This window comes from Erpetoichthys calabaricus, chromosome 5 (genome assembly GCF_900747795.2).
Source record: "Erpetoichthys calabaricus chromosome 5, fErpCal1.3, whole genome shotgun sequence".
In the NCBI taxonomy this organism is placed as follows: domain Eukaryota; kingdom Metazoa; phylum Chordata; class Cladistia; order Polypteriformes; family Polypteridae; genus Erpetoichthys; species Erpetoichthys calabaricus.
Window position 1 is genome coordinate 24,558,430 of NC_041398.2, and position 108,657 is coordinate 24,667,086.

Below are 108,657 nucleotides of genomic sequence, written 5' to 3' on the forward strand. Positions count from 1 at the left end.
TGCAATTTAAACTTATATATGAAACAAAGCTGCAAACGTGAAATTTCAAAACATAAAATTCTTGCAAACTAAACAAAATGTTCACATTACAAAATCATTTTGAACACACTGTGGTACCCGGATGGGGGTAGTACCCAGCTGGGACGCCCGAGAAGATCGGAAGAGGGCTTGTGCCTCCTCCAGACCTCGAGGGGGCGACCGCCCTGGGGGCCGCTGGTACAGAGCTGGGAAGCTCGACCCTTTAGGGGCCCGTGGTCATCGCCAGGGGGACCCCAATACCTGGAGGACCCTGGACCTCAGCACTTCCGCCACACCAGAAAGTGCTGGGGGGAAGAGGAACAGGGACACCCGGAGTGCGCCTGGGGAGACAGCCGGCACTTCCACCACACTGGGTCGTGTCGGTGGGAGATTGCCGGGAACACACCTGGAGCACATCCGGGTGCTTATTTAAAGGGGCCGCCTCCCTTCAGTGATGGACTTGAGTCGGGTGGAAGTAGGACAAGGTTTCTGGAGGAGAGAAGGAGGTGGTCTGAAGAAGAGAGAGAGAAGGCATCGTGTTGGCCTGGACTGTGGGGTATTGGGAGTCTGTGAGTGATGTTTTGTATTATGGAGCACCAGAATAAAGGTGTGTGGGGTACTTACAACGTGTCTGCCTATCTGTGTCCGAGTCATATTCCACAACACAAAATGTGTTTATCAATTCTCAAGACTCGTGCCTTTTTGACAATGCCTTGAACTGCTCTTCCTCCTGCAGTCTTTTGTTATCTAAGAGCCTCCTGACTCCAAGTTCAACTCTGTACTGGTCTAAGGTGCTTTCAGTGAAGGAGTCATTTCATTTTATATGACAGATAACTTACTAGGTTGGGAGTATTTTTAGGACGTTGTGAAGCTTCCTTCTAAGAAATTCCACTACTGCCACCTGTAATGATAAATTCTTTATTCTGTTGAAATGCCATGCAACAATACAGTCACCTGCCCACTCCAGGATGTCCCACATAGCCACAAAGTCCACATTAAGGCCAAATAATATACTGAGTGAGATCCCTTTTTATATTACTGTTCCCTGATATCCTTCAAACCTGCCTTACCCTAGAACTATGCACTCCAAAGATTATTACTAATGACTTCTGGTGACACACTACCACTGACAGCAAGATAGGCAACTCTGTAAAACAGGTCAAACACACAGACGAGCTTCACCACACTTGATGTGCTACCTGGAATTATTAGGGCTCAGTCCTTTGCTGAAACATCTTGCTATTGTCAGTGAACTATCATTATGGCACCACACTTGTCATTAACCAAGGTTAAACTGCTTACAGCCCCATTTCTGAGCAGCTTGCACTTCACACTAAAGATATTGATCTCCACAGATATGTAGTTTACCCAAGCAGAGCATGGTTGGTTGTGTACTTTCTGTTGGTGTGCTATATGTATAAATCTGGGAAAACACTTGAAAGACTGTACCTAGTAAATCGAAATTAAAAGAAGAAAGAAAAAAGCATAAAGAATGTATTATACCGAGTAAAATTATTTCAAAATGGCCAACCTTTATTTTAAAATGAGTTAATGTAAAAAAATGAAAACACAGATCTTAATATTTATTTCTTTGTTGTTGCTCAGATTTCATTCATTTGAAAAAACAGAAGGAAAACTGTTTGGTTTCCATAACAGAAATGGAGCAAACTGAGAAGTTCTTTCATCAAAACTACACTGTGTTGTTAGAGGAACATAACATTATGCAGAGAAACCTGACAGTTTTAAAGTTCCAGTGTGGAGAGCTAAAAGGGACTCACATTGCTCTTCAGTCCCAGTGTCAACAGCTTAATAAAAGTCATAAAGGTCTCCAATCTGAATTTGGAGAGCTGAACAAGAAACATTCTGTCCTCCAGTCACAGTATGAGGACCTGAAAAAGAATTACAGCAGCCTCCACCTTCAGAGTGTACAGCTGAACAAGAAACATTCTGTCCTCCAGTCACAGTATGAGGACCTGAATAAGAATTACAATAATCTCCTGACCAGTAACAGAGAGATGAATAAGAGCTACAGCAGCCTCCAGCTTCAGAGTATACAGCTGAACAAGAAGCATGCTGGCCTGCAGTCACAATTTGAACAACTTAACAAAAGGCTAACAGCACTGGATAAATCCTGTCCTGCAAGAGACACTTCGGCACCAGGTAGGTTATGACATGAAAACCCACTTCTGTTTCTCTTGTAAACTCCTACTGGAGCTTTTTCTGCTGTCTTCTGAGAAGGTGGAACACTAACTGAAAAACTAAAATGTTAGCCTTAGTCCAGCAGTAGTGCAGATGTTAGTGTTTTTTTCCAGTTTTCATACAGCAAATTATGCAGTGTTAAATTAACCCATATAGTGTTCAAGTGACACCTAAAATTCTATGTATAGAAAGAGTGTTCCCATTATTGTAAATTAAGTGTTAAATTTAAACTGATGATGATGCTGCAATTTCGCTAAAATAAGTCACATCCATCCATTCATCTATTTTCCAACCCGCTGAATCCGAACACAGGGTCACGGGGGTCTGCTGGAGCCAATCCCAGCCAACACAGGGCAGGAACCAATCCTGGGCAGGGTGCCAACCCACCACAGGACACATACAAACACACTAGGGACAATTTAGAATCACCAATCCACCTAACCTGCATGTCTTTGGACTGTGGGAGGAAACCCATGCAGACACGGGGAGAACATGCAAACTCCACGCAGGGAGGACCTGGGAAGCGAACCCAAGTCCCCAGGTCTCCCAACTGCGAGGCAGCAGCGCTACCCACTGCGCCACCCTAAAATAAGTCACAGTTCCACAATAATCAAATGAATCTGCACATTTTTAAGTCCATGCAAAAAATGAAGTCATCTAAATCATACAGATTTTAGTCTGGAAAAACTAATGTAAGAGAAAATAACTCACCTTTTAGGTAAAATAACACAGCACTTTTCCTTCCTTCTCTGCTTTTGCAGGTCAGACGTGTTCTGTTTGTCCACAAAGTTGGCTGCTCTTTAACTCCAAGTGTTATTTCTTCTCTACTGATCAACTCACCTGGCCCAAAAGTCAAGATCACTGCACATCAGTTGGGGGACATCTGGTGATTATAGACAGTGAGGAGGAGCAGGTAAGGCCTTTATCATGTCGGGGTTCACTAACAAAGACTGACAAAGAACGAGAGCACTTTAGAATAACACTCATTGAAAGCTTGCTATATTAGACCCTTCATATAACTGACATTGTTTCACTACACATCCATCCATCCATCCATCCATTGTCTCCCGCTTATCCGAGGTCGGGTCGCGGGGGCAGCAGCTTGAGCAGAGATGCCCAGACTTCCCTCTCCCCGGCCACTTCTTCTAGCTCTTCCGGGAGAATCCCAAGGCGTTCCCAGGCCAGTCGAGAGACATAGTCCCTCCAGCGTGTCCTGGGTCTTCCCCGGGGCCTCCTCCCGGTTGGACGTGCCCGGAACACCTCACCAGGGAGGCGTCCAGGAGGCATCCTGATCAGATGCCCGAGCCACCTCATCTGACTCCTCTCGATGTGGAGGAGCAGCGGCTCTACTCTGAGCCCCTCCCGGATGACTGAGCTTCTCACCCTATCTTTAAGGGAAAGCCCAGACACCCTGCGGAGGAAACTCATTTCAGCCGCTTGTATTCGCGATCTCGTTCTTTCGGTCACTACCCATAGCTCATGTTTACCAGTCGATCTATGTTCCTACCCTTCACTACACATGATATAGAAAATAACATATGTGGTGGATTGCCGGCATTTTACTCCGGCCCTCACCCCCAGGCCGCCAGGAGGATCCCTCCGGACAGCATGATCGTGCCCCGAGTTCCAGCAGGGCCTCATGTACTTTGTAGTTTGTATACACAGACCTGCTGGATACCTTGGGGGCCACCGGGAGTCGCTGCAGGGGGGCTAGTAGGCTCTTATGTGCCCTATAACCCGGGAGTACGTCACGGTCACGTGACAGGAAGGAACGACGTGCTCCCGGGGTGAAGAAAAGAACTGTTTACCCTGACCCGGAAGGAATATGGACTTGTGGGTATTGGAACAGAGGCACCTCCGGGTCAGAGTGTATAAAAGGACTGTGGGAAAGCCCAGACACTGAGCTGAGCTGGGAGGTAGGGTGGCGAAGTGTCTGGGTGAGGAGGAAAGAGTTTTGTATTGGTGATTTATTGTATATGAATAGTGTGGAGTGGAGGGTGCTTTGTGCACGTTATAACAAAATAAATAGTTATTGTACTTTTATCCAGTGTCTGGAGTGGTACCTGAGGGTGTTAGAGGTGGCTCCACGCCTCAACTGCTACACATACAATTTGAAAACCTCTTGCTTCTACAGTTATTTCAATAAAGCAAAAAAATTATTAATTAAAAACATTATATACTGCTTTTTTACCTCTTTTCATATCATTTATTCACTAATTGTAGGTCTTCCTGCAGTACCTATTCTATTAATCCATTGGAGGTCTTTGGAAAGGGAACTAAACCAGACTTGAAGTCAGTAAATCTAAAGATTTAGCGGAGTATTTGTTGATTAAAGTTTATTTTTTCAGCTTTTTTTAACAGCATTGTTGGCAATCAAAGGAGGTACAGAGTCATCCTACTGGATTGGACTGACAGATCAGGTGAAAGAAGGCCGATTTCTTTGGGTGGATAACAAACCTCTGAGATCTCAAAAGGGGTAAGAAAGTGAATGTATAAAAGATATTCTATAACTGTGAATCAGAGAGGAGCAGAAAGTGCTGAGATGCTTCAGTCTGCCTGAGCTCACTAACGCAGAAGAGGATTTGATTTTAAGTAAAGTTACTGAAATTATTACCCTGGCCATTTTAATTCCCAAGTGATACAGGTTGCACATTTTTCAACAACTGAAAACAATGCACTGATGAAAGAAAGGTTATTTATCATTGCCCTCCTTCGTGATCAGCTAAATTTGAATGATTGTTGGGTATGTCAGTGTCTCTAAAATCTAAAAACTATATTTGTCCATCTATGCGCCCATTTATTATTATTAAGGCAGTGACAAATGCATGTTACTTTCCCTTTGATGAGGTTATTCACATTTTGCAACAAAAGAAAACAATTGATAAAATTAAGGTTATATACAACGGTTATATGCCAATATGTTTTTACTTTCTCATATATGAAGTGTGAATTTCCCATTGGGATTAATAAAGTATCTATCTATCTATCTATCTATCTATCTATCTATCTATCTATCTATCTATCTATCTATCTATCTATCTATCTATCTATCTATCTATCTATCTATCTATCTATCTATCTATAGGGAAAGTACTGTATGGAAAACAATTTTGGACGGCGTTTTCCCTCGCCCGGACGCGGGTCACCGGGGCCCCACTCTGGAGCCAGGCCTGGAGGTGGGGCTCAATGGCGAGTGCTTGGTGGCCAGGCCTGCACCCATGGGGCTCGGCCGGGCACAGCCCGAAGAGGCAACGTAGGTCCCCCTTCCCATGGGCTCACCACCTATGGGAGGGGCCAAGGAGATCGGGTGCAGTGTGAGTTGGGTGGTGGCCGAAGGCGGGGACCTTGGCGGTCCGATCCTCGGCTACAGAAGCTGGCTCTTGGGACGTGGAATGTCACCTCTCTGAAGGGGAAGGAGCCTGAGCTAGTGCGCGAAGTTGAGAGGTTCCGGCTAGATATAGTCGGACTCACCTCGACGCACAGCTTGAACTCTGGAACCAATCTCCTTGAGAGGGGCTGGACTCTGTACCACTCTGGAGTTGCCCCCGGTGAGAGGCGCCGAGCGGGTGTGGGTATACTTATTGCCCCCGGACTTGGAACCTGTACATTGGGGTTCACCCCGGTGGACGAGAGGGCAGCCTCCCTTCGCCTTTGGGTGGGGGGACGGGTCCTAACTGTTGTTTGTGCGTATGCACCAAACAGCAGTTCGGAGTACCCACCCTTTTTGGAGTCCCTGGAGGGGGTGCTAGAGGGCATAACTTCTGGGGACTCCCTCGTTCTGCTGGGAGACTTCAATGCTCACGTGGGCAATGACAGTGAGACCTGGAAGGGCGTGATTGGGAGGAATGGCCCCCCCCAATCTGAACCCAAGCGGTGTTCTGTTATTGGACTTCTGTGCTCGTCACGGATTGTCCATAACAAACACCATGTTCAAGCATAGGGGTGTTCATATGTGCACTTGGCACTAGGACACCCTAGGCCTCAGTTCGATGATCGACTTTGTGGTCGTGTCGTCGGACTTGCGGCCACATGTCTTGGACACTCGGGTGAAGAGAGGGGCGGAGCTGTCAACTGATCACCACCTGGTGGTGAGTTGGCTTCGATGGTGGGGGAGGATGCCGGTCAGGCGTGGTAGGCCCAAACGTGTTGTGAGGGTCTGCTGGGAACGTCTGGCAGAGCCCCCTGTCAGAAGTAGCTTCAACTCCCACCTCCGGCAGAACTTCGACCACATCCCGAGGGAGGTGGGGGACATTGAGTCCGAATGGGTCATGTTCCGTGCCTCTATTGTTGAGGCAGCTTACCGGAGCTGTGGCCGTAAGGTGGTCGGTGCCTGTCGTGGCGGCAATCCCCGAACCCGTTGGTGGACACCGGCGGTGAAGGATGCCGTCAAGCTGAAGAAGGAGTCCTACAGGACCCTTTTGTCCTGTGGGACTCTGGAGGCAGCTGATAGGTACCGGCAGGCCAAGCGGAATGCGGCTTTGGTGGTTGCTGAGGCAAAAACTCGGGCGTGGGAGGAGTTCGGGGAGGCCATGGAGAACGATTTTCGGATGGCTTCGAGGAGATTCTGGTCCACCATCCGCCGTCGCAGGAAGGGGAAGCAATGCAGTGTCAACACTGTATATGGTGGGGATGGTGCGCTGCTGACCTCGACTCGGGACGTTGTGGGTCGGTGGGGGGAGTACTTCGAAGACCTACTCAATCCCATTAACATGCCTTCCAATGAGGAAGCAGAGCCTGGGGACTCAGAAGTGGGCTCCCCCATCTCTGGGACTGAGGTCACCGAGGTGGTCATAAAACTCCTTGGTGGCAGGGCCCCAGGGGTGGATGAGATACACCCGGAGTTCCTCAAGGCTCTGGATGTTGTAGGACTGTCTTGGTTGACACGCCTCTGCAACATCGCATGGACATCAGGGACAGTGCCTCTGGCTTGGCAGACCGGGGTGGTGGTCCCCCTCTTTAAGAAAGGGGATCAGAGGGTGTGTTCCAACTACAGAGGGATCACACTCCTCAGCCTCCCTGGAAAAGTCTATTCAGGGGTCCTGGAGAGGAGGGTCCGTCGGATAGTCGAGCCTCGGATTCAGGAGGAACAGTGTGGTTTTCGTCCTGGTCGCGGAACAGTGGACCAGCTCTATACCCTTAGCAGGGTCCTGGAGGGTGCATGGGAGTTTGCCCAACCAGTCTACATGTGTTTTGTGGACTTGGAAAAGGCATTCGACCGTGTCCCTCGGGGAATCCTGTGGTGGGTACTCCGAGAGTATGGGGTACTGGCCCCCTTGATAAGGGCTGTTCGGTCCCTGTACGATCGGTGCCAGAGCTTGGTCCGCATTGCCGGCAGTAAGTCGAACCCGTTTCCAGTGAGAGTTGGACTCCGCCAGGGCTGCCCTTTGTTACCGATTCTGTTCATAACTTTTATGGACAGAATTTCTAGGCGCAGCCAGGGCGTTGAGGGGGTCCGGTTTGGTGGGCTCAGGATTGGGTCACTGCTTTTTGCAGATGATGTTGTCCTGTTTGCTTCATCAGGCCGTGATCTTCAGCTCTCTCTGGATCGGTTCGCAGCCAAGTGTGAAGCAGCTGGGATGAGAATCAGCACCTCCAAATCCGAGACCATGGTCCTCAGCCGGAAAAGGGTGGAGTGCCCTCTCAGGGTTGGTAGCGAGATCCTGCCCCAAGTGGAGGAGTTCAAGTATCTCGGGGTCTTGTTCACGAGTGAAGGAAGAATGGAGCATGAGATCGACAGGTGGATCGGTGCGGCATCCGCAGTAATGCGGGCGCTGCATCAGTCTGTCGTGGTGAAAAAGGAGCTGAGCCGCAAGGCGAAGCTCTCAATTTACCAGTCGATCTATGTTCCTACCCTCACCTATGGTCATGAACTATGGGTAGTGACCGAAAGAACGAGATCGCGAATACAAGCGGCTGAAATGAGTTTCCTCCGCAGGGTGTCTGGGCTTTCCCTTAAAGATAGGGTGAGAAGTTCAGTCATCCGGGAGGGGCTCAGAGTAGAGCTGCTGCTCCTCCGCATTGAGAGGAGTCAGATGAGGTGGCTCGGGCATCTGATCAGGATGCCTCCTGGACGCCTCCCTGGTGAGGTGTTCCGGGCACGTCTAACCGGGAGGGGGCCCCGGGGAAGACCCAGGACACGCTGGAGGGACTATGTCTCCCGGCTGGCCTGGGAACGCCTTGGGATTTTCCCGGAAGAGCTAGAAGAATTGGCCGGGGAGAGGGAAGTCTGGGCATCTCTGCTCAAGCTGCTGCCCCCGCGACCCGACCTCGGATAAGCGGGAGACAATGGATGGATGGATGGATGGAGATTTTGATGAATCTTGATGTTTTTTGAGTCCGAAAATACTGTTTCTGGAATTATGTCTGTGTGTGTGCGTATGTGTGTCTGCAAACACAATAATTTGAGTACGCTTTCACTTGGGTCTGCCAAATTTTGCATACAAGTATTAGGTACACAATGTAGATTTCTATCAACTTTTGGGCTATTTCTGCTAACCAGAAGTGGTACTTTACCTTTTATTCATGCAGCTACAGAGTCCAATTTATTCAACTTTACTTTTATAATAATTGTTCAATATATTATTAATTTGATTTGATTTCTTGTTTTGTCTTGCAGTTTACTCCTCAAATATCCATCCCCATATCTGAGTATACGAGAAAGCCTAGGGGAGACCACTCCCATTTTTTTTTTAGTAGTTACCTTTTTATATATTTTTCTTGCAAAAAAGTAAAGTAAGTCACGTCAAATATTCATTATTTTATTTTTGTACTTTTCCTCCAACTGCAACTAAATAACAAAAAATGATTAAAGAAGTCAAATTCCTCCCTTTTTTCTATGCAGTTGGACATCTTCAATAAGACTTGACTCTCATTACTTATTAATCCTTTAAACAAACACAACATTCCTGCTCAAAGATCTCACATCTCTTCACAGTCTATCATCTCCATTTATCTAAATCTAAACTTGATCCTCTACCCTTGTTGTCCATTTTATGGGTCTTCCTAAAGGTCACATAGTCATTCATAGGTCTGTGTATGTCTGTATGACGAACTCTGCACTCAGGACCCCTGTTTCCTGCCTTTGCCCAGGGCCACCAGCAAAGGCGTTGTTCCCACCCTAGTAACCCAGTGCTTGAAGAAGCTGGTTTGAAAATGTACTGTATGTATGTGCTTAGTGTATTCCAGGCATGAAATGTAAGAAAAAAGCAACAACAACAAGAGAAAAAAAACTGCAGCAGAGGACATGAGAAGACAGATGAAGGGTGTCTGCAGCACAAAAACCCTAGTCTAGTGTACAAAATGTAAGCTTACTCTGTGTCGAGTGGTAAACGAAATTGCTTTAAAGACTGGCATGAAAAATAATTTTGAAAGTAATGGTTTGTAAGGGTACATATACGTACATAGTTACAAATTGTTTTCATGTTGCTTCAGAGCAATACATTGTGTTTGTGTGTTTATGTGTATTGCGAGCCACTAGGGTGCGTACCGTCTCCCTAACCCAGACACAGACAGGCAGGAGTCAAGTTTTGCCACACTCTTCACATTTATTTACAGTTTTACCAACACAACACAACACACCATCACCATTCAGTCCCTTCTTGCCTTCATTCCTTCTCCCTCCACCCCTCTTCAGTCTTTGCTCTTTCCTGTAAAATCCAATTTTTTGGAGAGAAATCCCTAAAACATCAAATCATTTTGTGTTTTATTTAGTTGATATTGTGGTAAACAAAGGTTTTTAATCATATAATTTCTATAAAAATATGAAGTGGGATATTAGCTACTCTTTAAACATTTGCAGCTCCTTTATTACATTTGTAGAAATTAAAAGCCATTTATTTTTGGGTATTTAATTCAGACACAATAATCCAAAAACCCCATAGTGCTAAAGGAGTTAAAATTGGAGTATTTGAAATGTTCATGAAATACAGAGATACCACACTTGTCTTTATTAAATATATTTTTTATTTTTTTGTAGCAACAAGTCATATTCAAACATAAGTTATTAACAGAATGCAATTATATGTTAGTGGATGACATAAAATACACAATTTTAATAATATAGTATCACATAGTTAACAACCAAACCCAAATAGGCTTGTGGTAACTGAGAAAGCTTTCACAGACTCCAGACTGCAAATCAAGTGATGTTTTAAAATGGCATCAATTGATCTGAGGCTCTAGTTGTTGGTTCTGTAGGATCTTTAGGTGATCTAGTTCAGATTTCTTAAATGTATTTGAATGAAGTACTTGCCCAAGAGTTCTAAGTGCATGTTGAAGTCCCTGCAGCACATACAACTCTGCACTGGGGATTTGTTTTTTGCTTTAGTGAGTACCAGCAATGGAAAGAAAGAAAACAAACAAGTTAAAATAACCTCTCTCAGACTAAATTTGATACAGTAAATTAATCTACAATTTTTCAAGATAGACTGTTTTGAAAATTAGCCCTTGTTATTTGGATGTTTTTTTTATTATTATTATTATTTGTATAGCATGTTTTTTTTTAAGGTATTTCAATGAAAATGGATGTTTCTTGACAATATGTCTTGAAGAATAAGTGTACCAAATTTCAGTGAATTTGTTCCAGAGATCCAAGTTGGTTCTTGCAGACAGAGTGACAGATAGACAGACAGAAGAAAAGACAGACAGACTTGACAACAATTATTGCTTTTACATTTCGTGGAAATCCATCCAAAAAATGTGTAAGGAGCAGAAGCCTGGAGGAAAGGTCTAATAGGGAGCTGGACTGTCAATCAGAAAAGATTCTGGTTCTGTTTCCACCCCTGAAACTTCCATGTCACCCTGAGGATGTTACTTAAACTGCTCATTCTCCTATTATAAAATATGAATGAAAAAGTTCAACAATGTATCTGTGTTTGTAAAAGCTGCTTGAATTTCGTTTCCTTGTTTTGTGAAAGATGGATGAAGTCAGACCAATGCTGCTGACCCCTTAATGGAGATGTTTTGTATAAGGAAACTCACTTTGTAGAATTTCTGGTGCTGAATGAACTCCAAAACACTCCCTGACACCCCTCACATCTTGTGAGTACTAAAGGTTATACACCTTATATACTTATACACTGTAAAGGTCCAACATTGCGTGTCATATATGATAACACAAAGAACAGAATGAGCTGTCACACAGTTTATTTCATTTAGAGAAACTTACATTTTAATAACAATCTCTGTAGTACTAGGGTGTTGTACCGTGTTGATTACATCTTGCCTGAAGAAGGGGCCTGAGTTGCCTCGAAAGCTTGCATATTGTAATCTTTCTAGTTAGCCAATAAAAGGTGTCATTTTGCTTGGCTTTTCTCTAATAACAATCTCTGAAATTAAACAAAATATACCAAGCGACAGGTAAGGTTGTCAGAAGAAACATCACCGGATAAAGAAATGAACTGATCTTTCGTTTTTCTTCCATTCTTTTGTGAAATCTCTTCATGCAGTTTATGTTTGATTCCTTGTCAATACACCTTCAGTTCTGATCCTGGTGTAATGACTCTTCTTATTCTCCTGCAGGTTTTGGGGTATAAGGGATCATGACAACGGGACAGAGCCAGACAACTGGACTGATAAGGACAACCCCACTGGAGAGGACTGTGTGCATCTGCAGAAATTAAAACACAGCACTGGCTGGTATGATGCAAGCTGTAGAGGAGAATCAAAAGAATCTGCGAATCAGCAGCAGCAACTCTGCCAGCTCACGTCTAACTGCAAGCAACTGGTGTAAAAAACAGCAGCTTTTATTATATTCGCACTCTGCTCTATTGCTACAGTAATTTGCCAACAACATGACAAGAGACACCTGTCCTTGATACTTTATGTCTCCTATGTTTTGTTAAATTAAAAAAAATAAAAAAGTGGAACACCTGCAATTTAAGTTCATACCGGGGGTTACTAATGTTTCATACTTATTTTGACAGGGAAGATGCAAGTTTAGCTTTCAAATTCTTTTGCTGAAGGAAACCACACTTTCTGATTCAGAATCAGAATGGCTGCTCCCTCACGTCTCACCTCCCATTTTATTAGGACTAATTTTAAATGCTTGTATCTCTAATGCAAGAAGCCTTTACCTGGCTGGGGTCTTTTGTCTTTCAGATTCTTATGGTGGGAGGGGGCAGCTCTGCTGATAACATGTTCGATTCTACTGAATGTGGCCAACTATAAGCAGAGCTGGAGAGTACTGGAAGATTTAAGTTGTTCAGAGCACTCTGAGCTGTGCTGCACCTACAGGCGATTTATGTAACATAGTGCCGCATTACATGACAAAGTAAATGTATATCTGGAAACATGGAAGATTTCATGCAGCCAATACTTACCACAGACATAATGTTCTGTTTATATTATTCAATTGATTTAGAAAACATTACCGTTTATTTAAAAAAATATTATTTGCATTTTGTTTTAACCTGACTAAAGATAGACATCCATTTTGCCAGAAGAACTGACGAGCTAGTTCTAATTTCAGCCAGAGGGTGTCAAATTCATTTAAGAAATTAAACCAGGATTGAAGACCACGTCACGTTGATCCTATCCTTCCATACTTATGATCTTTCTCTTTCACAAATTATTAAACATACTTTCCCCATTTTACGTGCTGCTTCTTCCACTAGAGCCTTTTGTCTTCTTGTAACCAAAATATTCAACCACCAAATCAACAAACTTGCCTGTGCACCAGCTATTAAAATGACATTTGTAAATTATTTTAGTGAATATCATAATATAGGCTTTGTTTGATGAAGACACTCTATAAATGTACATTGACAGTAATTATAATAACCACAAACCCACCAACTGAACCCCACCACCTACTACAGTTGAAGATATAGTTTATTACATTATACCAGTTTATAGTACATGAACATGGCTATAAACATCTTCAAAAGATATTTATTAAAAAATAATTTTGGCTCACTTCAGCCCAGCTTCAGTAATGAAAGAGATAGTGTAATGTTTTGAAACTTATCAGCATTAAAAAAGTAAAATACTGAGAAATCAAACTAGACAAACAAGTGTGATTTTACCAAATTGGGTAATCATCTAAAAATAACCATAAAAATGATAGTTACACTCACCATTTTGAACTATCAGCAATCAAAGATTGCAAAACCACTAAAACAGTGACCATCTTAACATAGAGGAGGATGCAAGTCCATCTTGTTTGTATACACAGTAGTGTACAAAGAAGTTATCTTGGAGCATAAGATTAGTTGCTTATTGTTATTTTCCATTTTGCAGATTACCTCCATCTGGGCATTTATTGGCATTAATAGACTAAGGAAATGACTTAGCTGCAATGCATCATGGTATACTTCAAAATCTCTTTATATTATTTTAAAACATTTTGAGAAGGTAAGGCCTGATCAGCCTATTTTTAGTCAGTCAGTTACACAGGAAATGAAAAACCATAGCTGTTATCTGCAACGTCTGCCCACACTTTTGAGGCACTAAATCTTCAATTCAGTCATGTAGTATGAGGGTATTGTATCGTGTTAGCCATTATGAATGTAGTGAGAAGTCAAGCAATATGACACCTTTTATTGGCTAACTAAAAAGAATATAATATACAGGCTTTGGAGGTACCTCATGCCCCTTCTTCAGGCAATCTTGCATGAAGAAGTGGCCTGAGTTGCCTCGAAAGCTTGCATATTGTAATCTTTTTAGTTAGCCAATAAAAGTCATCAATTCAGTCATTAAAGAAATCCATGCCAACAGGATAATGGAAAGGGTTATCAGTGTACATTTAGATTTATTTGCTTGGCAGACACTTTTATCCAAAGTGGCTCACAAAAGAGGTAAACATAATCAAGTAACATTAGGCTAGGGCCTGTTTGTTAGGCAAGGTAACAAAACCTGATTGCCACAAGTGAAAGATGTAATGATTCATACATTTACAACCATAGATTATAATCAACAAAGCAATTTATCTTAAACAACAAATTAGCCAACAAAATAAAAATCACAGAGCATATGTTTGCTGTTTTGTTCTATCAATTAGACAGATATTTACAGAACAGGTGGGTCTTCAATTGCTTCTTAAATACATTGAAGGAATCACCAGTATGGATATAGGTGAGTAGCCCTTTCCACCATCTGGTAACAACACAGGAAAAGAGTCTGGATTGAGACTTGATGCCATACAGAGGTGGCATCACCAGATGCTGTTCACTTGCAGACCTAAGAGAGCGAGAAGGAGTATAGCACTTCACCAATATCTCCGTATTCACAAGTGCTGACCTACTGAGTACTTTGTAGACAAGCATTAGGGATTTGAACTTAATGTGTGCTGCTACAAGGAGCCAATGTAGAGACCTGAAGAGAGGAGTGACATGTGCTCATCTCGGCTGGTTAAATACAAGTGTCATCTGCAGTGGCTTGATAGCATATGTGGGTACTACTTCCAGAAGTGAGTTGCAGTTGTCCAGATATGACAAGACGAAAGCTTGGACCAGAAGTTGTGCTGTATACTCTGTCAGATAAGGTCTGATCTTGTGGGTGTTGTACAGTGTGAACCTGCATAAACGAGAAACAGTAGAAATGTGGTCAGAAGAAGATAGCATCTCATCAATCCCTACCCCATGATTGCATACTGAATTGGCAGGTGTTAGTGACAGTGAGTCAAGCTGTACAGAGATGGGGAGTTGAAGAGACTGGCTGGTTGGGATTAAAAGAAGGTTTGTTTTTGCCAGGTTGAGCTGTAGATGGTGGTCCTTCATCCAGGCTAAGATATCAGTAAGACATGTAGAGACTCTGATACATGTAGCTGATACTGTATTGTCCTACGGTGGGAATGACAGGTACAGCAGTGTATAGCATTGATAAGAGAACCCATGGGAGTGGATGGTGAAGCCCAGTGAGATGGTGTACAGAGAGAAAAGTGGAAGACCCAGCACTAATCCTTGGGGTACACCTGTGCACGTCTGGTGTGCCTGTGACAACTTGCCAATTTGCCTGAGATGTAGGGCTCAAACCATCTGAGAGCATTTCCAGTGATGCCAGTGTCAGAGAGGGTGGCAAAAAGGATGTCATGGTTGACTGTGTCAAAGGCAAAAGAGAAATCTAGCAGGATCAGGACCAATGACATGTTGGTAGCTCTAGCAAGTTGTAGTTCGTCGACCACTGTTTGAAGATCCGTCTCAGTCCAGTGGTTCTTGAAGCCGGACTGGTTGGTATAGAGCAATCCATTCTGTAAAAGAAAGGAAGTGACCTGGTTAGAAACAATGCATTTTTGTCAAGAAAGGAAAGTAGAAAGACAGGCTTGTAATTGTTAATATGGGATGCATGGAGTGTTGTTTTTTTTAAGAAGTGGGGTTATCAGCAGCATGTTTGAAGATGGTAGGAGATGTGCCAGGGCTAAGTGAGGTGTCAGTGATGTGTGTAATTACAGAAATGAGTGAGGGGAGATGGCCTGAAGGAAATGTGAGGGGATAGAGTCAAGTAGACAGTAGTGGAGGTGAATGGATAGGATGTAAAGAATATTGGAATATTGAGTGATCTTCGGAAGGAGGCATAATGGGTGGCAGTGAGGGTGAAAAGTGACTGCTGATGTCAGTCGCCCTATCCTGAAAAAAGGTGGCAAAGTTATCAGCTGTCAAGGAGATTGGGGAAGGAAGTGGAGGGGGGGGGGGTGTGGGGGGGGGGGCAAGAAGGGAAGTGAATGCAAAGAACAGAGAGCATGTGTCGGTGGTGCTGTTAATTCTAGTCTGATAGAACGTTAGCTTAACATTGGTGGTGGCAGAAGGAAAGGATGCAAGAAAGGGATTGATACTAAGCCAGGTCTGTCTGAGCCTTTGACTATTTCCATTTCCTTTCGGCTAACCTGAGGTTCGTCCATTGATTGCTGAGTGCTTCAGAAAGCCAGGGACAAACATTGTCAAGAAAGGAGGACAAAGTTGAGCATAGGGTGTCTGTGGCAGTACTGGTGTAGAGAGAGGAGAAGTGGTCAGGAAGGAGGGAGAGTAGAGGAGACCATGAAAGATCAACTTTATATCGATAATAATAACTAAGTGCAGAGAATGGTATGTAAAGCACAAGTACAACCACTAAAAAAAAACCCAAACCTGAAAACACTTATCTCTCCTGAAACAGATGCCTAGGGACCCAGAAGTAACTCACCAGTTGACAGCATGTAGCAAATGAAGTGCCAGGAATTTGCTGAACTTCACTTGGATTTTGAACAGAACGTGCCATGATCAAACCAAAACCAATCCCTTTGAAGTCTCACAATGTAAACAATTTTGCAGAGCAAAAATTATTATATCCCCTAAGATATACAGTAGTGGACAGTTGTACTCTCATTGGTCACAAGGTCCTTAATACGATGTGGCATTTTAAAGCTTTCTGTTCCAGCCAAAAGTTTGGTTGCTTCTGCCAGAAAGCTGCACTATGACTGCAGGCAAACCCTTTGATCCTAAATTAACTTGAAAAATCAACAAAAATGGCAAGTATTTAAAATAAAATTAATGTTTTGAAATGGACAGATTCAGGAAATATGAGTGTTGCTTATGTTGCCTTTTTGCTTTGTCATTTTACAATTCTTCTTAGTGATTTCTCGGTTGTCGCTATTTCGCAGAGATGATTTCTATGATACACATGGTCCACACACAGTGAGGCATATATCAGAGTGGCCATCCTTTTTAAGCTTGAGCCAGTTGTTCGGAAGTTTTAAAAATACCTGAAAGGAATTCAGTTTCTGAGCTACTCAATTCAAAGGATTACTGAGGTCCAAACTCTATGAATGTCTAATGACTTTCATTTGAAGTTTACTCTCTGAATGTGTTAAGATAATATTTGCTGTAAACAACAGGTATTTGCAAACTGTTTTCTGGAAATCAAAGGAGGTGAAGAGAAATCCTATTGGATTGGACTAACAGATCTGGTGACATGAAGTCATTTTGAATGGTTGAATAATAAACCTATAAATCTACAAAGAAGGTAAGAAAGTACATTTATAGCAGAAATCTACAACTGCGAGTTAGAGAGGAGTGCTTCATTCAGACCAAACACATTACTGTAGGTGGATTAAGGATTTGATTTAAAATAAAGTCACTACATTAATTATCCTAACCATTTTACTTTGCTTGTGCTTACATTTTGCACAATTATTTGATAAAAAAAAGCTTATATAAAACTGTTAAATGATCAATGTGTAGATTATGCATTGAATGTAATGTTTATGAAAACTAAATAGAAGAAACAAAATACATAAGAGCTTCACTGACTCATTTCCATTATCTCTGTTGAAGTGGCAATAATCTGTAATTACATGTGAAAGAGTTGACCTTATCTTTAAATTTAAGTTAAACTTCAGGTCTAAATAAATATTCCACTCTTTGTGTTTTTTTTGTTTTTATATCTATCGGACAGGACAAGGTCACATTTTGTGTTTGTTTATTGGTTCTTAATTTTTTTTATTTCCCTAGTTAAACACTCGTCTCTCTCACTTTTCTCCTAAGGACTACATTTCTCTATTAATTATATACTGTATCTATCACATGTAAGTGTGCATTATTTAGTTCTTGTGTGCTATTTATTCATTATTTTCTTTATCTAATTTTATTGTTTTTTCTTGTAACTATTCCTTTGATGTCTTGTAAAACACTTTCAGCTACACCCTTTGTATGAAAATGTGCTACAGAAATAAATGTGGTTTCACACACAAAAATTAAAAATTTGTATATTATATTTTTAAAAATACATTATTTCCTATATGAATATATTTTGCAATATTTTATAAAATGCTTAAAGGATAAATATATTACAGTATCTTGAAGTAATCTGAAATGTATTTTAAAATATGCAAGTTACTGCCATTTTTGTACGTAAGATATTTTCCAAAATACACAAATATATTTCTTAATATATATTAAAAACTAAAAATAATCCATCCATCCATCCATTATCCAACCCGCTATATCCCAACCACAGAGCCACGGGGGTCCGCTGGAGCCAATCCCAGTTAACACAAATTATTTTAGAAAATACCACAAAATATTTTTAAATATAATGTAAATTCAAGATATAATAATCTGTACAGTATATATTTCAAGATACTTGTCATTTTTGTATACTGCAACATATTTTAAAAAATGTATTAACCTGACATTGACAATTTCATCCAGTTCGTCTCTCAGATCCAGATGTGATTCTCAAACAAAAATGCACATCTTGGGACAACTCGCTAAAAAGTGTGTAATGAACAGAAGTGAAAGCTGCTGCTGCAAAGAATACCTCCATGGGACTTGTTCCTAAAAAACCCACCCCCAATCCCTCCAATCCATGCACTTTAATTGACCAGATTTAGAGACCAATAGAAACAGAATAAAAGATTTGACTCTGAGAGAAAATAAAAAAAATAAAATTGCTGTTATTAATTCTGAAGCTCAGTAGCACAAGGTAACTAAAGCTTAATGATTAATTTGTAAGTTGGTACACATTAATCATAACTTCCTTTACCGCAGTTACTCATTTCCAGTAAGAAGGCAGATGCTGTGCAACGTTGTCTGTGCTTTAATTGGAATTGCTAGATGTTTTGTCTTGGTAGAGTATTATATTACTCTACTTTCCCCTTTTGTATTATTAATATGTAGCCTTTATCAGAATGCATCAAATCTCACAGACTTACTACTGTTTATAAGTTATTATACCATATAACTCCTCCCCACCTTCCCTTCTACATCTATAACCTCAGGTAATTAGGTGTAGTAAAAGACAAGCAGGAGTTAAGCTACTTTGGTAATTTTAGGAAAACACAGCTACAGGACCTTACTTTATTCTTTGTTATTTAGTATTGCCTAATCTTATTTTTATTTTTATAAACTTCTATTTCTTCATTTTGTATGACATATAAATAAATATTGTTCTTGTTGTTATTGAACTGTGTCTCTTTCCTTGGGCTTCCTATTTTCCTCTAAAATAAAACACAACAAGCCAACAAGCTTCTGGAGATCTTCTTGGCCCCCATGAAATATTCTCCATATGCACCTCACGTGAACCTCATGAACAGATATGGATGTTTTATGATCTTTGGATGTTTCTGGTTTTGTTATAACATTTTTAGTTTCTTTTGGGACCAGGTGAGGTGTTTTACCTTTATTTGTTATAATTCCTAGAATGACATACATACAGTGCATCTGGAAAGTATTCACAGCGCATCACTTTTTCCACATTTTGTTATGTTACAGCCTTATTCCAAAATGGATTAAATTCATTTTTTTCCTCAGAATTCTGCACACAACACCCCATAATGACAACGTGAAAAAAGTTTACTTGAGGTTTTTGCAAATTTATTAAAAATAAAAAAACTGAGAAATCCCATGTACATAAGTATTCACAGCCTTTGCTCAATACTTTGTCGATGCACCTTTGGCAGCAATTACAGCCTCAAATCTTTTTGAATATGATGCCACAAGCTTGGCACACCTATCCTTGGCCAGTTTCACCCATTCCTCTTTGCAGCACCTCTCAAGCTCCATCAGGTTGGATGGGAAGCGTCGGTGCACAGCCATTTTAAGATCTCTCCAGAGATGTTCAATCGGATTCAAGTCTGGGCTCTGGCTGGGCCACTCAAGGACATTCACAGAGTTGTCCTGAAGCCACTCCTTTGATATCTTGGCTGTGTGCTTAGGGTCGTTGTCCTGCTGAAAGATGAACCGTCGCCCCAGTCTGAGGTCAAGAGCGCTCTGGAGCAGGTTTTCATCCCAGGATGTCTCTGTACATTGCTGCAGTCATCTTTCCCTTTATCCTGACTAGTCTCCCAGTTCCTGCTGCTGAAAAACATCCCCACAGCATGATGCTGCCACCACTATGCTTCACTGTAGGGATGGTATTGGCCTGGTGATGAGCGGTACCTGGTTTCCTCCAAACGTGACGCCTGGCATTCACACCAAAGAGTTCAATCTTTGTCTCATCAGACCAGAGAATTTTCTTTCTCATGGTCTGAGAGTCCTTCAGGTGCCTTTTGGCAAACTCCAGGTGGGCTGCCATGTGCCTTTTACTAAGGAGTGGCTTCCGTCTGGCCACTCTACCATACAGGCCTGATTGGTGGATTGCTGCAGAGATGGTTGTCCTTCTGGAAGGTTCTCCTCTCTCCACAGAGGACCTCTGGAGCTCTGACAGACTGACCATCGGGTTCTTGGTCACCTCCCTGACTAAGGCCCTTCTACCCCAATCACTCAGTTTAGATGGCCGGCCAGCTCTAGGAAGAGTCCTGGTGGTTTCGAACTTCTTCCACTTACGGATGATGGAGGCCACTGTGCTCATTGGGACCTTCAAAGCAGCAGAAATTTGGGGAAGGTTACAGAAAAATTTCTGCTGCTTTGAAGGTCCCAATGAGCACAGTGGCCTCCATCATCCGTAAGTGGAAGAAGTTCGAAACCACCAGAACTCTTCCTAGAGCTGGCCGGCCATCTAAACTGAGTAATCGGGGGAGAAGGGCCTTAGTCAGGGAGCTGACCAAGAACCCGATGGTCACTCTGTCAGAGCTCCAGAGGTCCTCTGTGGAGAGAGGAGAACCTTCCAGAAGGACAACCATCTCTGCAGCAATCCACCAATCAGGCCAGTATGGTAGAGTGGCCAGATGGAAGCCACTCCTTAGTAAAAGGCACATGGCAGCCAGCCTGGAGTTTGCCAAAAGGCACCTGAAGGACTCTCAGACCATGAGAAAGAAAATTCTCTGGTCTGATGAGACAAAGATTGGACTCTTTGGTGTGAATGTCAGGCGTCACATTTGGAGGAAACCAGGCACCACTCATCACCAGGCCAATACCATCCCTACAGTGAAGCATGGTGTGGCTTCAGGACAACTCTGTGAATGTCCTTGAGTGGCCCAGCCAGAGCCCAGACTTGAATCCGTTTGAACATCTCTGGAGAGATCTTAAAATGGCTGTGCACCGACGCTTCCCATCCAACCTGATGGAGCTTGAGAGGTGCTGCAAAGAGGAATGGGCGAAACTGGCCAAGGATAGGTGTGCCAAGCTTGTGGCATCATATTCAAAAAGACTTGAGGCTGTAATTGCTGCCAAAGGTGCACCGAGAAAGTATTGGGCAAAGGCTGTGAATACTTATGTACATGGGATTTCTCAGTTTTTTTATTTTTAATAAATTTGCAAAAACCTCAAGTAAACCTTTTTCACGTTGTCATTATGGGGTGTTGTGTGTAGAATTCTGAGGAAAAAAGTGAATTTAATCCATTTTGGAATAAGGCTGTAACATAATAAAATGTGGAAAAAGTGATGCGCTGTGAATACTTTCCGGATGCACTGTATTTCTTTTATATTAATTGGAAACAGTTTGAGAACACAAGGCATGAGCATGCCAATTTATAGATGTGGGAAAACCACAGCCTCTCATCTGCACAGATGTCTGTCTACATCTTGGAATCTTTAAATGTTCAAACCAACCATTAGAAACGTCCAAGTCATCAGGCTATTTGGAAGATTTGCCTGTGGAAAGCAATTAACAACAAAAAGCAAATGAAGTATCTGGTGTTTACCGGGACTCTGACTAGAAGGTATATTGGACACATGAACCCAAAACTGATCTCTTTGGTATATCATAATAATAGTAGTCTTGAGTTAGAAAAATACACACACAGAGTAAAACAAACTTACATTCCCAATGGCATATGTGCTGGATTTTTGTAGTGGTGGATTGGCCACAAACCCCATAATAAGTGTAAGGGATGGCTGGCAAAATATAGAAGGATTGGGGAAGTCAGCATCTTTAAGGCACTGCCTCCCCCGAGATGCTAGAAGACAGCTTCCCTGGAGTACAGCGGTGCCTCGGATTCCCGCAGGGCACCATGGGACTTGCAGTTCAGTATCTCAGCCCTGTTGGGTGCTGTGGGTGTTGCCACGGGGCATTATTGAAGGAGATTGGGAGACAAAGTTTTCGCCCAACCCTACTTCTGGGTTGGTCAATATAAAAAAGGACCACTTGACACCCAGTAAAGGAGTCTGAGTCAAGAGGAGGTGAACAACGCTTACTGGGAGGTGTGGAGGAGAAAGAGAGAGAAAAGAATATTGAGTATTGTGTTTACTTGCCTGTTTATATGTGGTTGTGGTGTTTGGAGGACACTGTGAAGAATATAAAGAAAATAAATAAATTCTTGGTGCTTTAAACACGTATAGTCAGTGTCTGTCTGTCGGGTTAGAGGAGTGAAAGTGCCCTCTAGTGTTCACAAAGTGAAGGCATTATAACCTCTCTGCTCCAGCCAAATGCAAAGACCCATGTGTGTCCAGACCCATGGCACATTATTCATGACTATTTTGGCCTCTGCCAAAAAGCTGCAGTTCGATTGGACACTGACTCTCTTACTTCATAACACACCTGAAAAATCAACATGAAGATAGATGACAGACCAAATCAGTGTTCTGCAATGGCTATCTTATGACTGGGCTTAATTCTGACTGAAAGCTTGTGATTCGAATTGTAATGGGCAGTTCATATGCAGGAATTTATAAAATACTAAACTGTTTTGGTATTTTTTTCATATATTTTTTTTTGTTTTACCATTAAGGTTGTCTCTATTTTGAGAAACAGTTTGTATTGCATAGCCTGGTATATGAATGCAAAAAGTTTCCGCACTTTTATATTTTCGTTGGAAACGGTGAAGGCAGGAGGAGTAGTAATTGGTCATATCTGAGAGTGTCATGTGACTGGGAAATTGCATCGCAAAGGAAGGTGACTATGTAGAAAAGTGATGTCATTTGTTTTCGAATTTCTTAATAAACACAGTTAAAAAAAAAAGTGCGGAAACTTTTTGAACGTCCCTTGTATTTTAAAGTTAAGCCACATTTTCATAAGTGTTACGATTTACCTGAATAAATTTGATTCCTCAGCAATTTGAGTAAATGCATTAATTGCATCCCGATCTTCTGTATATTTAGTGACATTAGTTTCAGTTTTTGCCTTGTGATTTTGTTTCCTAGTCACTTGTTTGCTTGGGTTGGGGGGTTTGAGTTATTGACTCTGAACCCAAAAGAAGCTGAGAAAGCTGAAGATTCTAGAAGAAATGACAAAGTAATATACTAGAAAGCGGTGCTGGGAAACTAGAAACAGAAATAAAATACAAAAGGAAAGTAACAAACATTAAAGCTTCTTCTGCCAACACCTTCAGTCTTTTCTTTTTCTTATAGTCTCTCTTTCTCCTTTTAAATCAATCACCTGTTCCAAATGTCCCAAATCCCAGCCCACCTCTCTTATAACAGAGACTAAGCCAGGAATGACATCCAGGTTGAAGAACTCCTAAAAGTCCCAGGTGTCCTTTTAAAATTGCTTGAGCCAAGTGAAGGTTACCTGTCCATTATGCATGGTAGTGGGAGACCATATGTAACCTTAATGGCCCTCTGTACCTATCTACTTGGGGTGCTCTTAATACTTCTCTCCACTGTTCCCTGCATATATTTTCACATGAATGAAATGAACCTTGACAGTGAAAGCACAGACCTGAAGAGCAAGATGTTGAATCTTTTGGAACAGATATTTGTTTTAGTGAGTGGCAGAGGTCAGGTGAGGTCCTTTATTACAGCACTCCAAGAAAATTGTCCAGAACATTAACTAAGATAAAAAGCACTGCCTGAATCATGTACCAAAGTTCAAACAAACTAAAACAAAGGTATGTCAAAAAGAATACTTTCTCTAAAAATTAATATTTTATAGCAAGATACGTACATAACAAAACCCCTCAGCTACATACTGACCAGACACACAAAATGGCAACATCCACAGAAAAAAAAAACACTCCAATGCCAGTGGCCATAAAAAATGAAGTGCTCAAAGTTTTGACATAATAATGGCAACTAAATAATGATTAAAAAAAACTGAAAATAAAAATTAATCATGTAATGTAATTTTCTTACCCACTTAATCCAGACCAGGGTCACAGGGGGCACATAAGCCTATCATAGGTAGCAGGTGCGCAGGAGCCTATGCCAGGTAGCAGGGGGCGCAAGGCTGAAACAAACCCTAGACATAGTGCAGTCCATCGCAAGGTGAACACATATACACACAAACACACAACAGAGCTAAATTAGTGTTGCCAATTCACCTAGTATGTATGTCTTTAGAGTATGGGAGGAAACTGGAGCACCCAAAGGAAACCTACACAGACATGAGGATGACATGCAAACTCCACGCAGGGAGGACCCAGAATGCGAACCCTGGTCTCCTTACCGCAAGGCAGTTGAGCTACTACTGCGCCACCATGCTGCCCAAATTAATAATGTGTCACCATAAAAGGCAGATGCTATAAACCAAAATGTCTGAATTAGTGTAAGCCATCCTAATTTGGGGTAATCTTAAAAAATGTAGTGATTTACTTCATGAGGTAGAAGTAATAATAATAAACAAGAATTGTTGCATCAAATGTTAATATTAAAATGTATGCTTCAATGTAGGCGGCACAGTGGCGCAGTGTGTAGCGCTGCTGCCTCACACTTGGGTGATTAGGGGACCTGGGTTCGCTTCCCAGGTCCTCCCTGTGTGGAGTTTGCATGTTCTCCCCATGTCTGCGTGGGTTTCCTCCGGGCGCTCTGGTTTCCTCCCACAGTCCAAAGACATGCCAGTTAGGTGGATTGGCGATTCTAAATTGGTCCTGGTGTGTTTGTGTGTGTCCTGTGGTGGGCTGGCACCCTGCCCAGGATTGGTTCGTGCCCTGTGTTGGCTGGGATTGGCTCCAGTGTGACCCTGCGTTCGGATTCAGCGGGTTAGAAAATGGATGGATGCTTCAATGTCAATATATAAAGTCTAAATATTCCCAGTTCTAACAATGTAACTTTTACTCTATGATAGAGGTCCATATAAAAGCTAAATTCCTAGTAAAAGCTCAAAATTGGAAAATAACTTCAAATTTGTAATCACTGGCCTTGAAATAGTCTAACTATACCCCAGATGCTTATGTTTAAAAATTTGTCATTTGGTATCTTCTGGGAGTGGCTCTTAGTGGGCAGGAACCAGTGATAAAGAATCAAATTTAAAAAATATTAGCCTATTTGTGATCATCAACCTAGAAACAACATAAAATTACACCCCAAATGCCTGTATTACCAGTCCCTGTTTTATCAATTTTATTTATTGATAAAAAAAAAAATTGATAAAAAATAAAATATTTTATTTATTTTTCAAAAATTTGTTAAAAGGAGTAATTCTGATCCTTTGTATCCTTGGAGTCAGTTGATGTGGTATACACAAGTTCAAGTCCTTCTTATCAGTTTGGCTGTAGACACCTATTGGTTTACTATTTATCATAAGGATGTAATATCCTGCACATAATATTGTCCAAAAGCTGGAATGAAAATGAGGAGTTTGGGGTCTAAAATAAATGGTGAGGAACCCTAAAAAAGCCTAAAGACTTCCATAACTACACATCAACATGAGTCAAACAGTAAATCACATGTGGGTGTTTTCTTATACTGTTGAGTCAGGAGGCACAGAATAAAAAGTGCCTGAAGTGATTTTAAATTGTTCAAAAGTAATTCTTATGAACACAAGTAATAACATATTCCATACAGCAAAAATATTACTAATGGGAGAAAGAAATCCAAATGAGATTGTACACAGCCCTCTATTCCCCATTAATATGATCTGGACCCATTAAATATTTCATGTTTATTATCTCTTATACAGAGCAAGAACACCATCACTCCCATCACTACTGAAGCTACATTCACCATTCAGTTTTGTAAAAGATGATAGATACTGTAAGTAGTAATGGTCATGCAACTAGGCAGCACTTTAGCACCTCGGGGTACTTGTTTAAAGCAAAGGCTGAGGTGTGAAAACACCCGCTCTCTTACTCCAGCACAGCATATAATTAGAAGCCAACTACAAGTTCTTCACATCTTCAGTCACTCTGCGGGCAGCAGTGGAAATGGATACTAATATAATTTACGGAAAAGTGAACAGACGTTGTACTGACATTAATATCAATGCAGGACCATCTGTAGACAGGATACAGGGATGCCAGAGGGGTATGTAGGTGCTGGTAAAATTTCTGCTATTCTGCTTATTTGGAAAGCTCTACACAATACAACCTATCTGCTTGGAAAAGCCCTTACAAAAATGAAATATATGTAAAATATATTTTTAAAAATATATTGCTACCAATTTGAATATATTTTAAAACTAGCCATGTGCGCCCAACTACGTTGCGCGTGTTAAAGTTGTCTGTGAAGGGCTCCCTGTTTAAACGCGGCTGCCAGTCGTGAACTGGGCCCTTCGTCGCACAGCATTATGATTTTTTATAAGGGAAAGAAAATTACAAAAGAAAACCCTTAGTCATTGATTCGATAGGAACGGCATACTCGGAATCACTGGCTGAATAGTAATTATGTCATGGTGTAGGAGCATTTCTGCTTCTCTCCGTTCACAGTCCGTCTCGTTTTCACGACGCTGTCGTTTCCTCTCACGATCTCTTCTCAACCTTTCTCCAATCTCGCAGGTTGCTTTGTGGCAATCCAAAGAGTAAGGCAATATACACGAAGCAATGGTTATAAAAGGGGGACACATAGGTATCCAGGCTCTTTAAAGCATAAATAGGGATCACTTCACTGACATGTGAGCAAGCCACGGTACAACTGTGAGACGCGCAGCACTCGCCGGCTACAACGTAACAATAATAATTTCCAGAATGTGCTGTTACGTTGTCATTCATTTTACCCACTGTCTTTCTTTCATCCATATGTTACGTAGGCACGTACCTTTTACCTTCGGCAATCTCATTCTCTAACCAGGCCTCAGGAGCTAACCAGCGTAACACTGTCCACCACCCCTTTCGTTATTCCGGCACATTGTTAAATCCATGAGTAACAACAACGTACTAAACTGGAAGGTGGTCTACGCATGCGTGGAATTCGCGGACAAACAAAGATCAAGATCCAAATGAAGATTATATATAAAGATATGTTACAGTATACTTTAAGGATGAGTATATTACAATATACAATAAAAATAAATTATTGCCATTTCTGTATATTGCAATATATTTATAAAAATATGAAAAAATAATACATTTTTAAAAGATAAGGAATAATATACTGTTAGAATACTTTAGAATATATATTACAACATATTTTAATATGTTGTAAATGTTACTTAAAATATATACCAAAGTTTAGAGAATATAAGTTGATATATTCAATATATAGTCATTTTTGCATGTTGTAGTACTTTTAAATGTTGTAGTACTTTTAAAAATATAGTAACATGAAATTGAAAATATCAACCAGTAGATATCAATAAGTGTTTCTTATGTTGAGATCCATCCCAAACCAATCGCATTGTGACAGCATAAATTATAAACCCAGTTTTAAATTAGGACAAGTAAATTATAAGATTGTTACCTGAAATGTTCAGTCATCACTACAGTCTTCTTCTTCTTTCGGCTGCTCCCGTTAGGGGTCGCCACAGCAGATCATCTTCTTCCATATTTTTCTGTTCTCTGCATCTTGTTCTGTTACACCAATCACCTGCATGTCATCTCTCACCACATCCATAAACCTTCTCTTAGGCCTTCCTCTTTTTCTCTTGCCTGGCAGCTCTATCCTTAGCATCCTTCTCCCAATATACCAAGCATCTCTCCTCTGCACATGTCCAGACCAACGCAATCTCGCCTCTCTGACTTTATCTCCAAGTCATCCAACCTGAGCTGACCCTCTAATGTACTCATTTCTAATCCTATTCATCCTCGTCTCACCCAATGCAAATCTTAGCATCTTTAACTCTGCCACCTCAAGCTCTGCCTCCTGCTTTCTGGTCAGTGCCACTGTCTCCAACCCATATAACATAGCTGGTCTCACTACTGTCCTGTAGACCTTCCCTTTCACTCTTGCTGATATCCGCCTGTCACAAATCACTCCTGACACTCTTCTCAACCCATTCCACCCTGCCTGCACTCTCTTTTTCACCTCTCTTCCACAATATCCATTACTCTGTACTGTTGATCCCAAGTATTTAAACTCATCCACCTACACATATGTATCCTGTCTTGTTCCTACTGACCTTCATTCCTCCCCTCTCTAGAGCACACCTCCACCTCTCCAGTGTCTCCTGAACCTGCTCCCTACTATCGCTACAGATCACAATGTCATCAGCAAACATCATAGTCCATGGGGACTCCTGTCTAATCTCGTCTGTCAACCTGTCCATCACCATTGCAAATAAGAAAGGGCTCAGAGCCGATCCCTGATGTAATCCCACCTCCACCTTGAATGCATCCGTCACTAATACCACAGACCTCACCACAGTCACACTTCCCTGTACATATCCTGTACAACTCTTACATACTTCTCTGCCACTCCTGACTTCCTCATACAATACCACAGCTCCTCTCGAGGCACCCTGTCATATGCTTTCTCCAGGTCCACAAAGACGCAATGTAACTCCTTCTGGCCTTCTCTATACTTCTCCACCAACACCCTCAGAGCAAACATGTGGTGCTCTTTCTTGGCATGAAACCATACTGCTGCTCACTAATCATCACCTCACTTCTTAACTTAGCTTCCACTACTCTTTCCCATAACTTCATGCTGTGGCTCATCAATTTTATCCCCCTGTAGTTACTACAGTCCTGCACATCCCCCTTATTCTTAAATACCACCAGTACACTTCTTCTGCACTTCTCAGGCATCCTCTCACTTTCCAAGATTCCATTAAACAATCTGGTTAAAATTCCACTGCCATCTCTCCTAAACACCTCCATGCTTCCACAGGTATGTCATCTGGACCAACAGCTTTTCCATTTTTCATCCTTTTTATAGCTGTCCTTATTTCCTCCTTGCTAATCCTTGCACTTCCTGATTCACTATCTCCACATTATCCAACATCTTCCCACTCTCGTTCTCTTTATTCATAAGCCTCTCAAAGTACTCTTTCCATCTGCTCAACACACTCTCCTTGCTTGTGAGTATGTTTCCACCTTTATTCTTTATCACCCTAACCTGCTGCACATCTTTCCCAGCTCGGTCCCTCTGTCTAGCCAATCGGTACAGGTCCTTTTCTCCCTCCTTAGTGTCCAACCTCTCATACAACTCATCATATGCTTTTTCTTTAGCCTTCACCACCTCTCTCTTCACCTTAATAATAATAATTCTTTGCATTTATATAGCACTTTTCTCACTGCTCAGAGCACTCAACTCAAGAGCCCAACAGAGCAGAGTCCCTATTGGTATTTACGGGATTCGAACTGGCAACCTTCTGATTGCCAGTGCAGATCCCTAGCCTCAGAGCCACCACTCCGTCCCTTGCGCCTTATCTCCTTGTACTCTTGTCTACTTTCTGCATCTCTCTGACTATCCCACTTCTTCTTTGCCATCCTCTTCCTCTGTATACCCTCCAGTCCTTTCCCATTCCACCACCAGGTTTCCTTTTCCTCCTTCCTCTGTCCAGATATCACGCCAAGCACCCTTCTTGCTGTCACCCTTACTACATCTTCTGTAGTTTCCCAGCTGTCTGGTAATTCTTCACTACCACCCAGTGCCTGTCTCACCTCCTCCCTAAACTCAACCTTGCAGTCTTCCGTTTTCAACTTCCACCATTTGATCCTTGGCTCTGCCTTCACTCTCTTCCTCTTTTTGATCTCCAACGTCATCCTACAGACCACCATCCTATGCTGCTTAACTACACTTTCCCCTGCCACTACTTTGCAATCTTCAATCTCCTTCAGATTGACTCTACTGCATAGGATGTAATCTACCTGTGTGCATCTTCCTCCACTCTTGTGCGTCACCCTATGTTCCTCCCTCTTCTTAATATACGTATTCACCACAGCCATGTCCATCCTTTTGGCAAAATCCACTATCCTATGACCTTCTTCATTCCTCTCCTTGACACCATACCTGCCCATCACCTCCTTGTCTCCACTGTTCCCTTCACCAACATGTCCATTGAAATCCGCTCCAATCATCACTTTCTGTCCCTTGGGTACACTGTTCATCACTTCATCCAACTCACCCCAAAAATCTTTTTTCTCATCCATTGCACATCCAACTTGCAGTGCATATGCACTAACAACATTCATCGTCATACCTCCAATTTCCAGATTCATAATCATTACTCTGTCTGACACTCTTTTCACCTCCAAAACACTCTTGACATACTGTTCCTTCAGAATAACCCCTTCTCCATTTCTTCTCCCATTCAAAACATAATAGGATATTTTTTTACATAGCTTAACATAGATACGATACCATGACATGCATTTTGCCATTTTTGTATGATCGCCCTTTAATCATGTCCGCTTTACTTGGCTACACCAATCGATTACCAATATTCATTATGCTAGTAGTTCGACACCTATTTGGCTACTTGACTTTGTCTGGTATGTTTTTCAGTCAAACCCCCATATTGCAGGATGTCATTGTACACTGGTGGAGTAGTTACATGTATGATTCTACATCTCAATGCATTCCAGTGTTTTGACTATCTCAGTGCAATTCAGTGCTTAACACTGCTTAAACCATATTGGTAGATGGAATATAGGAGCATGATAAATGCATATATACAAGTATATTGACATATAAGAGTGGATTCAGACAGACAAACATATAACATACAGGCTGACTGTTTACTGGTTATTTAGAGGTCTAGTTTATCTTGGCATAGATAAATAGTTTTATGATACCAACTCTTAAAAGATGATTTCCAATGTTGTATGGAGTTGTTCTTTTGTTCCTTCACCTTAGTTGTGTCATTTGCAACTGCTTCTCAGGACTTTTCAGGCTACTTGCATGCAGCTTTGGTTTGGAGGTTTGGAGCTCAGCTCTCAGGCTCCCAAAGAAAAGAGTTGGTTGCCTATGGCTCTCCAAAGAGGAGCATCTAATAGCTTTAAGATTCAGAGAGCAGGTTTCAGAGGCTTTCAGAGAGGGTGCACTGAGAGAATCCTAAACTTCTCTTAACTTGCCCTTCTCTGCTTCCTTCCTTTGACAGATGGGTTGCATGCAGCTTTAAAGGAAGGTTGAACCTTCTCCTGATTGGATTAAAGTTACTTCCAGTTACAACATCAGTGTCTTCTAATAGGCAAGTTCTTCTGTCCATCTTAGTTGTCATCCCTTCAATTATAGGTCTTTGTCCTTGCTTGAGTCCATTTAGCACCTTCTGGCTCAAGAGGTTTGCAGAGGTGCCTCTGGAGTGCAACTCTGATTTACACCTTTGTTATTATATGAAGTCCAGGCAGATCCTGGTACAAGCTGAAGTTCAGCCACTTAGTTTGGAATGCAAGTGGGAGTTTTGTGCGGCTGGATGCCTACATCCCTTTTAAATCTTCTTTCTTCAAAGGTCTGGTGTGCCACTAAATCTTAGCAAAATGGGTAATCCCCATTGACTGGAATGACTAAGCACATTATTGCATGGAAAGTGTTCTGTAAATAGATAAGTAATATACATGTGAGTTCACAAGTTTCAAACTTCTCCTTTACACAATTTGCTAAACTTCCTGCAGTATTAAATGGTAGTATCTCATCATGAACAATTTGTTTAGACTGAAGTTTAAAAAATGATTGGCTCACACTGAAAAGTAAACAATTTAAATTATACCCCTAATTTACCCCCCACAAAAATGATTTGAATCACTGGAGTATGGAATTTAAAAATATTCACTGTCTGCAAAATGACAAAAGGTAGTATATTATTGAGCAGAACCCATAAACATAAAGTAAGTATGTCTTTCAAAATTCCAGTTAATCTAAAAATGACAGCTTGTCGATTACCAAGCTTTAGAATACAAACACCTGAGTGCAAAGGTTATACTAAACCCACAGAAGAGCTCATTTAGCCAAGTGCATTACAGAAAAGTACTTTGACATTTAAATTAATAAATTTCATTGCAAATGAATACTTAATTCTAAGGTTGCAGCTTGTTTCCCCAGAGGCTCGGGTTCAATAATGCCCTGTCCTGGGTTTTGCCAGGTGCTTTTTGTTCCATTTTTCAAAGACTCCCCTTGTTATGTTGGCATCTTTAAGTTCTTCTGATAAACTGACTTCCTGTCCTGACATCTGTTGCACAAGGTACTGATTCCACACAACTGGACTAAGAAAGAACAGATAGATGATGTTATTAATTGTAGTCTTTCCTGATGTCTCATGAGTAAAATGTCTCTCCTGTGGAGTTTCCTTGTCAACCTTCCTGTTCATGAACTTCAGTCACAGTTTGGAGAGAGCCAGCCTTAACCTTACTGATTTTGACCTTTGGGGCACTGGAGCAGCCACATGACTGAGTGTGAAGCCATTATGAGAAGAATCAAGGTCACAGTTCACTCCTGAAAGTGTGTTGTTTGGTCTTCACCACTGAGGCAGCAGCATTTGTCCAGGATGGAGAATGTTATGTATTTTGATTTCCTTTTCACAAATGATTGTGGAGGTACTGTAGACTAACAAACAGCAGCCTTAGTGAAATTAATGCTACGTGGTAGCACTTTGGTCGTTGTTTTGAAAGCAGTGGTTAGGAGGAATCTTAAATTTTAAGATGATAAATGGTTAATATTTCACTCAACTTCATTTACTGACATGAGCTGTGAATAACAACTGAAACAAAGAGACTGCAAATACAAGAGGCATAAATAGGGTTCCTTCACCAGGTTGTAAGGGGCTCTTCATAACAAAGTGTGTACCCTTTATTAAAGCTGCTACTCTGCAATAACAGGAGTTAGTGGATGCAGTTTGTGTATTTACTGAGCATTTAATTGAATTCAGTTCAGATTATTTATTTATTTTTATATAGTGCTTTTAACTCAGTGTGGAGACAGAGTGCAGTAATAAGTAAGCTCACAAATAAAATGACAAAATGTATACTCAAAATAAAACAGTTTTAAACAGATTAATATCAATAGAACCTAACTATATCTCTGCATTACTATTATTGTTGAGCCATGGTGAGTTGACAATAAAAGAGAGAAAAGCAAACTCAAATCAGGAGCATCCCTGAAGAAAAAAAACCTCTTGGGTGTTCATGGTCAGTTAGAACAGGTAGAGTCAGATAGTCGCAGTTCTAGATACCTTGCCCCACTGGCTGCCCACCTCTTCCTGGCCTTTCTACAGTTAATATTCAACCTTGTCACCTGCAATTGCAGGTGTTTGAAGCTCACATAACTATGAGGATATCCTTGGGCTGACGAAGGGCACACTGGGTATATAATGAAATTGCCCAAAAGAAATGTTTGACAGTGACTTGTAACAGAAAGGCCTTAAGGCTACTTTTGTAAAATAAAAAGAAAAAATGTGAAGTTTGGTGTCCCAAATTGGAAAGCTCAATTTAACTGCCATATTTATTATTATTATTATTATTATTATTATTTATTAAAGTAAAGTGGAAAACAGATGCAGCCTTTGTCGATTTTCATAAAGCGTTCAACTCAGTTGATCGAGCTGCGCTGTGGGATATCCTGAGACTTTGCAAGATCCGCCCGAAGTTCCTGGATATCATGGCCGGTCCTGTATACTGGTACTGTGAATGCTGTGCAGAATGAAAGCAAAACCTCTGCATTTTTCCCAGTTGATTCTGGAGTTCATCAGGGGTGTGTTTTTGCTCCTACTCTATTCAGTGCTTGCATGGACTGGGTGTTGGACAGGGTCGTGGGGTCCAGCGGTTGTGGGGCAACTGTTGGCAAAGAAGGATTCACTGATCTTGACTTTACCGACAATGCTGTAATCTTTGCAGAGTCAATGGAGGCTCTAATTTGGGCTTTCAAAAGACTGAGTGAGGAGTCTGAGTGTCTGGGCTTGCGAGTGTCCTGGATAAAAACCAACATTGTGTCTGTATACAGACAGAGTGTCCACCTCATCGAGAGGAGACATTCATGTCTCTGGTGACTCTTCCTATGAAGTCAGTAGATGGATCGGGAGAGCATTGGGGGTCATGAGATTGCTGTAAAGGGGTGTCTGTGTTTGTGTATGTTTGCTTTGCACACACTTCCAGCAGCCTTGGGTAAAAAATGGTGGAAGTATTCACTAGGAAAAATATCCTGAGGCAAAGACACTTCTGGTTGAAATAATCTGCCTGAAATTGCTAAATTTATGTTGAAGAGGTGAACAAACAGTGCTAAGATCAGCAGCACGGTCTTGGAAGCAGTGTTGGAAAGTAATGTATTAAAAGTAAATGTGTTACATAGTCTAATTGCTTTTTAAAGTAACAATAAACTAATTTAATACCTATCTCTCTATTATAATAAAAAAATCTTGGGTCGAGACATTGTCTTCTCGGAAAGACACTTTGATGTCCCGCTAGTCTAGACTTTACAACCTTTGGAAGCAAGACCCGTGAGACAGTCACTTTTGCACGTCACACCCTACTCACAAACAATTTAAAACAAGATCACGGACATCTAACCTCTCAGTTGTTGGAATGCTTTTGGCAGACACACGTCATGTGCACCCAGCTCTTAAAAATTTTATACATTCTAGATGGCACGTCAACGACTAAGCGAAGAAAAAAAGAGCAGCTATATGCAAATTCTGAAAATAAGGAAAGTAATAATCAGCCCAGACCAAGTGGAAATTGAAAACCTCGTAGGTCCAATCAGGGTCAGAAATAAAAGACTTTATAAAGACCTTCAAAAACATGGGCATGATACACATGCAGAGCAAGTTACAGATTATGAAAGTAGTAAAATTTGAAAGTATCAAAAAAAAGAAACTAAAGATCGCATTAGCACAAACAAACAAACAAAACAAATTATTACTCGGTGAAATAACGGAACAGCAAAAAGAGATTGAATATATGGACATAAGTGATATGTCAGAAGTATGTAGATATTGTAAGGGTTTAAAGTTTTAGTCGGAGACTTGTAGATCGTCTAATTCGTGTTGCCATCAGGGAAAAGTAGTGTTGCCTTCCAATGAAGAGGCATATCTGCAAGAATTAAAAGATTTGTTGTTTGATGAAAGTGAAATCCACAAACACTACAGGTAAATTATCAGAATCTACAATAATCTTTACGCGTTCACAACATTCAGTGCTCAAAATGTAGATTTACACAATAATGAACCATACGCTATGAGAATCTGTGGTCCCACAACAATTAAAGCTACGACAAGTTTAATTTCGAAGAAACCACAATTCGGTCAGGTGTATATTTATGATCATGGAGAAGCGATGCAACATAGAATCGAAAGAGTATGTAACAATTCCCATGAAAATAACAATCTCTTTAAATTGTATATCTGGATAACCAAACCCGGGGGTGGGCAAGCGAAGCGAGCAGGGGGCAGAGCCCCCTAGTTTTAATTAAGTAAAAATTCCTTTGTAATTAATTATCCCAAAAGCACTGGGTTTGAAGCAAGAAAGAATCACACCAATATTGAGCTCAATCGAGCAAAGCAGAAAAAGAGTGTACTGCACACAATCCAGTAACAGAAACCTATTAATAAGTTTGCCAGTTTAGTTACTCCAGCTATTTGGTATGGATATGTGTGATCTGGTGACTCATTGGCCAATGTTTGATAGCTTTGGTTGGGGGTGTAAAAAGGATATTGAAGTTATTTACTTCAATTGCGCATTAAGACTAAAAATATTTATAAAAATGATCATGTTTGGCTGTGTTTCTGGTCAGTTTCAAGAAGGTTTATATATGAGGTTAGAATTTAATAACAAATACTGGCCAGTCAAATATGCAGCTTTTCATACAAAATAAGAAAAAGCAATGCAAGGTTAACACACTGTTTGTATTGCATTGCATTCTATAATAAGTAGCTATATAACATACTGTATATAGTTACAATTCTTTGTAAGTAATGAATAATGTAACCAAGTTTCTTTTAAAAGCAATGTTCCACACACTCTTCAGGTGATACAGACTTCATGGTTGTTTTCGGATTCACAGAGGCCATTGATGACGTTTAATCTTTTGATTAGGAAAGTTTTATCATTTTGAAGTGCTTTTCTTAAAGAGGACTCCATAAATGGACTTGTATATAAACAAAGTTTTTTTAAGAAGCCAAGTTTCTGCCTTTGCTGGGTTACTCACCTTATCCTGGTTTTATGTGTGCATGTAAATACACTCATTAAGAGGACACCACACCTTTCGTGAAGCAAGTTTAGGGGGTTTGATTGCAGGTTTCACAGGGCACTGCTGCTCCTTCCTCACCACAGCTGTACGGCCACACACTAGGTGTGAGGAGCATGTATCAAGTGTCTGATTAGGTGCTAGGCTTGGTCATTTTGCAAGTTGTTTTACATGAATTGTGTCACATTTGTACTGATGTGGATATATATTTTTTTATTCTTTTATTGTATTTAATGATCCATGTTAACCTTCGACTCATTTTGCTGTGAATGAAATTTCCTAATTGTTGACCCATAATGCACAGTATTACTTGTTGTTAGATAACACCACATTCATACTTCAGGTTAACTGCTCCAAAGTTTGCTTAGTACTGCACTGAGACCATCCATTCCAAAGGGGCTTGATCCCCTAATTAGGAAAAGAAAATCTGAGCACATTTCTCCAGTTTTGATGTCACTACACTGGCTACCTGTGCCTTTCAGAATTGACTTTAAAATTCTGCTTATGGTTTATAAAGCCTTAAATAATCTCGCTCCATCTTATATATCGAGAATATCTGAGACCCTATATTCCAAATCGTAATCTTAGATCCTCAAATGAGTGTCTCCTTAGAATTCCAAGAGCAAAACTTAAAAGAAGTGGCGAGGCGGCCTTCTGCTGTTATGCACCTAAAATCTGGAATAGCCTACCAATAGGAATTCGCCAGGCTAATACAGTGGAGCACTTTAAAAAACTGCTGAAAACACACTATTTTAACATGGCCTTCTCATAACTTCACTTTAATTTAATCCTGATACTCTGTATGTTCAATTCATTATAATAACTATTCATGGTGGCTCTAAAATCCGTACTAACCCCTACTCTCTATTCTATTCTGGTTCTTTTTCCGGTTTCTTGGTGGTGGCAGCCACCCAAGTGTGAATGCCCTTTTCACATCTAACTAAACAAACTAAACTTTTGGACAAATCACACCGGAATGAAAAAAAAAAAATACACCAAGTGAACTAGGTGTGAAAACAACTTTGGTTTGTGATTCCTGGTCTTACTGTGGTCACTTATGGGTATTAAAGGATGCTCTTGTGAAACCCTCTATAAGGGGTAAACTGGGTTGAAATAAAGGTTTGAAAGGAAAGACAGCCCCGTCAGTGAATAATTCATTACATTTATATAGCACTTTTCTCAGTACTCAAAGCACTATCCACACAGGGAGGAACCGGGAAGCGAACCCACAATCTTCCACAGTCTCCTTACTGCAAAGCAGCAGCACTACTACTGCACCACCCGTGAGGAGACTTGTGTGTGAAGTTAGCAGCCATAGAGGTCCATGGGGTTGAATATGCGGGGGACAATATGGACAGTGAGACGGGTAGAGGTTACAGTTAACAATTACATTGTTGGGTTTGACATTTCTTCATGTCCTCCATTAAAAAAAAAGAACCTTAGAGATTAGTTGGTACCTTTCATGTAAGATGCATGTCATAAGTGATCTAATAACACAATAAACCAGTGATTAATTAGAAGTATTACAGGTTTTGAGGGTTTTAGGAATGGATTTAGTGTTTTTGTCAATTCCTGAGTTGTCTTTATTAAATCCACTACAAACATCACTACTAGGGAGACCCCAGATACAGAATATCTCCTTTGTCTCAGCATGATGTATTAAGTGGCATATTTTTATCAGTCCAACCAGTTCACTGAAGAGGCAGAGAAAAGGTTTCAAAGGAAAAAGAAGAACAATTACATATGTGGAAGGCATTCTTACATAAAACCTTCTGCTTTCATTGTCTCAAAAGTCTATGGTTTGACGATTGGGCTCTGTAGCCATCCACAGTTATATACAGTATATCACCATGATGGGTGTTATTCGCATTTGCTGTGACTGCCTGAGAATGTTCTTCACTGCACAATCGATTTGCTAGTCCAGAAGTTCTCTGAACACTCCTGGTACTCTCTTTGATCTGTCCAGAAAAAGCCTCTTGTAATGGTAACATGGTCTTTGGTCACATTTCTGCTTTACATGAAGTATAATTTTATGTTTTCAGTTACTACTTTGTTATATTTAATGGAAGAGGACCCTGTGTATTATTATGATTTTTTTATCTCTAAAATTTTTTATTTGTAAAATTTGATTAATTTTTCTGTCTTACTTGTTTATTTGTTTGCTGAAAATCCTTTTTGTTCAAGAAGCCTTTTACAACGGTTATCCTTCTCATATACCACAGCTGCGAATATTTCTCTAACATCATATGTCATTTTTAGACTACAGTAACTATTTTTGAATAGACTATTTTTGCAAAACTGATGATGATAAATTCACATGGCTTCCTTCTAAAGCATACTTTTTTTAAATTTCTGCTTAGGGTGGTACAATGTCATATATCATACTTCCTCTTTACAAAGTGGAGAAACACTTAAAAATACCCAATATTGCGCATTCATATCTAAAAAAGGTTAGCAACATAATTAGTTTAGTACAAAACAAAAACTGCCAGACGATAAAAAAGCATGAACATTCTGGATGGTCAACAGTCTCATTTGAATACTCATTTGAAGATTTGTGAATTATCTGACATGCATGTTTCAGTAAGATTTTTTCCATTAAATACCACAAATATCTAGGGGTTCAGTAGTCCTTATTATTTTTAATTAATAGAACCTACCACGGATTCTAAAAAATAAAAACTTAGCATTGTCACAAACTGGTATATGTCACAGTATTTCTCCTAAGGATGCTCTAATAACCATACCATGAATAGAGATATGAATTCATGAACTCAGTGTTATGAAGCACATCATACATTTCATTCATTATGATGTATTATTTAAAATATGCATTCAGTATTTCAATAAAATTTTATCTGCAACTTGTACATCCATTTAACTCAGAGGCAACATCATTATTGGTTGACTAGGGCCATTTTAACATTATTAGAACATAATATGTTTGTCACAAAGAGTGAAATCAACCTATCTCAAATAATTCTAAGGAGGGGATAACATAAAAAAGCACTAAATTTCTTAAATAAATAAACATAAGGGACAGATGAACAGCAGATAAATGTGAAATAACAGCGATCACATCTCACACCTGCTAACTGAAAAATGTGCCATCTTAAGACTCAGGTGATACAGGTGCTAGAGAAGCTACTAGAGGATGTTCTAATTTGTGGTCACCACAGTTAAAGAAGATCCCCGACCATTTGATGACATTTTAGTGATTGGCTAGCAGTGTTTTAAAGCTGCCACACAGTCAAAAAAAAACAAGTGAAGTTTACAGTGTTATAATTTACTTTTTTTGAAAAATTTCTTCTATGCTAGCTGCAGTTTTTTTCTAGATTTACATTATTTTTTGAGTATTTCTGATGCTAGTCTGTTTTGTTGTCTGGCCTCTGTTATGATAACATGTATGCAAATCATGACACATTATGATATGAATGTGAGCATACAAATGTCAGCCTATTTGATTTCAGGATTATCTGAGATTATCTTTTTCGGTGATGTGTGTTACTAGCAGATTCTCTTGTTCCTAGATCCCTAGCTCTGATCCTCCAACTGCAATTTTTGTTCTGATATTTTGACATTGAAGTAAGATAGGACAGACTTCTGGTTTTAGTTTAGGCTTGGTATTTAACTTAGATTTCATCTCCTGGTTGCTATTTAAAATTCTCATGGTGCCTTCACTTAAGCATCACAACACAGAGTTTATGGGGAAAAGTTCAGCTAGTGAAACAGAGGTCAAGATTCAAAGAGACAAAGAGAGAAATAGGAGGTGAGAAAGCTCATGTTTTTGTGTACTAGCTATTTAAGTAAGTAGGTAAGTCACCTGGCAGACACAGGTTTGAGACTCATACTGCTAGGCTTAGAGTGTCATTAGGGTGTTTTGTTTCTATTCTATTTTAATTTGTTCTCCATTTGTTTATATTTCTATTTGAAATTTTTTTGGATGTGTGCCATTATTCTCAACAGAGTCCAGCTGCAGGCTAGACAGTATGAAACCTCAGACCAATTCAGCGACCAGACATTCTGAGGCCGTAAGATGATGCCTCAGAGAGCGGCATCTCTTTGACATTGCCCACTTTCCAGGAGCCTCTCCCCACGTTTTGCTGGGGTACTGATGCTTACCGTATATACTCACGTATAAGTCACGTCTTGAAACCCGAAAAATCGATCATAAAAATCACACCCTGACTTATACACCCATTCAAAAATGCGACACTTAATTTTTTTTTCTTGCTCCCTCCAATCTCGCATCAGTTTCTCAGACGCATCGCATTTTGTTGCAGCAGTGCAGTTACCAATTTCTTTTGCTACTTCAACAATGTTTAATTTAATACCAGCTTCATATTTTCTTCTGATCGAATGGAATGCTCCATTGTAGGCAAGGGATACTCTTACGATAAAGGTGTATGAGGGTGTGAGATACAAAAAGCACAAATCAGTGCAAACGTTGCTTCGGAATAGTTTGGGTATTACCTTGTGGTCACGTACACACAATAGAGAGAGCGAGAGAGAGAGAGAGAAAGGTTAGGAGCACACACTTATACAGCGTATTGCCACACCCACATAGAAAAAACAGGCAGTGTGCTCCGTGGTTACTCTCTCAGGTGGGCGTTATCATATCACAATCTCTTGAACCAATAGCGTGAGTTTTCCAGATTTGACTTATATGACCGACATTATAAAATACCAGAAATTATACAGTAAAATCAAGTACTGACTTGTGAATTTTTAGACATTATCCAGAAAATTGGACTCTAAATAAAATTCTGCAGTTGTGATTGTTATAGCTTTTCCAAGGGTTTAGCCCTGGGTCAAATTTCACCTTTATTCATTTAGCAGTTTTGCTAATTTTAAAATGTTGTTGTTTTATGTCATTAAGTATGTTCATATTATTGATTAGTTTTTTTTCTTTAGTTATGTAACATTATGTTTTGTTTTGAAATTGTTTTCTTGAATTATTTGATTTATTGTTTCTATGATTAGAGTAATGTCCTCGTACATCTCTTGTGTTTTGCAGGTGGATTTTCCAAAAGGCAAGCGATCTGACATCACTGCTGAGCCCTCAATCTGGGCATTTAGGTCATTGCCGAGCAACCTCAAGTGTGGCACCTTATAGTCATGAAGGACAATTGTAAGTATTGTTTTCTGGTTGGATTTACTGGTTTTTGATTATATTTTTTTGTTTTCTTGAATTGCTTTTTGAGATTGTGACTTGCTGACTGTGAATTTCCTTTTAGGCAACTACTTTTAATATTTTGATCATTTTTGATATATTTTGTTTAATTAATAAATTGTCTTCATTAATAAAGATTATTTGATGGATTGGCTTCTGCAAGCCAAAAGTTTTTACAGATTCTTTCCCTTGCAAAGCATCTTACTATTTTGAAACAAGTATATAAGTTTAATATGTCACCGTGCTCTGTACAAAATATATTTTATAAATCCACTCACATGTACAGCTAACACATAACCAGATTTAGCACATAGGGGCTCATCATGTAGAACTGCTAGGCAAGCATTAGAAGACAAGATAAGGATAACTGCGAATGGGCATTGTACTATTTCTGTGTGTCAGAGGCAGCATGACATTTGGTCTTGTCATGGCTTCCTCGTCTGTTATGCCGTGTAAACCATCATTAAAGAAAGCTAAGTTATTTCTCCTTTGTGATTTCTTTCCACTGTATCACTAAGGGAGGGTTATCGCCTTTTAATATTATTATTATTATATATAGTTTTGGGTTAAGTAACATGCCGCAATTACAAAAGAACATATTCCAAAAAGGGAGCTAGTGCCCCCTGATGGATTCACTACCCCTTGCAGGTTTATGTAGGCTATCATAGCCAGTGTTAAGCAGTTTGGGGTGAGACCTATTTTAGGCAGGCAAAGGAAACCTAGCCTGGTTTGTGGAGCCTTTAGAAGGCCTCACACCCATTCTTGCTGTGATTCTGACTCCTTTGCATGACAATGATGTTGCAAGCAGCATCCCTGCTTATCACGTAACTCCCAACAATGTTGGTGTTGACAACAAAAGACTCCTGATGCAAATACAAAATGGTCTCCTAATAATGGCACTGCCAAGATTTTAAAGTATGTTATATATATATATATATATATATATATATATATATATATATATATATATATATACAGTATATACTTTATACAGTATGTTATGTGAAGCTTTTCAGACAAAGAATATAAATATAATAGACAAGGAGCCAGTCCAACAAGGCACTGCATCACAAATTAACTATGTTAGGAACCTGGACACTCATCCAGAGTGTGAACTGTATGTGTTGCATTGTTGTGAAGTGTTATCCTTGCTCTCAGCATAAATATCTTGATGAGGAAGTGTTATTGCTGAATCACTAGACCACTACTCTCACATTAAAAATTACCAATGAAAAAACAAATAACTTAATATTTATCTCATGCAAAGTTTATTTTAGTATCAGGCTTATTCAAAAGGGTTCAGTGGTAGCTCTGAGGCTAGAGATCTGTGCCAGCAATCAGAAGGTCGAGCAGGAATTCTACCACCTGATCACTTTATTTTTTCTCATTAACCAGTGGCCATTTCATTTTTGTTATAATGTATGAGATTTAAAACGTTTTATGTGCTTTTACTTGGAACATGTGGTCTTGTGTTTCTTCACAAGTTTCCTGTTTTGTAAGCAGCTTGCTCTTCGACAATTTACTGCTCAGATTTGAAGCCTCATAAGGATTTAAGCTACCAGCTGGTATGAGCATAAAACCATCTCTGTCATTTGGACTTTTTGGCTTTTATTGGCTCATTTTTTTATTTTTAAATATCCTAATGTTGAGGACTACAGCCTGTGTTCACCACTTTTAATTTTTGTGTTTTTTTCTTGTTTTATGTAGTGACTTACTTCTGCTTAAGCGAGTTTTGCTGAATAAGTAACCATTAACAGAAATAAGGGAGCAGACACCTCTCCTAATAATTCCATTTTCCTGCCTTGGTGCTTTTTCCATATTCTGTGCAGTATGGACGGTGACGTTTTATACTCCTCAGTGAACTTCCATCAGAAGAAACAGAGAAAAGGGAAATTGCAGAACAAGAAGGAGACAGAAGGTGAGTGGAACAAAGAGAAAATAATTAACACTTCCAGTAAGTCTTCAACTGGGTTGGCTGTCAGTATTTATAAAAAATATGGTTTCTTATTATGAATTGAGGAAAAGCAAAGTAAAATATTGCAAATATGCTTTCCAATATGTTGTTGAAAATTGTGCATATCCCAAAATACAAAAATGTTCTAAAACACTATACTACAATATATTTCAATTGGGTCATAGTGTATTGAAATCTGTTTCTCATTATACATTTTATTTGTAGTACTAGGGTGTTGTACTGTGTTAGCCATTATGAATATAGTGAAAGTCAAGGAAAATGACACCTTTTATTGGCTAACTTAAAAGATTACAATATGCAAGCTTTCGAGACATCTCTTGCCAGAAGAAGGGGCCTGAGTTGCCCCGAAAGCTCGCATATTGTAATCTTTTTAGTTAGCCAATAAAAGGTGTCATTTTGCTTGACTTTTCACTACGTTTTATTTTAAATTTATTGCCATATATTAAATACATTGTATACTTAGCAAATTAAATAAAATCAAGGCAAACTTTACAATTTTTTAAACAGGATATTATAACCAACAGTATTCATTTATACTATGACATGTTTTTAAATGTTTCATGAGAATATTATTCTAACTTCATGAGAACAAATGGGCTTGATGGACTAAACTGGCTCCTCTCCTTTGTCAAACTGTTTATGTTCTTATGTTCACTGTATTACAAAAGTACTAATATAGAGTATTTTGGTAGTGTTTCGTTGTTTGAATTCTCAAAACGCCAACATTTAACATGCACTGAACATACTTTTGCCAAAGTAGCTTTTCATAGTTAAAGCATAAAGAAATGTATTGCAAAATTCTTTCAAAAATTAATTTAAACAAAGTAATGTATCATTCATTGCAGTATACCTGTATATATTTTAAAATATTCAAAATATTTTTCCTTTTAGTATGCTTAATTATATGTGTGCCAGAATATATCATATATATTTTATTATATATATTCTATTTTGATTTACAGTAAAACTTTGACAAAAATATTTTCTTGGATAAAATATAATCAAACATATGCTGTTTCTAACTATGCAGAATATTACTGTTTTATTATGGGAATGCGTATTTTGAAATATATATGTCTAATGTTTAAAGTAGCTCACATGGCCCTACATGGCATATTGAAAGGTTCCTTTAAGTAAATGATTTTTTTTTATAATTAAAAAATGGTTTATGCAATACCTTTTACATTAGGAGGCTCCTACAGAACTGCAGGGTCTACAGAAGTGCCCAGTTTGTGTATTCTGACCACAGACTTGTTGTTGCTATTCTGAAGATCCAGCTTAGGTCCAGTAGGCTACCACTTACTAGGAAAATAAGGCTGGACTTTTTACAGAAAGCACAATCAATAATTAAGTATTATTATACAGTAGAATTGGAAACAAAATAACAATCTAAAATATACACCACAGAGGCTGAAAAAATAAACATTGAAAAGAAAGAAAGAGAACTCCTGACTTGAAAGTCTCAAGCCCAGTGAGGTATTAGCAGGTGTATTGCTGTTGGTATAAAGGAGCCTCTCTAGCATTTCTTGACACACTCCTGCTGAATGGTTTGTTAGCTGAAAGTCCTCAGTGTTAGTGTGCAGCATTGGTCATAATGGCATTCAGTTTGGCTTCAATTCTCTCCTCCTCTGCTATCTCCAGAGGGTCCAGATTTCATCCCATAACTGAACCTACCCCTTTTAATTAGTTTGTTGATTTGGTTACCAGTCTAGCATTCTACAGTATAGAAGTTCACACTGGTCATCACACAGTTGTAGATGATATAAGAGGACTGTTTCTCCCTCCTCAGTCACTTGGTAGTTTACCAGAATCACTCAGTTTCCATGGTCTCACTGAATTCCTCCCACACACAAGTTTTGCTTCCCTCTTGTTCGGGTAAACGAAAGCATTGCATCCCTGCAACTTCAACTGCTGGAAAGTGCTCCCACTGGATACTCTATCATTGTATTGGGTGACTTTAATGCTCATGTGGACAAATGACAGCAAAACGTGGTGTGATTAGAAGGAATGGCCTACCTGATTTGAAACCAAATGGTGCTTTGTAATTAGAGTTATGTGCTAGTCACAGTTTTTTGATACTAAACACCATGTTCAAGCATACAGGTGTACATAAGTGCACTTAGTACCAGAACACCAAAGGCCATAGGTCAATGATCAATTTTGTAATTTTGCAATTAGATCTATGACTGTATGTGTTGGATACCTGGGTAAAGAGTGGGGCTGAGCTGTCAGCTGATCAATACCTGGTTATGAGTTGGATCAGATGGCGGGGGAAGATGCCAGACAGACCAAGCAGACACAAGTATATAGTGAGGATGTGCTGGAAACGTTTTACAGACACCCCCACCCAGAACATCTTCAACTTGCACCTCCAGACAAATTGATCTTGCATTTCAAGGGAGGCTTAGGGACAATGAACCCAAATGGGCCATGTTCCATGACTCCTTTGCTGAGGAAAATAAACAGAGCTTTAGACGTAAAGTTATTGACGCCTGTCGTGGAGGTGATCCCAGAACCCAGTGGTGCCAGTGGTAAAGGGACCTGGCAGAAGGAAGAAGGAGGCTTTTCAAGATGGGTTAGCTTATGGGACTCCAGCAGTAGCTGACAGATACCGTAAGGACAAGGGGAGCATGGAAATGGCAGCTAATTGAATATATAGAGTAATATATTAATTTAATATTCTAAAGCATACTGTATTATATCTTAAATAATCTATTTATTTTTCACTTAAACACAGTATTGACGGTTACTAGGCCATATTTTAAAAAAGTCTGAAAATTAAAATAGCAACAATTACTACATTATATAGTAACATAATTTGCCTATTATAAACTATATTGGAATATGTCATATAAATGTTACTATATTGTTTTTAAGAAATACAGTGATCCCTCGCTATATCGCGCTTCGCCTTTCGCAGCTTCACTCCATCGCGGATTTTATATGTAAGCATATTTAAATATATATCACAGATTTTTTGCTGGTTCGTGGATTTCTGCGGACAATGGGTCTTTTAATTACTGGTACATGTTTCCTCAGTTGGTTTGCCCAGTTGATTTCATACAAGGGACGCTATTGGCAGATGGCTGAGAAGCTACCCAACTTACTTTTCTCTGTCTCTCTTGCGCTGACTTTCTCTGATCCTGACGTAGGGGGATTGAGCAGGGGGGCTGTTCGCACACCTAGACGATACGGACGCTCGTCTAAAAATGCTGAAAGATTATCTTCACGTTGCTATCTTTTGTGCAGCTGCTTCCTGAAACGACATGCTGCACGGTGCTTCGCATACTTAAAAGCTCGAAGGGCACGTATTGATTTTTGACTGAAAAACAAACTCTGTCTCTCTCTCTCTCTCTCTCTCTCTCTCTCTCTCTCTCTCTCTCTCTCTTCCTGCTCCTGACGGAGGGGGTGTGAGCTGCCGCCTTCAACAGCTTTGTGCCGCGGTGCTTCGCATACTTAAAAGCCAAACAGCCCTATTGATTTGTTTGCTAGAGATTGTTTTCTCTATCTATGTGACATTCTGTGCTCCTGACATGCACTCCTTTGAAGAGGAAGATATGTTTGCATTCTTTTAATTGTGAGACGGAACTGTCATCTCTGTTTTGTCATGGAGCACTGTTTAAACTTTTGAAAAAGAGACAAATGTTTGTTTGCAGTGTTTGAATAACGTTCCTGTCTCTCTACAACCTCCTGTGTTTCTACGCAAATCTGTGACCCAAGCATAACAATATAAAAATAACCATATAAACATATGGTTTCTACTTTGCGGATTTTCTTATTTCGCGGGTGGCTCTGGAACGCAACCCCCGCGATGGAGGAGGGATTACTGTATGTTAAGAAATGTATAGTAAGATATTTTTAAAATATAGTTTACAATAGACTTAATGTCTTTATAAGTTTTATTATTCTTTCACAATATATTAAAGGAGCCAATTACCATATACAGTAACTGGCAAAACCATTTTCCGTTTTTCCTCCAACATACACTTGTCTTCTTTCAATATCTTCTCATGCCTCCTCATTTACGCATAGCAGTACTGTTTAAATCACATATTGCAATTGTTACTTCACCACTGAACAGAAACATCTCGAAAATGTTAGTAAAAAAATTAACACCACACACCAAAGATTACAATTTCAGCCCTTGTATGACTGGGTTTATTGTTCCATTAGAAACAAACGGTCTTAGAGAGTACTTAAATGTAATGAAGTGGTCGGAAAGATGGAGGCACACCTTCCCATTCAGAAACATGATTAGTACCAGATTTTTGGTTTGGCTCAATGGGCCAGAACACCAGAACAGGTTACAGATGTACCTACCATATATGGTCACGTATAAGTCAGGTCCTGAAACCTGCAAAATTGATCATAAAATTATATAGCGCTGAACTGACCTCTCTGTACTATTCTTTCCTCTGCTTGTCCTGGAGTACAAAAGAAACAACACCAAACAGCAACGTGGAGAGTGGCAAGATAGAGGGAAAAAAAAACAAAACACACGGTCACTGATTACAAGCGCAAGATGTTATGCGAATGAATATGAATAATATGAATAATGTTGCATCCGTGCCACAATGTTTTTCGAAATGTACTATACAGGTCATAAAATGAATACTTCCAAATATCATATATACCTATGTCTCTGTTTTGTTTTTTTTTACATCATAGACCATAAGGCGCATACTAATTCAGTGTGAGCAGGAACACTCAATAAAACTGAATCAAAAAAAAAATCATAGTGACGGTGAAATACGAATAAGGAAGGCAGATTCACCAGCGTTTGTGTGTCAGCTTTTATCCCTCCAGCTCAGAGAATGTCCAGTTCCATTGCCTCAAAACACCAGTCACATTTACAGTTATTCCCAGTTTCAAATAAAAACTAACAGCGTCAGATCCCTAGGGCGGTAGTATGCATCGTGATCATGACTGAGAGAATAAAAGTGAAAACAATGGTACTATAAATGTACACCATCTGTTACAGACGCAAACCAAATGTATGTGTGTACTGTATAATATTAACAATAAGAGCAGCTCACTACTGAAAATAGCAAATATAGGAGGCAGTCGTGATCAATTCGGGGACTCTTGATAACAAGTCAGCAAATCTTACCACTACGCCACGTAAGCTGTTGTCTTATCCTTGAACCTTTTGTGTTTATTTGATATTTGGACTTCAGGCCTCACACATTATATAGTTTATGCCAACATTTTGTCATTTACTACTAAAATATTAAAAACTTTTCTGTTTTAACAATGTGTTTACACATATTATTGTAGAAATGGAACACACATGAAATGCATGTGTTCCAAATGATGATCTATTATTTCCACTCTAAAACTCCAGCACTTCACTCCCAGATAATCAAGGCATGAGCTGGGAGAACTTTGTGCATGTTCTGCGGCGGTGGGGGGATGGAATAGCAGGCTGCTTGCTTCTTGTCTTTAGCGGCACATTTACAGGACAAAAGACGCTGATGGAGAGGTGCAATGGGATTTAAGGTGGGCCGGATCTACAAGTTTTTTCATAGGCTCTGGTAATTCTAGTGTTAAAACCAGCTTCATATTTTCTTCTGATCGAATGCTCCATCATAGATAAAGGATGCTCTTATAATAAAGGTGTATGGGGGTATGAGATACTACAAAAACACAAAACAACGCAAACATCGCTTTGGAATAGTTTGGGATTACTGTGTGGTCACATAGGCACAATAGAGAGAGAGAGAGGTTAGGAGCACATGCTGATACAGTGCATTGCTGCACCCACATAGAAAAAAAAGGCAGTGTGCTCCATGGTGACTCTGTCAGGTGGGCATTAGCATATTGTAATCTCTTGTACCAACAGCGTGAGTTTTCCCCATTCGACTTATACGACCGACATTATAAAATACCATAAATTATACTGTAGAATCAACTTATCCGCGAGTATATAATAAACTGCTAGAGCCTGGAGAGTCAACTCAAAGACAAAAAATGTGCAAAGAGACGAGTGGCAGCTCTCTTCATCCTGCTTCTCCAATATTTGCCCATTACAAGAGGTTAATGTTGTTACAATGTAGATAGCAGTGCGGTAACATGAATGTGGTGAAAGTTGCTGATGTTTCTTAATAAATATATTTACGTTGTACTTTGAGGATTAAATAGGTGCAAATGTAAAGCACGTTTTGGTTGATTTTAAAATGTACACATAAGTAACCAGAATTTAGCAGAGTAACACTTAATAAATTGTTTTGTGCTCTTGTTCACACAGATCCAAGTGAGGATGTCACATATGCAGATATTAAAATAGCAAACACTTTCAGAATTCAAAATACAGATGTTGACTCCAAAGAAGGTGAGATCATTCAAAAGACCAACAGATAACATTCATGTGAGGCAGCACAAATATCTTAAATGTAGCTAATGTATTTCTTCAGATTTTAATATGTATTCTGCTTTTGCCTGTAATAAATGGAGACTACATAAGATATACGAAAACAGGGCAGAAAGTTGTTGTTCATATGACATAAATCCCTGGTCCAACTCCTCTAAACAAACACTCCTATGATAAAATGTTTTAAATTAAATCTGTGATTAACTCAGTTTTATGACTTCTATCTTGTTCCATCTTTTATGTTTTTTCTATCTTGTTCCTTATTTCTCTCTTTTAAGCCAGTTTTAGGTTATTTTTTCTTTCTTTATAAAATGAAATACATGTAAAATATAATTTAAAAAATTATCTTTCCCCTTATATGAATATATATAAGAATATGCAATAAACTATTTCTAGGATAAATATATTACTGGACTGAAATGTATTGTAAAATATATAGATAAGTGCAGTTTATTTTCCAAAATATAAAAGTATAATTCTTATATATGTTAAAACAATAGGAATTATATACTGTACTGTAAGATGTATTTAAGAAACTATTACAGTATATTTTTAATATATTGTAATTGCAGGTTATAATATTGTAGTATTTATACTTCAAGACACCTTACAATATATTGCAGTATATTTTAAACATATATTAATCTGGCTCAAAAAATGTCAAATCGCAAAACTCAGCATAAACCAAGAGGTAGTAAGAGGTAAGGTGGAAAACTGACGCCTCCATAAGCTAGCAGAGCTACCTGCCCATACAAAAATGAAATATATTGTTATATACCCCCTTCTGAAAAAAGAAAGTATATGTTGATAAAATGTAAAGCATATATAGTTTATACATACAGTTAGGTCCATAAATATTTGGACAGAGACAACTTTTTTCTAATTTTGGTTCTGTATATTACCACAATGAATTTTAAATGAAACAACTCAGATGCAGTTGAAGTGCAGACTTTCAGCTTTTATTCAGTGGGGTGAACAAAACGATTGCATAAAAATGTGAGGCAACTAAATCATTTTTTTAACACAATCCCTTCATTTCAATGGCTCAAAAATAATTGGACAATTGACTCAAAGGCTATTTCATGGGCAGGGGTGGACAAGTCCATCATTATGTCATTATCAATTAAGCAGATAAAAGGCCTGGAGTTGTTTTGAGGTGTGGTGCTTGCATGTGGAAGATTTTGCTGTGAACAGACAACATGCGGTCAAAGGAGCTCTCCATGCAGGTGAAAGAAGCCATCCTTAAGCTGCGAAAACAGAAAAAACCCATCTGAGAAATTACTTCAATATTACGAGTGGCAAAATCTACAGTTTGGTACATCCTGAGAAAAAAAGCAAACACTGGTGAACTCAGCAACATAAAAAGACCTGGACGTCCACAGAAGACAACAGTGGTGGATGATCGCAGAATCATTTCCATGGTGAAGACAAACCCTTCACAACAGCCAACCAAGTGAACAACACTCTCCAGGGGGTAGGCGAATCGATATCCAAGTCTACCATAAAGAGAAGACTGCATGAAAGTAAATACAGAGGGTGCACTGCAAGGTGCAAGCCACTCATAAACCTCAAGAATTGGACTTTGCTAAAGAACATCTAAAAAGCCAGCACAGTTCTGGAAAATCATTCTTTGGACAGATGAAACCAAGATCAACCTCTACCAGAATGATGGCAAGAAAAAAGTATGGAGAAGGTGTTGAACAGCTCATTATCCAAAGCATACCACATCATCTGTAAAACACGGTGGAGGCAGTGTGATGGCTTGGGCATGCATGGCTGCCATTGGCACTGGGACACTAGTGTTTATTGATGATGTGACACAGGACAGAAGCAGCCGAATGAATTCTGAGGTGTTCAGAAACATACTGTCTGCTCAAATCCAGCTAAATGCAGTCAAATTGATTGAGCAGCGTTTCATAATACAGATGGACAATGACCCAAAACATACAGCCAAAGCAACCCAGGAGTTTATTAAAGCAAAGAAGTGGAAAATTCTTGAATGGCCAAGTCAGTCACCTGATCTTAACCCAACTGAGCAGTAATTTCACTTGTTGAAGACTAAACTTCGGACAGAAAGGCCCACAAACAAACAGCAACTGAAAGCCGCTGCAGTAAAGGCCTGGCAGAGCATTAAAAAGGACGAAACCCAACATCTGGTGATGTCCAGGAGTTCAAGACTTCAGGCTGTCATTGCCAGCAAAGGGTTTTCAACCAAGTATTAGAAATGAACATTTTATTTCCAGTTATTTAAATTGTCCAATTACTTTTGAGCCCCTGAAATGAAGGCATTGTGTTCAAAAAATGCTTTAGTTGCCTCACATTTTTATGCAATCGTTTTGTTCACACCACTGAATTAAAGCTGAAAGTCTGCACTTCAACTGCATCGGAGTGGTTTCATTTAAAATTCATTGTGGTAATGTACAGAACCAAAATGAGAAAAAAGTTGTCTCTGTCCAAATATTTATGGACCTAACTGTATAATCATTTCAAAACAGATTTTGTAAAGACACGCATTATACTGTGTGACCAGCGCTCTGTTTCTGCAAGGCCAATCATGGCTGATCTTTAAACCTGTAAAAAGTTAAACCTCAGGCTTTCCAGTGAGTTCGGTTTATTTTACACTCCCTGTAACTCCCTAGAAGTTGTTCAAGTAGGTATTCAAGTCAAAGTATGAATGCTGCAAATTATTTTAATGCTGAAATATAAACTGTATGCTTGATTTTTAGCAAGATTTCTATAAGGTAAATATATATTTTAAAATATACATTATACAATGATGCATATGTATTAAAATAGAGTGAAATACTGATATGCCTTAAATATATGGCATACTATATTATAACTAGAATTTATATTATATTTTAAAATAGATTGCAATATATTTTGAAAAATACTTGCATTATACAAAAATGGTAGTAATTTACATACTTTACAATATATTTCAGCTTATACAAAATATTGTAATATATTTATCCTTGAAGTATATTGAAATATATTTTAAGATATATTTATATTGGTAGTAATATGATTTTCAAAAATATTTTTTCATATATTTTTGTTAGAAGTATACCTACAGCTATGTCTAATTAAGCAATTTTTTTTCTTTTTACAATTTAAAAAAAGGGAAAGCCACCACACTTTCATGAGTTGAGACCACATCATTTTTACAAAGTCACAGTTCTGCTTCTCATTATTTAGACAGGAAATGAAGTGAAGTGTCCCAGTGGCTCATAGTATAAGCTCTCTAGCACTTCATCCTCCTCGCTTGCATTTCATTATGTTTGAACTGCTCAGGGGTGGGGTTTGATTTGTCTTTAATTTGTTTGGTTATAAGTTGATCTATTTGTATGGAATGATTACAATAAAATTAATAAAATAAAAAAAAATAAAAAAAATAAAAAAGTTTGAACTGTTCTAATTTTAGTTCAGCTTTAATTTGTGTCTTCACTGCTGGCTGACCCTTTTAGAAGACTCCTCACCCAGCTGCTCATATTTGTGGTTGTCTTTGGTGTCCTCAGCTCTGGCAGAGAAGTAGTCTTGCATAGCCAGATGTATAATACTGTATATACTTCTACAGACAACCATGAATGAATCTGGCTTAAATATAAAAGGGAAAAATCAGATGGTTCACTGAGTATGATATTTCTAAACTAAGCCAATGTCTTAGAAGGTGGAGCTCAAAGATTTAAACAACAAAGAGCAATGGTCTTGGGAGCATGAACTGATACAGTGCGTTGCCGCACACACCACATGACGAACGACCTCAGAGTCATGATATATTTAAATTTGCTATGTAAAACTGGGTTCTAAAGTGAAATTTTTTTAAATAGATTTTTAAAATATGGAACCCATGACAGAAAAGCCCTCACTAAATGCGTCCAAATTCATCCATCCATTGTCCAACCCGCTGAATCCGAACACAGGGTCACGGGGGTCTGCTGGAGCCAATCCCAGCCAACACAGGGCACAAGGCAGGAACCAATCCCGGGCAGGGTGCCAACCCACCGCAGGACACACACAAACACACCCACACACCAAGCACACACTAGGGCCAATTTAGAATTGCCAATCCACCTAACCTGCATGTCTTTGGACTGTGGGAGGAAACCGGAGCGCCCGGAGGAAACCCACGCAGACACGGGGAGAACATGCAAACTCCACGCAGGGAGGACCTGGGATGCGAACCCGGGTCCCCAGGTCTCCCAACTGCGAGGCAGCAGTGCTACCCACTGTGCCACCGTGCCGCCCGCGTCCAAATTTCAAGCCAAAAATATTATCACATATTGCAAAACAGCATATTCATGTCATTGTCTAACAGGTAATGAAGTTACAAGAACTGAACAATATAGACATACAGCATGCACAGTTGCAACGTACTGTACTGCCCCACTTCAAGTCCTGCATACATCCATACTTATACCCATCCACCTTCCGAGCTATCTTACCCAGGGCAGGGTTGTGGTCCAGTTGGAGCCTATCCCAGAAAGAATTGGACTCAAGACAGGAACAATCCAGAGATAGGGCACCAGTCCATCGCAGAGTAAACACATACACGCTATAAGGCCACTTTAGTAATGCCAATTCACCCAAGTTTAATCAGGTTGAAGTTTAGTAAGTTTAGTACTGATGTTTTAATGTAGGCAGAGTGAGCTGTCATTCTTCCCTCAAAGCATCAGATTTCTACATGGAGTCTACATAGACAGTGCCCTACAATGTTTAAGGTGCCCTGAAATGGGGGGACTATGTAGAAACCGTGTTGTGATTTCTATATACTTTGATCGAAATGAATGCAAATACCCTTAAATGAAAGTCTGCAATGTGTACTTCAATCATAATGTCTGAATTGGTTGATTTGTAATTTTAAACTGTGGAGCACAGGAGTAAATCAATACAAAATGTGTCTTTGTCCCAAACATTATGGTGGGCGCTGTGTTTATAGACTGTTATCAGGGCAGTGAATTTATTCTCAAAAACATTGTGCTTAGTTCTTTTATTACTATAACAACATTGTACACTCTGTCTTTTTTCTGAAGGCTTTTTTTTTTTGATCATGCGTGTTTAAGACACAATATGGCAAAAGTGGCTTGCTTCTTTAAAAAAACATAAGGCTTTTAATAAAAATACAATGCAGTGTAAGGAGTTCGTTTCAATGTATAGTTATGTGTACAAAGTACAATGAAACTTCAATAATAATAATAATTATTATTATTATTATTATTACTAATAATTCTTTACAAATTATATAGCACTTTTCTCACTACTCAATGTGAGTGGGTAGCCACAGCAACCACCACTAATGTGCGGAATCTACCTGGATGAAGCGATGGCAGCCATTTTTGGCACCAGACAGTAGCTGTTAGATGGTGAAGGCATGAGAAAGAGAGCCAATTAGATGTGGTATGTGCTGTTTTCACTTGACTGCCCCTCGCTGCGTATCTCACTTCATGGCCTATGGACAATAATCACACAGATTGTAAAGTAGGGTGTGGGGTTCTGCATTGTGTTGTCAAAACTCCACAGCTGCTGCAAGCATTCAAATGAACAAGACACATCTATACTTTGAGAAAATGAAACCAAGAATCAGTGATAAAATGATTATTTCTAGTTTCCTTCTGTTATCACAAGGATACCTCATAAATGCAGAAGGCACATTTTCTTTATTTGAAATGTTTGCCTCTTCAAAACAGACATGTTTGGTACATTTTAAGGATATTTTTTTATTAGGGAAGGACACAGGGTTCCATAAAGTCTCCTTGTAAGCTGCTAGAACAAAGTATTTTTAAAATTTATAAAAAAAAACCTTCACTATAGAACACAATTTTATGTGGCAAATTAATGTATACCATGATTGTGAATAAATAACTTCAATTTGAGAAACATCAAACTTGCCCTTTAAGAGAAATAGGTCGGAAATAGATGGATAAACTGGATTTGTTATTCATTAGTGTCTGTTTTTAAGATTCTGGTGAATCACCGAAAGAAGTCAAAGAGAGTAATCCTGGCAGCACTGCAGGCACTTCTGGCCTTTCCAAGAAGACATCAGCAGGTAAAACTGTGGGTTGGAGGGTTGACTTGACATACACATGGAGCTTTGGAAGCATTTAACTGATACACACTTCCAATTTGTATTTCCTACTCTTTTGTCTCCCGGCAGCTCCAGTGCCTTGTCCCAATGTGAACACCAAAGCTTGTTGGCTCATACTGCTGCTCTTGATAATTTTACTGGTGGCTGCCCTGGTTGGTTTTGTCATTTCTTGTAAGTATTATTCCATATGGGTATGTGTATATTGTATATATCTTTGTAGCACCCGACGCTTTATTGCCTAAAGTATTTGACTATAATGTCACCAAAATGTTGGGAATCAAGATGGACTAAGCTGAAAAAGATAGATTTTGTGGTTCAGTAGCAACTAGGCAGCAGTCAACTCGGCGAAAGACAACCCGGCGAAAAGACAACTCGACGAAAGACAACCCGGCGAAAAGACAAGTCGGTGAAAGACAATTCGGCGAAGAAACAATTTGCCGAAATACAACTCGGCGGCATCCTTTACCAGTTAGGTAATAGTTAGGTTCAAAGAGATTTTTTAATTGTTTTAGTTGTTTGTCACCCAGTTGCCCCTGAACGAGATTTTGTAGTTGGAATGGACCTCAATTGAAAAAGAAGAAATGAGAGCTTCTACCTCTGTAGGCTGGTAGAATCCAGCTTCTTTCACTATGTCAGATTTTCACTTGCTTCTCTTGGCATAAAGCTGAAAAATGAAATGAGGTTTTAATGGAATGGAAATGGAAAATTTTCAAATGTTAAAAATGCAGTTAGTAAGACAAAGCTTTAGTGCATGTGTGCTTCCACAAGCCAAGTGATTATAAATACTCTGGATTGCAGTGTCTGATGGATCTGTGAGGGAAAGAATAAAAGAAGGAGTGGAACTGAAATGTACAGAACATGCTTGTATCATGTTGGTAGATTTTGTTAATCCGACAGAAATTATTAATGTTTGAATAAAAATCAATTAATCAGTCTTTCTTTTAGTAGGCACTTTCCAGATCAAACAAGTACAGCTGCTTGTAGCTCAAGTGGGTGCTCAAGACACTCAAATAAAAGAATTATCAAAAAAAGTATATACAGTATGTGGAATTGAGAGGGTGGCTATTTGACCCAGGTCAGAAATACTGTGATGAATACATAGGAAGTTTATTTTCTCTAGATATGATGTTAAGTGTAGTTGTTGGTTTTCTCTTCCATGTTGTTAAGTGATCTCATGTTTGCTGGAGCTTCTGTTAGCTGGACCATGGTTACGAAAGATAGGAAGTAATCCTGAGCTGTCAAAAGAAAATAAAACAAATAACTTGCTATCCCAATAGGCATGCCTAGGAAATATTTGCCCTGACTAACAGATGGGATGCCTACAGCTTTTATCAATCAAAATAGCACCACCCTCATCAGCTCTCCTCTGACCTTATAAGCCTATTTACCATCTGTAGCCTCTCATCCTTTCCAGTCAAGCTCTTGCCACCAATAAGCCTTCCGAGTCCAAGTTCAGTTCTGTAATTTGATGGAAGGGGATTTTAAAAGAAGGACTCACTTCTGTCCATATCCCAGGGATATCTGCTGAGGCCAGGTATAGTCTTTGAAACTGCTGTGGCTTCCCCCCAGAAATGATCAAGTGGCCCCAGATGTATCTGTCATCCATTGCTCTGTTTAAAGGAAGGCAAATACGATCAACACATGGGTGCCATGCATAGGAACAACTTCCTCCCTGCTACCATCTGTTGGACTAAGGAAACACCTACCCTTTATAGCTTTTTTCCCCAGTATCTTTCCTTTTTACCCATGATTAAGTACCTACTCAGTTATGAAAGGGCCATCTGAACTCCAGGATCCTGGGAATCATACCATGCCCTAGTTGGGGCACTGGATTATAATGGCACATAACATTCTTTAGCAATAGTACCCCAATTCCCCTGGCATGACAACAAGTGCTGCCATTACCAGTATCCTTTCATTGTGGCTATACTCCTGTCTTGAACAAAGTTAAGCTTCCAACAGCCTCTCTGTTCTCCAGCGCAGTGACGCTTACCGGTGGTACACAAAAACAAGTCAGAAGTGGTAAGTGGGACCAAAGTGAGAGACACAGAGAGAGAGAGAGAACCCCACTGGACAGAAGAAAACTGGAACTTTTTTTTTAAGTTTTTAAATTCTGTTTTTATTTAGCTTTTCAATATTTTATTGTGGTTTGAATTTAGTTGTATTGTATTATTTAGTATTTATTTAGTTTTAGTCTTTTAGAAATTAATGTTTAGTTTTGTCTTATCAGCTTTACTCACCAGAAAATGTTAACAGAGACACTGTTTTGCAAGTCTAATACAGTTTTCTATGTATACATGAAACATACAATGTTACTATCTGTGTCAAAGCTCAGTTGTCGCTTGATAATGTGGCTGTTTAAGGCTTCCAGTATAATAAAAAAAAAAATGCAAGAATCAAGTAGGTAGCATGCTCTGATGCCATTTGTTATTTTAACCTGAAATATGTTTAAGGAAATGGTCATTTAATTTCAAAAAACACTTTAATTCCCAGTTGTGCATTTTCTTTGTGAGCCATACGAAGTGAAACAAATTGGCACCTTTTATTTACTAACTGAGCAGAATACTATTTGCAAGTTTTAGGGGCACCTCACGTCTCTTCTTCAGGCAAGGTGGAATGAAAAGCTTGCATATTGTAATCTACTCAGTTAACCAATAAAAGGTTTGATTTTGCTTCACTTCTCGTTGCACCCATAAATGGTTAACATGAAACGTGACTCTTTGAGTGGGGTAAAATCACCACACAGATATAGTCTTTTATATTATATTTATGTGTGATATTTGTTGATTCTAACTATGTTATTTATACATTTCCAAACTTTAAAGTGTATTTTTCTCAGAAATTTCTTACTGTGGTTATTTTTTTGAAATACTCTTGAAGTCACTAGTTGACCTATGTTAACAGACATATTAAGATATAGATGAAAGCTTTGCCACATATGTAGTACATTACTTCAAGCATATTAATCTAAAATATTAACTATAACACATGACTGGTTAAAACAAAACTGATTCTTTATTGTCCACAGCACCCCTGCTGAATCTCTTTGCACATATCCATCCGCTAATCATTTTCTTTGTCCTGGTTTGACATCACTTGGTGTAGATATCCTAGAAGTTTGAGAATGCACACCCAGTGATGCGTTCAGCTGTGTTCTCAAACCAGGCATTAATGTTTTCTGTCAGAACAAGGGGGCTCCGCCCCCTGCTCGCTTCGCTCTCCTACCCCCGGTGTTTTGAACCCGTGCCCACTGGTGAGCCGTAGTTTCAGACGCGCGTTGTAGGAGCTTGCGTTGTTTTGAACCCGCGCTTGCCCTGCTTCTGCGGTTTGAGACGCGCGTTGTAGGCGTATATCTGTCAGTTGAGCTCGTTCGGTTTGAACCCATGCCTGTTTTGCCTCCACAGTTTTAGACGGTGGATAGGAAGTAAAGAACGCATTGTATGGCAAATCACAAAGATTTATTGGAATATCTGTTTATATACAATATTTGTAGTAAAGATGGTTTGTTGTCCTTGAATGATTTTTTCTTGGTATTGGAGTATTTATAACTTTAAGTTTAATGTCAGATGAACGCCGAACTCATGAGAAGGCTACATAAAGTTGTCCATGTCCAAATACGCGCTCAGAGAGGTATATATCAACTTTGTCCATGGTCTGTGCTTGGGATTTGTTGATTGTCATGGCAAATGCAGGTTTACTGGGAAATTGGCGTTGCCCAAGTGTAAATGGCAATTCAAGGGCAGAACTTGTAAGGTGAATTCAAGGAATTAAAACAGTATTGTCAGTATGTGATCCTGTAAGTATTTTTGCTTCAATAACATTGTTTGTCATGGTGTTGATGACTAGATAGATAGATAGATAGATAGATAGATAGATAGATAGATAGATAGATAGATAGATAGATAGATAGATAGATAGATAGATAGATAGATAGATAGATAGATAGATAGATAGATAGATAGATAGATAGATAGATAGATAGATAGATACTTTATTAATCCCAGGGGGAAATTCACATATTCCAGCAGCAAAAAATATTAAATTAAAGAGTAATAAAAAATGCAGGTAAAAAAAAAAAAAACGTGTACCGTTGCATAAACCCTATTTAGAATTAACGTTTTTTAATAGCATGACAATTGTTCCGATTTTAAGGTTAAGATTGTGTTGTGGTTAAGGTTAAGATTGTGTTGTGGCAATCCGGCTGGGTTAATAGTGTTCAGATATTGTAAAGGGAAATTAAGATGTTCAATGTCGTCTGCAGAATCAATTTTGTCAGTACTTAGAAAGAGGCGGCTTTCCCCAGGTAGTAATGCAATGACTTGGTTAATTATGTGATCCACATCAATATTCTTTGGACATAATACAGCCCGTCGTGTTAACAGTGGTATCTGGTCTATTGTTTTGGAGGCGTGAGCGCAACTACATTAGTTCTTCCTTGTTTAGCGTTAGTAACATGGATAATGGATTGCACTTATTGTTAATACGTAGCGTTTTCTGTAGTTGAATTGTTAAAAATGTATGACTGTAATGTGATGATTAAGTTATGCTATATAGTCTTCACGTGTGAGGATGACGAACCTTTAATACGGAGTGTTCGTTTATTCTTATTGCCCATCAGGTGTTGTGCCTGTGTCTTGTGTGGTTGCACTGTAAATATTGTATCACTGTAATGTGATTCAAATATGTTGTGGAGTCCGTATTTGTGTGGTTTCTGTACTATATCGTGTTTTTGCTTGTGGGTTATTAGAGGTGCGTGGATCATGCATGTGTAGTGTGTTTGCGTACTGTCTGGCGCTTTCCGTACTCCGATTGATTTGTGACCCTTTCTGGACTACGTAGTCTGTCCCGTTTTACTCTGGGGTGGCGTATTATGTCGGGTTTGATTTGTGAACCTTTCTCGACTCCGTATTCTGTCCCGTTTTACACTGGGTTTGGGCACTGTAATCTCGGGCTTGATGGGTGACACCGTGTGGACTCCGTAGTCTGTCCTGTTTCACTCTGGGTCATGTGTGTGACTCTTCCTTTTTGTGTGCTATGGGCTTTGTGTGGCGCCTGCATCTGACTCCTCTTTTTTGTGTGCTATGGGCGCGTTGTCTCATTTCTTATTTCTGTTAGTGGAGGGGGGCTTTGTGTCTCATTTCTTATTTATGTTAGTGTGTGTACTCCATAGTCTGTCCCGTTTCACGCTGGGGCTTTGTGTGGCGCCTGCGTCTGACTCCTTTTTTTTTGTGTGCTATGGGCGCGTTGCATAATTTCTTATGCGTTGCCTCATTTCTTATTTCTGTTAGTGGAGGGTGGCTTTTTCTGTGGAGGGGGGCTTTGTGTCTCATTTCTTATTCATGTTAGTGTGGGTACTCCGTAGTCTGTCCCGTTTCACTCTGGGGCCTGCGTCTGACTCCTTTTTTTTTGTGTGCTATGGGCATTTCCGGTTTACCATTCTCGTTGGAGGGGGGACTTTGTGTGGCGCCTGCGCACTATGTCTTTTGCGTCCACGGGCAGGTCCCTGCGTCCATATCCAGTTTACCATTCTCGTTTAGTAATATGGATACATTTGATAGTTGATATGTAGAAGTTCTTAAGTAACTGGAAGAGTAGCACAAAAACCAGAGGTGTCTGAGATGGTAAAGACATCGTCATGATATTATCAATCGGCTGTTCTTCAGTCAACTTATGATGCTTTTTTGCAGGTGATTTCAGGGGCAGTGTTAACTAAATAGTACTTTATACTTGCCTGTAAAGTGGCTGCTTAAGAAAGGTTTTGGAAAACGCATAAAAAAGTAGCTTGTATGTTTCATATATGCATCTTAAAGCTGCTCATTAATCATTAAGGTTAATTGTTTTTAGGAAACACAGCCCTGATCTCTATATTATTTGTAAATTAAAATTTTAGGCTGTCTAATTTTTAATCCATATCAAACTGCACAATTGTTCATACATTTACAAAACAAAAATCATTACAGAACATTAGATGTACATAAGAAGAATTAAAAGACAAACATATTCTTAAAAGCTATATGTAATACCTTGTTGAATCCCTTCCCAACACCATAAGGACAGATAGAGAAATATCATATAATAAAAATCCAATACTTCACAAGTTAAGACTGAAAGAAGTGGTGGAACTTCAAAAATTTTAATTCCTGTTGTAGGACATATTGGGCATTGCACAATCTGCTAAATCTGCTAAGCTTTAATGGCACACCAAGCCAGTTAGAACAGCAGATTTAACAGTGATGCAGACATCCAGCTGTGTTGGACCCCCACTTACATTCCAAACTAAGTGGTTGAACTCTTCATACCAGGACCAGCCTGTTCATCATCTTATAACAAAGTTACTTACTTACAAAGTTGTAAGTCAGAGTCAACTCAAACTTAACCTGACTTGATGTTTGTGTGTCTCTTAGTACTGCATTAAACACAGTTAGTTTGCTGCTCTTCTACACTACATCCTAATCTCCAATGTCTCACCTGTCTGTTGTCTGCAACTTTCTGTGAAATTCAGTGTACATTTGTGTATATAAGACAGTATGGATACTCAGATCTGTGGTCTTATTTTCTCCATCACTTTCTCTTTATTCTTTAGCTCGATCATGTTCTGTTTGTCCTCAGAGCTCATTGCTCTTTGACTCCAAGTGTTATTTCTTCTTCACTGATAAAATGAACTGGAGCAAAAGTCAAGACAACTGCACATCAATCAGGGGGCATCTGGCAATTATAGAGAGTAAAAAAGAGCAGGTATGACATTCATCATAGTGGGGTTCATGTAAAGGAATGATGAGAAAGAACTGAGATAATGTGAAGATGGTCAGTATGTCTAAGGAGAGGTTGAGGAATTAGAGGGGGAAGTTAAAGTAAACCTGCAGGATGTCACTCCTTTGTATCCAGGAAATATAAAGATTCCAGTGAAGAATTTACTGATGGTTTATTTTTTTCAGGAATTTTTAATATCAAACTTAGGAAACAAAACAGATGAAGAGAAATCCTACTGGATTGGACTGTCAGATCAAGTGACTGAAGGTCACTTTCTATGGGTGGATAACACATCTCAGGACTCAAAAGGAAGGTAAGAAAATGAATTTACAACAGAAATCAACAACTGTGAGTTAGAGAGGAGCAGACACTGCCAAGCTGCCTCAGTCAGTCTCAACTCATCACCACAGGACAGGAGTTCTTAAACTTTCTAATGTGAGGACCCAAATAACAAGATCAGTCCCACACTGGGACCTAAGATGAGGATTATTACCATAATAACAACACAGCCATACATAGACAATTAAGAAAGTCATATAATGAAAAGAGTAAAAGTTTTTGTTTCCATTCAAGCCAGTTTCTCACATGCAAATTGCCAAAAGAGAAAAGTAGAAAAAGAACATATTGTTAATGAACCAATTATTATTATTCAAAACAGGGAAGAGAGTCTTGAGGTATTTAATACCAGTTTAAATGCTTAACACTAGAATACCTGAAGCCTACGAAAAAACTCACAATCCCAGCCCACCTTAAATTCCTTTGCATCTCTCCGTCACTGTCTTTTGTTTTGTAAATGTGTCGATCAGCAAAAGCAGCGAGCATCCTGCTATCACATCCCCCCACGTCTGCAGAAAGGGCAAATAGCTCTCCCAGCTCAAGCCTTGTTTATCTGGAAGTGAGGTACCTGGAGATGTACAGAGTAAATAATATATCGTTATTTGGAACACATGCATTTCATGTATGTACCGTGTCTACAAAGATCTATGTAAGTGTAGAATGACAGGAAATACAAGAAATGTTGAACACATACCTAAAACACAAACTTTTTTCATGTTTTAGTACTAACGACAAAATTATGACATGAAGTGTATAATGTGTGAAGACTGAAGTCCAAATACCAAATAAAATACTTTCACAAAAGGTAGATGTATAACACTTCATGTCAAAAGCACAATTGTGCTTTTATTCAAGAATATAGCAGAAGAAAATGAAATCAGTTATAGTAGTATATTGACACGACTGCTTTAGTGGTACAGCAGTAAGAACTGCTGACTCATAATCAAGAGGTCGCGTGTTTGACCCTGGCCGCTTCCCAGAGTTAACATTTTGAGTAGTGAGCTGCTCTTATTGTTACTATTATACAATAAAAACATACTGTACATTTGATTTGAGTCTGTAATAGCCGGTGTAAATGAATGGTACTTGTAAAGGTTAGCCTTTTTTTACCGGTTTTTTCGTAGGCTTCAGGGATTCTAGTGTTAATAAGCTTTAGTAAAGATAAGAGGAAAAAAAATCTTTCTTATAAGGACTGCAGTGGGAGGTATGATGATTTTTGAAACAATAGTGGTCACTTAATTTAGTCACTTGACTCATAATATGGATAAGGAATAAAGTAGTCAAAAAAACATGATCCATCTCTGTTAGTCTGTCTTGCATAACACTATTGTTTTAAAGAGCCTTTTTCAAATATGGTCCACCATTAGCATTACATTCTTCGGAAAAAGTTTGCAAATCGTTTAGTATATCCTGGTTTTCATTTAAAAATTCAATAAACTGAGTAAAAAATGTGGAGCCTTGTAGCTAATCTATAATAATAAAAGGCAAAGCCCTCACTGACTGACTCACTCACTGACTGACTGACTGACTGACTCATCACTAATTCTCCAACTTCCCATGTAGGTGGAAGGCTGAAATTTGGCAGGCTCATTCCTTACAGCTTACTTACAAAAGTTAGGCAGGTTTCATTTCGAAATTCAAAGCGTAATGGTCATAACTGGAACATATTTTTTGTCCATACACTGTAATGGAGGAGGCGGAGTCACGTATCGCATCATCACGCCTCCTACGTAATCACGTGAACTAAAAACAAGGAAGAGATTTACAGCACGAGTCACACGCGGGAACGAAGGTAAATGACGTTAATTTTTGACTGTCTTTTAATACTGTGTAAGCATACATATTAACACATGTGCAATTAAACGTGTGCATTTACGGGGTGATTTCTCAGGCTTAAAAGCTCGCCTTTTACTAAAAAGGTAAATGCAAAACTATTTTCAATCAGTTTATTGAAACGCTCCCGTTAAGGATTGCAATAACATATTCGCGAGATAAAAGAACGAAGTAGGGGGAAATGGAGGAACAGCCGGAAACAGCGAAGAGCAAAAAATTAATTAAACAATTGAGAACGGAGCGAGTGAAGCATACAAGCATGTTCATAAGGGAAACAAAGCACGGTGTAAAACGTAAGTTTAAATTAAGTTTATAGAAACGCTCCCGCTGCGGATTGCAATAACATATTCGTGAGATAAGAGTTTAATGAGAAGACACGAGGTATAAACGAACCACACGCCGTGGCGCAACGTTAAGGGCAACAGTTTCAACCATTCTATGATCTGCTTCTCGCAACTGAAAGACGGCACATGGCGGATGTTAGCCGACTTGCTGACCGCAACGTTAGGGGCTTCAACTATGGTGCTGACGCCACATCTCAGTGCCAACACTTTGCAGACTCTACTTAAAAGACACGCCCTCCTCACTGGACAGTTAAAAAGACCAATCAAACTAACGATGACATCAAGTATTACCCAATCAAAAGTAGGAAAGGAGGCATCTTCATAAAATGCGTGTGGGATGATTTGCATGACATGCTGCTTTAAAAAAAAAATGATAAAAAAAATACGGGATAAATCCCGTCCAGTATTGATTCAAAACGGGACGCGCAATTTCATTCTCAAACGCGGCACCATTCCGTATTTTAAAGGACGGGTGGCAACCCTACAGTGCCAGGTAACCACCCATACAATCAGATTGTGATTCAGACTAGGAATGCAATGAATGTAATTACCCCGATCTACATACAAGGCGAAAGTCTTGCAACATTCAAAGATGATGGTTTGGGATAATTAGTACTTATTAAGTACACCATGGCACATAAAAGAGCTTATGAAGCCTTGAACCGAAAAAAGCAAGATCTCAGAGATCGTAAAAAAAAAAAAAGGAGGTAATGTCGTTTTACTCGCTGTACATTTTAGTCAAACATTACCAGTTATTCCACGAGGGAGACCAGCAGATGAACTCAACGCGTGTTTAAAATCCATGCTTCTCCCACGCTCGGTTATATGTCGCGTGTTCTCGGGTAGGTACACCAAAAAATGTATACATTTAAGCATGTAATGGGCAAACAAAAAATGAGGTATACCCGAAGGCACTGCAGTAGTACTCAATGTAACTTTACTTCTTAAATGTTAATGTTTTACTGTTTAATAATTTATGCGCTTCTTATATATTGTTCAAATTCTTTTATCAAAATACCAGTGACAGCGCAATGCACGATAACATGGAGTGAATACACCATACGCATCTGCCCACGGCCGCCCTGGTGTGCGCAGATAGGAGTTGATTCTAAAATAAAATAAACATAAAAAGAGTAAAACAATCATCACCCATAAAGCAGATAGCAGACGTGACGTATTATATGTGTACCAGATTTCAAGTCAATAGGTGAAACGGTTTGCAAGCTACAGGTGATTTAAAATCCTGGACAGACCAACAAAAAGCCACGGTAGCAAATTATAGAAGAAGATTTTACTGTTTAATAATTTATATTTATATGAAATGTGCTTCTTATATATTACTTCATATTCTCATATGATAATGATGTTAATGTTGTTTATATTGATTTCTATGTTATTGTAAGTGCATCTATGTGTGTATATGTATGTATGTATGTACAGTGGTGTGAAAAACTATTTGCCCCCTTCCTGATTTCTTATTCTTTTGCATGTTTGTCACACAAAGTGTTTCTGATCATCAAACACATTTAACCATTAGTCAAATATAACACAAGTAAACACAAAATGCAGTTTGTAAATGGTGGTTTTTATTATTTAGGGAGAAAAAAAAATCCAAACCTACATGGCCCTGTGTGAAAAAGTAATTGCCCCCTGAACCTAATAACTGGTTGGGCCACCCTTAGCAGCAATAACTGCAATCAAGCGTTTGCGATAACTTGCAATGAGTCTTTTACAGCGCTCTGGAGGAATTTTGGCCCACTCATCTTTGCAAAATTGTTGTAATTCAGCTTTATTTGAGGGTTTTCTAGCATGAACCGCCTTTTTAAGGTCATGCCATAGCATCTCAATTGGATTCATTTCAGGACTTTGACTAGGCCACTCCAAAGTCTTCATTTTGTTTTTCTTCAGCCATTCAGAGGTGGATTTGCTGGTGTGTTTTGGGTCATTGTCCTGTTGCAGCACCCAAGATCGCTTCAGCTTGAGTTGACGAACAGATGGCCGGACATTCTCCTTCAGGATTTTTTGGTAGACAGTAGAATTCATGGTTCCATCTATCACAGCAAGCCTTCCAGGTCCTGAAGCAGCAAAACAACCCCAGACCATCACACTACCACCACCATATTTTACTGTTGGTATGATGTTCTTTTTCTGAAATGCTGTGTTCTTTTTACGCCAGATGTAACGGGACATTTGCCTTCCAAAAAGTTCAACTTTTGTCTCATCAGTCCACAAGGTATTTTCCCAAAAGTCTTGGCAATCATTGAGATGTTTCTTAGCAAAATTGAGACGAGCTCTAATGTTCTTTTTGCTTAACAGTGGTTTCCGTCTTGGACATCTGCCATGCAGGCCGTTTTTGCCCAGTCTCTTTCTTATGGTGGAGTCGTGAACACTGACCTTAATTGAGGCAAGTGAGGCCTGCAGTTCTTTAGACGTTGTCCTGGGGTCTTTTGTGACCTCTCGGATGAGTCGTCTCTGCGCTCTTGGGGTAATTTTGGTCGGCCGGCCACTCCTGGGAAGGTTCACCACTGTTCCATGTTTTTGCCATTTGTGGATAATGGCTCTCACTGTGGTTCGCTGGAGTCCCAAAGCTTTAGAAATGGCTTTATAACCTTTACCAGACTGATAGATCTCAATTACTTCTGTTCTCATTTGTTCCTGAATTTCTTTGGATCTTGGCATGATGTCTAGCTTTTGAGGTGCTTTTGGTCTACTTCTCTGTGTCAGGCAGCTCCTATTTAAGTGATTTCTTGATTGAAACAGGTGTGGCAGTAATCAGGCCTGGGGGTGGCTACGGAAATTGAACTCAGGTGTGATACACCACAGTTAGGTTATTTTTTAACAAGGGGGCAATTACTTTTTCACACAGGGCCATGTAGGTTTGGATTTTTTTCTCCCTAAATAATAAAAACCATCATTTAAAAACTGCATTTTGTGTTTACTTGTGTTATATTTGACTAATGGTTAAATGTGTTTGATGATCAGAAACATTTTGTGTGACAAACATGCAAAAGAATAAGAAATCAGGAAGGGGGCAAATAGTTTTTCACACCACTGTATGTATGTATGTGTATATATATATATATATATATATATATATATATATATATATAAAAAATATATATATAAAAAATATATGTGTATATGTATATATAATATATCTCTATATGTGTGTATATGTGTGTGTATATGTGTATATGTATATATATATGACAGCAACACTCATAACAATGACAACACAATTACATTGACAATCATGTTACGTTATTTTTAAAATGTTTCCTTTACTTTTTCATAACCTCTTTAACACACTACTTCTCCGCTGCGAAGCGCGGGTATTTTGCTAGTTTATGTATAAAATTGCATACACTGTATTTTACATTGGTTACAGGATAGATCTTAATGGAGAATTCAGCCAGCAATCTACTTTTTAAGTGTTTAATGCTATAGACTGATGCTGTGCTGAACACCAAAGTCCATTTAACAGTCTTTCTCGCCCTTTTAAAAATGTTCCAGTGTTCTGACAGCTCTCAATGGTCCAACAAACACATCCTTTACAATATCAGTAGAATGAAATTTATACTTTTAAAGTCCTCACCGGGACATGTTAAACTTCATACAAAATCTCCTTTGCATGTCTGTAACAGATTTGGATTCAATGTATGCCATAACAGGAAACACATGATAAGGCACCAAGCAGTTGTACATGTTGAACCCCTGAAACTTCATTTAGCATAAAACAATGCCATGGCACTATATATATATATATGTAAATATATCCCCACCATACTGATTCACCCCTCCCCTCCCCACAATACCATGAAACTAAGCACATCTTGCCTCACCAATTCTTTTCATTATCACATTTCAAACTAACTTCACCTAACAAGCCTGTCTGTCATTCCCTCTTCTTCTCTCCTTTCTTAAATGTGTCTTTGCATCTCAATCACTTCAATCTGAATATTTCAAATATTGGTGTAATTATATATAAGTACGCTAGAAACAAAAGCCCTCTGTGATGTATCAATGATATTTGTGTCACAGTCAGGTGGCAACCCATCACAAACATGTCCACAACTCATAGCTTAAGAAGCACTGCAGTAGGAGGATTAGATATTGTGGTTTTAATTAATTCATTATGTTAATTATCTTGACCAATTTACTTTATTTGTGATGATATTGCATATTTAATACTTTACTTTCGAAGAGAAACTCAAACATGCTAATTGTAAGCAACAGAAAAATAATTCATCGGCAAAGCCAAGGATTTAGAAAAAACACAAAACACAAAAGATAAGAACCAAACTATACAAAACAGAAGGTCTTGTTTCCCTTATCTCAGTTGCAACTTGCTAAAATCTTAGGACATCCATTTCATTGTAATTCTTGGCTAAACAGTCAATTCTTTCTTTAAATCTCACTTATCCTTTGCCTGTAAATGACTATTTCAAATTTTGTAGTTTTGTTGGACAACATGATAGGTTCATATTTAGTCTTTGTTGATTTTTCCCAAAAGAAATTTGCAGTCTGCTCAAGTTATACTCATGTCTCTTTTTTCTCTGCTGTTTCTTACTAAAAGTTTAGAAAGATTTAGACAAAAGACAGACTGACTGTTACAGGTTACTTGTGTAATAAGAAATAAAGTTTGAGCTTAAAACATCATCTCCACTATCAGATTTTAAAACTTTAGAATGTACATTTACTGGTTTGACATGATACAACTAAAGAAGGGTCCACACTAAATAGGGCTCATTTAAGATATATTAGATCTTGCTATGTCTTAATCTGTAACTCTTCTGAAGTCTCTCATAAAAAGACCGGCTGAGGTTGGGTGAATTTAGTCTTTTGTCACGTGATAGAGTTCATTCAGAAAGACAAATGATTTGTGTTTGCATTGCCCTTTTACCTTTCTATCTTGTAAGCCTCATTTTCCAAAATTACATCTAAATCATCAGCATTTTTCCAATTCTAAATGCGATTCACCTTTAAAATGAAGGTTCCTCATCCCTTTAGGTGAAGGTAGGATTTCTGACAAAAAGCAAATAAATGGTTCTGTTAGATCACAATGATTACAGAAGACATTGACCAACTCTCGTTCAAACACACAACCTGACATGCACTTTTTTGGATGTGGGTTGAATATCCAGAGTACAAATAGAAAACGTGTTGTGAGTTGATTCCATACTACATTATTACTAAGCTTTAAGCGTGTTATTTTCAGATATTTTGCATCTCTTATAATTTTTGAAATATTGAGAATTGAATTTTGATATTGGTTTTACTTAACTATTATACTTAACTATTATTTACAGTTGTTTAAATTTTTTTGCTCCATTTCCAATGTCACATGTTTGTATGCGATAGCCCCTTTGCTATGACATAGCTCCCCTTGGGCTATCGAAGGTCGCAACTTTTCCATTATCAGTGCGACAAGTTAAATATTATTACATTATTATTACAACATTACATTAGTAACTATTGTGAATAACACCGGGGCGGCATGATGATGCAGTGGTATCGCTGCTGCCTTGCAGTTAGGAGACCTGGGTTTACTGCCTGGGTCCTCCCTGCGTGGGGTTTGCGTGTTCTCCCCGTGTCTGTGTGGGTTTCCTCCCACAGTCCAAAGCCATGCAGGTTAGGTGTATTGGCGATCCTAAATTGTCCCTAGTGTGGGTGTGTGTGTGCCCTGCGGTGGGCTGGCACCCTGCCCGGGGTTTGTTTCCTGCCTTGCACCCTGTGTTGGCTGGGATTGGCTCCAGAAGACCCCCATGACCATGTAGTTAGTATATAGCAGGTTGGATAATGGATGGATGGATGAATAACACCAATTTGCTTAAAAAACAATCTTTCTGGTTCCTGGTCTTTAAGCCCTATGTTTTTGACTATGATTTCTTCTCTCACATTTGGCTTTGTGTACGTTATTTATGACTTTCTTGTAATGAAAATAGGCTGTATTTTTGACTGTGTTGTTTTCCAGTCCTAATCATTACAAAGCTGCTCGGCTCTTCTGCAGACCGAACAACATGCAACAATGCACAATCTTAGGGAGCTGCAGCCTGTCTGGGAAGAATCAGGAAAAAGGCTGGAACCATATTTTTTCTGGACATCAATACATTGTATGCCATAGTCATCTACTCTCACAATCAGCCTGACTTGGTAAATTTAGCTAACAGAAACTTTTTGTCATATGGGAGAATATAACAGTACCCAGAGAAAAAATAAGCACAAGGACATGCAAACACACTAAACACGACAGTGAATGAGCCAGGAATGAAATGGAAGTCTCTACAGCGGTGAGCCAGTAGCATGGACCACTGTATGACGATGACACTCTGAGCAAAAGACATGCCTCTTGATCTTGATTTGCAATGCTTTTATATGATCTGTACAGTAAATTAGTTGAGTAGATGTTTGCCTTTGTGTTTCTCATTTGCATCATGGTACAAGACAAAGTTCCCATAATAAAATTGTGATGCATTCAGATTATCAAAAACCAGGCTTGGCTGAAGTGTTGTGGGATGCAATTTAAAATGATTGCTTTTGGCCGTGCAGGCCTCTGACTCAACTGAAGACTTGTTTTTAGAGCAAAGTCAGACAGTGAATACAATTAATGCAGACCTTTGTACACTTTGTAGCGATTAATAAATTTCTTGAAAACTGACCTGTAGATAAAAAGATCATAAAAGTATGACAAGTACAATCCTTTCTTTCATTTAGCTGAAAATCCTTGTGATTATAGTAATTAGAAATGATGAAGTTGTAATGCTGCGGTGGATTGGCACCCTGCCCGGGATTGGTTCCTGCCTTGTGCCCTGTGTTGGCTGGGATTGGCTCCAGCAGACCCCCGTGACCCTGAGTTCAGATTCAGCAGGTTGAAAAATGGATGGATGGATGAAGTTGTAGGGCGGCACGGTGGCGCAGTGGGTAGCACTGCTGCCTCGCAGTTGGGAGATCTGGGGACCCGGGTTCGCTTCCCGGGTCCTCCCTGCGTGGAGTTTGCATGTTCTCCCCGTGTCTGCGTGGGTTTCCTCCGGGCGCTCCGGTTTCCTCCCACAGTCCAAAGACATGCAGGTTAGGTGGATTGGCGATTCTAAATTGGCCCTAGTGTGTGCTTGGTGTGTGGGTGTGTTTGTGTGTGTCCTGCGGTGGGTTGGCACCCTGCCCAGGATTGGTTCCTGCCTTGTGCCCTGTGTTGGCTGGGATTGGCTCCAGCAGACCCCCGTGACCCTGTGTTCGGATTCAGCGGGTTGGAAAATGGATGGATGGATGGATGGATGAAGTTGTAATGACAGAAAAGAAGGAGTAAAAAGTGGAGGTCTCTGTCTTTAATGACTGTAAATCACATAAAGTGGGCTGAGTAAAACACTACATAACATGACATTTGGTAATTTGATTGATGCCTTTGTGATCACAGATTTGTACAACTGGAACGTTTCATAAGTTAAATGACTTATTGGGTCCAATGCAGTGACACTGAATGTAAAGCCTTGGGGTTTATAACTCAACACCTAAGTCACCATATAAAATATTTAGCATGTCACAGAGTTTGCTTATCAACAACATAAATGTAACTAAACTGATGGCATGAAATAGATAGATAGATAGATAGATAGATAGATAGATAGATAGATAGATAGATAGATAGATAGATAGATAGATACTTTATTAATCCCAATTGTAAATATATGGTCTCTGTAGCTTCTGTCTAATCAACTCTGTTTAATTTAACAGGTTAAATGAAGCATAGCATACAGTATATTAATCACATTTTTTTTTTGTATTGTAATGCCCGGGGTAGTAAATGTACAGCAAAATCACTAAGTAATAATTAAGTCAACTTTAATTTTACCTTTAAACATCCTTAGATAGACTTGGAAGGCATTCCTTATTCATCTATTAAACAAGCACAAAATCTAACAAATTACCTAAAAAGGGTTCTCACTTCCACTTAAACTCCACTACCTCCATCTCTCTAAGTCTAAACTCAGTCTTCTAAGCTCTTTGTCCACTTTCGATTCCTTCCTGCAGGTCCCACATTTGTCATGAGCTCATATATGCTTACACCACAATATGATGTTGCCTTCTGATAATCCCATTTACCACTGCCATCCTGGTCGTTCACGTTATTTATTGTATAAAGCTTTCTTTGAACTTAGTCACATGGACAGCAGACATCAATTCTTACTTCCTAATCATATCTGTCTCAAGGTACTTGGAGGTCCACATTAATGACAGGTTCGACAGGTCTCGGGAACACAGACGAACTACAAAAGAAAGGGCAGAGCAGTCTCTTTCTTTTAATTTGGGATGTGACATCCTTCACATCTTCTAAAACACTGTGATGGCCAGTGTGGTGAGCTGGGCTGGTAACATCACTTCAAGAGAGGTCCACCGAATCAACAGGCTAATTAAAAAGGGCAAGCTCAGGTTCTATCTATCTATCTATCTATCTATCTATCTATCTATCTATCTATCTATCTATCTATCTATCTATCTATCTATCTATCTATCTATCTATCTATCTATCTATCTATCTATCTATCTATCTATCTATCTATCTATCTATCTATCTATCTATCTATCTATCTATCTATCTATCTATCTATCTATCCAATTGTTGATAAAGACTGAGCTCTTAAACACCCATGACTCCCTCACATTCTCATAGCTGTACCTTACTGTTAAGGTTCTTACGTTACCTCTAATGCAGTAACACCTCCAGATCTCTAATGATTTATTCCTCTGCATTTCCTTTGCCACCCACTAAAAAAGAACACAAAATAAAGAGCAACGTGAGCCCCCGTGCAGTTTATCTGCTTTACAGAAACTCTTAATTCCATTCTCTCATGTTAAACAAAGGAGTCACCCAGCTGTCGTTTTGGCAGACATCAGCACTTTCACAGGACACAGAAGAATAAAATGATTTTTTTATTCTTTCCTGGTTATTTATGTGAAAAAATCTCTTCACACTGATTATTTGTGTCATGCATTTCTCGAGTGGTACAGCTTACAGCCAACAATAATTCAATTTCTTCTTCTGCAGTTTTTGGGGCCTAAGGGAACATGACCGTGGTCAAGAACCAGATAACTGGACTGATCCAGTGCACAATCCTGCTGGAGAGGACTGTGTGCATCTGAATAAATCAGAGCACCACAGCGGCTGGTATGATGAAAACTGTGGAAAACAAAAGAAGTGGATCTGTGAAGCAAAGTGCGTCGTTTGAATTGTAAATGGGAAGAGCTGAGGATTGGCGAAAGTGGACTCAAATGGCTTTTAGTGACAAACAGCAATTTTAATTGAGCTCACACAATGGATTTTCCTTAACATTATCACCAATAACAGGACAAGAGATCACTTTCCATTCAACTTCTCCCTTCTTTAAAAAAAAATGCATTTTAAACAAGAGGTTGCTGAATTTTCATTTATATAAATATAAAATTTTGCTTAAGTAAAGTGACAATCATTCATATATTGCACAAACAGAGCTAAAACATACCAGTGATATAACATTTTGTTCAATTCACTGTAAAATCATTTGTGTTTATCTTTTAACATTAGTCTATGGGGTCAGTTGCAGTGTGCTGTCAGTTCAGGAATGTCCCATGCTGGTTTGGTGTTAGTCTGTTTTTATAGTAACTTTGGGGTTTAGCGCCACTGCAGTGTGCCCCTGAGTGGCAGACTAGTAGCAGACCAAGACTAAGACTAAGAGGAGTTGCATTGGGCTTCTTGGAGTTGGAACAAAGTCGCATACTATCTTAGACCACCTTGTGAGCAGATTTAATGAACTTTATTGTCTAGGCAATGCTACAAAATTAATTTGGCACGCATCAGACAGACTGTTGTGGACATGAAACAACACAAAAATGCCATTTAAAATACCGAAACCATATTTTGTATTAATACTTGGATTTAAATATAGCTTAATACTGATTCAAACATATTTAACTCAATGCCATAGAAAAAGAGAAGTGATGCATGGAAATATGTATAGTGCATAATATAAGAAATAGAAAAATATGAATCAATATACATTTAACCATTTATCGCCAGTAAAGAGAGAGAAGAGTTCATGTCCCTAATTAAGTAATCGCCTTAATATCTATGCCGAGTAATGGTGGCAATTGTGATTACCTGATATTCTGTGATTGCCTTTCCGGCTCCTACTTTCATACACTACCATACATTTCTTTAGGTTTACAATACTGCTCAGCCACTGGTTCAGAAAGGGAGCATTGAATGATGATGCCAATTTCTTCCATGCAGCATTCTTTCAAAGTAACATGGAATATGTTCGCAGATGTCCTCCAGATCTGATATGAGATCACTCACAGTATGTATTATATAGATTATGCTTCAGATACAGTTCTACTAATGTGTATCTCTCTTTGTCATTACTTTCTGTGTAGGCATTTCACGGCCTTTTCATATGCTCAGAGTTATTAATGTTTAAAATAACGACAGTGACACTCACTTCAATCTAATGTACCTCAATGATTACAATAATTTTTATTAAGTTTACATAAGGATGTAGTTTTTCCCTGCACTGTGTCCCTTTAAATCAAGAGGAATGTGTAGTGGCAGGTTGCTAATTGAGAGAGGGCTAGATGTGAATTGCCAGCCAGCTGTTGTTCACAGGTAAACAGATGAGCAGCTGAACAAATCGAGAAACACAAGGCCAACACAAGACCAGTTGCAGATTAATTAAACATGCTACTGATCTTGCTTTGCTGTTCCCTCAGACAGAGCTTAGATCTGAGGATTACTGCCTCTCCACACTACATAGTCTGGACTTGATCCTCAGCTTGGCCGGTTCTGTTTCAGGTACACTGCAAATGACCCATGAGGATTATTGTAGGATTATGTTAGGTTTTTATGAATGTAAAAATGCAGTGTTGCCACTACTGTAGCAATTGAAGTCATTGTTGCATTTTGTCTGCCCTTAGGTTGACCAGCCCCTTGTAAGTCATACCATTCATTATTTTCTACTTTAGATATTCTTCTCTGTTTTTTTTTCTTTTTTGTACATTCTGACACAATTTTGTGAGTTTTTGAATCTGTATGGCCATATTCTATTGCCATTGCTATAGCTGGTTACAAGTACATTGCATCAGCAGCTCCTGTCTATTAAAGATAGTGGTGTTGTACTGTCTACATCCTAGTACTGGAACAAAAATATATATATAAAAAAATCTCTTTCTTTGTTTGCAGCTATAACGTCTCAGCATTTTGATTTTTGGCTCTTTTTTGTGTTTTTTTTTTAAACTTTCCTTTAGATTGTTTCCCTTCATCTCTCAGTACATTTTTAATTGTCTTTTAAAGGCAATCCTGACATTTCCAGGTTTTGGCACAACAAAAGGGTGCTAAAGTTTGGTCCTAGAAGGTTGCAGTGGCTGTGGGTTTTTGTTCCAACCAAACTACTTAATTATAATCCTTGCTGAACACAAAAATGATTTAAATTAATACCGTATTAGCATGTTCATTCTGCCATGTCAGAACATTCTTATATCATAAATTCTTCTTTTCTAAGGAGGTCATCACATTTGATTAGAGCCTAGAGCTGCTTAGATGTTTTCAGATAACTTTCTTCTCTTTCCTCTCTTTCTAATGTAAATGGAACCAAAATGGCTAGTTGCTGATTCTTTTGTTATTTGCATCTCAAAGTTAACTGGCATCTGGTTATGAAAATAAGAAGCAATTAAACTGAGAGAATGTAGCTCTTTAAGCCAAAATAATCAGTTAAGAGATTTTTTAAAATAGAGCATAAAAATGCTGCTTGACCAAGAAATAATTAACTTATAGTTAAAGAAATTGAATTTAAACAATAAGCTGCTGCTTCTGCCTTCCAGAACCAAACATCAGTGTACCCCGATATATAAATTTGCATATGTTTTACATTTCTGTTTCACATAAACACAAGCATTTTTTATTTTGTTCATTCTTGGTAACTTTTTTATTTACGGCATGGTTTATTTTTTTGTAATTTTATGCTTTTTAGAGGTGTGGTGTGGGTGCCAGCATGTTGAGCCTTTTAATTGACTATGGATAAGTTCTGGTTATATGACCTGGGGCCTTATGTATAAACAGTGTGTACGCATAAAAATGTTGTGTAAGCCCGTTTCCAAACTCATATCACAATGTATAAAAACTAAACTTGGTGTAAAGCCATGCACATTTTCACGCCACCTAAATATTTGGTGTACGCAAGTTCTTCGCTCGGTTTTGCAAACTGGCGGCACCCAAAGTCAAAGGAGTGCTTTTGCTCCAGTGTGGTTTCCTTTTGTTTTTTAGATGTACATCCCTGACGCGGCTTTATAAATACACTGGGATTAACTGCATATTGTTTATTAGTTTAAGGCATCTGATTGTAATTAACCTGCAACAATATAATGGTCCACGGAATGGCCAAACTATTCCATATACCATAGCTGCTTTAGTGTTGTTCCCCTCAATGCACCACTCATAGTATTTATCCCACTGTATTTGAATGTGGAATCACAGCTCTGCAGCAGCTGATCGGAAAGAGAATTATCGGTATACAGCATCAAGCACACGCTGCCTCAGCCATGTTGTCTATTGAACTGCTCTCATACTCACACTTCAGAGCTTTTCCTGTAGGGACATCGCGGTTCAGAAACAGTTTCATCCCAAAAACTATAAATGCACTCAATTAGTCCATCAAGTGCTCCTTGTAGATCTGTTTGTTCTTATAAGTAAAATCACCTCTTTGGAAACTTGCGATACAGTTATAATATTGCACAACCTGAGCCACTTTATAAAGCGTGTATTTACATATGATGGCAATATCATTTTTAAGTTGAAATGCAGCAAAATATGTTTATTACATTATACAGATAAAACGTTAACATCATTTAAATAATCTATATTTTTTAATAATTAAACATGTGAGGACACGGTGTCGCTGCGCTAGCATGGAGCTGGCGCCCCGTTCTGGGATTGTTCCTGCCTCGCACTGTATTCTTGCTGGGGCTGGCGCGACACTGGAAGGATAGATGGATAGAATAATTAAACGTGTACTACGAAGATATTTCAATGTTCCTTAAAAGTTTTGAAGAATCAGTGTGCTAAGCTTACAGATGGACTAACGTCTATTACAGAGCTGATTGTGTGTTGATTGGTTACTTGAAAAAAGAAAAGGAAGGACAGGAATTGGAGGTTAGTACGTTTGAAAGAGACAGTACTGCTGCAATAAATTATTTCAGCGAGGATTGCGCACGGCGCAGCAAGCATCTTGCGTGAGGCAGGAACAATCTCTGGACGGGGCACCAGCTTGTCACTATCACTGCGCCACTTTGTTCCCATGTTTAATAACATGTTTTAACTCCTATCATTATGAAAATGATATCAAGTATATAGATAGATAGATATCTCAGTATTTGAATTATTCAGAGAGCTCTAATATCATGATTGTTATGGATTCTGTGTAATGTCAAGGGAAGAGAAAGACCGTTTAAGAAACACATAGTGATTCACACACATAGAGCACATAGAAGAACACATACAAAACAAAGCATTTAATGTGCTACTTTAGTTACAATGGTATTTGAGAAACTAGTAAATTAAACGATTTACAGATGAATTTCATGATGATAGGAGTTAAAGCATGATATTAAACATGGGAACACAGTGGTGCAGTGATTGTTCCTGTCTCACGCAAGATGCTTGCTACACCATGAGCGACCTTCAATGAAATAATTTATTGCAGCAGTACTGTCTCTTTCAAACGTACTAACCTCCAATTCCTATCCTTCCTTTTCTTTCTCCAAGTAACCAATTGCCACACAATCAGCTCTGTAGCTTAGAACACAGATTCTTCAAAACTTTTTAGGAACATTGAAATATCTTCATAGTACATGTTTAATTATTCCATCCATTTATCCTTTCCTTGTCACGTCAGCCCCAGCAAGATTACAGCGCAAGGCAGGTGACATTGTGTCCTCACATGGTTAATTATTAACAATACAGATTATTTAAATGAAGTTAAAGTTTTATCTGTATAAAATAATAAACATATTTTGCTGCATTTCAACTTAAAAATGATATTGTCATCATATGTAAATATGCGTTTTATAAAGTGGCTCAGGTTGTGCAATATTATAAGTACAAACAGATTCTACAAGGAGCACTTGATGGACTGATTGAGTGCGTTTATAGTTCTTGGGATGAAACTATTTCTGAACCGCGAGGAATGGCTCTGAAGCGTTTGCCGTTTGAGAGCAGTTCAATAGTCAGCATGGCTGAGGCAGCGTGTGCTTGATGCTGTATACTGATAATTCTCTTTCCAGTCAGTCAGCCAATACAACCCCTTATGTTTGCCGTATTTTTTTTTTTTAATTGAGCATTTGCAGTTCTGGTTTAGTCTTTTCCCAGTCGAAGATGTGCAGCACAGGCCTACAAATCAGTACAAAAAGTCCGGTACAGTTAGTTCTCCAAAGGAAACAATTTGAAAACTGCTAAAAATGCCACCAAGGAAGCCTTTTCTGCACTCCTTCCACATTGTTAAAAAAAAACAGCAGTTCGATTCCTTTGTTTCAAAGAATCACTAGCACCAACACAGTAAGAACGAGTAAACTGAAAATATTTTTTTCAATTGTTTGCCACATGGTGGTTAGTGTTCCTACCAGACAGCCACAGAGTCTTGTGTTTCTGAGCACATTTCACCAATTTTAGCATTGCTACATTGGTTACCCGTGTCATTTAGAATTGACTTTAAATTACAAGTAATGGTTTACAAAGCCTTACAAAATCTTGCTCCATCGTTAATTTTGGAATGTCTTAGTCATAAACTCAGATTTTCAAATGCAGGTCTGCTTATAATTCCAAGAGCCAACCTAAAAAGAAGTGATGATGCAGCTTTTTGCTGTTATGCAGCTAAAATCTAGAATACTTACTCAATAGAAATTTGCCAGGCTAATACTGTGGATCATTTTAAAAAACTGCTAAAAACCTATTATTTTAAAATGGCTTTTTCTTAGCTACATTTTAGTTGTATCCCTATATAGCAATTTGTGCCACCAACAACTGATCAAGATACCACGCTGCCCCCTTCGTTTATGGATGAATGGTGGGTGTCCCAGATGTCTACATGACCATCATCACCAAATTCTTGCATGTGAAGGCTGTAAACCATGAGGACTGACTTAGAACATCTTTGTTAGGTAGAATACCCCAGTGGGGTCTGGGTGGTCTTTTGGCCTTCGGACCGCTGCAGATTTTGTTTTTTTCTTCAGCTTAACTGGAGTTTTTTTTTTGTTTTTTTCTGTTCTCCTGGCCATCCGACCTTACCTTTTTCTGTTATGTACTGTATGATATTATTGCCTAATCTTGTATTATTTCATAATAAAATAAATAATTACAAACTGTTAAGCAATTTCATTTACATTGTTTATATGAAAATGTAGTCTGCATATTCTTGGCCAATTACGGCTTGTCTTACTTTACCTCAAAGTCATTTTGTTCTAAACTTGATGTGTTGCTGTTTCAGTATGGTTAGTTATATATAGCTATTTTCAATTACATTTTCAATATATTTTCCTCGGTAGTGGATGGTTCTGTGAATTTCTCTTCACTTAATGTTTTAATCTAAAGTACTCTATTTTATATGGTGACAATGATGTCTGAGGATATCACAATAATCTGATACCATTCAGGCTAGGTGCATGGATACTGGAAACAGCACTTGTCATATGGCCAGCTGAAACTGAACAATGTTACCAGATACATTTTTCATTAGAAGAGTTGAACCACCCAAATCTGTGTACACACTTAATGTTCAGCAAGACAGGCTGTGAACCTGCCTCTTACAGCACAAAACATAAATAGCATGGCACCTCATTTACAGTATAAAACATACATAAAACATATAATGTGGAGCCTCATGTATAAAACCTTGCTTAGATTTCATACTAAAATTTTGCTTATGCAAGAAAAGCAAAAACAGCATACTTCCAAAAAATATTCAATTTATAAAACCATACATACACCAGGTTGCACTCCAAGTTCCTTTATAAATCTTAAATCCACTTAAAACTGTGCAGACATGCACGCAATTGTAGCCACTCCCTGTCACCGCCTGTCAGTGACCATGAATGGCTTAAAAACACCCTTTTTGAAAATGCATCACATAATCTCCATATAAATTTGCCCATGTCCATGAGTGAAATCTATACTACAAACCATGGAAGAACAAATGGGAAAAGGCAGAAAAAGAAACTTCAAGTACTATTGACTCAAGTAGAGAATCGCAAAAACATTCTGCTTGCCATTCCCACTGTGGGAGTCACCAACAAAGGAAAACATCAAGTGACAGCAGCAGTAACATTAGAGCAGCACTCTTGCTGAAATGAGAAAAAGAGGTCCGATACAAAGGTTGGAGTGAAAAGATGATTTGCAGAACACCGGCATAGTGTGTGTGCTGATGGCGGGGATACCAGTACACCCATCCTCAGTCCCTTTAGCCTGCGAGTTGCTGAAATCATAGGAAACAAAGCCACCAGTGACCTTCTGCCAGACTGTGATGGGGATTCTGATGTAATGTATCAAGATGATGTAGGTGAGTAGGTTCATTTTACAACATTTAATATCACAGTCCTATTGGCTACTACACTAATCATAGACAAATGGAGCACAGCACAGTTGTGCAAGTTGCCAGTTTTCTTGTCTGTCCACAAGACCTTTTTCCAGAATTCTTCAGGCTCATTTAAGTCCTAATTCGAAAACTGTAATTTGACCACCCTGTTTTTGTGGTTAAGTAGTTGTTTTTTTTACTGTGTGGCCTCTTTATTCCTGTTCATGGTGTCTTATGTGGATAATCATCTCTGAAAAATCCACATCAGCCTCCTGAGGATTGTTTCTGATCTGTCACACAGGCGTTTGGGACTTTTTCCTTTACCAAAGTGTGGATTTTTCTGTTATCAACAGTGGAGATCTTCCTCGGCCTACCAGTTCCTTTGTAATTACTGAACTCACCAGTGCATTCTTTCTTCTTAATGATATTCCAGAAAATTGATTTAGGTCATTCTAAAGTTTTACAGATGGTTTTATTCTTGTTTTTTAGCCCCATAATGGCTTCTTTGACTTTAAGGGCACAGCTCTTGTCTTCATGTTGAACAATGGCAACTACAGATACCAAAGGGTAGAAGCAAGCTGAGGAAACTTATGAAGCAATGAAACCCACCTGAGGAATCACACACACATCTGTGACACCAATTGTCCCAAACATTATGGTGCCCTCAAATGGGGGACCATGCAGAAAAAGTGTTATCATTTCTACATGCTGTGTCCGAAATGTATGCAAATGCCCTTAATTGTCTGCAATGTGCACTTTAGTCATGTCTGAATTTTTTGATTTGTCATTTTAACTTATGGAGCAGAAGGGTAAATCAAGGAAAAATGTGCCTTGGTTCCAAACATTAAGGAGGGTAAAACACCCAGCAAGGCCTTTTTAGACTGAGACAATTACCATTAAGCGTATGTATTAGGAGTGATTACCAACATTGAAGACAGCTGCATTGAGAGAACATGTCAGTTAAGTGTGATGGAATTAGTAAAAGAACATTGGGGTGTGACTGGCACCTCATTGAAATGGACAGCAAAATGAGATTTAAGTGTAATTTCATTGTCTTGACAACACCAGAAAGTGTAGGAGTTACAGATGGTCACGACATTGTGTAACTTTAACTTTAATCCAACCATTATCCAACCCATTAAATCCTAACTACAGGGTCACGGGGGTCTGCTGGACCCAATCCCAGCCAACACAGGGTGCAAGGCAGGAAACAAAACTCATGTTTTATGAACTCTTTATAAATTCTTTTGCATAAGAAATTGTTTATGAATGTTTCCAAGAGTAAGCAAGTTTTATACATGAGACCTCAGAATATTTACAGTCTTGTCAGAATATAAGGGTGTAGGATGATTGCTGTCAAAAAACTGCCCTTTCATAATTTGTGAAATAATTTTTTTTTTTAATTGGAAGAGGTCAAAGATCACTGATTGCTACAGAGCTTATGCGTGTCTAGATCAGCCATGACCAGAAGTGGAGGGATTGAATAAGTTCAAGAGACTTTTCAATGTGCCACACTTGATATCCTGAAACTCGTTATTTTATCAAAGTGTGCACAACATAAACCTCACAACCACACAGTCTCTCCAAGCCATTCCCATCAACCCGTGCCAACTCCTCTATGCCTACAGTTAGAAATTTATCCCTGAAATTAGGAAAATTGAAAAATGAAATGAAATACGAAAGTCTTATGATGGAAAAATGACAGCAGTATCTAAGCATCAAAGGGAAATCAAACATCATACTAAAAATTTGTGTTCAGAACCAGCAGATAATCAAAACGACAGTGTTATATGGAGGATTCGTCCTGCTGCAAGTCTGCAATGCTCTGTCCACTGGAGATTTCACCTCAGTCTACCTTCTACCATCCTAGTGGTGCCTTTATCACCTGGGAATGCCTTCAAACACTACCTTTATTGTAATAAGCTAGCTGTCCCCCGCGGCTCCGCTCATGTAGTAGTGAAGCAGGACAAACTTTAAAAATCAATAAAAAAAATTTTAAAAATGTAATTTGTATTGAGAAGAATTTATATTGATAACCTTCCTATTGGAGGGCCTCTTGATATGCAATATTTTTGGTTTTGCCCTCAGGGGCGAGAATGTAGCTGTGATCTTCTTGCCAAAAATGTAAAAACTTGGTAAGGTATCTCTGGCCAAGCGGAAGGTAGGTACACTCCAATGTCAAATGTTTGCACTGTATCTGATCATGTTCAGCTTTGACAGGAGAGTGTCTCCCATGTGGGGAGAAAAGCATGTGGCTGTGATATCTTTGCCAAAGAGCAGGTACCCTCTAAAACACTTGCAGTTGTGATCTCTTTCTCAAAATGTCAAACATTACTCTTTAACAAACACTAGATGATGATGTTTGCTGAATAAACAGGTATCGCTATCTAAGTGGAGGCAAGGTACGCTATGATATGTGGCGAGAGGTAGAGTGACTCGAAAGGAGGCTGGAGCATGAGTGAGGATGGCACCATCCGGCTCCCTACTCCTGAGGTCCCACCCAAGGACCACAGCCTCTCTCTTGGATTCAGAATAAATTGGTGGTGCAACCAAACTATAATACTTAGCACAATGAGAGAAGTCGCAAAATGAATCAGAATGTTCAAACATCCATCCATCCATTTTCCAACCCGCTGAATCCGAACACAGGGTCACGGGGGTCTGCTGGAGCCAATCCCAGCCAACACAGGGCACAAGGCAGGAACCAATCCCGGGCAGGGTGCCAACCCACCGCAGGACACACACAAACACTTCCACACACCAAGCACACACTAGGGCCAATTTAGGATCGCCAATCCACCTAACCTGCATGTCTTTGGACTGTGGGCGGAAACCGGAGCGCCCGGAGGAAACCCACGCAGACACGGGGAGAACATGCAAACTCCACGATCTAAATCTGTTAAGTAGTTCTCTCATGAAAAGCGGACAGACATACAAATAGACAGACAGACAGATGTTGGATTTTATATATGTAGAGATTATGGAACTCTATGAACTGTGATTAGATTGGAGGAGAAAATTAGATTGTTTTGCAGGTTACCCTGTGCCGTAGTCTGGATTGTCAGCCTAGTCTCTGGAGAGAAATATTTCACTTTTTTTCTTACTGTGCCACAGACTTCACTTCCTTTTTTAATTTCAGCCTAAAAATTTAAATACATTATTCTGTTTTCCAGCTATGGTGTTCCGGTGTTAATGTGTATGTGTCAGCATAACATTAGAAAACACACACAACATCCTGTCCCAGAAGAGAAGAGAAGAGAAGAGAAGAGAAGAGAAGAGAAGAGAAGAGAAGAGAAGAGAAGAGAAGAGAAGAGAAGAGAAGAGAAGAGAAAGAGAAAGAAAGAATTATCATTTAATCTTTGATTTACTTGCTTAGCAAACATTAGCAGTCATGGAGATGGACAACATCTACACCTCACTGGAGAAACCCACTGAAGATATTTACAACACAGCAGAAGCAACAAGGGACTGGAAAGCTGGACACCAGGAGGGTATGTGCTGCGCATCTCAGATGTGTTATTATTCAAATATTTTAAATATTTAAAATGGCCACTGAACTCTACAGAAAGAATTCAGATTAGTTTAATTTTTAAATATACTTCCCACTTGTCGATCTTGTCTGTTTCTCTGTCAATGGCAGGTAAAGTTGATAATGGACGCTTCACTGTACTGCATTGTCATTCACCTTTGATATAATGAGGGGTTTTTTTTTGTGATGTGATTGCAAGCATTGCCTCTCGAACAAGCCAGCTTTCTCTATTTATTTAGATACAATTCACTGTAGTACATGTCTGGCTTCATGTTAAGTTACACTTATAAAATACATCACTAGAATCCTCAGCTATGTACTACCATTCATTGAGGGTAAATGAGCTCCAGGCTGCCTCCTCTCTCATCAGCCACAAACAGATTTATGCATTTTCTATGTTAGTTTCACAGCTACTCCTAATCTACTGAGTTGGCACACAATAACTTTTCTTCAATGCCCCTCCAGCCATCTTAAGAGAATGTCTGAGCTACATGCTAATATGTCTGAATGCCTACTTCCTGAATCTGCTGCAAGGAACTTCTCTCTTTATCATTATTAAATGTTAAACTAAACTGCATTTTTCTACTTTGAAAAAGAAAGATAACACTCTGAACTTGAATGGCAGACCTCACCTCAGTGTAATAATTTATAAAATGTCTTTCAGGAACATTTTTTCTTTTGCTCCTCTTTGCATACAAGACCACAATAATCAGTAACTAAACCCATCCATCCATCCATCCATCCATTGTCTCCCGCTTATCCGAGGTCGGGTCGCGGGGGCAGCAGCTTGAGCAGAGATGCCCAGACTTCCCTCTCCTCGGCCACTTCTTCTAGCTCTTCCGGGAGAATCCCAAGGCGTTCCCAGGCCAGTCGAGAGACATAGTCCCTCCAGCGTGTCCTGGGTCTTCCCCGGGGCCTCCTCCCGGTTAGACGTGCCCGGAACACCTCACCAGGGAGGCGTCCAGGAGGCATCTTGATCAGATGCCCGAGCCACCTCATCTGACTCCTCTCGATGCGGAGGAGCAGCGGCTCTACTCTGAGCCCCTCCCGGATGACTGAGCTTCTCACCCTATCCTTAAGGGAAAGCCCAGACACCCAAAAGTCAAATTCCATGTATAACATACTCCCTAAATACAACGGGTGGACCTAACAAAGACTTATAATTATACAGCAGTGCAGAAATGGCAAAAACCTTTGAATTAAAATGAACAACTGCTTGCTTCCAGGTACAGTGATGTGGAAGGGGCACTACACACGATATGACTTGTTACATTTAAACCCTAAGTGTCCTGCATGGGGCGCTTGCTCCCTTTGAATGAGTTCTTTTGTGATTGCGGCATGTTACTTAACCTGAATCCATATAGATATAACATAAAAGACGATACCCCTCCCTAGTGAAACGGCGATAAGAAATCAAATAAGAGAAATAACTTAACTTTGTTTAATGTCAGCTTACACTGCAGATAGTACAAAGACGAATGAAACCAGTGATAAGACCCGGTACTGGAGTGGGAGGCCGAGGAGTGGAGTCTGTTGGTGTCGTCAGTGCAGATGTGGAAGGCATTTTTCAGGAACAGGTGGTGACGTCTTCCATCCGTTCATTGGCTTCAGAGGTGTGCCGGGCAATGTTCCAAGACTTTATACTGTGTCTCCACACCCAAGGACCCCTTCAGAGGAGCATGCAATTCCAAACAAGGCAACAATGCTCTCCAAACAAGGATACAATTCTGTGCTGACTTAACAGATAGAAATATCACATGGTTACAGCACCTCACTGTCTGACTGCGCACAGTTTCCATTTGTCCTAGTCTATCTTTTTGTCATATTGCTTGCTTGGCATTTCCATGTGTCAGCTTCTGTGCTTAATCAGGTTATGTGAGTAAAAATCAGCTTTTATGAGATATATTTGCACAGAGTCCAGTGACATACTAAATGTATGCTTACACTGTAGATACAGATTAGTGCCCACTTTTAATTGTGTGTTTTTAATTTCACAGGAATTTTTGATTTACCCACAGGACATTATAATTATTCACAACTTTGTCAAAAAATGTTTGTCTGTAAATGGCAATTATGTTAGATCATCTGAAAAGGCACTGACTACACCTTAACACCTACACTGCTGCATATATACTTTTATTCTCCTAATGTAACACATTTTAACAAGACAAAAATGCGAATAGCAGACCTCCAATCTAGTGGATGGCTTAAAGGTGTTAATTTCACTTTGCCGTCTCAACAACACATCCCACGTGATTCAAATTTAAACTTCTTTGCTTGGCAGTACTCACACACGATGTCCATTTCTTCTATTGTAACTTTTGGATGTAGGCAATAATCTTTTTCAATGTTATAATTGAATCCCTCCATATACAGACCCTGACACCTGTGTGATGTGGTAGCCTGTGAATACTGCATCTGTCGAATTCGATTCTGCTCATCACGTTGTTCGGGTGTTTGTGAGGCCCTCAATTGTGATTGTTGTATACGTTGACAGCGAGCCTTCTCTCTCGATCTGCTTCTCTCTCACTTTCTCTGTGTAACCCGACTCTTTTTGTCGATGTTGACGGTTCCCCAAGTTCCCCAATAACTTGTTTTTTTGGTGGCATTGTGGGTATCTGAAATTTAAAAAACTGTATTATAATATGTTCTGTGGTCATACGTAATTTCCATTTCAAACGCGATATGTTCTGTGGTCATACGTAATTTCCTTTTCAAACGCTCATACATAATTTCCATTTCAAACGCGAAAAGAATTTTATATATTTAGATTTGGGTGACAGAATGTATTACATATGGGTTTAAATGAAGTAATTTCCTGTCTAATAACTACTAGCCCTATGTAAGGAGGAGGAGGCTGGGAGCATGAGCTGATTACAGCGTGTTGTCGCACCCACCATACAGCGAACCATCCAGATTAAAATCTGAGTGCAGCCGTGCAATGGGTGATACCTCAGCACCACACTGGAATAGTGTAATATTACTCACACTATTACTCCACACCTTCATCCTGTTGCTACTCACACACTTAAAGATGCTCACTTAATGTGTTTTTTTTTATCTCTTCTAGTCTTTTCTTTATGAATGTCTTTTGAAACTTCCTTTCCTTATAAAATACTCACTTTTTATACATGCTTTTGCTTGGACCCTATGTGCCTGACTTAAGTAGTATTTCTTTACTTTTCTTTACTGGTAAACTCCGTTTATTATGTACTTTTAATTAATCAGAAGATGGTTATTTATTTACTTGCTGTGCTACTGCTGGACTACGCTAGGGGTGCAACTCCATTGCAACCACTTCACCTGAATGTGTTACCAAGATGCAAACACACCTTACCTCATATCATGCCCTTGCTCCCAAGCAGCAGAAAAAAACAGCCTTCCAGGCCTTTTTGTGGCAACCAAAAATGATGTTTTATTAGCAAATTTACAGTATATGGCTCAGGTTTCACATATAAGTAACATTCAGCACCCAGCTATCAATAATATCTGCAAACTTTGGTGATGTCAGAATGCTTTTCACACTCTGTGCATAAGCAAAGGATCATCAGTCCTAAAATATCACTTATTGCATGTCTTTATTTAGACATGAAATAAGGCACAACATCCTAAAGTGTTGTAAAAAATATTCTCCAGATACACTGCCGCCTTACTTGCATTTCATTAAATTTGAACCTGTAGATATTTTTACAGGGTAGGAGTAAGAACACACCCCTGACAAACCCTTGAATCAACTGGGAAGTACACAGTGGTTCTGCCTCTGCTCTGCGCAGCACTCACACTACCAGTGTACAGGCTAGCATGTGGTCCATCAGCTGTGGAGCATCAGTTGGTAATGAAGGATTCACTGACCTTGACGTTGCCAATGATTCTGTGATCTTCGCAGAGTCAATAAAGGCTCTGATCGGGGCTCTTGAGAGTCTGAGCAAGGACTCTGAGTGTCTTGGCTTGCGAGTGTCCTGAATAAAAATCAAGATTCAGGCCTTTAATAACCTCTTGGGCACAGACATCAGTAGTGTGTCTATTTGCAGTGAGAGTGTTGACCACGTCAAGAGGTTTACTTACCTCTGCAGCAACATTAATGTCTCTGGTGACTCTTCCTATGAAGTCAGTAGACAGACTGGGAGAGCATGAGGTCCCTGGAAAGGGGTATTTGATATCTTTGCAAAAGGATGAAGGTCCAGTCATTAGAGTCCTGGTACTTTTTCTTTTGCTTTATTGTTGTGAGACAGGGACGCTATCCAGTGACCTGAGATGAAGACTGGACTCCTTTGGTACTGTGTCTCTTAGAAAAATCCTTGGGTACCGCTGATTTGAATTTATGTCAAATGAGTGGTTGTTCACGGAGTCCTGAATGAGGCACATTTTCGATTTTTGAGATTCCTCCAGAGTGATCTGGCTCACAGGATCCTCATTGTTGAGGACCTGTTGCGGCTGCACCAGGCCAAGGGGATGCTCGTGTAACACCTGTCTACAGCAGATACATGGTCATTTCTAGAGGGGTTTGTCAACAGGGATCCCTAGCTGTTTCATCTTCCACATGCAGTACCAGTGCATACTCCCCGAACTGACCTGACCTGTGACCTCAGAGACTGTATACCATTTTGTAATGTTTGTTTCAGAATGTAACCTCAGTGGCTAGGCAGCTTACCTTAACGTGTGTTACATTTGGTTCACAATTATCAAAGAATACTCTGCAGATATGAATACTCAGATCATAACCCTCAGAGGCCTCAGTTCAATTGTGTGTCTAGTACAACAGGGGCTACACCTTTTCAGCATTAATTAAAATGACAGCAGGCAGATAGCCAGTACAATAACTGCAATGTACAAATAGCATACTCACAACTGTATACAGTAACAAAATAGAATACAATTATAAAAATGATGAAATAAAGAATACAAAAATTACACAGACTTGCATTTCCCAGTTGTACATTGAATCTTTTCCATTTTTATACACTATGAGAACCTAACTCAAATACTAACCTAACTCAAAAACTCGTCCAATAAGATAAAATGTTGGCACAAAATCTTCAAAGGAGTTGACAGCATTTCAATGTGTTGCAGAGAAATTGACTAATATCTTGTGTTTTAGTTTCAGTAGGTGAGTAACATTTAACTGCTAAACACTTGTTTACAATATGTCTTCTTTTCTCCCCCAACAGCTCCAGTGCCTCCTCCCAATGTGAATAAGAAGGCCTGTTGTTTCAAAGTGCTTCTCTTCTTGTGTATTTTGTTACTGGCAGCCCTGGTTGGCTTTGCTTTGCATCGTAGTATTCTACATGGTGAGTGTATGGTGCTCACAGTTTTTATACTTACTTTTATACACTTAATTGCATAGAGTATTCCACTATAATTGTATTATCTAATTTTGGAAAATGTGTCAGACAAATGAAGCAGAAAAATTCAGATATGTGTAGTTTTATTTAAAGGAGAAGAAATGTAAGAATTCACCACTGCAAGCAGGTAGATTTGTTACAGTAGGTTGGGTTTTTAATTGGTTCTTGCTGGCATGTAACAGGCAGCTTGTTTCCTGAAATCAATGCTCTTAGAGGGTAACAAGGCACTTCACAATTCACCTGTTTATCACGGGTTTCCCCAAACACTTCTTAATTAGCCAATTTACAAAAATGTTTTAAGTAATAGTTTGTAAACCCGACCCTTTAAAAAGGGATCATAAGTTGATTGAAAAACTATCAAATGACAATACTTTCATTATATCGTGAAGTTTTTGGTCTTTTGATGGAAGTTTAAAAAAGTAAAATGGTCTAACCATGACACCATAATTTGATGAAAACAAGCACAAGCACAAAATCAGATATTTTTTAATGCAAAAGAAATGATGATATGCACTGTAAACATATCATCACATTTAGCCTTTTCAATAACAAGAAAAAACAAACGTTTGAGGAAAATAATGATAGGGCATTGTGTATGATCACTCAGTTAATTAAGTTTTATCTTTGGCAATGCTGGTAATTAATTAAAGAAAATCAACAAGATACCCCAAGTGATGCCCAATTAAATATAGGTTGAGTGAGTCAAAAGTCAAAAATATGAAGAGATCTGCACAATTTATGAACGAGGCTCACAAATCAGAAAAAGTCTACATTAACACTTTTGCTTTCCCTGTTGTGGTTCAGGAAAGTGGGCTTTTGACTTCTTAGTCTAAAGTCTTATCAATAAACAGGAGTGTAATGCATGCTGGAAAAGTTGGAACAATAAGCTGTGCTTTAGAGGTTTTTTTTCTTATTTATTATTTGTTAATTTTAAACTTTGTTCACTTAGCTTGGAATCTTCATAAACTGACCTTGAACCTTCTGATGATACCAGTGAAAAAAAGCATTTTCATATGTTGTGAGAAACTGCAAAAGATAATGTCAACATGCTCTGCTATGGGTGTGTGTGTCCTGTTTGGGCCGCAGAAAGGCGGAGCTGATACAGGGGGGCACACTCCTCACATAGAAGCTGCTGTTATAAAACTGCTGAAAAGTTTTATCTTGCTCATTAAATACCTTTGCTTTGCTTGAGAACACATGACCTGCAAGGACAGAGGATACCTGGGAGTGGAGTGATCCTCAGCATCTTGCTACTTCTGCTTGGATGGAATGAAGATTTAACCCCTTGGATTATTGCTTATTATGATAATTGCACAAAGGCATTTAGTTTTAGGCTTTTACTTGTAAATGATGTTTATTTTTATTGGAACCAATTAAAGTGTATATAAGGTTATACAAACAATCATACAATCTGGGTGCTTTAACAGTAGAATTACCAAAGCTTAAGAAAAAACTTGTAAATCTGGCCCACCTTAAATCCATTCACACCTCTCCATCATCCTGTTTTGTCTTGTAAATATGTTGATCAGAAAAAGCAGCAAGCAACCTGCTATCCCATCCTCCCACCAACACAGAAATGGCAAAAATCTCTCCCAGTTCAAGCCTTGTTTATCAGGGAGGGAGGTGGTACCTAGAGCTGTATAGGATAAAAAATATGTTGTTATTTTTTGAACACATGCATTTCATGTGTGTTCCATGTCTACAAAGATCTATGTAAGTGTAGGATGACAGGAAATACAAGAAATGTTGAACATATACCTAAAAGACAAACTTTTTCCATGTTTTACTTGTTTTTGACATGAAGTATATAATGTGTGAAGACTGAAGTCCAAATATCAAATAAGCACTTTCACAAGAGGTACAAGTATAACAGAACAAGCTTGCTTTTATTGAAGACTATAAACCGAAGAAAAAGACAAGGGCATGCTCACAAAGTACACGTGTAATGCCATGAAAAATACCTGCTGACACTTCAGTACGCGAGCAATGGTACGAGAATGCAGTCAGACTTCTTTTTTGGGCACATACACCGTCCAGATCTAAACACTAGCGTGGAGAGTCGTTAGCATACTGAAGAGTCTATAGCTGCATGTGGGAGCTCCATGTAACTGTTGTTACAGTTCTGCCTTTGTCCAGAAATGGTTTCATAAGCTTTATGACCTTAGTCTCGGAAAGTCTTACTCCCATGGGGTGACTGGGATCTTTTCCTGAATAAGATCAAACAAAGTGTCAGCAGGCGTTTTTCATGGCATTACACGTGTACTTTGTGAGCATGCCCTTGTCTTTTTCTTCGGTTTATAGTCTTGAATAAAAGCGAGCTTGTTCTGTTATATTTGTACCTCTTGTGAAAGTGCTTACTTCACACATTATATACTTCATGTCAAAAAGAAGTAAAACATGGAAAAAGTTTGTCTTTTAGGTATATGTTCAACATTTCTTGTATTTCCTGTCATCCTACACTTACATAGATCTTTGTAGACATGGAACACACATGAAATGCATGTGTTCAAAAAATAACAACATATTTTTTATCTTATACAGCTCTAGCTACTACCTCCCTCCCTGATAAACAAAGCTTGAGCTGGGAGAGATTTTTGCCATTTCTGTGTTGGTGGGAGGATGGGATAGCAGGCTGCTTGCTGCTTTTGCTGATCAACACATTTACAAGACAAAAGAGGCTGATGGAGAGGTGCGAATGGATTTAAGGTGAGCTGGATTTAGAACTTTTTCGTAAGCTTTGGTAATTCTAGTGTTAAAGCACCCAGATTGTATAATTGTTTGTATCATCTTATATACACTTTAATTGGTTCCAATAAAAATAAATATCATTTACAAGTAAAAGCCTAAAACTAAATGCCTTTGTGTAATTATCATAATAAGCGATAATCCAAGGGGCAGGATTCTCCATTCTTTTTGCAGCTGTGGTCCTTTAAGGACGCACTGGATTCTTTTGTGGAGTCCACTATTGAAGGTAGAAGTAAACAAGTGAAAGTACAAGGCAGTATCTGTCAGGAAACAGCCTGCCATTAGAGGTGCCTAGGGTAGAATACATGAGGTCCATTACAGGCAAGAGGTTACAGGTAACAAGTGTATAGTTGGTTTTGACATGTCTTGATATCCTCCATTAAGAAAAGAGTGTAGTTTAGTTGACAGCATGATAAAACAGTCATGAACATAACAATGCTGTTCTAGTTTATACACTACAAGCTGCTCCTTAATTCTCTTCAAGGTGGCTGTCACATTGGGTATAAAACTAAAATAGCAAATGCACAGCCCCAGTACATCATAGGTGTTTGTGTGCTTCTCTGTTTCTCAGGTTTCATCACAATTCCACAGTAAACAAAGAAACATGTTTAAGTCAATTTAAACTAAAAACAGTTGTTTACTTGGAGATATCTTAGCCCAAACCAAACATAGTATTATAGAAAACTGGACAATTTTTAGGTTTAAACTAATTTAATACAACTTATCATGATTTGATGTTTGTCTGAGTCTCTGTGCATTGTATTAAACACAACATTTTTTCTATTTTCCAAATTCCTGATCTTCTGTGGCTCAACTGTCTAGTGTTTGTGAATTTCAGTTTTCCAGACCAGACACTAAACACTCAGATCTGTAGTTGTTTTTTCTCCATCACTTTTTTTCTTTTGTTTTTTCTTTTTCAGGTCATTCCTGATCAGTTTGTCCACAGAACTCATTGCTCTTCCACTCCAAGTGTTATTTCTTCTTCACTGATAAAATGAACTGGAACAAAAGTCAAGACAACTGCACATCAATTAGGGGGAATCTAGCGATCATAGAGAGTGAGACAGAGCAGGTACGGTGTTCATCATGGTGGGGTTAACTTAAAGGGACTGTGAGGAAGAACTGAGGTGAAGTGAGGATGGTCAGTATGTCTAAGGAGAGACTGAGGGATTAGAGGAGAAAGTTGAACCAAACCTGCAGGATATGTCACTCCATTGTACAAGGAAATGTAAAGATTCCAGTGAAGAATTTACTGATGGTTTATTTTTTTCAGGAGTTTTTATTGACAAACTTAGGAAACAAAACAGGTGAAGAGACATCCTACTGGATTGGACTGTCAGATCAAATGATCGAAGGTCATTTTCTATGGGTGGATAACAGACCTCAGGACTCAAAAGGAAGGTAAGAAAATTAACTTATGACAGAAATCAGCAATTGTGAGTTAGAGAGGAGCAGACACTGCTGAGCTGCCTCAGTCAGTTTGAACTCATTACTGTAAGACCAAAGTTCTTATACGTTTTACTTTCTCATATACGAAATATAGGGAAAGTATTAGAATCCTCCAAAAATGATGAATCTTAATGTTTTAGACCTCAATACCATTTTTGGAATTATGTCTGTGTGTCTGTGTGTTTGTATGTGTGTCTGTAAACACTATAACTTGAGTACACTTTCACTTGTTCAATATATTATTAATTTGATTTGATTTGTTGTTGATGCTTCTTTACTGTGCATAATATAAAAATATAATTATTGTCTTGCAGTTTACTCCTCAAAATCCATCCGTATATATAAGTATATGAGAAAGTCTAGGGGAGACCACTGTCGATTTTAATCCAAGGACCCAAATAAGAAGATCAATACCATACTGGGACCCAAGAAGAGGAATATTATACTAAAAACAGCATAGCCTTAAATAGACAAAAAAGTCATATAATAAAAAGAGTAAATGTTTCTGTTTCCTTTCAAACCCATTTCTCAGAGGAATATTATTCAAAGTGAAAAGTGGGAAATGAGCATGTTGTTAATAAAACAATAATAATTATCTTTCAAAACAGGGAAGCTTTAATAAAGTAAGCTTTAATAAAGCTAAGAGAATTATTTTTGTGAAGAGTAAAAAAAAATTATTTTGTGGCGTTCAGTAGAAGGATACAATAGTATAAATAGTCACTTAACTTAGTCAATTGAATCATAATATGGATAAGGAATAAAGTAGTTAAAAAATAATTATTCATCCCCATTTGACTTGCCTTACATAACATAATTATTTTAAAGAGCATTTTTCAAATAAGCTGCACCATTAGCAATACATTCTGAGTTTATAAATTGTTCAGCATATTCCAGTTTTCATTTAAAAATACAATAAAATGAGTAAAAAAAGGTTGAGTTATGTAACTAAATTATATCTTAAAATACAGTAATCCCTCCTCCATCGCGGGGGTTGCATTACAGAGCCACCCGCGAAATAAGAAATTCTGTAAAGTAGAAACCATATGTTTATATGGTTATTTTTATATTGTCATGCTTGGGTCACAGATTTGCGCAGAAACACAGGAGGTTGTAGAGAGACAGGAACGTTATTCAAACACTGCAAACAAACATTTGTCTCTTTTTCAAAAGTTTAAACTGTGCTCCATGACAAGACAGAGATGACAGTTCCGTCTCACAATTAAAAGAATGCAAACATATCTTCCTCTTCAAAGGAGTGCGCATCAGGAGCAGAGCGTGTCAGAGAGATACAGAAAAGCAAACAAATCAATAGGACTGTTTGGCTTTTAAGTATGCAAAGCACCGTGGCACAAAGCTGTTGAAGGCGGCAGCTCACACCCCCTCCATCAGGAGCAGAGAGAGAGAGAGAGAGAGAAAAACAAACAATCGAAAATCAATACGTGCCCTTCGTGCTTTTAAGTATGTGAAGCACAGTGAAGCATGTCGCTCCAGGAAGCAGCTGCACAGAAGGTAGCAACATGAAGATAATCTTTCAGCATTTTTAGACGAGCGTCCGTATCGTCTAGGTGTGCGAACACCCCCCTGCTCAATCCCCATACGTCAGGATCAGAGAAAGTCAGCGCAAGAGAGAGAGAGAGAAAAGTAAGCTGGGTAGCTTCTCAGCCATCTGCCAATAGCGTCCCTTGCATGAAATCAACTGGGCAAACCAACTGAGGAAGCATGTACAAGAAATTAAAAGGCCCATTGTCCGCAGAAATCCGTGAACCAACAAAAAATCCACGATATATATTTAAATATGCTTACATATAAAATCTGCGATAGAGTGAAGCCGCGAAAGGCGAAGCGCGATACAGCGAGGGATTACTGTATTGCACTATTTATAATTTATATGGGTGACAGGATAAATGTTAATGAAGAATTCAGTGAACAATCCACTTTGCAGTGTTTAGTGCTACAGACTGACACCGTGCTGAATACCAAAGTCCGAGTCACAGCCTTCCACACTCTTAAAATTTTCTGGTGCTCTTACAGCTCTCAATGGTCCAACAAACATACCCTTCATAATCTCAATAGAATAAAATTTATGAGCCATTTTTCAATAGGGTTAAGGTAAGGATGTCGTCATGTTAAACTTAATACAATATCTTCTTTGTATGTCTTTAACTGAATTGGATTCATTGTATGCCATAATGGGAAGCACATGATAAGGAACCGAGCATTTGTACCTGATCACTGAAACTGCATTTAGCATAAAACCCTGCCATGGCACTGTATATATAAACTGCTCAAAAAAATTAAAGGAACACTTTGAAAACACATCAGATCTCAATGGGAAAAAAGATCCTGCTGGCTATCTACAGTATAGTGATATGGACTGGCTAATGTGTTAGGAATGAAAGGATGCCACATCATTTGATGGAAATCAAAATGATCAACCTACAGAGGGCTGAATTCAAAGACACCCTGAAAATTAAAGGGGAAAAATTATGTGGCAGGCAAATCCATTTTGCCAAAATTTCATTGCAGCAACTCCAAATCATACTTAGTAGTTTGTATGCCCACCACATGCTCGTATGCATGCCCGACAATGTCGGGGGATGTCCTGGGGGATCTCCTCCCAAATCTGGATCAGGGCATCACTGAGCTCCTGGACAGACTCAGGCGTTGGATGGACCAAAACATAATGTCCCACCCAGAGGTGTTCTATTGGATTGAGGTCAGGCGAGCGTGGGGGGCAAGTCAATGGTATCAATTCCTTCATCCTTCAGGAACTGCCTGCATACTCTCGTCACATGAGGCTAGGCATTGTCGTGCACCAGAAGGAACCCAGGAGCCACTGCACCAGCAAAAGGTCTGACAATGGGTCCAAGGATTTCATTCCGATACCTAATTGTAGTCAAGATGCCATTGTCTAGCCTGTAGAGGTCTGTGTGTAACCTCCATGGATATACCTCCCCAGACCATCACTGACCCATCACCAAACCGGTCATGCTGAACAATGTTACAGGCAGCATAACATTCTCAATGGCTCCTCCAGACCCTTTCACATCTGTCACATGTGCTCAGGGTGAACCTTCTCTCATCTGTGAAAAGCACAGGGCACCAGTGTTGGACCTGCCAATTCTGGTATTCTTTGGCAAGTTTTAATCGAACTCCATGGTGTCGGGCAGAGAGCACATGGCCCACTAGAGGACGTCGGGCCCTCAGGCCACCCTCATGAAGTCTGTTTCTGATTGTTTGGTCAGAGACATTCACACCAGTGGCCATTTTTTAGGGCTCTGGCAAAGGAGCAAAGACCGGTACTGCTGATAGGTTAAGGACCTTCTATGGCCCTGTATAGCTCTCCTAGAGTAACTGCCTGTCTCCTGGAATCTCCTCCATGCCCTTGAGACTGTGCTGGGAGACACAGCAAACCTTCTGGCAATAGCAGGTATTGATGTTCCATCCTGGATAAGTTGGACTACCTGTGCAACCTCTGTAAGGTGCAGGTATTGCCTCATGCTACCAATAGTGACACTGACTGTAACCAAATGCAAAACGAATTAACAAACATTCATAAGAGACGAGGAGGGAAAAATGTCAGTGGGCTCCACCTGTTAAACCCTTCCTGTTTTGGGGGTTGCCTCATTGTTGCCCCTCTAGTTCTCCTGTTGTTAATTTCATTAACACCAAAGCAGCTGAAACTGATTAACAACACCCTCTGCTACTTAACTGACCAGATCAATAGCCCACAAGTTTCATTGACTTGATGCTACACTCTGATTCAGAAGTGTTCCTTTAGTTTTTTTGAGCAGTATAGATCCCCACCATACTGATTCAGCTCCACAACACCCCAAAAAACTCTCACATCTTTGTCCTCTATCTCCCTGTCTTATGCACATCTTTGCTTGCCAGTCACCTCAGCTTGACTGTTTCTCAGGTGGGTGTCATGGGGAATATTAATTATAGTTATGTACCACAGAAATGAGAGCTCTATGTGATGAATCAATGATATTGTTTATAGGCTAAGTCTAAGATTGTATAGTACTGCTATATTTAGTACACTAAATAGAGGAAGGTATATCACTCACCGCAAAAAATTCACTTGGACAAATTTGCTAATTTCATTGCACAGTCATTTGGTGACACATCAGGAACATGTCCATTACCCATAGTTTAAGAAGTAGGAGGGTTTAGGATTATGATTTTAATAGTCACTGCATTAATTATCCTGACCAATGTACTTTACTTGTGATGAAATTGCATTTTTAAAACTTTACTTTCAAAGATAAACTCAAAACATGTTAATTGTAAGCAACAGAATGAAATCATTCATTGACAAAGCCAAATATTTAGAAAAACAAGATACTGTATATGTACAATATACTGAATATCTTCTTCTTATGGCTACTCCCGGTAGGGGTCGCCACAGTGGATCATCTTGTTCCATATATTTCTGTCCTCTCCATCTTGTTCTGTTACACCCATCACCTGCATGTCATCTATCACCACATCCATAAACCTTCTCTTAGGCCTTCCTCTTTTCCTCTTCCCTGGCAGCTCTATCCTTAGCATCCTTCTCCCAATATACTCGGCATCTCTCCTCTGCACATGTCTAAACCAGCACAATCTCGCCTCTCTGACTTTGTCTCTAAGCCGTCCAACCTGAGCTGACCCTCTAATGTCCTCATTTGTAATCCTATCCATCCTCGTCACACCCAATGCAAATCTTAACATCTTTAACTTTGCCACCTAGAGCGCTGTCTACTGCTTCCTGGTCAGTGCCACCGTCTCCAACCCATATAACATAGCTGGTCTCACTACCATCCTGTAGACCTTCCCTTTCGCTCTTGTTGATACCCATCTGTCACAAATTACTCCTGACACTCCACCCTGCCTGCACTGTCTTTTTCACCTCTCTTCTACACTCCCCGTTACTCTGTACTGTACTAAGTATTTAAACCCATCCACCTTTGCCAACACTACTCCCTGCATTCTCACCATTCCTCTGACCTTCCTCTCATTCACACACATGTATTCTGTCTTGGTCTTACTGACCTTCATTCCTCTCCTATCTAGAGCATATCTCCACCTCTCCAGGGTCTCCTCAACCTGCTCCCTACTCTCGCTACAGGTCACAGTGTCATCAGCAAACATCACAGTCCACGGGGACTCCTGTCTAATCTCATCTGTCAACTTGTCCATCACCAATGCAAATAAGAAAGGGCTCAGAGCCGATCCCTGATGTATTCCCACCTCCACATTGAATGCATCTGTCTCTCCTACCACAGACCTCACCACTGTCACACTTCCCTTGTACATATTCTGTACAACTCTTATGTGAGGCCATCACAGTGACACAGAGATGAGAACTGAATGGACAGCCTTGGGATTTATATATAAATGTATATTTAAATGGCTTCTACAAAGTGACAAACAGCAACTTTAATTGAGCTCACACAAGGGATTTTCCTTAACATCTTTACCAACAACAGGACAAGATATAACTAAACACCTAAGTCACCATATCAAATATGTACTGTGCCACAGAGTGTGCTGCAATGATAGCATAAAATTTACTACTTCTTTAATTTCTGTTTAAACAATTCTTTTTTATATTATCTTGTGAATGAGAAAAAAAAGCATGAAATTAATTAATTGCTTTATTTTTGTATAGTTATGCGCAGTGCAGTAATATAAAATACAACAAAGTTCATGTTTAGTAAAGGCAGCACGGTGGCGCAGTGGGTAGCGCTGCTGCCTCGCAGTTAGGTGACCCAAATTTGCTTCCCAGGTCCTCCCTGCATGGAGTTTGCATATTCTCTCTGTGTCTGCGTGTGTTTTCTTCGGGTACTCTGGTTTCCTACCACAGTCCAAAGAGGTGCATTGGCGATCCTAACTTTTCTCTAGTGTGTGCTTGGTGTGTGTGCGTGTGCCCTGTGGTGGGCTGGCACCCTGCCCGGGGTTTGTTTCCTGCCTTGTGCCCTGTGTTTGCTGGGATTGGCACTAGCAGACCCCCGTGACCCTTTATAGTTAGGATATAGCGAGTTGGATAATGGATGGATGGATGTTTAGTAAAATCAGCACTGACCACCAGTTGTTGTCTCCAAATGACACACACACACACACACACACACACACATAGGGGTCAAGGTGCCTTTGAATCAAACATGAAGGACTTGATCTGATAAGGGTGGTGTCAGTTTTTCTTTAGAAATCTTTTCAATCTGATTTATTTATTTCCTGCTAGGTTTCTCTTTGAAGGTTGTTCATGAGGATGGGAAAGATAGACAAAGCGAAAACCGGTAGCTTTGAATACCTGATGAAGAAGATGAATAAAAAGAAATTTACTTTGTGCTTAGACCAGTTGCTGTTAAAGACTTAGCTCTTAAACACCCCATGACTCCTTCAGGTGCCCATTGCTTTACCTTAATGCTAAGGTTCTCACATTACCTCTAATGTAGTTTAACACTCCAGATCATTAAAGATTTCTTCCACTGTGTTTCCTTTGCCCATTCAATAAAAAACAACACCAAATAAAGAGAAATGTGAGCCACCATGCAGTTTATCTATTTTGCAGAAATTCTTATTTTTCTCATCTTAAACAAAAGATGTCAAGCAGCTGCAGGTTTAGCAGACAGAAGCACATTCACAAGACACAGAGAAATAAAATGATTTATTTTCTTCTCTGGTTATTTATGTGAAACACACAGTTTTTGTGTCAATACATGTCTCATGTGGTGCAGCTTACAGTCTGGTGCTGCTATAATTCAATTTCGTCTATTGTAGGTTTTGGGGCCTAAGGGAATATGACCATGGTCAAGAGCCAGATAACTGGACTGATCCAGTGCACAATCCTGCTGGAGAGGACTGTGTGCATCTGAATAAATCAGAGCACTACAGCGGCTGGTATGATAATAACTGTGAAATACAAATGAAACGGATCTGTGAAGCAGCGTGCAACTGAACTGTAAATGGGAGAGCTGAGCAGTTGGCTAAAGTGGACTCAAATGGCTTCTACAAAGTGACAAACACCAACTATAATTGAGCTTACACAAGGGATTTTCCTTAACATCATTACCAACAACTGCGGTGGGTTGGCACCCTGCCCGGGATTGGTTCCTGCCTTGTGCCCTGTGTTGGCTGGGATTGGCTCCAGCAGACCCCCGTGACCCTGTGTTCGGATTCAGCGGGTTGGACAATGGATGGATGGATTACCAACAACAGGACAAGATATCACTTTCCATTCAATTTCTCAATTCTTTTATAAAAAAAAAAAGCTGGAACACTTCAGATTTTATTGTAAACAAGAGGTTATTGAGTTTTCATTTACATAAATATAAATTTTGCTCATGTAAAATGACATTAACTGACAATCATTCACATATTGCACAAACAGAGCCAAAACATACCAGTGATATAACATTTTGTTCAATTCACTGTAAAATCATTTGTGTTTATCTTTTAGCATTAGTCACATGGGGTCAGTCGCAGTGTGCTGTCAGTTCAGGATGATCCCGTGCTGGTCTGGTGTTAGTCCGTATTTATGGTAAGACTAACTTTGGGGTTTAGCGTCACTGCAGTGTGCCCCAGTACTGTAAGTGACTATAAATAAGAAAAGGTGAGGAGTTGGTTAAAGTGGACTCAAATGGATTCTGTGAAGTGGCAAACAGCAGATTTAATTGGGGTTAATGTTATTATCTATAATAGGACAAGAGATCACTTTTCATCCAATTTCTTCTTTCTTTTGTAAAAGAATACTTCAGATTTTGTTCAAAATAAGTGTTTTCATTTTTATGATATACACATTACTTGATTTATTGTAAAACAGGGTAAAAAATGTCACTGATATAATGTTTTTTTAATTCATTGCAAAATCATTTGTGATTATTATAAACATTATTCACAGTGGGATTCTACTAAGTTTTTGTGAATGAGAAAATGCTGTGTTGCTGTTATTGCAACAATTGAAGTCACTGTGGCATCCTTGTTTTTTTGTGTTTCTGCTGCTGTATGCGTCTAAATCTCCCATTGGGATTAATAAAGTTTATCTAATCTTATTTTATCTACCCTTGGGTTCATTGGCACCTTGTGAGTCATAAAATTCATTCAAAGGCATAATGATTTTCTCCTTTTTAGACATTTTAACTTGTTTTTTGTTGACAACATTTTGGATGTATTACATTCTGCCAACATTTTGTGAGCTTTTTGCCTGTCTGTGGCCGTATTGTATGCCATTGCTGTGGCTGTTGCAGAAGTTTGACGAATAAAAGATAGTGGATCTATACTGTCTGCATCCTTCAACTGAGACCAAAAAAGTATGCTTGTTTTGAACTTTAACTTTTCAGCTTTTTGACCATCATTTTAGCTGCAGTCAGACTGAACCATTTACTGTAGACCACTGGCTCCTTGCCCTTTCTATGCCCTGCACCCCTAGAAAATGTTTGATTTATGTTCGCACCCCATACAAAAGAACAAATGTGAAGTTGAAGGACCGCAGATTAAACCATATACAGTACTGCATGTGAACAAATTGAACTAAAAAAAATAACTTTTGAATCAGTGCATAAAATGTAAATATAAATTGAGCAATTTACCTTTCTGAATCTTAACAATCTTTTAGCTGTGTTCCCATGAAGTTTAAACATGTGATTGTCGATCCAGAAGATTGGAGTATCCTGTGAAGCATCAAACAACACAAGGAAATGACACACAATCAACAAGGGTCGAGGGATTTCGGGGATTGAAGACCCCCGTGAAGCAATGGGTGCCGGCACATCACAAAGCAATGAAGCAATGCAGTTCAAAAACAGTTCATTAGCAGAAGCACTATTGTCAGGATCACCAGCAGTAGAGATGGGCTGAGAGTAAACTGCAGGTGTTGCATCCAGTTCAGTTCCTCTTGTCCATCCGGCAAACATGTCAATCAAACTTTGAAATCAGGGCTTGCACAGAAATCTGTACAAGACCATTGCAAGGTCCAAATTACATTCTCTTAAAAAAATGTTATTCACCTTTGAAAACAGGGTGGCATGGTGGCGCAGTGGGTGGCACTGCTGCCTCAAAGTTAGGATACCCAGTTTCACTTCCCCAGTCCTCCCTGCATGGAGTTTGCATGTTCTCCCTGTGTCTGCATGGGTTTCCTCCCACAGTCCAAAGACAGGTTAGGTGCATTGGCTAATTCTAAATTCTATTCGATTTGATTCTAAATTGTCACTTAGTGTGTGTGTGTGTGTGTGTGTGTGTGTGTGTGTGCTCTGTGGTGGGCTGGCACCCTGCCCGGGGTTTGTCTCCTGCCTTGCACCCTGCGTTGGCTGGAATTGGTTCCAGCAGACCCCCGTGACCCTGTAGTTAGGATATAGCGGGTTGGATAATGGACGGATGGACCTTTAAAAACACTCCACCTACAACAAGGAACCTGAAAGAATGAACATTTCTGTAGCTCATTCACAGGTGACAATTGAGCGTGCAATGCTGGATTCTTTTCATATAATAGAACATGAGCACTAACTAATAAATGAGCTACGTATAACAGCACACTGTAAGACACCAATTGCACCACGATAATGTCAGACAATGCAATTAACTTAATTTTGCCAAACCACAAACACAGCCTTTCCCCTTCAAATGCTACCTCACACCCTCTTAGGGTGTGGGCACACCAAGTTGGGGACTCTTGCTATATGAGAAGTCGTAGGCTGTGTTTTAAGACAAAGTTGGTAACATCAGGCTCTGGATATAATTCTATTTTCATTTTGGTTGTATTATTATTTTTGGATACATTGTCTCGTCAAATTACTTACTGGGGATGCCACCAGCTTCCTTTTTCATGAAAGTCATTGACTTGAAATAAACTCATTTTGTTTCTGCATATATATGTGTACATCTTTCAGCATAGCCATTTTACAGTATATAAAAATTACCTGTGCATCAGGAGCTCATTTGATATTTTTTAAAACAATAAAAGAAAGATTAAAAGATATTTTGTTGTGTAAAGAGAAATTCAGCTTTGGGCCTATTACCTCTTTAGTAATTTTCAGTTGTATTTGGTGAATCTTGCCATTTTAAAATGATACAGAAATGTTTTGTTATTCATTGTGACAAACCACACTTACTTACAGTGGTGTGAAAAACTATTTGCCCCCTTCCTGATTTCTTATTCTTTTGCATGTTTGTCACACAAAATGTTTCTGATCATCAAACACATTTAACCATTAGTCAAATATAACACAAGTAAACACAAAATGCAGTTTTTAAATGATGGTTTTTATTATTTAGGGAGAAAAAAAATCCAAACCTACATGGCCCTGTGTGAAAAAGTAATTGCCCCCTTGTTAAAAAATAACCTAACTGTGGTGTATCACACCTGAGTTCAATTTCCGTAGCCACCCCCAGGCCTGATTACTGCCACACCTGTTTCAATCAACAAATCACTTAAATAGGAGCTGCCTGACACAGAGAAGTAGACCAAAAGCACCTCAAAAGCTAGACATCATGCCAAGATCCAAAGAAATTCAGGAACAAATGAGAACAGAAGTAATTGAGATCTATCAGTCTGGTAAAGGTTATAAAGCCATTTCTAAAGCTTTGGGACTCCAGCGAACCACAGTGAGAGCCATTATCCACAAATGGCAAAAACATGGAACAGTGGTGAACCTTCCCAGGAGTGGCCGGCCGACCAAAATTACCCTAAGAGCGCAGAGACGACTCATCCGAAAGGTCACAAAAGACCCCAGGACAACGTCTAAAGAACTGCAGGCCTCACTTGCCTCAATTAAGGTCAGTGTTCACGACTCCACCATAAGAAAGAGACTGGGCAAAAACGGCCTGCATGGCAGATTTCCAAGACACAAACCACTGTTAAGCAAAAAGAACATTAGGGCTCGTCTCAATTTTACTAAGAAACATCTCAATGATTGCCAAGACTTTTGGGAAAATACCTTGTGGACTGATGAGACAAAAGTTGAACTTTTTGGAAGGAAAATGTCCCGTTACATCTGGCGTAAAAGGAACACAGCATTTCAGAAAAAGAACATCATACCAACAGTAAAATATGGTGGTGGTAGTGTGATGGTCTGGGGTTGTTTTGCTGCTTCAGGACCTGGAAGGCTTGCTGTGATAGATGGAACCATGAATTCTACTGTCTACCAAAAAATCCTGAAGGAGAATGTCCGGCCATCTGTTCGTCAACTCAAGCTGAAGCGATCTTGGGTGCTGCAACAGGACAATGACCCAAAACACACCAGCAAATCCACCTCTGAATGGCTGAAGAAAAACAAAATGAAGACTTTGGAGTGGCCTAGTCAAAGTCCTGACCCTGAATCCAATTGAGATGCTATGGCATGACCTTAAAAAGGCGGTTCATGCTAGAAAACCCTCAAATAAAGCTGAATTACAACAATTTTGCAAAGATGAGTGGGCCAAAATTCCTCCAGAGCGCTGTAAAAGACTCATTGCAAGTTATCGCAAACGCTTGATTGCAGTTATTGCTGCTAAGGGTGGCCCAACCAGTTATTAGGTTCAGGGGGCAATTACTTTTTCACACAGGGCCATGTAGGTTTGGATTTTTTTTTCTCCCTAAATAATAAAAACCACCATTTACAAACTGCATTTTGTGTTTACTTGTGTTATATTTGACTAATGGTTAAATGTGTTTGATGATCAGAAACATTTTGTGTGACAAACATGCAAAAGAATAAGAAATCAGGAAGGGGGCAAATAGTTTTTCACACCACTGTATAAATACTGGACCGGGTCAGGACCGAGATCACGGCCAATTTAGAGACTACAGTATAGGAATTGGACGCTGTGTCATGACAGGGGTCTACTCTGTCTCTTTTAAGTGAAAACAACCTGATATACTCTGGAAATAGCTGCATTGTGGGCTGAGCATGAAGAATGGAGCAGAAGTCCCTCAGTATAATAGATGGAAAGAGCATGGCCAACGATCCCCTTGAGGCAATTGAGAGGGCAGGCAACTTGGGAATTGCCTGGCCCTGTAATAGAGTACTGGGACTAAAGAGAATCTACTGGGAGGTGTTCCAAAAGGATGACTCCAGGAGTTCCCAAGACCCTTCCTAATCAAAGCAACTATCTCCTTACATGCTCAGAAGCAGTTCTGGGCCAGGGCCTAAAAGCCTCCTCTAGCCAGTCCACAAAATGCAAGACATTGCTGACGTTTCATTTGGTAAGAAGGAGAGAGACCAGCATTTAGAGAAAGAAGATGGAGCTTTGGTGGAGTTACTGTATGCAAGGTGTACCTATTACATATGTAGGCAAGAGTGTGAGATGCTCCTTTTGGTAGTCAAGGAGCACTATATGCATACATAGATTATAAGTTTTGCTTTCTCATCTTTTCAACATACTTTTGATATCCTCATATTAGTAACAAAGTTTTGTAATAATACCTACTTTATGTTTTTTTCTGTTTTGTTCTTATTTGTGTATTGCAGTTTTGGCCCGTCAGGGCCTGCAAGGCCTTCTCTGCTGGCCTAAAAAAATATCTGAATCACAAACTGATGTTAATTATATTTTGTCCATGAATACTTATTAAATAATTCCAAATAGTCTGTCCGCTTCCTTTCATAGCTTTTCCGATGGTTGTGCTACTTCCAGACATATATTTTCGTATTAAAGCATTTAACCAATCACATTTCAGCCATCATTTGTTGCCAGGCAGGGTCAAAGTCAACGAAGTCTGCCCAGAGGCCTTCACAAACCGTTCTGCAGGCCCTCTAACACAAAATAAATGTTGATTAAACTGTTGCTTCAGATTTTGTGTTGGTGTCACTAGGGCCCTCTAGCAGGCGTACGGCAACGTCACTGTATTCAGACCCGTTGATTGGATAGGATGATGTAATAGAAAAATCTGAATGAGAGCATCATGGGGCAGCTGTACACATTGGTATGTTTGGCGGTGACCATTCCCATGTCCACTGCTTCTGTCGAGCGGACATTTTCAGCCCTAAAGCAAATTACCTCTTATGCCAGAAATACGACAGGGCAGGTTCGACTTTCAGCATTAGCTTCGATGGCGATAGAAAGGGACTTTGTGATGGAACTGAAGCGCATGGATAATCTGTACAACAGAGTAATTGAACTGTTTTTGAGGAAAGACAGTGTAGCTGCTAAAATATATAAGGTGTCATCAGGCACGGGTAAGACGCGTGTCAAAAGAATTCTCAGAGTCCAAGAGTTCGTTTTAAAGGTATTTAGTGAAAGGTAAAAGTAAATAGTCCACACAAGAATAAAAGAAAAAATAGTTACACACGTAGAATAAAAGGCAAAAAAAAAGGAAAAAATGAATCTTCTATAAACTTAGCTTTTCTTGAAAGACTTTAGTATTATTATACTTAAAGGTTCTTAATTTCTTCTTTCCTACTTAAAGGTTCTTAATTTCTTCTTTCCTACTTAAAGGTTCTTAATTTGTTCTTTTCTTCTTAAAGGCTCGTAAGCCGGTTGGCACATAGGCAAGTGCCTAGGCACGATAACGTGCGGTCACGGTTAAAAACCGTATGCCTCCACACCTTATACAAGGCAAGGCTGACACTAACTGAAGAATAATGTTTACTCCAAGCTATTAGAAATGGCAAGAACATACCAAAACGATTCTATTCACGGGGGTTATAGGAACCTTCCATAGTTTAGGGATTGTCATCTAATAAACATTCATGAATCTTATACAACAAGGAAAATGGCTCTTACAGAGAGGATGATGGATTTTGTTTACAAATAATTCGAATTTTTGGTGAGTAAAATGTTGCGATTTTCCTTAATAATATTGCAACTTTATGAGTTATTATTGATGTTTTTTATGTGTGTCGCGGCTGTAGCTGCAGTAGAAAGGAACTTGTTCACCCCTGGTTTGTCTGTTCAATAAAGGCATTTATTGTGGCTACAGGAGTTATCTATCTGCGATGCAATGGCCCTTTATACTGTATTTCTGCATATTAAGA

General features: G+C 39.2%; 1 protein-coding gene across 1 annotated transcript; it reads left to right on the forward strand.

The window, feature by feature from the left end:
- Window positions 1-42,680: 42,680 nt before the first annotated feature.
- LOC114643586 (C-type lectin domain family 4 member C-like) lies at window positions 42,681-101,676 on the forward strand. The gene is made up of 8 exons (XM_051927612.1): window positions 42,681-43,300; window positions 49,605-49,688; window positions 55,687-55,773; window positions 55,882-55,983; window positions 62,396-62,547; window positions 62,748-62,829; window positions 94,630-94,675; window positions 101,492-101,676. Exons 1-8 carry the CDS (start codon window positions 43,213-43,215, stop codon window positions 101,667-101,669), a joined length of 819 nt encoding a protein of 272 aa, XP_051783572.1. The 5' UTR covers window positions 42,681-43,212; the 3' UTR covers window positions 101,670-101,676.
- The last annotated feature ends 6,981 nt before the right edge of the window (window positions 101,677-108,657 follow it).

Excerpts from the sequence above, each read along its gene's own strand:
- LOC114643586 (XM_051927612.1), top strand. The coding sequence starts at position 43,213 with ATGGACGGTGACGTTTTATACTCCTCAGTGAACTTCCATCAGAAGAAA. Across the intron at positions 55,774-55,881 it reads TTCCAAGAAGACATCAGCAG|CTCCAGTGCCTTGTCCCAAT; the intron begins GTAAAACTGTGG and ends GTCTCCCGGCAG. Across the intron at positions 62,548-62,747 it reads TAGAGAGTAAAAAAGAGCAG|GAATTTTTAATATCAAACTT; the intron begins GTATGACATTCA and ends TATTTTTTTCAG.